Genomic DNA, 119,955 nt, shown 5'->3' on the forward strand with positions numbered 1-119,955 from the left:
ATTATATTTTCTATTTATATTATTTTATTTATTATATTTTTGTTTATCTTATTTTATTTATTATATTTTCTATTTATATTATCTTATTTATTATATTTTCTATTTATATTATTTTATTTATTATATTTTCTATTTATATGAATTTATTTATTCTATTTTTTCAGGACATTTTAAATCTAGTTTAAAAAAATAAAATAATAAAAATGAAAGCATTTCCCTTGCTTGATTTAGATGTGAATTTAAATCCATAGTTTTTAAAATTCTTAGATCTTTCTATGATTTTCAACACCAGCGGATGGCAAAAAAAAAAAAAGCCATTCCCTCGTACTGAAAGTATTAAAAACCCCTTCCAACCAAAAAAAAAAAAGAGGGAGATTTTCAGCAAAAACAACAAGTTTTTGGGGCGGGGGTCTATTTATTTTCTTAACCTCAGATAGGTTGAATCGCGGCTTTCTGATGAAGGACAGCGATGTGCCGCAATTTTTTAAAAAAAATGTAAATTTTTTTTTGTTGAAATGTCTGGGGTTTCGGAAGAGCCGTGGGGCAGGCAGGCAGGCAGGCAGGCGATCTCGCATTAACCAGCGGCTGGGCGGCCGCGAGGGCCAGGCAGGACACATGTCAGATGTCATGTTCTGTCTGATGAGGGGGTCCCTGCCTGGGGCTGTTTATATTTGACCTATGGATTTCCTGCCCCATGATGAAATAATTAAAGGGGCCCCTCGCGGGGCAGAGCTCGTAGGCGAGCTGGAAGGGAATTTCAACCGAATGTGAAAACATTTTCCATATTTACTGAGAGTTACTGAGATTTACTGAGATGACCGATTGGCTGCTGGGTAGCGGGGGGCTCGTTTCGCCTGCGCCTCCAAACGACGGCTTAAAGTGACCGGCGCTCAATTCCTTCTTCCGCTGCTGCTTTAGGGGATTTTTTTACTCCTAAAATGGCAATAAAAGCAACATTTTACTTTTTTCACCCGACTGTAAACTGGCTGCGCGTAAAGATTGGTTTAATGCTTACTTTGCTAAATAAACCTAACAAGGTTTTTTCTTACTGTATTGTGGTGGTCCGGACCATACTAGACCCCCAAGTGTCCCTCTTTACCCCGTTTAATGTATAAAGCTGTTCCCTGCTGTTTCTATACACATTATCGGGGCTTTTAGGGCTGTAGAACCCTGCGATCCCCTCATACCCAGCAAACATTCTGACCTCCTAGAAAAGAGGGGCATCAGGGGAGGAAAGAGGGGCATCAGGGAGGAGAGAGGGGCATCAGTGGTTTGGGGACCAAAGAGGGACTGGAAAAACTAAACAGGTACACTTGGGTAGTACAGTATTTATTTTTTGTATTTTTTGTATTTGTAAAGAGCAAAGAGAAACTATTTAGGATTTATTATTTGTATCCATTTTTGCAACATTCTAACCTAAAGTCTACAGCTGGGCTCTTTTAAAAGAAAATTGTGCCAAATAAAAGTTATTTTCACAAAAAGGGAATTAAAGAACATTAATATCCAATATTTCTGACTGCAGAGAAAGTCCGAGTTTCGTCCGACCCAAAAGCTCAAAAACGCCGGCGTCTTCCCGGTCAATTCTTCGTAACCGAGGAGTCGCCGGGGGTCCGAAGGATCGTGAAATCATATAAATGAAACCTCGTCAACAATTAACGTCTTTTATTCTGAAATGAACCTAAAACGCCCCATTCAGCTTTCAATCTTCAGCACAATTTACCCCGGGGGGGGGCGCAAAATTTATTTTAAAAAAAAAAATACTAATCCTGCTTCTGTAATGAGCTGGTTACCAACTTTTTGGTTCATGAACATGCAAAAATGACATTGACACCGACGTGAGGCTGAAATGATGCCCTTAGGTTCTGAAAAGCTCCGGAAACAGGATTTTCCACGCGTTAAAATTAATATTTTTCACCTCTGACGCATGTAAAGCACCGAAACTGCTAATAACATCAATCTGTGCGCCGTTTTCCCAACGTTTAACCTCTTTTCAGGCAAAATGAATGTTAAAATCTCACTTCCAGTGACAAATTTCCAATGTTTTCAAAAGATATTTGTCGGGATCTGAAGAAACTTAAAGGGGAGGAATAATCATGCTAAGCCAGTTTATTTAATTCATTAATCTTTAACATCCACGTCGATTCCGAGCGTCGCATCCACTTTCATTTTCAGATACTTTAGTAATTCTCTTTATTTCAGGTTTTCCTCCCCGTTGTGTTACCAGCTGAAACCCCTTAAGTGGGAAGTAATGAGTTAAACAAACAGATTTCCTGCCATAATAAAGCACCTTTCCCAATTTCACGCATTAGCGACCCTTTCTTCAACTTTGTCACTTTCCCTAAAATTGAATTTTGGCCGTTCCAGCAACCCGACCCGCGAGTCCCCCCCGGAGACCTCACACCGACTCACGTTTTGCTTTTTTACCCCAGTTGTAGTTTTTGCCCCATAATATAAAGTTTTCAGGCAGCTGCATATCAGCCGTTTGTATGATTCTCGCTCTGTTATCTGACCCCCGATCTACTAAACCCCCCGACTCCTTATCATACTGCCTGTGGGGAGCGATAGAATGGCTCAGTCTTAATCACTCAGATGGACTCTCTGACTAATGAAAGTCTATGGAGGAACGGACTTCATTAGCATCGCCATAAAGCATCAGCTAAATATTACACTGTATTTATGGATATAGCGCCAGCAGATGCCGTAGCGATGTACAATCAGAAGCAGTAGGAGAAACAAACAAAGTGGTGCAAAGGGAGAAGAGGGCCCTGCTGTTGCGAGCTTACAATCTCACTCATGTAAGGCGTTTACGGATATAAATACACAATTTATATATATTAGAACCCCCCCAGGAGCAGCCGTGTTCTCAGGACCTGCAGGATTATTCCTCCCCATTAAGTTATCACTCCTCTTCTGTTTAGTTGCTGATTCAGGCAGCCTTTGTAAGGGGGGGGGGGTTATTTCAGGAGAGGAAATTGATCAGAGAATGCTGGTTCTGCCACAGGCTGCCACCGATCTCAGCTTCCCTGGAGAAAAATGTTCCTTATATATATTTCTGCATAATGTGAGTCTGAGTATCGACAGGAACCAATCCTGACTCCAGAACGGGGTTATATTTAGTGATGCAATGACCTCTGGGGCCGAACTTGGGCAGAACCCCCAACCTTCCCCCCCCCTCTGCGATCGGCATCCCAAATACAATTAAAGGCTCCGTGCAATAAACAGAGCGCCGGGTTATGACTTCATACAAAAGCGCCTTTTAACGAAGCGGAAATAGACCCTGGAAGTGTAACCGGCTGGGGGGGGGTACCGGAGGGACTGCCACCCCCCCTGACCCGTCACCTTTTACATCAGCGGGATTTCTCACCGGTTATTCCTCCATGAGGTTTTTGGTTAGATAAATATTGAATTTGGGGTTTTTTGTTTACTGTCAACTTTTCATTTCCCAGCAAAGCCATTCACGCCGAAGCAAATAATATTTAATCGCCGGATTCCCCGCTTTATTGGTTTTAGCCGTTTGCTGTCCTAATATCAATAAAATTAAACAAATAAGTGCGGTTTCCGGGGTTTGTGTCTCGCAGAGCAAACACGGCCAGCTTTGTCCCATTTCGCTTAATTCTATTTAACGACTTTTTTAGCTGTTTACGCGGGGATCGCAAGTCGTTCCGCTGGATTTCTCCCCATCCTTGACACGTTTGCACAATAATGTAATAAATAATAATTATTATAATAATAATGGATCCATTTCTTTTCTTTTTTTTTTGCCATTGAAGGGAGAATTTTTTTTTTTTCATAATTAAACAAACCGAAAAAATAAATACGGATGGGAAATTCTTCTTTTAAATATATTTGCTTATTGTTTTTCTACATTTTAATGGATATTTAAATATATATATTTTGACAAATTGCCTGATTTTCGGTTATAAAGTTAACTTCTTTGCTGCGTTTATTTTCAGAAAATTTCTTATTTTGGTAGGTAAAGCAAATCTCCATAAATGATTTTTTATAGTTTTTTACGGAATCCCCGTGACCCCCGAAGACTATAATTCTGTTTTGCTTGCTGTGTAAATATTATTGTTGCGTCGCTACTTTGTATCTTACCTACAGCCCCCGCGTTTACAGCATTGTTACGCTAATTACCTGCAGTCCAAACATTTCTTCCAAAAGTCGCTAAACTTCATATAAAAATCAGAATTTTATTTAACAGCAAAATTTAGTAAAAAATAAACATGGAACCTGCCAGCAGTTCGGCCCCCATCCGGCCCCCGTCTAGTCGCCCGTTTCTCCTGCTGTAAAGACTGAAACCTTAATCAGTCGTTGGTCTCGTCTTAGATTCAGGAGCCGTATGTCTATCCCATGCATGTTTAATACCCTCACTGTATTACCCTCTACCACCTCTGCTGGGAGGCTGTTCCACTTATCTACCACCCTCTCAGTAAAACATCCCAACCTCTGGTGTGCTTCACATAAAGTTCGGGGTTCCTGTAGAATTCAGATTCTGCCTAAAATAATCCCAGCTGAAAGCAAAAGTTATCATATTAATTCAAATATATCAATTTGTAACATTTATGTTTTTCATTGAAAGTAAAAAATATCCATTTTTTTATCTTCTCTTTGTTTCTGGAGTTCAAAAAATTACTTTATTTGTTTTTAATTTCTGTTACAACGTCAGATAAATGACTTTTACTTCCAAGAATGATACAGATAACCGTCCTCGTCATGCAAACCCTGACCCGTTTCTTCGCTTTTAGATGACGTTTTTGTGGGGTTTCCTGTGAATATTTGGTTAAATCTGATTTTTTTTCCCCCTGAGTTGTGAGGAAGAACAGCACGTTCTACAGAGATAATTAATATTCATCCCAAAATATCTGCTGATTCAGGAGCCGTATGTCTATCCCATGCATGTTTAATACCCTCACTGTATTACCCTCTACCACTTCTGCTGGGAGGCTGTTCCACTTATCTACCACCCTTTCAGTTTTAGATTATGGCCTCTTTCTCCACCTTTCGGTCAACAATGGTACAGTGCGTCATCAGCGCCCCTGGCCCCAAAAGTGTTAACGGGTCATCGCCAACGTTTGTGATTGGTAAATAAACGCTGCTATCTGGCCCTTTTCTTTTGAAGCTCTGCGTTCTCCTTTGAGGTGCACAATGAGCGTGCGCAGCAGCGTTCTCCCAGGATGTCGGACACGGAGCTTTTAGAATCCTGAGATTTCTTAAAAACACTCGCTGGATAAACAGCTTTTATCGGCTGCAAAAATAAAGAAGAAGAAGAATTTAAAGGGAGAGAAGTGTTTGCTTTCCGTTTGAAGTCACGTGGTGATGTCATACCGTGTCACAATTTCACACGTGGTGTATATTTTGTTCTTTACATTGGCACCGAGCTGAGAAAACTCTTTCAGGCTGTGACCGCAGGTAAACCGCCGGGCCGCCTCACCCCCTCCCTCGTATCCCTGCGGCCCGGATAATACCCCAGATACCCGTCAGCGCCTCGGCCGGCCGTCTCACAAACAAACATTTACACTCAGTTTCACACAGAATGGAAGTCACAGAAACTCCTAAATATAATTAATTATATTATTATATTTAGCGCAAGAACTCGTAAGTTCTGGAGTTTTCTTGCCCCGGTAACTCTGCTGTAATCGCCGTTAAGCGGATCTGCCCCATCGCACAAAGCCTACGTTTTTATGGATAAATTCACTAAAATTATATTGTTCCATTATATTTATAGAGCGCCAGCACATTCCGTAGCGCAGGGGGAGAACAGAAATAGTGACCCCATTGTAAGTCTGAGGCGGAGGTAGGTGGTAGGTGCGTGGGGTGGGTGGGGTGCGTGGGGGGGTGGGGTTTGGGGTAGGTGGTCCTGCCTTTAGGTTTGTATTGGTACCCCAACATTTCTGATGGCAGCCCTGCTGGAAAAGAAGGAGAAGAGCGTCCTAGTTCTTAGGATCTGCTGGATTATTCCTCCCCATTAAGCTATCTTTACTTTAGCTTTGGGAATTCACACCAGAGGAGGAAAAAGCGGCAAATATCCCCAAAAACCAAAAACCCCCAAAACAAAAACAAAGAAAAGTTCATCCTTCAGATCCGGAACACAAATCTGGTGCAAAGTGAGGCAATTGCCATAGCAACCAAGGGAATGCTCCCGGCAAATGCTCCACTTGTACCACTTTGGACCATTATTGCTCTTTAATATATAACTCATTTTACTTTAATTAAATATAAAAGGCCGTACAGCGCTGCGGAATATGGCGGCGTTATAGAAATCAATAATACAATTTAAAGGGCAGTTCCTAACGGAGCGTTCCGCTGGTTCCCATGGCAACTGCTGCACATGGACGACCTCATCCCCTAACACAGCCCGCGTATCCGTCACCGCGCCATATTTTTTTTTACGATTTCGCGACCTTCTCGGCATTATTTGGAGCCGGACACCTCGCTGATCCGCTGCGTGTCAGGGTGATGAACGAGCGGAGCGCGGAGCTAGCACTCCAAGCACCGTGCGGCTTCTCTGGGTTTATTATTTTAGCTCTGCGCTCCCCGCCGCTTCATTGTTCAGAACGTGCCGAGAACAAACAAGGAAGGGCCTTTTGAGGCGCTTTTCTCTATAGAGATAGGGAAATGATGTATTTTTAGGATTACCCAAAGCTGTCAGCATTTCTATCATCCGACCGCGGAGAGATTAGCGCTCTGTGCACCCCGGGGTGTGAAAAGACGGCTACCTGAGCGGTTCTTCTGTTTGTTTGGGACTCAAGCTCTTTTTTTTCTTTCTTGAAAGCTGTGCAAACAGCGTCTGGAGAGCGGAGCGTCGGCTCGATCCTCCCAGCCTGCCTTCTAGTGAGCCGGCCAGACGTAAAGGACATTTAGGATCGGGGGGGGGGGGCAGACTGGAGAAACCCTTCCTGATTCATTGTGTAAAAAAAAAAAGTACGCAGGTATGAATTAAAATGTTTCATTATCAAACTCATGATTCTTTACTGGTGGAGAGGTGGAACAGCCTCCCAGCAGACGTGGTAAAGGGTAATACAGCGAGGGTATTAAACATGCATGGGATAGACATACGGCTCCTGAATCTAAGACAAGACCAACGACTGATTAAGGTTTGAGTCTTTACCCGTTGCCATGGGTAGATTACGGGGCCACTTACCTCCCCCCTCCATATTTGCTTACGAGAGGAGGATGTTCTGATGAAGGGGTTGAAGGCACTTCTGGGACCAATCCTAAGAATATATTGGGGGTTTGGGGCAGATTCTGGCTGTGGTGCCCCTTAACGTTCTTCCTATCTGCTGTGCGCCGTGGAGGGTGAGTGTGCGTGAGTGTGTGTGAGCGTGCGTGAGTGTGCGTGGCCGGTCCGGGTGAATTTGTCCTCAGATCCTACGGGGGTTTGTATCAGTATGTGGCAGCCACGCACCCGAGTCTCCCCGTCACAAACAGGAGGAGGAAATAGTCCGCCAATTTTGAGACGCTTTGTAGTTTGTTACCTTGTAGGACATTTTCATGAACTAACCAGGCTGGTGATCCCAGGGAAGGTGGTATTCCCAGGTCGTGGTGGACGTCATGGCCACATCTCTACGGAGTGTAGATCCATAGGATGGAATATTTATATATCTGTGCGGCCCGGGGGTGGCGGGATTTGCCCCTCAGCCTCCATCACCCTTGGAGATAATGAGTATCGCTCACAGAGTTCGGATACATTCTTACCCTCGATCTCTCTGGTTCTGCACTTTATCTCAGAAGATCGCCGACGCGTTTTCCCAACGTTTAAATCGTCCCATCGTCACTTTGGGAAGAGGACAGCAGTGTTGGGGGTCCCCGACCTGTCTGCCCCTGTATGACATAAGAAGCCCCTCTAAAACACAAAGGTGGGACCTCCATCCGCTCCAAGCCGAAATCCAAGACCCCCGCCTGTGTATATTTTACTTCATTACCCTAAAAATGCACGACATTCGCTTCTCAGATCGCGCAGTAATTGGAAGTGAAGGCAGGAAAAAAATTGATTAATCTTTTGTGCATTTTTTCTGATGTTTTTGCCAAACCCACAATTAGAATTCCGAAAGTGCCACGGGCAGCAGACATCTCTAAAGCACGAGGCCGGGGGCCGGGGGCCGGGGGCCGGGGGCGGGGGGGGGAACCACGGCTTGATGACTTACCTCTTCAAATATGACATTTTTTGGCAAAGGAAAGAAAAGGAATTCTTTATTTATTTATTTTGTTTGTATTTTTTTTTTTTTTTTTTACTGAAATTCCCAGCACACATGCGATTATCTTTTTTTTTTTCCTCTGCGGCGTTTTATTGCATGAATAATTAATCCGCTGATTTCGAAAACTCTCAGATGTGCTGCATTTGCTGAAAATGTACAATATTCATGCCAAGAATTTTTAATTAACACAAATAATGCATTAGTTTTTTTTAAAAAAAATAAAAAGCAAATATGAGACATTTCCAATTTTCTTTTAAAAAAAAAAAATAAAAAAATGGGGTGGGTCATGAAAAAAAATTAAAATATTAATCAGATGTGGATTGGGAAGTTTAATCGAGTTCACTTTTTTACTGGTATTTAAGGTGACCATTAGTTTGTTTTTTTTTCTCAGAAATATGAGTTCCATCTGAAAAAAGAGAAGAATATTTTTTCCTGCACCGCACACGAATAAATTTCATTCCGCTCTGTAATTACCAACCATTTGCAATTTAAATACTTTTAGAAAAATACAAAGACCTCACAGCGAGGAACGCCAAACTTTTTTAGTGCACAGGAGTCTCCCTTTCAATCTGCTGCTATCACCTTGTTGCAATTTCCTTAATTCGGAACTAATAATCACTTTTTGTTTATTTCATATAGATATGTTTTTAGAAATTATGCCGGAATTTCTTGTCCGTGCCAATCATATTGAAGATTTAAATAAAAATCTGGGTAATTATGAGAACAAAGTTAACAAAAACTATTTAAATGCTAAGTGGGATCACGGATTTATTCCCTAAGCACTTGGCCCCCACTTTAAAAAAAAAAAAAAGATTTCCGTTCTGCCAAAATTCAGAAGCCATATGCCTGTCCCAGGTATGTTTAATTTCCCTCACTGTATTAGCCGCTACCACTTCTGCTGGGAGGCTGTTCCACTTATCTACCACCCTCTCAGTAAAGTAAAACTTCCTTCCGTTCCATCTCAGCCTCCGACTCTCTAGTGTTAGATTCCGGTCTCTTTTTCTCCTCCTCTGGAATAAACGTTAAATCCCCTCTCTCTCTTCTCTCTCCCCCACGCCGGTCACATTAAGATATTTCCTCCCCTTCCTAATAATCGCTTTATTCCCCGGCCGCTCTTAGTTTGGCAGCAGAAGCTCCGGCTTAAGCCCAGAACATCGCGGATGACAAATTGTTCCCAGATGAAGGTATGAAGTATAGAGGAGTCCGCAGAGCGCTTCCTCTCGCCTCGCAGGATTTGGGATTCAGGACAAGGAGGGATTTACGGTGCGATCCGTGCTGGGCTGAGGCTTCTCCCTGAAACCAACGAAATATTTCCATGTTCAATACAGAGCTCCGAAGATAAAAACATTTACATGACTTCTGGCAATAAGATATCGGGAAGGAGAGAAGAGAATAATAAATACATCCCAATACCTTACTCTAAAGGATCTTCCATGGATACACAACATATATACAAACACACACATACACACATACATACATACATACACACATACATACACACATACACACATATATACATACACACATACATACATACACACATACACAAATATATACATACACACATACATACATACATACACACATACACATATATACATACATACACACACATACATACATACATGCATACACACATTCATACATACACACATACATACATACACACATACATACACACACACATATACACACACATATCCATACATACATACACACTACCTCTGAAAAGTTTGGGGTCATTCAGCTGGAAAACAAGGATATTTCTGGATGTAACGTAATTTGCAAAAGGGTTTCTAACCATAAATTAGCCTTTTATACTTAAACTTGGGTCAGCGAACACAACGTGCCATTGGAACACAGGAGTGATGGGAATGATAAAGGGCCATTGGCACCCAGGAGTGATGGGAGTGATAAAGGGCCATTGGAACACAGGAGTGATGGGAGTGATAAAGGGCCATTGGAACACAGGAGTGATGGGAGTGATAAAGGGCCATTGGAACACAGGAGTGATGGGAGTGATAAAGGGCCATTGGAACACAGGAGTGATGGGAGTGATAAAGGGTCATTGGAACCCAGGAGTGATGGGAGTGATAAAGGGCCATTGGAACACAGGAGTGATGGGAGTGATAGAGGGCCATTGGGACACAGGAGTGATGGGAGTGATAGAGGGCCATTGGGACACAGGAGTGATGGGAGTGATAAAGGGCCATTGGAACACAGGAGTGATGGGAGTGATAGAGGGCCATTGGAGCACAGGAGTGATGGGAGTGATAAAGGGCCATTGGAACCCAGGAGTGATGGGAGTGATAAAGGGCCGTTGGAACACAGGAGTGATGGGAGTGATAAAGGGCCATTGGAACACAGGAGTGATGGGAGTGATAAAGGGCCATTGGCACACAGGAGTGATGGGAGTGATAAAGGGCCATTGGGACACAGGAGTGATGGGAGTGATAAAGGGCCATTGGCACACAGGAGTGATGGGAGTGATAACGGGCCATTGGGACACAGGAGTGATGGGAGTGATAAAGGGCCATTGGCACACAGGAGTGATGGGAGTGATAAAGGGCCATTGGCACACAGGAGTGATGGGAGTGATAAAGGGCCATTGGCACACAGGAGTGATGGGAGTGATAAAGGGCCATTGGCACACAGGAGTGATGGGAGTGATAAAGGGCCATTGGAACACAGGAGTGATGGGAGTGATAAAGGGCCATTGGAACACAGGAGTGATGGGAGTGATAAAGGGCCATTGGAACACAGGAGTGATGGGAGTGATAAAGGGCCATTGGAACCCAGGAGTGATGGGAGTGATAAAGGGCCATTGGAACACAGGAGTGATGGGAGTGATAAAGGGCCATTGGAACACAGGAGTGATGGGAGTGATAAAGGGCCATTGGAACACAGGAGTGATGGGAGTGATAAAGGGCCATTGGAACACAGGAGTGATGGGAGTGATAAAGGGCCATTGAACCCAGGAGTGATGGGAGTGATAAAGGGCCATTGGAACACAGGAGTGATGGGAGTGATAAAGGGCCATTGGAACACAGGAGTGATGGGAGTGATAAGAGGCCTCTGTGCGTCCATAAAGAGATTCCATTAAAAATCAGCTGTTTCCAGCTACAATAGTCATTTACAACATTAACCCCGTCTGCGCTGGTTTTCTCATCATTTTCATGTTATTTTAATGGAAAAAATGTGCTTTTCTTTCAAAAACAAGGACATTTCTAATTGACCCCGAACTTTTGAACAGTATATATATATATATATATATGTGTAGTAATAATATTACATAATAATACATAGTTAATTATTGATTCTGATATAATATATATATATTAATGATTATATTTACTATATCAGTTTTTTTTCTTTTTAACACTTTTTAACGAATCTATAGGCTTTATAGAACTATATCTCGTATGAGGTTCCGTCACAGCGTTATTGAAACATTTATTAAAGCTTAAAGAAAAGAAACAAATTCCAGGTGATTTTAAAGATGATTTCAAAGAAATTGAGAAACAGATTTTGTTTATTTAAGTTTTTGTCCCACTTCTTCTGAAAATATGATACTTGGATGGGGATTTGCTCCGTATTTGCTCCGTAGTTTGCGTAGCTCCCTTCTGAATCAAACTTCGACCACCCGTGCTTGGAATGGACCCTCATTATAAAGCGCTTGGCTTCCATACTGTAATGACCCCCCCACCCCCCCGACCCCCCCGGGTCCCGAGTCCTACAGAAAATACAATCAGAAAGCGCTCTCCGTGGAACTTTTACCCGCTGGCCTTGAAGAAAGAGGCAGAGGGAACTTCAAAGGGCCGCGTCTAGACAACGCTTTCCTGTGTCAGGGAATAGAGTGCAAGCTCTTTGTCTACAGGCGAGCGGGGAGGAACAAGCGCTGTCAGAGATCCCTGATGATTCGGGGTAATTTCTCCTGATAATGTCATCGGAAAGGAAATCCTACAGACTAAACCAATTAAAGTCCCCAGAGAAATATCACGTGCGCTCGGGGAGTTCTTTCTTCTTTTCTTCCTTCTATTGATAATTAATGATCCATTTTTGGGGGGTGCAAAAAATGCCTAAAATTAGATGAAAATAAAAATGCTTTTATAACTTATATTTAATGCATTGAAATATTCCTAAAATTATTAAAATTGGACATTCCCAGAGAATAAGAAATTGTATTTTAAAGATATCAGTGGATACAAAGTTACTTCTTCATAATAGAGACAAAAACGCCCAAATACTGCGATAGATATTTTTAGGTTTTATGAGCAGGAGGAGGGTGGTTTTTATGAGTCGGAATCTTGATAAATCTTCAAAGAGAAAATAGAAACGAAGAAAGCGATAAAGTTTCTCTATAAATGTCTTAAGTGTGAAAAATAAAATGTCTCAGCTTTTTAACACAGAGACAACGAAACTCAGAAGCCGCAGATCGGCCTCATTTGGCCCAATTAGTCTGCCTGAATTTATTGCTATAAAGACTCCTTAGATACCTTAATCAGTCCTCCCAGTAGAGGTGGTAGAGGGTAATACAGTGAGGGGATTAAACATGCATGGGATAGACATACGGCTCCTCAGTCGTTGGTCTAAGACGAGACCAACGACTGATTAAGGTTTGAGTCTTTACAGCAGGAGAAACGAGCGACTAGACGGGGGACGGATGGGGGCCGATCTGTTGTTGAGAGGAAGCAGGTGAAGTAAAATTCTACAATCTTTGACTGTCTGGATGTCTCTGATGCGCCTGTCGCTGTATAATGAGCCTTTCTCCTTATTATTATTATTATTATTATTATTATTATTTATATAGCACCGACAGATTCCGCAGCGCTGTACAAGATGAAACATTTTACAGATAACGACAAGTACAATACGGCAATTGACATTCAGATACGAGAGGAATGGAGGGCCCTGTCCCGCAGGAACTTACAATCTTCAGATCAGATAATGCCGACTCATCAGCCACCGATCTCCGCTTCCATGACCTTTAAACTAAATATCCCCAAAATAATTTCTCTGATTGACTAATAAAATGCGTCTCTGCGAAGGACCGACGCTCGCTGCCGGTTATGGGACACGTGGGTGACTCTCTTATCATGGAAAGGGGAGAAGCTGCACAAAAAGCTGCCCCGTTATACAACAAAAAGGCATGGAGGATCCTGGCGCTACAGAGAAGGAGCCGCTCATGGATCCAGATCAAGAATAAGCATTTATTTTGCAACATTTACCCCCTGCTCGCTTCTCTTTTAGAATTATATATATATAGGAACGGAGTGGCAACAACGAGGCGGCATGGGCATGATGATGTATATATGGATACCGGGGCTCTCCCGGGTTTGCCCAGAGACTCCAGTTGAATCCCGCATCCCGAACAGGTACACCTCCTGGTAGCTGGAGCCTGGATGTTCTCAGGTATGTATTAATGCGGCCAAATGCTAAACATGCGCGGTCGCATGCCATGCTTTTATGCTGACATAGTGATCGGCCCGGCATGCCCAGCTGGCCACACATTGAAGCCCCCGCTCTGCCGTCGGGCATTAGTCCAGTGTGCCAGATGGTCAGTCCGTTCCTATAGCTATAGATACATATACGGGGGGGGGGGAGTTGTAAATGTGGATGAATGGCACTAATTATTCATTCATTGCATATTGTTGGGATCCTCTGCTGAGGGTGTGAGGAGTTTGCTTCCAAAGTGATGGATTCAAGGAAAAAATGAGTGAGTCAGTGGAAAAAAATACTTAAAAAGTGCAATTATTAGTGAGAGTCACGCACGGCCCGTGTGATGTGCCGGCAGCTGCCGGGGGACGCACAGACATTCACTCGCCCAACAAACTAATTCAGCGTCAGCTCCCTCCAGGTGTCCGAGAGCGAAAGGACCAAAAATTAACATAACCCATTACACACAACACGGCTGTAACCGTGACAAAACACGCAGTCACTTCTCCGCTGGCTTGAAGCGTTTCCAACCAAAACAGAAATCTATCAAACCGATTCGCCGATTGCGGATTTCGGCTTCAAATTGCGAGACGGTCGGCGAAGAGAAATGAATGGTTTAATTCAGAGCGAGCGCCGCGGGATCCATATGGTATCCCTGGCGTGACTGAGACATCACTGCTCTACGTCGGCCCCGACCCGCGCCCAGCGGCCCCCATTTAAAAAACATTTTCAGTAACCAGAAAAGAAAAAAAAAAGTTTTGGGATTTTTTTTTTTTTTTTTAATTCCACAAAAATTGTAATTTCAATTTTTTTTTTTTTTTTTTTTGCGGGAAGAGCCAAAAAGCCACAAAAATACAAATATTGATAATGTGGAATTTGCTTAAAACACAATGAAAGTTTGATTTCTGTATTCTAACGCACTCAATATGTTTGGATGTTTATTCTAAATGTTCTTTTCCTTCATTCTTCGTGGGATTAAAGCGACCTCCGTATCCGCCGCTCATCCGGCCCCTAAACCATTGTGCGGCTCGCAGATTTAACGGTGGAAATGGGTTTTTCTTCCGAAATCAAAGCTTTGGGTCGATTTTTTCAGAGGGGAAAATCTGTGAAGTCGGCCTCTTTGAACATTTAGAAACATCCCGACTCCGTTACCGAGCTGTCACCATCTTCTCATTGTTCTTATTTTCATTGGAATTTTAGGAATAAACTTGAAATAACAAAAGGAACTTATTATTCAGCGCCTCGCGGGTCGGGATCCATTAGCCGGACTAAGAGCACAATAAAAACGCACGTTTTTGTTTTGGTTTTTTTGGGGGGGAAATCTCTAAATAGATGGGAATTGGGGTTTTTTTGTAGATAAAGAAGCTGTTTTGGCCGTCGCTCCCATGGCTCGGCTCGGACTCTTCCTGTTTCCTGGTTGATAAAATCGTTTGGTTTCCAAAAAACCCTCAGAATCTCCCCGCTTCCTGGGGCTCGACAGTGAAGTAATGGCTGACTGGCTGCGTCGGCACGTAGGCCTCACCTCAACATGTTCACGGCCGGCGCGGTGGGTAGGCGCCAGAAAAAAAACACATTTTTTACTAAAATTCCACGGTGAAAAATCTATGTTTTAGACGGATCGTAGAATTAACGCATTTTGCTTCACAACTGAAGTCAAAGTTCCAATGGCCCTTTATCACTCCCATCACTCCTGTGTCCCAATGGCCCTTTATCACTCCCATCACTCCTGTGTCCCAATGGCCCTTTATCACTCCCATCACTCCTGTGTCCCAATGGCCCTTTATCACTCCCATCACTCCTGTGTTCCAATGGCCCTTTATCACTCCCATCACTCCTGGGTTCCAATGGCCCTTTATCACTCCCATCACTCCTGTGTTCCAATGGCCCTTTATCACTCCCATCACTCCTAGGTTCCAATGGCCCTTTATCACTCCCATCACTCCTAGGTTCCAATGGCCCTTTATCACTCCCATCACTCCCTGGTTCCACTGGCCCTTTATCACTCCCATCACTCCTGTGTTCCAATGGCCCTTTATCACTCCCATCACTCCTGTGTTCCAATGGCCCTTTATCACTCCCATCACTCCTGTGTCCCAATGGCACGTTGTGTTCGCTGATCCAAGTTTAAGTTTAAAAGGCTTAGAAATCCCTTTTTGTAATTATGTTACAGCCAGAAATTTCCTTTTTTTCCTTGAAAACAGCCGAGTGACCCCAAACCTTTGACGTTAGTGTATATATATATATACCGGTATGTGTGCAGTGAGGGTGGAATTCACAGCCTGGGCTGATCCTGCGCGGTTTCGGCGGTATTTTCATCGCCCTGACAGATCCGTTATCACTGAGCCCCGCGTTTCATTCTCCGTTTGTTTCTTTATTAATTCACAGACAGTAAAGAGGCCGATTAATTCCTGCGTAAACCGTTTCAAAAAGCTCAGGATGACTCTGAAAATCCTTTAATAAACTAAAAGCCAAACAAAGACGGATATTTAACCCCCGGGGGGCCAATGAAACATCTAAAGCAGGATACTGCTGCCCACCGCCTTTATCCAACACATTACACGTTATTTATCACGCACCGTAATGCGCTGTATGTAGAGAACCTGGGAACCCTGCCCCGAGACCCCCAAATATTAATCCTTCAATAGCCCATCGCACGGACCGGGTTGTCGAGAGTCGTTAAAAGTGGAAGCCAAATGGATCTTCATGAAATCCATGACTGGTCAGGAGATAAAGGTGTTCTGAATGAAGTCACTTGCTGTTTCTATACACATTATCGGGGCTTTTAGGACCGTAGAACCCTGCGATCCCCTCATACCCAGCAAACACTCTGACCTCCTAGAAAAGAGGGGCATCAGGGGAGGAAAAAGGGGCATCAGAGGTTTAAGGACCAAAGAGGGACTGGAAAAACTAACCCAGACCCTTTTTCTGCTTGGAGCTTCCCTCGCTTCTTCATGACTTCTCACCAACCCTCCTCTATACACGTTGGGTAGACTTCCGTTCATACGCTGATTCCTGATCCCGGTTCTAGGATTTTAGGAGCTCGGAGCAAATTTATTTTCACGGCTATTTTTTTTTTTTTTTTTAAGAAGAGAAAGAAATCAATGAAACAAATCCAGCGTTCCTCATCCTTCCCTCGCTCGCTCCCTTTGGACATCCTACCTTCATGGAACGATCCCTCTCACCACAGAGACGTCTCTCGTCTTTGTATATCTGGAGTTAAATGCCCCTGCGGGGGAGATGGGATGGGAAACTGGTCCATATTGGAAAATTCCAACAAAACGGCCGCTGCTCACGTAGGTGGCCAATGTCTTCTCCATGGTAGCCCCCTATAGTTTACTCATTTGGTACGGCCCAGGAATTGCTACATTGTAATCGTGTGCCTATTAAAGATTCCGTAACGTTGGTATCTGATTTCGCTGCTGAAAAGTATATATTTTAGAATATTTTCTTTTCCTTGCAGGTCGGGGCCGCCTTGGACTCGCGTTCCATGACTCGGTGCGTTTACTGCATGAACCGACGCGTTCCACATCCTTCAAGCAGCCGCTCCATTCTCAGGTCACGTGCGGACGGCAACAAAAGAGACAGCCTGTCAGAGCGAGAGGAATGCGACCAAACGCCGCTGACCCTCACAGTGTTATCTTTGGCTGCTATGAGGAGGGTCGGACGCCATTGTCTGAGGACAGCGCCTGAAAGATGTTTCCCTCTACAAAGACCTTCGTGGGTCTGGCGGGAAATCTAATGAGGCCTCTACAAAAATAAAACTAAAAAGAAAGAGAATCCGGATCCAGCGCATCCGACAATAAACCGTCCGACGGTGTAATCCCAACACAGGCCCTGCAATATGCATAGTCAAATAGGTGAGATGATAGTAATTTCTGTCGCCATTGAAAAAAACTCATTTTGGCCCGATAAACTCCCTTTATCCCATTGTACAGCGCTACAGAATATGATGGTGCTATATAAAACAATAAATAATAATCATAATTATAATAATCTGCAGACCTGGAGCCGCCGTTGCTGTCAGTCATGTGATATTTTGGGTGACTTTCCCGACCTAAACACCGCACTGAGCTGATGCTTTATGGCGATGCTAATGAAGTCCGTTCCTCCATAGACTTTCATTAGTCAGAGAGTCCTGCTGGGTGATTAAGACTGAGCCATTCTATTGCTCCCCACAGGCAGTATGATAAGGAGTCGGGGTGTTTAGTAGATCGGGGCTCAGATAACAGAGCGAGAATCATATAAACGGCTGATATGCAGCTGCCTGAAAACTTTATATTATGGGGCAAAAAATACAACTGGGGTAAAAAAAGAAAACAGGGCGATATTGATCTGAAACGAGGAATAAAATATTGGTGGGAAATCCCCTTTAAATCGTAAATTTTATTTCTCTTCAATGAAAATGTTAACAAAATATATATTGATGGGTTTGTTATACTCCACTGATTAAGTATGGATTGATTATTGATTAATAATTAATTTGTATAAATTAAATGTTAAATATGAAAAACCTGCTCGTCTGTTTATGTTGTTTTTTTGTATTTTTGGTAAATTACGATGAAAAAAAAGAAATCTTTAGTTTAGTTTTTGAAGTATTGGTGTTTTTGGGATAATTACGGCCGTTTTCTCGATGGCCATAAATTAGCTCTTTATTACAGTGTTGTGGCTGGCAGAATGGAGCCAAACAAGCCGGCCCAAGTGGAAATGGCTTAACTATCCCGTGTTTGTTGATAAAGTCACGGGGTTAACACCCAAGGCCAAGCGCGGACTCCATTCCAAACACCGGCCTGAGCGCACCTGCAATTACCGGCTAATTACAGTCTGTCCTTAAAGAAAACTTCCGTCAGGGGCCGAGAGGCCGGCAGACATCGGGTAAAGGCAGAGTTTAACCTTTGCCCTTCTGAGGCTTCCTATGGCTCCGTTTAACCCTGAAAAGCCCAAAGGACCCTCTCCTGGAAGGGAAAAAAAGTAACCTTAGCTTTCCGGGATGGGGAACGCGTTTCGAGCACAGAGGGGCCGGAACCAAAGGGAATGAATAGAACAATTACCCCCTGACAATTACCCCCAGACAATTACCCCCGGAATACTCTAAGCACAGGGGCACCTTTATGCCCCAGACACTTAAACAGATCATTTAAACCCATTGGTATTAAAGAGTACCAGTGCCTGAAACAGCCAATCAGCGACAGGAAAGTGTTCTCATTGACATCACCGGGAGCGCTTTCCGTACATGCACGTGCGGGGGGGGCACATTAGACTCCCACGTGACGTTCGCCGAGTTCTAGAGCTGACTGGAGATAAGGACATGGAGATGTATACATATCCCTGGGGGGGCAGAAAAAGGGGGCAAATGCATATGGGGGGGGCATATGCAGAACCCCCTGCTTTGGAATGGGGGCAATATATAGATTTAAAGGGACTTCTCCGCTAACACATGCATTAAAGCGTATTTGATGGCTGGAGTGACGGGTTTTCGGGGCGGGCGCACAGTGGCACTGAAGCATCACGTTGACGCATTGTATCTGCCCGGCACGGAGCGCGGCCTTTTCGTGGGTCACCTAAGCGCGGCTGGCGTGCCCCCTGGGAGCAGCTGCTCTCTGCCTTTGTTGTTGATGATTAATGTCTGACTCTCTTCTCCGCTTCCAGGTGAGCGCGAAGCCGCGGCGCCCCCCGAAGGAGTCAGGAATCTCCGTGACCTTTTCACAAAAAAAATAACACCTGATTCTCCAGCTGTAAACATAACGAGCGCCGAGTATCCTTTCATCAGACATAATCCACAAAAATCACCAAGAAAACACCCACAATATGCAAATTAGAATTTTAAAAATACATTTTCAAAAATATTGAGCCGTTCTCTTATTTAATCCAGTTGTAATTTTGCACAAAACACTCAAAAGATACAAAAGATGCTCAAAGCGAGAAAAAATAATCAGAGGAATCGCCGAGCTGCAAAAATATCCGAAACGCCGGGTATAACGAACTCAGACACCTGCGTATCAGCTCTGCGCCTCAATCTACTAAACACCCCGACTCCTTATCATACTGCCTGTGGGGAACAATAGAATGGCTCAGTCTTAATTACTGTATACAGTGCTGGGGGTTATATTACTGTATACAGCGCTGGGGGGGTAATATTACTGTATACAGCGCTGGGGGTTATATTACTGTATACAGCGCTGGGGGGTTATATTACTGTATACAGCGCTGGGGTTATATTACAGTATACAGCGCTGGGGGTTATATTACTGTATACAGCGCCGGGGGGTTATATTACTGTATACAGCGCTGGGGGGATTTCTACTGGGTTTAATATATTCGGATTCTGCACCCGGCCGTCGGATTCTCCTTTGTTTATTTGTTTATTTCTTGTGATTTTCCTCTGAAACGTTCGGATCGTTGAGTTACTTTGTGTCTTTGTCGTCCGTCGTTAACGAATCACAGTTTAAAATTCAATCTGGAAAATCCACAAAATAAACGAGTGGCTGATGATAGCGCACCTTGAAAAAAAAAAAAAAGGATAAAAACCAGATGTCCTGCACAGAAAAACAAAAACCGAGGAAAAAGTCAGCGTTTATTTTACAAACTTTCCACTGTCGGAGGAGAAAGAAGCGGGCGAGTCCTTCCCGGAGGATGCTCTGCCGCCGCTCTCACAGGGGGCATGCGGAGCGCGACGTGACATCTACTTGACAGAATGTGCGTCCTTTAGCTTCAGAGCTGCAGCTTTCCACTTCCTCCATGCTCCAGCCTCTCTTGCCACGGATTGGCTGCTTGAAGCAACCAATCAGGGGACGGAAAACACTCAGATCTCTCGACATTCACCAAGCGAGCGCAGAAGCTGGCTGGCAGTAAATATATCACAAGTCCGGCACTGCAAAGGGGGCAAAAGGGGCAAAAGCGTCCGGGGAGATTCTGCACGGAGGGCGCGAGGTCATCACATGCAGTAAAGTCATTCATTTACAGGAGTTTTGTCGTTCATTGGGGAAAGAGAACACGGAGAAACACCTGGAAGGAACACAGAAAGGATCCAGGCAATGAGTATAAACTTCCTTACGGGCCCTGCTACTCCAGACGCCCTATTGGCTGTGTGCGGAACTGCAAGAAAAACACAGAAGCTTCAGCCGCCCAACTTTAAGTATTTTAAGTTTTTAACGGAATTAACCATTTCTGCCATATAATTATTTTTTGCTTATTTCTATAATTCCGGCAGACAGGCGTCACGAGTCCTGATCTGTAATCGAAGCGAACTATTTCTGCCAGATTCTGCAACCAGATTTAAAATGTATCACTGTTAATGCTATTAATGCATATCTGCCAACAGTCCCAAACATGGGAGGACAGTCCCAACAAAAAAACCCATATTGAAATAATAAGGAGAATAATAATGGAGGTCGACAAGTTTCTTTCCTACAATAAACATCTTGCTCTACGGCGCTATATGAAGCCCCATCAATAGGGGGCAACCTAGGCAGCTGCCCGGCTGGGGCACCATGCTGCAAGGGCCACTTTCTCAGGCATAGGTATTACCCAAATTTTATTTAAGGGGTGGAGAGTCATGGAGGGTATTAAAGTCACAGAGTCCATTTATCTAACCCCAACCAATAAAATTATTAGAATTTCCGTTTAATTACACATTTTTAGCCTTTTTCCTCCCCAACCCTCCGGTAACTCAGCCTGCGCTGCCGTAAAACGAGCCTTTCAAACAGATTTAAAGTTTTATACGACATGCGGGAAATAAGGGTTCTGCTTTGTCAGTTGCCATGGAAATAAAGTAATATTTATTGCAAACAGAACCCGAAATGAGTGACTGCAAATTCACACCGGAAAAGAGAAGAAATCCGCTTCAGATCTTTTATTTTACGTGCAAAAAGCTGATAATTTATTCTGATAGATTTCCCATAATTCATTCGTTTGTTTTTTATTTTTTCATGGAAAGTAACGATAATCGAGAGATTCGCGAACGAGAAATGACAGCGCGGAGCCTCTGCAAATAAACGAAATATATATTACATGAAATAAAGACCAAACCCCAATACTGCCGGGGTGCCGGAGAGGGGCCGAAACCTTCCACCGAGAGGGTCCGCAGTGACGTTAACCTGTTAAATGCCAGAGGGTACCAACCTATGGCATTTCTGCAAATCCTGCAAGTAACAAGTGTATAATTTTTTTAATAGAAACACAAAATGTTAAAAAAAGTGTGTTTTGCTGCTTTTAATGTGCAGTGACATCATAATTATTACATCACTGGGTAAAGTACATGAAATAAGTAAAATAAGCCATAATATGCATCCTGGACACACGGTGATAACCCCAGCGCTGTATACAGTAATATAACCCCCCAGCGCTGTATACAGTAATATAACCCCTCAGCGCTGTATACAGTAATATAACCCCCAGCGCTGTATACAGTAATATAACCCCCAGCGCTGCATACAGTAATATAACCCCCCAGCACTGTATACAGTAATATAACCCCCAGCGCTGTATACAGTAATATAACCCCCCAGCGCTGTATACAGTAATATAACCCCCCAGCACTGTATACAGTAATATAACCCCAGCACTGTATACAGTAATATAACCCCCAGCGCTGTATACAGTAATATAACCCCCAGCACTGTATACAGTAATAACCCCCAGTGCTGTATACAGTAATATAACCCCCCAGCGCTGTATACAGTAATATAACCCCCAGCGCTGTATACAGTAATATAACCCCCAGCGCTGTATACAGTAATATAACCCCCAGCACTGTATACAGTAATAACCCCCAGTGCTGTATACAGTAAAATAACCCCCAGCACTGTATACAGTAATATAACCCCCCAGCGCTGTATACAGTAATATAACCCCCCAGCGCTGTATACAGTAATATAACCCCTCAGCGCTGTATACAGTAATATAACCCCCAGCGCTGTATACAGTAATATAACCCCCAGCGCTGCATACAGTAATATAACCCCCCAGCACTGTATACAGTAATATAACCCCCAGCGCTGTATACAGTAATATAACCCCCCAGCGCTGTATACAGTAATATAACCCCCCAGCACTGTATACAGTAATATAACCCCAGCACTGTATACAGTAATATAACCCCCAGCGCTGTATACAGTAATATAACCCCCAGCACTGTATACAGTAATAACCCCCAGTGCTGTATACAGTAATATAACCCCCCAGCGCTGTATACAGTAATATAACCCCCAGCGCTGTATACAGTAATATAACCCCCAGCGCTGTATACAGTAATATAACCCCCAGCACTGTATACAGTAATAACCCCCAGTGCTGTATACAGTAAAATAACCCCCAGCACTGTATACAGTAATATAACCCCCCAGCGCTGTATACAGTAATATAACCCCCAGCGCTGTATACAGTAATATAACCCCCAGCGCTGTATACAGTAATATAACCCCCAGCGCTGTATACAGTAATAATAACCCCCAGCGCTGTATACAGTAATATAACCCCCAGCGCTGTATACAGTAATATAACCCCCCAGCGCTGCATACAGTAATATAACCCCCCAGCACTGTATACCGTAATATAACCCCCAGCGCTGTATACAGTAATATAACCCCCAGCGCTGTATACAGTAATATAACCCCCAGCGCTGTATACAGTAATATAACACCCCAGCGCTGCATACAGTAATATAACCCCCCAGCACTGTATACAGTAATAACCCCCAGCGCTGTATACAGTAATATAACCCCCAGCGCTGTATACAGTAATATAACCCCCAGCACTGTATACAGTAATATAACCCCCAGCACTGTATACAGTAATATAATCCCCAGCGCTGTATACAGTAATATAACCCCCCAGCTCTGTATACAGTAATATAACCCCCCAGTGCTGTATACAGTAATATAACCCCCAGCACTGAATGCAGTAATATAACCCCCAGCACTGTATACAGTAATATAACCCCCAGCGCTGTATACAGTAATATAACCCCCAGCGCTGTATACAGTAAGATAACCCCCCAGCACTGTATACAGTAATATAACCCCCAGCGCTGTATACAGTAATATAACCCCCAGCGCTGTATACAGTAATATAACCCCCCAGCGCTGTATACAGTAATATAACCCCCAGCACTGTATACAGTAATATAACCCCCAGCGCTGTATACAGTAATATAACCCCCAGCGCTGTATACAGTAATATAACCCCCAGCGCTGTATACAGTAATATAACCCCCAGCGCTGTATACAGTAATATAACCCCCAGCGCTGTATACAGTAATATAACCCCCAGCGCTGTATACAGTAATATAACCCCCAGTGCTGTATACAGTAATATAACCCCAGCGCTGTATACAGTAATATAACCCCCAGCACTGTATACAGTAATATACCCCCCAGTGCTGTATACAGTAATATAACCCCCAGCGCTGTATACAGTAATATAACCCCCAGCGCTGTATACACTAATATACCCCCCAGTGCTGTATACAGTAATATAACCCCCAGCGCTGTATACAGTAATATCTGGTTTTATCTCATTTTGTCCCAATAAACTCCCTTTATCTGCAGCCCTGGAGCCGCCGTTGCTGTCAGTCATGTGATATTTTGGGTGAGTTTCCCAGCTCAAACTCCACACTGAGCTGATGCTTTATGGCGATGCTAATGAAGTCCGCTCCTCCATAGACTTTCATTAGTCAGAGAGTCCGGCTGGGTGATTACGAGAATCAGATATATCAGAGAATGTAACATCCGATCGCACATTTGATTAATATTTGTATTTTCATTTTTTTCCCAACTGTTGAACAATAAAAATATTATTTGTTGTGATAAGATTAATCTTTTTAGCCAATTCATTGCCCCATCCCCCCACCATCACCTATAGACATTTGTGCTCGAGCACATTAACCTTTTAATTTCCATTGCGTTGCACAATCTCCTGGTGGTGAGAAGGTTAAAAGCAGGTCAGAGGCATCGTTCTTAGCTGAAGCTTTGCTGGTGTATTGATGTCCAATGCATATTGTATTATATGAATGTATAGGTACTCCTCCTGGCACTCAGAGAGTTAAATCATCATATACTATCTGCTCCAGCCTGATGGCAAAATCCAAGGTCTAGCTCTGAGGGCAATTGTGTCTCCTGCGGGGTCGAGAGACTTCCTAAAACACAGAAGGGAACTATTAGAGGACAGGAGACCCTGCAGCTCCAGAAACAAAGGTGGGATTAACCATTTCAGAGACAGAATTGTGCTCAGTGCATTTTGTGTGACAGCTAAAGGGTTGATGCTGGGAATAATGTCCCAGATACATTGGAATGAGACCCCAGGTTTGGGGTCTTTAGAGAAGAGGTGCCCCTGGGGAGCAGGGGAGGCAGAGCCATTTAGCAGGTAGAACCCACGTGTCTGCCCTGCCTAACACAGGGCAACAGAGATCTTACCCCAGACCAACACCCACAGGGGGCAAGGGTTAAACAAGATCAGTGACACCAAGAGGTGACAATTAGGGGACTATAATCTCCAATGCCAAGGAGTGAAAGTAATTTATTAGATCCAGATCAGCTTTTATTACAGGATAAGGTTTTTGTTTTTTTTCTAAATAAATGAAAAATATTTTCTGAGACTTTTTTAGAATATTATTATACACTCTGTGCCTGACACCTACAGACAGTCTGGGTCCCTGGTTAATCTGAGATAATAAAGGGTATAATCCGATTATTATTTTTTTTCCTCTGATTGGGGTTTAAGGAGCACAAAATTCTGTATATTTAAGAATTGAGCACAATGTGAAATTCGTGGCCATTTCCAGGCTCACATAAACCCTCCATGTGAAGAACCCCCATAAATAATGGGATTCATTGAGGGCTTCAGTGCTGAGGACCCCACTAAATAATCAAATAGGGGATGCAGCCCCTGCTAAATAAATGACAGAGAAATGATTCCAGGATACATTGTATACATTGACTTTTCATGACAGCCCCCAGTTAATATCTGTGTTATATACTCACTCTATCCAATATCAGCAAAGATTAAACCGATCTCCATATACTGATCCCCAAATGACATACAATATATTGGGAGATATCATGTTTATTGACATTTAGTTAAATAAATGTAATAATTAGGGGGATGATCATATTATTTATTGCACATTAACCAAAAGGAACATGATTATTAAAAAAATATATACATTTTCACTAATGACTAATGAGAAGGAACCACAGAATTTTTGGGAATACTCTTCATATGGATGAACTATAATAGTGCTGTGATTAATGATAGATAGATAGATAGATAGATAGATAGATGATAGATAGATAGATAGATAGATAGATGATAGATAGATAGATAGATAGATAGATAGATAGATAGATAGATAGATAGAGAGATAGATAATAGATAGATAGATAGATAGATAGATGATAGATAGATAGATAGATAGATAGATAGATAGATAGATAGATAGATAGATAGATAGATAATAGATAGATAGATAGATAGATAGATAGATAGATAGATAGATAGATGATAGATAGATAGATAGATAGATAGAGAGAGAGAGAGAGAGATAGATAGATAGATAGATAGATAGATAGATAGATAGATAGATAGATAGATAGAGAGATAGATAGATAGAGAGATAGATAGATAGATAGATAGATAGATAGATAGATAGATAGATAGATAGATAGATAGATAGATAGATAGATAGATAGATAGATAGATAGATAGATAGATAGATAGATGTCTAAACATTTTGGGATCAGTTTAGGATTGAAAGTCATTTTGCTCCAAAATGACAAATCCATAATGCTTTTTATTTGAACCTTTCACAGGGTCCTTTGAGCAGTTAACTAGTTAATTGGCGCTGTGGGGGTCTTGCTCTGGTAATGGCAGGTGACAGGCAGCGTGTTCTACAATTACCAGCCAAATCCTCAACATTTCACTGAAGAATTCAGCCTCCATGTGGCAAAACTGGGGACCTGCTTCATTTAACAGCATTTATATTATTCTGACCCCCCAAAAAACAAACAATGGATCGAATTTCTGCAAAATAAAGCAAATTCTGTCTGAAATATAAATATTGATTACATGAAATATTTGCTGCCACCTTAAAAAATGACTCGGTTTGGGGTTGGGTTATCGCAGCAGCCGAATGAATTGGGGAAAAAAAAATCAAAGATTAGGAGAAAAGGCAAGCCAAACCCATTAAGGAGGATGATGATTACATTTTATTTGATTTCCAATAAATTATAATATTCTCTTATTCTCTTCAATATAAATTAATTTCACCATATAAAAAACGTAATAATTATAAGAATTAGATCAATTTTTGACGGATCCATTATGGCTAAAATATTATTATATTTCTGCAGATTTTTTAAGTATATTTTTTCTATAATTCTACCCTTCCAATATTTATTGACAGAATTTCTTTTTATTATAGGGTTTTATCGCAGCTGGGCATTGCAATAAAGTGTGTATATATATAAGGTTTTAACTACTATTTTGCAGTTACTATAATTATTAAAAATATATTTTTTTTTAAAAAACATTATGAGATTTGTATTCCAAATTTTAATTCTTCTAAAATTTCTATTTATTTCCCACGCATGAGCAAGGCTCCATTAGATCACTTTCAGCCATGGCACTTGGTAGATCATATTAAGAAAAGGGCTATAATTCTGCCCCAATAATTGCCCGCACCCCAGAATCTGCACAAACATGTGTTTATCCCCATGGAAATTCTGGATGTGATTTAAGTAATAATTTGCTAATTCGGATTTATTGCATTTAAATACCAATTTTCTGCGAGCTGGATTTAGTGATATTATATTGTTCCCAATAATGGGGGGATATCCCTGAGCAGATCCTGCAGGGTGAGGGGTGTGCAAAGAGGGGAAAGGTCTGCTGTTTGCCTGGGTAAATCTGCCAACATGGGGCAAGTTATTTTCAGATTAGGAGTTTTGCAGCTGGGTAAATCATCATTTTGCCTGGTTCATTTTGTTTGGCAAGACCTGGGGAAGAGTCCTCAGAAAACAAGGAGAACATGGGGTTAATTCTGTGGTCGAGCCCTGTGCAATCTGTCCTGGCATAGGGGCAACTCATACCCCCACACTTTTAAATTTGGGGATTAACACCTACCCAATTATTTAGATAGATAGATAGATAGATAGATAGATAGATAGATAATAGATAGATAGATAGATAGATAGATAGATATACATATTTTATATTATTATATCTATATAAATTCGGATTTTATTTATTTCGGTCATTTATTAAAATAAAAACAGCCATCCACAACGCATCTCAATACATCCTAATAAAACGAAATATTAAATAATAATATAGGAAACATCTCACTATAAATATGTAGAAATCTAGAACGAATAATACAAAAAACACAATAAATCCTCATGGAAATATTATATTTATTGTATACGTATCTAATCACTAAAAGTTATATAATAAATAGAGAAAGTTGGTATCATAATTCAAATTAATGTTTTTATTGATTTGTTAAATTAATGTACTCATTGTATTATAAATTCATAAAAAACATAAGCCCAAAATTCCCTGTAAAATACAGAATTATATTTCTGGATGCAGAGCAGCTGTAAAATAATATTTTTCGCGATAAAATTGAAAAAAAATAGAATTTTTGAATATAAATCCGCAATTATTTCGTTTTTAAATTATTTTCTAATTTTTACGTAGATTATAGACACAATACCGACAAATCATTCCTCCCCAAAGTGATAAATGGCAAATTAATTGTTTGTTTTTTTAACTAACTATGAAGAAAACAGAATTACAGAAAAAACTGCATTTGAGCAATGATAATATAGATTTTATTGAATATCACAAATTACCAATGAATATATATAATTATAAATATGAATTATTGCTAAATCAAAAAGTACTTTGTAACGTTCTATAAAGAGATACAAATTAGACAGATAACATTTAATTTTGGCAATTGTTTTTTTATAATCGGTTTTCTTCTGTGCGTTGCGTCTAATAATAATAAATGCAATAATAATAAATAATAATAACAACAATGATAATGTATTGCATAATGATGATGAATAAATACGGGGACATATAGCCTCCCCATGTCAGTTGGCCTCACCTGTTGCAGGAGCTGAGACATGTCTGTATGAGAGGGGCCCCTGTGGCCCAGGCTGGCCACCCCTAGGCACTGATGCCTCCAATTATTTGCCTCTGTCTGTGTGAGGCTGGAGGCTTAATGCTAATTAGTAACATGCTGCTTCTTGGGGAGGCCTGATTTCTGCAGCACTCATCACACAGCTCTGGGGCATCACATGTTGCCTTTTACCCTAATGAGAAAGGCTTATAACCAGGGCTTGGAGGGCAGGCAGAGGGATAGCTCCTGGGCTACAGAATGGGGGGCTCTTGATTTTAGGAATAAGTAATGGCTGCATTTTGGGGTCCCATCTCCTGCAGTGCCTCTGGGCTACAGAGGAGGAACTTGACCTGTGGGGCAAGTGTTGAGGACACCTTGTTGGGTCTGTTTGGAGAAATGCCATTCTCCCCTATGGCCTGGAGGTTTTTTTGTTTTATTTTTTTTTGCCTGTCCTCATTGCCCCCATCCACCCCCTCCTGCCCCTGGGAGGTGTCTGATGCTGGAGGTGCGGCCATAAGGAGCAGTAATGCCATCTCTCCTCTCCTCTTCTCTCTATATCCTTCCCTCCCTCTCTCTCTCTGTCTCTCTCCCCAGATCTGGTTCCTCCCCCTTGAAAATAAAAGTTTTTTTCCTGGTGCTGGCTGCCAGCTTTGGGGTCGGCTGTCAGGGTGAGAGGGTCTGGGTGTCCTCAGGCTCTGGATTTCCCTGGAGCTGTGGCCCTTGTGGACTGGGTATACGAGCTGATCTGGCTGTGCCATGTATTGGAAGAGTGAGCAAATGTTTCTCTGCAAACTGGAAGATCAGGATATCCCTGCTGTATCATCTGACAAGGTAACAACTACCTCTTTAGCTAGGCCTGGGGTCTGATCCGAACCCTGATTTACATCCCTGCAGGATTCCCCCCCGCTGAGGGTTTCTACAGGATACAATGCACTATTTGCCCCCCCCCCCCCTGTTACAGTGTATCCAGGCACTTTGCGTGTCACTGTCTGGCTCTGTGTCTGTTCAGTGATCTGCGGACTTGGGGGTTTTGGTTTTTTTTGAGCATTTTAGAGGGGTCAGATTTTCATAAGAACAAGACCTCAAACGTAACTGGACAAGGAGGGGACTGCTGAGGCTTTGGGAGAAATCCTGCTCAGTTTTGTTTATACCCAGGAGGGCAGATCGCTGCGGAGAGTGGGGGCAACAAGGGCAGATCGCTGCGGAGAGTGGGGTGTCTTCCATTCATTTGAGTTACGTGGAGTTGTAACTCGATTACTGTGTGATAATAATACGTTTCAATACATTGTACTAAAGCAGCCCGATACACCCATAAAGATCTGCCCCCGTTATTACCCCGAGCTGGGGTATCCCATTAATACATTACTCGGCATCTACTATTTTCCGTAATGTATTATAAATGGGAGCTCGGCGGGTGTTCTTGCGGATATGCGTGTGTATATATAATGCGTATATATATATATGTGTGTGTGTGTGTGTATATATATATATTAGTGAATGGGTTCTGTTCGGGGGCATTAATGGTATTTCGGTGGGTGATTAATGACCCGCTTTGTGTAGTGTGTTTGGGGCCGTATATCTATGTGTATATAATATATGTATATATTTTATATATGTGTGTGTCTGTATATGTGTATGTGTGTATATATATGTGTGTATGTGTGTATATATATGTGTGTATATATATGTGTATGTGTATATATATGTGTATGTGTATATATATGTGTGTATATATATATGTGTGTATATATATATGTGTGTATATATATATGTGTGTATATATATATATGTGTATATATATGTGTGTGTGTGTGTGTGTATATATATATATATGTGTGTGTGTGTGTATATATATATGTGTGTGTGTGTGTGTGTATATATATATATATATATATATATATATATATATATATATATATTATATATAGTGTATAATTTGTAATGTGTATTTTGGGTAGAAATCTCCGTATTTCGGTAATTTGGAGATTATTCGGCTATAACGGATTATACGGAGTTCGATGTAGTAATCCGCCGGCTCCGCATCGGATCCGTTAACGGCTGATAGAGAATATAATATATAATAATAATATAAAAACAAAAATATAAATAACAATAATTAATATAAATGAATTGTATGAATTGGATAATAAGAAGCTGTCCCCGGTTTTCTTCGGATTTGGGGTATTTTGTTCGGCGTGTGATGTATTTGGGGCATTTTCTGTTTTCGGGGTATTTTGTGTATTAGATTTTCGGGTGTTTTGAAATCCCTTATTTTTGATTAAGTGTTTTTGCGTATCTTCCGTGTATTTTTTTGGTTAAATTTTTTTTGTGTGTGTTTTGGGGTATTTGGAGAGTATTTAATTATTTTGGGCCGTTTTGTGGATTCCGTCCGGGGATCTCTGTTTTTCTGCCCCTCTAGGGGTTAAACGCCGCCCGTTGTTGCCCATTAAACGGTAATTTGCACCAGGTGGGGTCACCTGCAGGTTAATTGCCCCGCTCGGCACGCGCTGTGTCGCTGCGCGGGGTTTTTGGGCTCCGGGTCTCACTCCGTCTCTCTCTGTCCCCAGTTTGTGGCCCCCATGTCCGAGGAGTGCGGGGCAGGAACCGCGGGCAGGAGCCGGAAGAGCGAAGGCGCCCTGGTAAGGGGGGCTTGGGGGGTAATTGGGGGCTGCCGGGTGAATGGCTGGGATTTGTGGGACTGACTGGGCTTCGGCTGCTGGAGGTCACGGTTTTGGGCGGGAGGATCCCCGGGGCAGATAACTAAAGGGGTATTTACTGCTTGGGAGTCCGTCTATGGGCCCTGCGCCCTGTCACATGAATTCTCTAAACTAAACACTCCAAATGCCTGCTTTACTGGGCATCTCCTGCAGGATGGTATCAGCCGGCCCCTGTATAATGTATAGATAAATCAGTGACCGGCCCCCCTGTATAATGTATAGATAAATCAGTGACCGGCCCCCTGTATAATGTATAGATAAATCAGTGACCGGCCCCCCTGTATAATGTATAGATAAATCAGCCACCGGCCCCCTGTATAATGTATAGATAAATCAGTGACCGGCCCCTGTATAATGTATAGATAAATCAGCGACTGCCCCCCCCCCCCGTGTAATGTATAGATAAGTCGGTGACTGGCCCCTGTATAATGTATAGATAAATCAGTGACCGGCCCCCCTGTATAATGTATAGATAAATCAGCCACCGGCCCCCTGTATAATGTATAGATAAATCAGTGACCGGCCCCTGTATAATGTATAGATAAATCAGCGACCGGCCCCCTGTATAATGTATAGATAAATCAGTGACCGGCCCCCTGTATAATGTATAGATAAATCAGTGACCGGCCCCCTGTATAATGTATAGATAAATCAGTGACCGCCCCCTGTATAATGTATAGATAAATCAGTGACCGGTCCCTGTATAATGTATAGATAAATCAGTGACCGGCCCCTGTATAATGTATAGATAAATCAGTGACTGGCCCCTGTATAATGTATAGATAAATCAGTGACCGGCCCCCTGTATAATGTATAGATAAATCAGTGACCGGCCCCTGTATAATGTATAGATAAATCAGTGACCGGCCCCCTGTATAACGTATAGATAAATCAGTGACCGGCCCCTGTATAACGTATAGATAAATCAGTGACCCGGCCCCCTGTATAATGTATAGATAAATCAGTGACTGGCCCCCTGTATAATGTATAGGTAAATCAGTGACCGGCCCCCTGTATAATGTTTAGATAAATCAGTGACTGGCCCCTGTATAATGTATAGCTAAATCAGTGACCGGCCCCTGTATAATGTATAGATAATCAGTGACCGGCCCCCTGTATAATGTTTAGATAAATCGGTGACCGGCCCCCTGTATAATGTATAGATAAATCAGTGACTGGCCCCTGTATAATGTATAGATAAATCAGTGACCGGCCCCTGTATAATGTATAGATAAATCAGTGACCGGCCCCCTGTATAATGTATAGATAAATCAGTGAGCCGGCCCCCTGTATAATGTATAGATAAATCAGTGACCGGCCCCTGTATAATGTATAGATAAATCTCTGACCGGCCCCTGTATAATGTATAGATAAATCAGTGACCGGCCCCTGTATAATGTATAGATAAATCAGTGACCGGCCCCCTGTATAATGTATCGATAAATCGGTGAGATGAGTTTTCCCCGTTCAATTCAGAGTAAAGGGAGGCACTTGGATTGTTTAAAATCTCCAGCAAACTCCCCGTTTAGGGAATAAGCCCCTGCCTCATCTGTGCTCAAGCAGGGCACGTGTTGCTGGCTGCATGTAAATCTCACGGCCCTCCGCACGCTGGATGTTTCTTCAGTGGAATGACATCCTTTCATTACGTGATAAACCGATTCCACCTGCTGGGGAGAAGATACTACAAAGACTACTCCTTCACCCTGATACCCGCGGCCTTTGGCCCGTTCTGCCTGAGAACAGATTTACAATAAAGTATTTGAGCTTCTGTTCCACTCGCCCTAAAGACTTGTACCCAAAGTGTGCAAACAAGGCATTCTGCCCCAAAATCTTTCTCAAATAGCCTCTCCGATGGTAGTTATACAAAAATCTGACTCCCAGCTGGGAAGTTTACTCCCCCGATACCCCTCCCAGTGATTATTCACTTTTTATATAGCGCCATCATATTCCGTAGCGCCGTACGATGGGATTTGTAAGACCTGCATCGCTTTTTGTAGGTAGAATCGTCTGTCTGTTAATAGCCTGACGTCGGCTGGCTGAGAGTGATGATGCTGTGTGTTGGAGTCCCCCCACCCCCCTCACTCCTTTTCTTTTCTCAGATACACGGCAGTCCCGCTGCCGCTCTGGATGACGACTCCTGCTCTTCGGCTCCTCTGTCCCCGGCGTCTTCGTCTTCGCCCCGCTCCATGCCGTCTGCCGGCGTCACTCAGGGGAAGAGCGTCTGCAGCAGCTGCGGCGTGGAGATCGTGGACAAGTACCTGCTCAAGGTAGGACATCGTCTCCCCCCGCCCCGGCGGTCTTGGATCTGCTGCCTCCGCAACCCCCCCCTGCCCTGGCGGTCTCGGATCTGCTGCCTCCGTCGTCCCCGGCGGTCTCGGATCTGCTGCCTCCGTCCCCGGCGGTCTCTGATCTGCTGCCTCTGTCCCCCCTGCCCCGGCGGTCTCGGTTCTGCTGCCTCTGTCCCCCCCGCCCCGGCGGTCTCGGATCTGCCTTCTCCGTCCCCCTTGCCCCAGCGGTCTCGGATCTGCTGTCTCCGTCCCCCCCCGGCGGTCTCGGATCTGCTGCCTGGGGTCTCGCCGTTCTTTGCACAAAGTCCCCGTTCTATGAGTTTATTGCTGAAGTCCCGTTGTGTTCCGGGGCGGTTGGCGCGATGCTCTGCGGGTCGCTGGGTGTCTAATAAGCTCTTTTTTGTTTGATTTTTGGAGAGAATTTGGGCAGCTGGACGTCTGAGATGTTGCTGAGTTGGCATAAAACGTCTACAAATTATTACCCTCTTTCCGAAACCTCGGAGGGCTTCGGTGGAAAATCCAACCTGTTTATTTTTACGTTTTATTTAGAATGTATTTTTATCTAATTTAATTATTTTGTTTATTTATATTTTTGGGTCCGTCCCGCGTGGCTCGAAAAACTGCCCTCAGCTGTTTATGTAGAAAATAATCGAGTCGTGAAAACCCCGGAGCCGACCCGGCCTGAGATGTTGGGAAAAAAACTCCCTAAATTTTGGAAAATTCACTCTTTATGAAATACCCCGCTGCCCCTCAAATACCCCGCTGCCCCTCAAATACCCCGCTTTGTGTTCGGAGACCCCCTGCCCCGATAAAGGAGAATCTTCCAATGGATTTATTTTTTCTATTAAATGGAACTTTATTCCTAGAACGGAGTATTTTGGAAAGTTAACTCCGCTTCTGCCGGGATGAAGTTTCTTTGATGCGATTGGATTTAATGCCTGTTTTTTTTTCTTTATATTTTACCCTTTCAGCGTGGCAGGGGTTAAGTTCCAGTATTTTAGTAATTTTTTTTTTTTTTTAAACTGCTTAAATTCCTCTATACGGTAAACAAACGCGGGTTTTAGTCGGAGGCTCCTAACAGGGAGAGACTTTTGCCGAAATCGGATTTTTTTTCCCCCCTCTTTTCTATGTAAATATTTATTGGTTTGGTTACGGTTGCCGGTTGTTATGGCGATGGCAGACGTTGGTATTTTAGTATTTCCCGTTATGAAAGTTGCCGGCGCTGGGACGTTCAGTATTCCGGTATTTTTCTCTCTCGGCGGTCGCTGGCGAATTCCCCAAACTGATCAGATAAACGGGATCTTACTTCGTTTTATTTTTATTTATTTATTTTTTTTTTCCATTGAAAGTTTTGATCAAAATATATTTTTCATTTCCTTTAAATGTAATTTGGATTCCTTTTGGTAACTTTTATTATTTTTTTTTTTTTTTTTCTCATTTATTTTTTTTTGTTTTCATTATTTTCAAGGAAATTGTCCAATGTGCATTTTTTTTGTAGACGGAATAATTTCGTTGAATTCCATCTTCCTCTAAACGTTTAAATAATATTTTTGCGTCTGCTCTGTCCCTGTGAGGAGGACGACGTCGCGGCTCCTGCGCTGTGATGTCATAAGGTTTTAGACCATAAATATAAACCAGTCGATCGAGTCGCAGTCTGCATTGGGTGCGTTTCACAGACGATTCGCTTAGAAGTTTAAGGCTAAAATTACACTTTTTTTATTTTAAGCCGGAATTGGAGTTTTTCTTTAATGTTTTTGTTACTTTTTATTTAAAAGCATTTTTGCCCAAATCTTTTTATTTTTTTTTTTTTTTTTTTTTCACGTTCTGCGTATGTTTGGTAAATCCGGGTTATTCCTAGAAAAAAAATAATTTCCACGTCGCATATTTTTTTTCCCTGAAACTTTTTTTTTTTTCTTCCCCGCAACAAAGAGAGGCGGATTCTTCGGCAGACGGAGTCCGGCTTTCCCCCCAAACGCTGTCTTTATACAGAATTCTCAGACGTTTACTAAAACTCACAAAATCTCGAAATGAGAAGTGAAAATGGGTGTTTTTAATACAAAGTGTAGTAGATCCCTGGATCAGACCTCCAGCGGCATTAATAAAATCACCGGAACCGATCGGAAAGGGGGTTTAACGAGGGTCCGAAGGGGCTTTTTCTGCTCTTTTTTGTGATTTGTAACTATTTCTATTGTTTTAATAATGAAGCGTTGCCGCGTAGCTCGCCGCCGGCGTCGATGGCAGCGTTTCCCATGGTAACCGTGTTTCTCCTTGCAGGTAAACGACCTTTGCTGGCACGTGCGGTGCCTGTCGTGTAGCGTGTGCCGGACGTCGCTGGGCAGGCACACCAGCTGCTACATCAAAGATAAAGACATATTCTGCAAGCTCGATTATTTTAGGTACTTTACACGTATGTATTCCTTGTAGCCGTGTCTGTGCGTTTCCACGCGTGTTCCGGGCGCGCGCGGGGTGGGGGGCTCTGCGGAGTGCGATACGGGGGGTCTTATTCCGGTTTGTGTCTCGTCAGACGGTACGGCACGCGCTGCTCCCGGTGCGGCCGGCACATCCACTCCACCGACTGGGTCCGGCGAGCGAAGGGCAACGTCTACCACCTGGCGTGCTTCGCCTGCTACTCCTGCAAGCGGCAGCTGTCCACCGGCGAGGAGTTCGCGTTGGTCGAGGAGAAAGTTGTCTGCCGGGTGCATTACGACTGCATGCTGGACAACCTGAAGAGAGCCGTGGAGAACGGTACGCGGGGGGTCCGGCCGAGGCCGACGGGCGAGAGACGCGCCGCGGGGGTCTGACGTCTCCTCCTGCTTCGTTTCAGGGAACCGCGTCAGCGTGGAAGGGGCTCTGCTCACGGAGCAGGATATCAATCAGCCGAAGCCGGCGAAGAGAGCGCGGACGAGCTTCACGGCCGACCAGCTCCAGGTAACTGCCTGTTCCTCGCGGCTCCCCGGGCAGAGGTCTCTCGGGGCTCCTTCTCATGATTACGGTTTGGTAAACATCGGTGTCTCTGTGCTTCGCAAACGGAGCAACGGAGCCAACAATGACTTCAGTGTTTGAAAGCGGATCGGGGGGATCAGCGGCCTTCGTCTCCGATAGAGGAGTTGGGCAGTTTTTTTTGTTTTTTTTTCTCATAACATTTGGTTTTTGCACTTTTTTTTGCTTTTCTAAGAACAGTGAAGTGAATTTTTTTGCACTGTTTTTATTTTTTTATTTTTCCTTAAAGAACATCTGTGATTTTTTTTTTGTTTTAATTTTATTTTTGTCCTTTTTTGAACAGTTAATCAATTTTTCTTTTTTCTTTTTTTTTTTCTCTTTTTTTCTTTTTTTTTTTAAGTTTTCATTAATCAGAAAGCTGCTGGTAGAATGATTGGACTTTGCTACTTTTTAAACTTTTAGGAAGAGCGCAAAGTAGCCGTCAAAACATCCAATGATAAATTGGTGCATTATTTACTTTATATATAGCGCCATCAGAGTCCGCAGCGCTGTACAAAGGCTGCTTTATCCCTTTATCCATGTAGCTGGATTGTTGGATTCCCAGCATGCACCTGACCTGCCACATCCAGTACCAAATTTTTTATATTATATACAAATTTTTTTGTGTTAAAAAGTTACATTTATCTCCCGCAGTGTTTTAAAATCATGTATTTTTTGTAAAATAATTTTGCAGGTCATGCAAGCTCAGTTTGCCCAAGACAACAACCCGGACGCACAGACGCTGCAGAAACTGTCGGAACGGACCGGACTCAGCCGGCGCGTCATACAGGTGAGTTTACTGCGCTTCTGGTTTCTCTGCGGGGATTTTTTTTTTTTTTTTTTAAATTATTTCTGCAGAAGAAAAAGTTGGTGATGCGCAAATAAGAAGTTTGTGCGAGAGACGCGATGTGACGCTTAATGGTTGCTTGGTAAGGGCTTGCGCCAGTAACGTGTCGCTGTTGCACTAAGTGACCACTAGTGGGCGGAAATTTTATTTCAGCAAATTGGCAATTTTGTTGCCAGATTGTTTGTGCAGCAGCCCAGATTCCTTCAATCGCTGCTACTAATTATTAATATTTCTGTTTTCTGAGCTCCTATGGATATTCCAGCTTTGTACAAAAGTTAACATTACCCCCCCCCCCCCCCGGATGCTTTAGGCTCCTTGTTTGCAATTTGATATGTAATGTTTACGATGGTTGTTTTTAATTGAGTGGGTGGTAGATCAGTGGGGCAGCCTCCCAGCAGAGGTGGTAGAGGATAATACAGTGAGGGGATTAAACATGCATGGGATAGACATCCGGCTCCTGAATCTAAGACGAGGCGAACGACTGATTAAGGTTTGAGTCTTTACAGCAGGAGAAACGGCGACTAGACGGGGGCCGGATGGGGCCGATCTGCCGGCTGGTTCTGGGTTTTATTGAAATGGTGGGGATTACTGGGATCTCCTTTGCTGCTCTGAGGCTTTAACGCGAAACGTTTCTCCTCCAGGTTTGGTTTCAGAATTGCCGGGCGCGCCACAAGAAACACGTGAGTCCCAACCACTCATCCACGGCGCCGGTGACGGCCGTTCCGTCCTCCAGGCTCTCACCGCCGATGCTGGACGAGATGGCCTACTCTGCATACATACCTCAGGACGGGCCGATGCTGTCGGCTCTGCACAGCTATATGGATGGTAGGTGCCAAAACTCTCCAACCTCTGCCGATAAAGCGGGAAGGAGCCTGGAATGCATGGCTAGGGGGGTAATCGAAATACCCCCATTCCTGCCTCTCCATGCGCCGTATATAATCTGACGTCCCCGTGCGCTGAATCGGAAAAACGCGACTTCTGACATCCGCGAGCGAAATAAAACATAGAGGTGACTTTGATCTCCTGACGAGTTCGGGGTCGGTTTATATTTGGCGGCTCGTCGGCTGCCGAGGTTCGCTCTACGCGGGGAATCTGTCTGCCGGGACTCATCTCCAGGTTAACAACCCCGTTCTGTGCCCTTTCCCCCCCCCAAAATCTCATTGATAGAGCCGGTTTGTGTGAGGAGTACTTTAATACCTCACTGTTTTTACTTCTGTGTAATTAATGGTTTTGGTAAAAGCAGTTCGGCTGCCGTCGGCGGTCAAATTTGGGGACAGAATTTTAGGGGGAGAAAACTATTTTTGGTCGCGTATCCGTTAATCACAGAAAACCAATTGCCAAGTACCAAGTGGAGCAGCCTCCCAGCAGAGGTGGTAGAGGGTAATACAGTGAGGGTATTAAACATGCATGGGATAGACATACGGCTCCTGAATCTAAGACGAGACCAAAGACTGATTAAGGTTTGAGTCGTTACAGCAGGAGAAACGAGCGACTAGACGGGGGCCGGATGGGGGCCGATCTGCTGGCGGGTTCTGGGTTTCTGATTACAGAATTAATGTGCAGGAAAGGCAGGTAACTCTCTCCTGGTAATCGTGTAAACACTTATGGGGGTAATCTGATAGACCCCCCCCCAACAATGTAAAACCTTTTAAAAAATATATTTTAAAAAAATTCTGAGGTGGTACGTGCTAATAACCCCGGGAAATTCCCAGGATTCCTGAGGGTCAGATCTGCCCCCAGTGAAAATAAGAGAATGGAGAGGATGAGCGGCGGCGTTCCTATCGGCGTCACAATCTCTTGTAATGTTTGACTTGCATTCGTGTTCAGTCAGCGTGACGTGTTCTATACGTGTTCTCTACCTGTTCTAACAGCGGCTTTCTTTCTTATTTTTTTTCCCTCCCCGTTTCAGCGCATTCTCCCTCGGCGCTCGGCCTCCAGTCCCTCCTGCCACATTCCATGACACAGCTACCGATAAGCCACGCGTGAAGGACTTCCACGGGAATGTAAATGTTTTGATATAACATTGAATGGCTGATCGCGTGTAGGATGCGGTTCCGGACTCGCGGGTTCCGCGTTCCCTCTTGGTGCCGAGACCCCATGGATTCCTGTTTTCGTTTTTTGGGGTTTTTTTTGTTTTTTCGGCGTGCAGTAAAGCAGTTTCCACACCGCCGGGGTCTCCTTGAAGAGCCGCGACCGTCTTCGACTCGCCCGATTTTGTTTTTTTCTCGTATTGTCTGGAAATAGTCCGATCTCCTAGTCGTTTCTGTTAATTTATTTATCATCGTAAGAGCACTTTGCCAAAAAACGGACTGACGAGCGCAGCAAATGTTTACAATTTTTTGTGAAATTGTAGAATTTTTTTTTTTTGTCATTTAGTTTGTATCTGTAAATTATTACAAACGTGCATATTCTGTACATCTGAGTTATTACGCTTCTCAACCTTTATCTGTGAAATGGCAAATTCAGTTCTTTCTTTTTTTTTTTTTTTCCCTCTTCGGGATAAACTGAATAAAATTTGGAGTACAGCTGGCTGGGGTTTTTTTTTTTTTTTTTTTTACCTAAAATTATGGAATTAAACTTATGCCGGGGGGGGTACACTTATGTCATAAACTACAAAAACATCTATTATATAAAAAAAAATAATAATTGGCATATATGGCAGGGTTTTTTTTATGTATTTTAGAACAATGCATTCCGATTGCCATAAATAACCGGTTTCATCTGCAGAAGTAATTTTTTTTTAATGAAGAAAAAAGTTTCTAAAACATGGTTGTAGTTTTGTTATTCACAAAGTTTTACGCTCGTAAAGCACTCAGCGCCGCGAAAGTCATAAAAAACATTAACGGTTAAAGGTTTTTTATATAAAAAAAGTCTCCAATAATTCTGCACGGCAGAAGCGCGCGGTTACATGAGGTGACGTTAATAAAAAAAACAAAAAAACAAACACAAATTCAGATTGAAACCAATAAATGAGGAGGGAACCCCCCCCCCCACGTTATCCGTTATTTCTTCTGCTCGGCCACAAATTTGCCACAAAGCACCTCCCCCCTCCCCCTGCATCAGTTCCTGCATCAGAAAAATGTACACATTTCTAATTCAATTTTATTTATTTTTTTCATTTTCAATTTACAAGGGGGGGGGTTTACTTGAGGATAATTTTTTAAGAAAATTGCAGTTATTGGCCATAAAGCGTCTTCACCAGCTTTTCACTTTTAAAATGAAATAACCCAAATTTCCCCAAAAAAGTGGAAATGTATGGAAGTTTTGATGCGAATTTGTGACATTTTAAACCTGTTGCTGCGGATTTGCGATATTTGCTGAGAATAACCCCTCCTGCATGCAAAGTTTTCTCCCCTTAATTTACAAAATAGCTGAACTGACCCAAAATATACATTTTTTTTTTTAATTTTTTTTTACATCTTTAACAGTAGCGTCGGTGAATGTTTTCTACCTAATAAAAAGCTACCCGGCCCGTAATGTTCACAGAAATGTTTAAATCGGGGGCTTCTCGCTATTCCCCGGATGGCCTCCGAATCCCCCAATAACGCCCTTAATTCCTGCAGAGAAAGTTTCCTCTTATTTTTATTTTAAATAAACTACACCAAAAAAATTAAAAATTCTTAGATTAAAAATGTGTACAAGAATTGTAACTCTTACGTTGCCAACCCAAAAACTTTTTTTTTTAGTTAATTTTTGTAATTTTTAAATACATGCGTCCCGTTTCTGAGCGCAGCCACCAGGGATCCCGCGCTGCCTATAAGCCTTTGGTATAAAGTCTGTACATGTAATAAATACAACGGTCGTTTGGTTTCCGTCGGCGCGGCAACGGGAGATTCCTGCCATTTCTGGGTTAACGCGCTCGCGCTGGAACATTCTGCTTCTTCAAGATCTTCATCAGCGTTTTGTTCATGTAGAAGGGTTTCTCCGCCGAGCCGTCGTTCCTCTCTACATCTTCCACTAGGAGCAGAAACGTCACGCGGTCAATAAACGCGTCAACCGAAAAACCGCCAAGAGCCTTTCCTGCTCCGACTGCGGCGTCGCCTTCCGGAACACGGAAGCAGAACGCGGAAAACACGTTCTATGCAAACAAAGTGAAATCTTACCATCTCTGCTGGGTCTCCGCTCAATAGAGAGACTACCTACAAAAGGCTTAAATTAAAGGGATAGAATGCCACAGAGAAGAACGTTCCGGATAGAAATGCAGCAGAGAAGAACGTTCTGGATAGAAATGCAACAGAGATGAACGTTCCGGATAGAAATGCGGCAGAGAAGAACGTTCTGGATAGAAATGCGACAGAGATGAACGTTCCGGATAGAAATGCGACAGAGATGAACGTTCCGGATAGAAATGCGACAGAGAAGAACGTTCTGGATAAAATGCGACAGAGATGAACGTTCCGGATAGAAATGCGACAGAGAAGAACGTTCCGGATAGAAATGCGACAGAGAAGAACGTTCCGGATAAAATGCGACAGAGAAGAACCTTCCGGATGGAAATGCGAAAGAGATGAACGTTCCGGATAGAAATGCGACAGAGAGGAACCTTCCGGATAGAAATGGGACAGAGATGAACGTTCCGGATAGAAATGCGACAGAGATGAACGTTCCGGATAGAAATGCGACAGAGAGGAACCTTCCGGATAGAAATGGGACAGAGATGAACGTTCCGGATAGAAATGCGACAGAGATGAACGTTCCGGATAGAAATGCGACAGAGATGAACGTTCCGGATAGAAATGAGACAGAGATGAACGTTCCGGATAAAAATGTGACAGAGATGAACGTTCCGGATAGAAACTTTACAAAAATGTCATCTTACTGGACAATAACGGGGGGGGGGGATTTCTAACATTCAGCAGTCCCGCTGCCCGTCAGCACGTCCGCCAAATTCAAACGCGTTATAAATCACCACCTAAATTTTATAGTTTTCTTAAGATTAGGTTTTTTCAGAATTTTTTTAGCCCCCCGCTTTTTTATATATTTTTTTAACAAAATAATCACAAAAAAAAGCAAGTGACAAATGACTAAATACAATGACATCAGAGCTGCTGGCTAACGTCTGACGGTGAAACGCGTTGGTTGAGGCTCTCCCCCTCTGCTCCCCCTCCCCCGTTATATATCAACTCGGAAGGGTTTCCCCCCCCCCCAAAAAAATATCTTAATTAATTTTCACACATTATTATCAGACAAACAGTAAATTTAATCAGTGCAACATTCATGGACTTCCGGTTACGATACCGTAGCTGTGTCAGTTGAAACGTAAAAAAAAAATTAAATTTCATTTTTTTTTTTAGAAATCCTTCTGTTTTTGTTAAATTATTAGAGAAAAATTTAATTATTCCTCACATTACGCTGGCAGCTCCGTATCCGCATGTAAAATAAAAATAAAAAAAAGATTGGAGCAAAAGGCCAGTCGAAGAAATCTATCCGTAAAACAATTTAATTTATATACCAAAAAAATTAGCAAAAACTGCTTGAATATTATACATTTTTCAGGAAAAAATTTGTTAATATTGTGAGAATAAACACCAATTTTTAGTTTTGACGTTGCCGAGACGACACACACTGTGTTAGCAGCCTGTGGGTAACGGCGCTCACATCCTCCATTTTGTATCAGAAACCTTCTTACACCTGCTGTTTCAAAATGGCCGCCAAAAATCGACGTATTCAACGATTCTTTTTTTTTTTCAATAAATAAAAATCACAGTTTTAAAAGGTTTTTCTGTGAAGTGCAAATATTACCGAGCACCAGACGTTCAGATAAAGTCTGTTTCCCAAATGAAAACAATTTATGGCGAATTCTATAAAATGACCGTTTATATCAAGTATTTGTTTTTTTCTCTACGAAAAGAAAGTTGCTATTTTAAAAAAATGACGCTCCCGTGTTCCCGTTGTATGGAAATTGGACTTATAAAAATATGAAAACCCTAAAAAAAGCGGTTTTATAGGAAAATTCTCCTGTTCGTAGGCACTAAAAACGTAACGGCGACCGGACGGCTCCCGGTTTGGGGGACGCCGCGCCCGGGTGGTCCTCGCTCGACCGCTTTCTGGTGCAAAAAAAAGAAAAAGGTCTGTGGAGCCCTCAGGTACCCTCTGACAGGTCAGTTATTGGGTTAAAAAAGGTGCATTTTTGTTAAAGGAAGCGAGTGCAATAAATTAGCGTTTTGCTTTCTTTTTTTTTTGCTCTTTTTTCCCCAGAATCCTGTGCAGGTTGGGCGACATGTAGTAAGGCTTGGAGGTGGATCCGTTATTCCGTTCCAGATCTTCGCCTGATTGGTGGGTTGCGCCGGAGGAAGCGACAGAGCGTTGGAGCCAAGAAGAGAAGAGAGAGAGAAAAGAGAAATCAGCGTTAGATTCAGAGCTGGCCGCTTAATTAACGCGAGCCCGAAAAATATATACGAGACGCCAATAAACGGGGGGGGCTAATTTCAGGGTGCGCTGCATTTGTGGGCATGGCTAGCATGGCGATGGGCGGAGCTCGCTGAGTACAGGAGCTACACATAAATCTGCATGGAGTAGGAGGGGAACAGGGCGGGGAGTGGGCGTGGCTAAATAATGCTCCAGAGACCGAGCACACGTGACCCGGAGACTCAGGGCTCCCGGGTACGGCGGTCAGCATTGCGTTTTATTTTCTTTTTTGTTGTTTATTTTGTTTGGGAATCAGTGAAATGGTTCAGGGGATTTATAGTTAAATTTCACATCACGGAAGCTGAGGTCGGTGGCAGCCGGTGGCAGAGCCGGCATTAACTACTCAACTTCCTGTCCTGAAATTCCCTCCCCTCCCTTACAAAGGCTGCCTCAACCAATCAGCAGCAATCACTAACTTTTCAACCGGGGAGAGATAATCCTGAGAACAGGAAGTTACCCCGGCTGCTCCCATTATATACACATAAAGGGGGGTTCTGCGACTGCTCCGTGACGGGGGGGGGCACTGGCGTCACACCTGGGTGGCCATATTTCTGCTTTAAAAGCTTTTTTTATTTATTTATTTTTTAATAATTAAGGTTACAGGTGGTAACAATAAAGTTAACTGTTTCAGTGCTTGCCCCTCTGGCAGTAAAAGGGTTAACCCCTTGCGCAGGCATCCCCTGTTGGCTTAATTATTACGATCAAATCCCAACAGCGAGACGTTAACGGATCCAGAAGCTACGAGAAGACAGTTTGAAACCAGGAAGAAGCGCAGAGAGACGGAGCGGCCATTACTGCGAAAGCAGAAGAGCGCAGAGCGTCGCCGCGGTTACCGCATTAAAGCTGCCGATCCGCTCAGACGGCGCATTAATTGCGCTCTCAGCAGATCTGTCATTTTATTATTTTCCTTGAACATTTAATCAGATAAAAAAACAACAGAAAAGTCCAATCAGCGCGGTTTTTTTTTTTTTGCGTCATGTGACCCTTGAACATTCCCAGCAAAAATGATGAATGAGGCAATTTTTTTTTACAAGATCAAAAAAAAAAATTCTGCTACGGGTTTGGGACGTTCAGCTGAACAAGCGGAGCAGCAGCTTTAAATTATTTTCTGGGAAATAACGACATCCTGGAGTTTTTAGTTTTGTTTTTCCATTCTGTGTATGGGGAAAAAACTGAAAAATGCATATTTTCCATGAAAAAAATAAATAAATAAATAAATCTTTATTGAAAAAGAAAAAATGTTACGGGTGGGTAATTTAACTCCGAATATCCCGGCCGGTGCAGCAGCCCAAAGAGGGGTGAGCAGGAATCCTCCTGATCATACAGAGGAGGCGTCCGTCCGTCATGTATGTCAGTCTGTCTTACATGTGATTAACCCTTACAAGTCACTGTGGAATGGGCTGTCGAAACAATAAAGAGTTAAAACAGGTTAACCCTGTATATCCCACTAAAGTCCAGTATCTATGGCGGGTCTTAGTTGGTCTTCATCGTGTCCACGTCGGACTTTGCTTAAAAATTGCTTGGATCAATTAAGGGTTAATTCAGACTAAAAATCTATATTTTAGGGACTGTGTGAAGTCCGTAGCACAAACTAAACGTTTTTAACGAGAAAAGTGACTTGGATACCCATTTAAAGCCTCATTTTTCATCCACGCATCATTAAATCCTAATTGCCGGCAATTAAACTTTTTGAAACAAATTTGAAGATACCGGGCGAGGCACAAAAAATGGGGATAAAACACGGAAAACTCTTTTTGCAGAAACGTATAATTTTAGTATCAATATGTTATCGATTCAATCTACTAATTTGAAAACTGAATATATATAATTTCGGGGAACGAAGAGATTTACGTATTTTGGGCATAAACCTTGTTCTCGGATATCTAACCAATACACAGTAATATCCATAAATTAATTATATATTTTTGTACTACGCCCGTCTTCTATATTACTTGATCATTTTTTTAATAATATAAATAAAGCTACGTAATACTTTTTTTTTTAAGTGTTCATTTTTAAAGTTTGATCCTTTTTATTATATAAAATATCGTTTTAATTAGTTGTGTTAATAAAATTAAATGTGATATCAATCCTTTAGTCGTTATAAATTTGTACCGTGCCCGTCTTCTATATTACTTGATAAATACAAAAACAGATATAGTAAACCGGGGGTTATTCATGCAGAAAAATCCATGCTTTTTTTAGGAGATGGTTTTGGTGATATTTGGTTATTTTTGGTGCACTCAAACCCAGCAACATTTGGTGTAAAATGTAAAAAAATAACTGGAAATAAACCCCCAGAGCAACGCGCTAAACCCGCATGCAAAATCCAAAAACATATACTTACAAAAACACAGGAAAAGGGTGTCAACACACATGGCGTAAACGCTGAAGAATCCATGCGCAATAAGGTACGATCCGATGATCACAGTCTATGGAGAACAGAAAAGGTTTACATTAATATATATAGTATATACAGTATAAATATACACATATATAGTTTATACAGTATAAATATACATAGTATATACAGTAATAATATATATATATAGTATATACAGTATAAATATACACATACATAGTATATACAGTATTAATACACATATATAGTATATACAGTATAAATATACATAGTATATACAGTATTAATACACATATATAGTATATACAGTATAAATATACACATATATATAGTATATACAGTATAAATATACACATATATATAGTATATACAGTATTAATATACACATATATAGTATATACAGTATAAATATACACATATATAGTATATACAGTATAAATATACACATATATATTATATACAGTATAAATATACACATATATAGTATATACAGTATTAATATACACATATATAGTATATACAGTATAAATATACATAGTATATACAGGATCAATATATATAGTATATACAGTATAAATATACACATACATAGTATATACAGGATCTATATATATATACACACACACACACACAACGGTGGCATTAACCCTAGAAAATGTATGCTGGCTTTCCTGCAGCTGGAGGGTTAAAATGTATTTCTTGCAGGGTAAATTTTATTCTAATGAGCTAATTTGCATATTAGGTCAGGTGGATATTTGGGATCAGACGGCGTGCGCTGCGCTCCGGCGCCACCTTGTGGGAGACACTGGAACTACCATATAGTGGAATAAACTTTCCCCGGCCCAAAATATATCACAAAAATGGGGGGCTTACAAATAAAAACCTTACCGAGCCTGCTTAGATTTTTTTTTCCAAATACAAAGCGTGGCCTAAGGTTCCCGGATATCCACGTTCCAGTTGGATCAGCCTCTCCGGAATATTCCTGTCCGAGATATTTGCCCTTAAATGCCCCCCCCCACCAATAATACAGAATAATAATAATAATAATGAATCAAGGATCTTACCAGCAGAGGGACCCAGTAATAATTCAGATTCGGGGTCTCCTCTCTGAGCCCGGGGATTTTTCTTGTGAAGAAAAAAAAAGCCAAGACCCCTGCGGAAGCAATATGTGGGGGGTTAGCGTGAACACGCGTGCCAGGCGGGGCGGCATGGAATGTCAGAATGAAAATGAGTAAATGTGGCATTAATTAAATAAGCCGGGCACAGAGATGGTAAAATACGATCCACTCTCCGGCGTGACGCAGACCTGATTTATATCATTTAATTATCGGACAATTACGTTTAGGAAGTAAAGGGTTAAGGATGTAAACTACTTCTCTTCCAATCAGAATTATACAATTTAAAAAAAAAATTCAGTGCAACATTAATTTATTCCCTAAGGAAAAAAGTAAAAGTTCCTCACCGACAGATCCGGCAACCATAACTTTACCCAAAAACAGTAAGAAATCGGTTACTTTGTCCAAAACGGCGACCCTGAAATAATAAAACGAATCAAATCACCGATAAAGCAGCAATTAAACGCGATTTATAAGGAACTGACGAGCACAGGATTTTATCAATTAACGATTTCCTTAAAATCTAGAAAGGACCACTCGGACCATCAGCTGATTAACCCATTCAGTGCCAGTTCCAAAGATTACAGCAAGGAATTCTACATTATGAATCATTTCAGGATATTTAAGAATCGGTTATTACTTTCTCAGCATTTGTATTAACGAAAGCCCCTAAATCACCAAGACTGTCACCGAGGGGAGGGCAGGATGGCGGAGAATTATAATACCCACCATTTATTATTCCTCGTATCAGAAGAAAAATAAGGTTTCAAAAATCATGCTTTGTTTTCATTTTATTCCAGATGTAGTTTTTGCCCCATAATATAACGTTTTCAGGCAGCCGCATATCAGCCGTTTGTATGATTCTCGCTCTGTTATCTGATCCCCGATCTACTAAACCCCCGACCCCTTATCATACTGCCTGTGGGAGCAATAGAATGGCTCAGTCTTAATCACCCAGCCGGACTCTCTGAATAATGAAAGTCTATGGAGGAACGGACTTCATTAGCATCGCCATAAAGCATCAGCTCAGTGTGGGGTTATATTACTGTATACAGCTCTGGGGGTTATATTACTGTATACAGCTCTGGGGGTTATATTACTGTATACAGCGCTGGGGGTTATATTACTGTATACAGCGCTGGGGGGTTATATTACTGTATACAGCGCTGGGGGGTTATATTACTGTATACAGCGCTGGGGGGTTATATTACTGTATACAGTGCTGGGGGGTTATATTACTGTATACAGCGCTGGGGGTTATATTACTGTATACAGCGCTGGGGGTTATATTACTGTATACAGTGCTGGGGGTTATATTACTGTATACAGCGCTGGGGGGTTATATTACTGTATACAGTGCTGGGGGTTATATTACTGTATACAGCGCTGGGAGTTATATTACTGTATACAGCGCTGGGGGTTATATTACTGTATACAGTGCTGGGGGTTATATTACTGTATACAGCGCTGGGGGTTATATTACTGTATACAGTGCTGGGGGTTATATTACTGTATACAGTGCTGGGGGTTATATTACTGTATACAGCGCTGGGGGTTATATTACTGTATACAGCGCTGGGGGGTTATATTACTGTATACAGCGCTGGGGGTTATATTACTGTATACAGTGCTGGGGTTATATTACTGTATACAGCGCTGGGGGTTATATTACTGTATACAGCGCTGGGGGTTATATTACTGTATACAGCGCTGGGGGTTATATTACTGTATACAGCGCTGGGAGGTATATTATTATATACAGCGCTGGGGGGTTATATTACTGTATACAGCGCTGGGGGTTATATTACTGTATACAGCGCTGGGGGGTTATATTACTGTATACAGCGCTGGGGGGTTATATTACTGTATACAGTGCTGGGATTGAAATTGTAAAAATGTCATTTAATTTTCTTAAAATCAGCAGAATTTTGTTGCTTTCACATTTTTTTGCATTATGTTTTCCGAGGTCGGACTCACCGGATCACGTTCCGCATCAGTAAAAAAAACGCATCCCTGGCTGAAGTGCAGAAGTTTTTCCCATAAATTGCAATCTGAAAGATAACGGGGCGAGGGAAGAGTTAACACGGCCCTTATAGAAATACAGCCGCTTATACCAGCGCAGGGCAGCGGCGCCGGGTACCCACCATGATGTAAGCGTTTCTGTTCATAAATTTTATGAATTTCTCCAAACACCAGAAGCAGCATTTCAGACAACAGAGGAGGAATCGGGCGAAGGCGTTCTGAGCGGCTGCCGAGACACCAACGATACAGACGATAAATATACGGGGGGGGGGGGATTACCAAGCGTTTACAGGCTGTCGTGTAGAGATAACGAGTGAAGGGAGACATTAAAGGAGTGAATCTGCACCAGGAGAGTCGCCTCTGGGCAGAGGTATTATCGTTAAATGGGCGACCTGTTTCAGCTGATGATGATTAAAATATGTAGAAATGTGAGGACCAGAATCTAACACTAGCGGGTCAGAGGATGAGATGGAAGTTTTACTTTACTGAGTGGGTGGTGGATAAGTGGAACGGCCTCCCAGTAGAAGTGGTAGAGGGTAATACAGTGAGGGGATTAAACATGCATGGGATAGACATACGGCTCCTGAATCTAAGACGAGACCAACGACTGATTAAGGTTTGAGTCGTCACAGCAGGAGAAACGGGCGAGTAGACGGGGGCCGCTGGGGGCCGATCTGCCGGAGGGTTCTGGGTTATTGGGTTTGAGTTACCTTTGAGTTTATGATCCAGATATTCTAATATTATTCGGATGAACTGGACGATGGCGAGGATGAGGGACCCCAGGGCCAGCGAGCCGGTGTGGAATCTGACGGGAAACAAACGACAGGGAAGTTATTGTTACAAAGTATCGCAGCGAGGGGGCCGGGGGGGGGCAGCCCAATCCCACGTTCCGCGCAGGTGCGGCTCCTCCACGTTCCACACCTTATCGCTCGGCCGAAGGAGGCGAAGACGGGGCAGGCGGGGATGTCTGCCGGCTTCCGGAACGCCCAGTAGTACGAGGCGAAGGCGCCGGCCAGCGTCACCTGACCCAGGGCTATGGAGAAGTTCACCAGCCACAAGAAGACGAAGACGTTGCAGAGCTGGAAGATCAGGATGTAGCGATGGTAGAAGCTCTCGCCGCCGTAGAACGCGAAGGTGCACTGCGAGCCGGGACACAGCCTCGTCACGTTCGTCGCGTTAAAAGTCTGGGAAACGGCAAAGAGTAAAAAATATTAAACATCCAAAAACAGGACGGGCCGAATAAACTTACAAATCCCTTTATCACTCCCATAGTGAGCAGAAACTACGTCACTGAAGGGGTTAACAGTTTCTTACAAATACAACTTCCACTCCGTTTGTGAAGGGTTAAAGGACGTTTTTAAAAAAAATTACTGTATACAGCGCTGGGGGGTTATATTACTGTATACAGCGCTGGGGGCTATATTACTGTATACAGCACTGGGGGGTTATATTATTGTATACAGCGCTGGGGGTTATATTACTGTATACAGTGCTGGGGGGTTATATTATTGTATACAGCGCTGGGGGTTATATTACTGTATACAGCGCTGGGGGTTATATTACTGTATACAGCGCTGGGGGTTATATTACTGTATACAGCGCTGGGGGTTATATTACTGTATACAGCGCTGGGGGTTATATTACTGTATACAGTGCTGGGGGGTTATATTATTGTATACAGCGCTGGGGGTTATATTACTGTATACAGCGCTGGGGGTTATATTACTGTATACAGCGCTGGGGGTTATATTACTGTATACAGCGCTGGGGGTTATATTACTGTATACAGCGCTGGGGGTTATATTACTGTATACAGCGCTGGGGGTTATATTACTGTATACAGCGCTGGGGGGTTATATTACTGTATACAGCGCTGGGGGGTTATATTACTGTATACAGCGCTGGGGGTTATATTACTGTATACAGCGCTGGGGGTTATATTACTGTATACAGTGCTGGGGTTATATTACTGTATACAGCGCTGGGGGTTATATTACTGTATACAGGGCTGGGGGGGTTATATTACTGTATACAGCGCAGGGGGTTATATTACTGTATACAGCGCTGGGGGGTTATATTACTGTATACAGCGCTGGGGGTTATATTACTGTATACAGCGCTGGGGGTTATATTACTGAATACAGCGCTGGGGGTTATATTACTGTATACAGCGATGGGGGTTATATTACTGTATACAGCGCTGGGGGGTTATATTACTGTATACAGCGCTGGGGGGGTTATATTACTGTATACAGCGCTGGGGGTTATATATTACTGTATACAAGAAAAAAGAAAGAGTTAAATAGTCTGATTTTCCCTTAAAATATAATTGCCCTTCCTCCCCCCTCCGCCGATTCCTCTGGGCAGATATTCCCCTGTAATAAACTCACCTCAGGGATGCAGGTGTCGCCAGCGTATTTGCAGAGCGTTCTATTTGACATCACTTTGTAGACGGCTTCCCCGGAGGTCGCCATAAAACTAATAACGTGAGTTATGGAGAAAAATTGTTGTTCCTGGCACAGAGGGGGTTAATGTTTGGGCGCAATGACAGCACATGGAGTTTCAGGAATTGGTTTATTTATAATAAATGATGATATTGCACCTAAAGAAGAGACTTCAGAGGTCTCAAAAGGTAACGCGAATGGCGTCTGTTAAAAGGATACACGGCGGTGACGGCCCAATAGGAGATACAGACGGCGATCAGGAGGAACGTGATGATTGGGTAGAACAGGGAGGACATAACGAATCCGATAGCCCTGGAATAAAGCAGCAGACTCTCCGTTACTTAATAACCGCGTCAACCATAAACTACACCGGCTAACCGAGAGCCCTCGGGGGCCCCTTCATCCACCAAGCGGCAGGGGCGGCCCCGGAGAATTTTCTGAAGGACATCGGAGCAAAAGGATTTTATATTCCGCACAGGAAGGGCAGTAAAGCTGCAGAATCCGCCACCCGACCCAAGAGACAGGAGGAGATTATATATAATATATAATATAGAGAGCAAATCCGGGACTATAACTCCCATCACACGCAGTCATTGCCAGGCTTTAGTTTTTCTGCCCCTTATAGACTGATTGGATCTCAACAATTTTACCGAGAGGAGAATTCCTGGCCGGCGTCGCATTTATTAAAAAGTCAAACTGCGTCCAGCCCCGGCCCCCGGATCGTAAGCGAGCGCCGCGGTACCTGCTCCCCTCCTCCAGCAGAGCGATCGCAATCCGGATCCTGTTCCTCAGGAAAATCAGCATCAGAACGATAACAACTTCCACGATACAGAGAATGATCACTGCGGAGGAAACATGATAACAAACACATAACACGCAGCCACATACGTGTCACGGCACATCGGCCCCAGCCGGCCCCCGTCTAGTCTGCCCGTTTCTCCTGCTGTAACGACTCAAACCTTAATCAGTCGTTGGCCTCGTCTTAGATTCAGGAGCCGTATGTCTATCCCATGCATGTTTAATACCCTCACTATACTACCCTCTACCACCTCTGCTGCGAGGCTGCTCCACTTATCTACCGCCCTATCAGCACAGAGCTGTGTACTGTCAGCGGCTGGTGGCATCTCTGCTACTTTACACAGCGCTAATTTGTACAACAGCTAAAAAAAATAGTATAAATAAATAGTATAGACTCTGTATTAACCCTTAATATACTGTGCAACCCTGTGCACTGAAGGGGTTAATAACACATAAAACATATTAATATTTTGCCCCAAACTGGCCGCTCTTTAACAGGAAACACTTACTGAACGCCAGCCACGTCTGCCGCAGCTGTAGGTAGACCCTGAAGTCCGTCTGCAGCCCGATGTCATAAATGGTTAAATCCGCCCCGGGGACTCCCCTCAGACTGTCGTATTCCCAGAAACAGTGCCAGATCCCTGCGGACGGAAGACGAGACCCCGGATCACAACCTGGAGGTTCCAGAAACCCCCTCCCCCATCCCAGATTTACCCCGCTTTGTAATAATTCCCCTCTAGAAACATTCCGTTTGGTCTTATTATTATTATCATTATTATTATTATTATTATTGCCCCCAATGTTTCCCTGCGCAGGGAGGTTTATTAGAAAGCGAGGGGTTAAAACCAAAACAATCATTATTGTAACTTTTAGGAAGAATGGTAAATATTTCTGTTCTCCGATACATCGCTTCAGACGCCCACCCATCACATGCGCGCTAATGAACGGGACAGCTCTGCGGACCCTGTACGTTTTCATGGTACCCCCCCTTTTAAATGCATGGGGGGGGTAAAATGTCACTTTAATAGCCGAGAACTCTGCAGGTTCCCAGGGTCTTACTTTCAAGGACCACCGACAGGCAGCTAAAGCGGAATAACTCACCGTATCCGACAACTCCGATGACGCCGACGATAAAGATCCAGAAAAACACTCCGGCCGTGAACCTCAGGAGCACGAGGAATAGCAGACTGACGAGCATCGCGATAAACAGCGCTCTGCGGGGGAGGAGCGAGGAGCGCGGCGGGGAAATCCATTAGTTGTCGTTTGTGATTTGGTTAAAGCAGCTTAAAGAGTCTCTTCAGGTCAGAGACTCGCAACGAGCTGCAAACCATGAATATAAGCCGGGCTCTCCCTGCTTTTCACATAAATAGAACCCGCCGGCAGATCGGCCCCATCCGGCCCCCGTCTAGTCCCCCGTTTCTCCTGATTATAATTAATCAGTCGTTGGTCTCGTCTTAGATTCAGGAGCCGTATGTCTATCCCATGCATGTTTAATACCCTCACTGTATTACCCTCTACCACTTCTGCCGGGAGGCTGTTCCACTTATCTACCACCCTCTCAGTAAAGTAAAACTTCCTTCCATAAGCTGGGAAATGGATTCTCTTACATCAGGATCCAGGGCCAGGAACTTGCGTAGTCCTCGAAAATCCTCATCCCCACCGATCTCGCGTCCATCACGCTGTTGATGCCACTTGGGGTGAAAGAAAAAAAAAGAAGCTGTTTTAAAGCGATGAAAAAAAAAACACCCTCACCAGCGGCGACTGGCCGGCTGCGAGCGAGGGTGGTTTTGGAAAGGGTTAATACCGCATTAGTACGACGCCACATGCTGGCGGACAGCGGGGGCCGGACACGCCGAATTCCATAAGAAAAAAAATAAGATTTTATAAGCGAAGGGTTAACGGGGTCAGAGGAACCCAATCAGCGCATTCCAAATATTTTTGGAGCAAAGTTTTTTTAAAAACCTCCTAAATCGTAGAGGATCCGGAAAATTCTATGAAATTAAAAAAATTCTTACCATCATTTAAAACAATTAAGGAAAATAATGAGTTAACGATGCAAAGTTTAATATTTTTTTTTGCACCGGGGCAGGAATCGCGGATCGTGCGCGGAAGCTGCAGCGCAGCGGGGGGTTACGTTCCTTTGCAGAGCGCTGTCTGCCGGTTATTATTCTGTGAAAAGCAAACACTTCATACAAATTGTACGATTATCGCGCCTTTCGCATGCGGTCAGGACATGCGCAGCTCTGGAACACGGCAACATCTCCCCCCAGCGAGGTGGAACGGGAGGGTTACTTATCCCCCCAAAAGGTGGGCACAGACCTGTGACGGGGTGTAGCAGGTAGGTGGGGTCAGGGCCACATGCCAGGACAAAGCCCTGAAAAAAGCCAAAGTTCTACATAGCACCAATCAGATCAGTGCGTTCCATCCAGCTACCCGGAGCCCTCCCCTTTTAAGAGGGGAAGTAGGTGGTATTGGGACGGGAGTGGGGCGGGAGTGGAGTGGGCGTGCCTCAATGCGCTTTACCCCAAGTCTCTAGGCAAAACCTGGAGCGTTGCCAGGGATGTTTCTATGGCGATTGCTCTGTTCCAGCACAAGTAATCGTACAATAATGCAAAACACTTGCTTTTAACCTTTTAGCTCCATGTTGAATGGCAGTTACATGGCTAAAAAACAAAATAAACGTTGTCATGGAAACGAAACCACAAAGTAATAAAAGCCCAGAAGCTGCCGGTCCTTATATAGATTGTAAGCCTGCGAGCCGAGGACTCTCTACTGAATGTATCGGCTCGTCTTAGACGGTCAGCTCTAGTTCTTTCAGACCCTTTCAATGTAGGGACTGTAAGAAGCGCTGCGGGAATTGTTGGCGCTATATAAATAAAATAATAAAGATAATAATCATAATAATAATTATAATAATAAAATGTAAAAAAATTAAAGATAATAAATAATAATAAATGTAAAAAATAATAAAAAATAATAAAATGTAATAATAATAAAATGTAAAAAAATAAAAGATAAATAATAATAAATGTAAAAAATAAGATAATAATAAAATGTAATAAATAATAAAATGTAATAATAATAATAATTAGTATTCTAATAATATAAGCCGAGCACCAAATAACTCCTTACTTGGCCGCCTCTCGCAGGTCCGTCACGTTTCTCATTTGCCCGACGCCATCTTTAAACACGGTCCGGTTCGCGACGGTCAGGATTCCATTTCTAGTGGAAAAATCGGGGAAGCACCTCTGCAGAACTAGCCGGGGAGGAAAAACCATCACTTGACTATATAGCGTATATATTCACCTATATATGCAATTATTTCCAAAAATATATATTTATTATAGTAAGGTACTTTCATCGCTTGACATTATTACCCCACTTGTAGCGGTTTACGGGGGTCGCTGGTTTGTGGTTTGGACGGACTCTGTACGTATAGAAGGGATCGGGGGTGAAGGGGCAGATTCTCGGGGTCACTACCCTGCTGTGATCGTATGTTATAGATGATATCCCTGCTTGAAGGCCGGTATATATTTAAATAAGTCAAGGTTACCATGACGACCGGTATTAGAGAATTAGGCAAGTGGCCGCATAGAATCTTCACCATGAAAGGGTTAATTTTCAGGGGCCGCTCATTTAGGAAGTTCCCGGGTATGTTGGTGGCAACGACAACCAATAACAGCAGAGAGTGCCGGAATTCCGGGGGTCAGAGGCATCCATTAACCCTTTAGCTGAAAATCTCACATCTTCAGGTTAAAGCCAACGTTTTCCCTCCGAACATTTTTTTTTTGTTTTGTTTTATAAAAGTAGTACTTACACGGCCTGCTTGGAATTATGACAGACGGACAATCTTCATCCCTGAGGACTTCTGCAATAGACTGAGATAACAGCCGTCACGTGAAACGTCCGCAACACGCAGCGCGCCACGGTCACGGTACTAATACTGCGTCGCGGAAATATCCGTCCCTATCCACTAAATCAGTCGCTGGTCTCGTCTTAGATTCAGGAGCCGTATGTCTATCCCGCGCATGCTTAATCCCCTCACTGTATTACCATCTACCACCTCTGCTGGGAGGCTGTTCCACTTAACACCAATGTCTGATAATTTGTACTATCTGCGCACGGAGGAAGGAGAGCGACCTAGCGGCTCTCAACGCGCCTCTCCCTCCTCGCCACCAGGGGGCAGTCGCGCTCCTTCAAAGACTAATAAAGGTTAAAGAAGTTTTGGTTTTGTTGTCAGCTCTTCGGCCAAGGACCCCTGTTTGCAAACCTAATGCCCCGATTATGAGGATATCTGTACCTCCAGCACACGCAGAGCGCCGAGTACACCTCCTGCCGTCACGCGTGTGCATGGGTTGTCGGCGTCGCGCTCACCTTCCGCGGGCTGTTAAAGCCGGGTTTGCAGAACTCTCTGTAGTAATTCCAGTAGCTGCCGTTATATCGGTTACTCTGCGCGTCCAGGTAGGAGGCAAATCTATCCGGGCACTTCGACACGCAGAGCTGCAAGACACGCAAACACGCTTACCTACCAACACACTGCCAACACCGATACAACACGCTGCCAACACCGATACAACACGCTGCCAACACCGATACAACATGCTTACCTACCAACACACTGCCAACACACTACCAACACACTGCCAACACGCTGCCAACACGCTACCAACACCGATACAACATGCTTACCTACCAACACACTGCCAACACGCTACCAACACCGTTACAACAAGCTGCCAACACGCTGCCAACACGCAGGCCATCTCACTGATTTATCTATACATTATACAGGGGGCCGGTCATTGAATTATCTATACATTATACAGGTGCCGGTCACTGATTTATCTATACATTATACAGGTGCCGGTCACTGATTTATCTATACATTATACAGGGGCCGGTCACTGATTTATCCATACATTATACAGGGGGCCGGTCACTGATTTATCTATACATTATACAGGGGGCCGGTCATTGAATTATCTATACATTATACAGGTGCCGGTCACTGATTTATCTATACATTATACAGGGGCCGGTCACTGATTTATCTATACATTATACAGGGGCCGGTCACTGATTTATCTATACATTATACAGGGGGCCGGTCACTGATTTATCTATACATTATACAGGGGGCCGGTCATTGAATTATCTATACATTATACAGGGGCCGGTCACTGATTTATCTATACATTATACAGGGGCCGGTCACTGATTTATCTATACATTATACAGGGGCCGGTCACTGATTTATCTATACATTATACAGGGGCCGGTCACTGATTTATCTATACATTATACAGGGCTGGGTCACATCTCTTCTTTGGAAAGGTTCTCACCTGCGTGGTTGGGCAGATCAGGTTGATGAGGACGGCGGGGCTCGCACAGCGCAGGATGTTAAAATACATCAGGAATGTTTTGTTCCTAAACAGAAAAACCAGCGGGTGACGCGGTGAACGAACCCTGATATTTATTTAATTATTATTATATTTATAGATTTCATTGATTTATGATTAATTATTATTTGATTTCCTTACTCGTTGGGCGTCCCTTTTTGGCCACAGAACTGCCCGTAGCTGTCTGTCGGGTAGATGATTTTGCGCGGGTCCCCGTGAATCCATGCTGCAAAGTGCAGAACACGCGTGACACAATACACAGATACACGGGGGAAACGTGGAATGCGTTGGGGGCCGACTGCATGTGTGTTCGGGGTTTTTTTGTTAATTGTCCTGTTAACCCTTTGCTGATACGGGCTGTGAGCCGGGAGGCTGACCGCTAACACAGATGCAACAAACAACGTTTAGTCATTTCTAATCCCCGACGCGTTTTGCAGTCACTGCCGGCCCGACGACTTCCTTTATACAGAAGAACCCGGAATACTCGCCACGGGGAGGGATTAATCAGGGGGAAGCAGGGAGACCACATCGGCCATGTTTTCATATAATATTCACATATTACTGAGCAGCTCGTGTTAATATAACTCAAAAAACATAAAAACCCAGACTCTGCCGGCAGATCGGCCCCCGGCGGCCCCCGTCTAGTCGCCCGTTTCTCCTGCTGTAAAGACTCAAACCTTAATCAGCCGTTGGTTTCGTCTTAGATTCAAGAGCCGTATGTCTATCCCACGCATGTTTAATACCCTCACTGTATTACCCTCTACCACTTCCACCGGGAGGCTGTTCCACTTATCTACCAACCTCTCAGTTTTAGATACATTTGCCTCCAATCCTTTGTTAAATCCCTTTAATATTCTAAACTACTTCCTTTTACTGCCAACAATATACTCACTACTGTACCCTCTGACATACAGGACAGGAGGGAAAATGTCTTATAATTACCTACATTTTATAATCCAATCTGGTGAAATTTTCTTTTTTTCCCTTAAATTCTTGGTTATTAAATTTCATGTAAAGACATAGAAATTGATGGCAGATAAGAGCCGTCCGGCCCGGCCCGTCGGAATAGTTAATGATCAGTAATCAGCCAGCAGAACGACTTAATGCCGAAACATTCCAAATTCTCTAATTAATCACATAAGAAGCCGCAAAAAATCTATAAAAATATGTAAAAATATGCATTTTAAGCAGCGGGGGGAAAAAGGGCAAATTAGCTTTTCCTTCTGGGAAGCTGCATTACGTTTATCGAAGTTTCCGGAACGTTGTTGCCGTTGGTCGATCGTCTCGTTGGATCCGTCAACCAACTCGATTTTAAGTTATTTAGAGGCTCAGAATCGACACGAGGTCAGCAGGAACCCAAATATTAAACGTTTTACAGAAAAAAAAATCCGCTTACCTACAATTCCTAACGCGATGTACCCCAGGACCACCAGCGCAAAAATAATGCAGCAAAGGACGTCTGTACAGCGCCTAGAAAAGGAACACGGGGAGGGATAACAGCGTACACGGGACACAAATATGGCATTAAAAGGGAAATTCAGACAGTTTTTTATTTCTAGCATAAGATAAAAAATTTGTTTTCAGAAATATCGCTCTGTTTTCTTTTTTACCCCAGTTGTAGTTTTTTGCCCCATAATATAAAGTTTTCAGGCAGCTGCATATCAGCCGTTTGTATGATTCTCGCTCTGTTATATGACCCCCGATCTACTAAACCCCCGACTCCTTATCATACTGCCTGTGGGGGGGGATAGAATGGCTCAGTCTTAATCACCGAGCCGGACTCTCTGACTAATGAAAGTCTATGGAGGAACGGACTTCATTAGCATCGCCATAAAGCATCAGCTCAGAGCGGTGTTTGAGCCGGGAAAAATACCCAAAATATCACATGACTGACAGCACCGGCGGCTCCAGATCTGCAGATAAAGGTTTTTTTTTGGGACAAAATGAGATAAAACCAGGTTTTTGTCACCAACCAAAATTACTGTATACAGCGCTGGGGGTTATATTATTGTATACAGCGCTGGGGGGTTATATTACTGTATACAGCGCTGGGGGGTTATATTACTGTATACAGTGCTGGGGTTATTACTGTATACAGCGCTGGGGGTTATATTACTGTATACAGCGCTGGGGGGTTATATTACTGTATACAGTGCTGGGGTTATTACTGTATACAGCGCTGGGGGGTTATATTACTGTATACAGTGCTGGGGGTTATATTACTGTATACAGCGCTGGGGGGTTATATTACTGTATACAGCGCTGGGGGTTATATTACTGTATACAGCGCTGGGGGTTATATTACTGTATACAGCGCTGGGGGTTATATTACTGTATACAGCGCTGGGGGTTATATTACTGTATACAGTGCTGGGGGTTATATTACTGTATACAGCGCTGGGGGTTATTACTGTATACAGTGCTGGGGTTATATTACTGTATACAGCGCTGGGGGGTTATATTACTGTATACAGCGGTGGGGGTTATATTACTGTATACAGCGCTGGGGGTTATATTACTGTATACAGCGCTGGGGGGTTATATTACTGTATACAGCACTGGGGTTATATTACTGTATACAGCGCTGGGGGTTATATTACTGTATACAGCGCTGGGGGTTATATTACTGTATACAGCGCTGGGGGTTATATTACTGTATACAGCGCTGGGGGGTTATATTACTGTATACAGCGCTGGGGGTTATATTACTGTATACAGCGCTGGGGGTTATATTACTGTATACAGCGCTGGGGGTTATATTACTGTATACAGCGCTGGGGGTTATATTACTGTATATAGTGCTGGGGGGTATATTACTGTATACAGCGCTGGGGGTTATTACTGTATACAGTGCTGGGGGGGTTATATTACTGTATACAGCGCTGGGGGGTTATATTACTCTATACAGCGCTGGGAATTATATTACTGTATACAGTGCAGGGGGGTTATATTACTGTATACAGCGCTGGGGGTTATATTACTGTATACAGTGCTGGGGAGTTATATTACTGTATACAGCGCTGGGGGTTATATTACTGTATACAGCGCTGGGGGTTATATTACTGTATACAGCGCTGGGGGGTTATATTACTGTATACAGTGCTGGGGGGTTATATTACTGTATACAGCGCTGGGGGTTATATTACTGTATACAGCGCTGGGGGTTATATTACTGTATACAGCGCTGGGGGGTTATAATACTGTATACAGCGCTGGGGGTTATATTACTGTATACAGCGCCGGGGGGGTTATATTACTGTATACAGCGCTGGGGGTTATATTACTGTATACAGTGCTGGGGGTTATTACTGTATACAGCGCTGGGGGTTATATTACTGTATACAGCGCTGGGGGTTATATTACTGTATACAGCACTGGGGGTTATATTACTGTATACAGCGCCGGGGGGGGTTATATTACTGTATACAGCGCTGGGGGTTATATTACTGTATACAGCGCCGGGGGGGTTATTACTGTATACAGCGCTGGGGGTTATATTACTGTATACAGCGCTGGGGGTTATATTACTGTATACAGCGCTGGGGGTTATATTACTGTATACAGCGCTGGGGGTTATATTACTGTATACAGTGCTGGGGGTTATTACTGTATACAGCGCTGGGGGTTATATTACTGTATACAGCGCTGGGGGTTATATTACTGTAAACAGCGCTGGGGGTTATATTACTGTATACAGTGCTGGGGGTTATTACTGTATACAGCGCTGGGGGTTATATTACTGTATACAGCGCTGGGGGTTATATTACTGTATACAGCGCTGGGGGTTATATTACTGCATATAATCCAGATACATATGTGATCCACTTGTTATGTCCTGTTTATTCTTTGTACAGCGCTACGGAATATGCTGGCGCTATAGAATAAATCAATAATAACCGTACAGGAGAATTTTTTTCGTCAGCGTCTCAGATTTTCAGTTTTATTTCCTTCATTCAGCCTCAGGCGAGAAAAAAAACGAATCGCGTCCCAGAAGCGTAATATCCGGAGATATTAAATATTAATCAGAACCGTCAGAATGAAATTTTACTGAAATCACCCGCAACTCGCCAAAAACCCATAAGATTTATATCACAAGGCGACAGAACGCACTCCGACCGTTCAGCTCCTCGCTCACCGAAATAAAATAAATTCACTAAATAAATTCAAATTTCAGGACCGAAATTTGCTTTAAATTGAAGTTTCACAAAAATGCATAAAATGCAAGATTCATCTTACTGTAAAAACATCCTATTTTTGATTAGTGGAGTTTGACGTCTAATTAAAAAAAAAAAATCAAAGGATCGTCCCAAAACAGCTAATTCCCCGAATGTCTTAATAAATATTTGATTTTCTTTGGTAATATATCAAGCGGCCGTAAAAAGAACCATTAATTAGTTTTATTATAACATAAATACCATAAATATACATTATAAGTAAACATTTATATTTATGAGCATAAACCATGAACAGATGCAAGAGAGTCATAAGATTCTAATATTAGAAATAAAAAAAGAAAATTGCCCAAAACACACAATATAAAGAAATTAAATTACAAAATTAAACCAATGAATGCCAGCGCTGTATACAGTAATATAACCCCCCCAGCGCTGTATACAGTAATATAACCCCCCAGCGCTGTATACAGTAATATAACCCCCCAGCACTGTATACAGTAATATAACCCCCCAGCGCTGTATACAGTAATATAACCCCAGCGCTGTATACAGTAATATAACCCCCCAGCAGGGGCGTACCTAGAGTATTTGGCACCCGGGGCGGATCCTGTAAGTGGCACCCCCCCCAAATGTAAAGACATCTACAAAATTATGTTGGCAAGAATATTTATTGCACCAATTTGTAAACTGTATGTCAACTGTAAACAACAAGAAATCTGAAAAAATAAATTAATAACTTATAAGTAAAATAAATATGTTTAAATAACATTTACTGAACATATAATAGTGCTTTCTTTAATAACCCCCCCCCCAAAAAACAACAAACACAACAAGTTTCTAAGAAGACCTAACAAATGAGTGACAAACATTACAAATTAAGTACTGGCTAAGCAGCTAAAGACACTATAAACTAAAAAAAAATCTGATATTATAATCAGGAGTCACCATAACATTGTTCTCTTTTCATTTAAGCATTTGCATATATAGTGGTGTTGCCATGTCGACTCATGATTATATATACACCATATGAACCAGACACTGACTGTGGTATAGCATGACACCTATCACTATATACTGAGCCAGGCAGTGACGGTGGTGCAGCTTAAGTAATTTCATTATATATTGAGGCAAACATTACAGTGAAACAGCATAACTCCTATCACTATACACTGAGCCAGATACTACAGTGGAACAGCATAACACCTATCACTATAACTGAGCCAGATATTGATGGTGGTACAGCATAACCGCTATCTTTATATACTGAGCTAGACACTTATAGTAGTACAACATAACTATCATTATACACTGAGGCAGACATTGACAGTTGTGCAGCACAACTGCTATCATTATATACTGAGACACGCGCTGACAGTAGTACAACATAGCTGTTTCCATTATATACTGAGGCACGCGCTGACGGTGGTACAACATAACTGTTATTATATACTGAGGCCCACATTGCCGGCGATACAGGATAACACCTATCACTTTATACTGAGCACACATTGACGGTGGGGCAGCGTAATCCATATCACTATACATTGAGCCTGACATTTACAATAATGCAGCATAACCCATATCACTATATACAAAGCCATTGATGTGGTGTAGGCCTACCACTTCAGTGTCTGGCTTAGTATATAGTGGTAGGGGTTATGCTGCATTATTGTAAATGTCTAGATCGATGTATAGTGATAGGGATTATGTTGTACTGCCCTCAACTGCAGATCAGGGGAAGACTGTGAGAGTCAGTACAGCCTTCCCTTCTTCTGACTGCACCGTGACATTGGGAGGTCCTCTCCCCGTAATCATCCCCAAAGTCCATTTGTCCCCTACGTCACTAAACCACAACTCTCTTTTAATTACTCCCTGTAGTTCAGGTATAGATCAAATAAACAACACGTGCAACTGAATAAGACATAAATATCCTGTATTTACAGGTATACATAAATAATGTATGGAAACATAGCATTGCAGGTATAAATCAACAGAACACACAAACCCAGCATTGCAGGTATAGATCAACTGGAAATCACTCAGCACTGAAGGTATAGATCAAATAAACAACACATGGAAACAGCACCCCAGGTATTGATCAACTGAATAAGACATACAAATCCTGTATTTGCTGGTAAACATAAATAATGTATAGAAACATAGCATAGCAGATACAGACCAACACATTAACACACAAACCCAGCTTTGCAGGTATTGATCAATTGGAATTCACATAAAAACTCAGCATTAAAGTTATAGATAAAACACCCTAAATTACAGGCATAGATCACAGATTGCACACCCCAAAGCCAGCGTCCACATTGCCCACATAGAACCTGACCAGCACCCTGCGGTGGGGGTGCAAGGCCTCTGCCTCCCAGCTCTGCCACTGTATGGAACAGCATAGAGTGATGGGAGTTATGATGTACTTTAGAGCATAATTATAATGAAAAAGACATTGGAAATGGTACAGCATAACACCCATCACTCTCACACATTTACCAATCAACACTTACCAATCCACAGATTCCACACATACCAATCCACAGATTCCACACATACCAATCCACAGATTCCACACATATACCAATCCACACATATACCAATCCACACATATATACCAATCCACAGATTCCACACATATACCAATCCACACATTCCACACATATACCAATCCACACATATACCAATCCACACATATATACCAATCCACAGATTCCACACATACCAATCCACACATTCCACACATATACCAATCCACACATTCCACACATATACCAATCCACACATATATACCAATCCACAGATTCCACACATACCAATCCACAGATTCCACACATACCAATCCACACATTCCACACATATACCAATCCACACATTCCACACATATACCAATCCACACATATATACCAATCCACAGATTCCACACATACCAATCCACAGATTCCACACATACCAATCCACACATTCCACACATATACCAATCCACTCACTGTCACTGTCACTCAGTCTTAATGAATGATTTCCTACCTTCTTTTCTACCTCTTTTCTTCTTACAGCAGTCTTTTCTTTTTACAGCAGTCTTCCTCTTCGCTCCTCTTCTTCTGTCTTCTTCCGGGTCAGAGGGCACTGTGGGCGCGGCTTCAGTGCCGCCGGGGTTTGTTGTCAGATCCCGGCGGCACTGAAGCCGCGCCCACAGTGCCCTCTGCACAGCAGCAGTTGCCGCGCGGATCGCAAGGGAGCAGAATCGGAGGTCTTTAACAGACCTCCGGCTCCCTTGAGTGATTTTAAGCCGGTTCAAGGGAACCGGCTTAAAATCACTCAAGGGAGCCGGAGGTCTGTTAAAGACCTCCGATACCGCTCTCTTGCGAGCCTGCTCCTCCAGCGGCGGACATTACTGTCCGTCTCTGGAGGGGTGCCGGGTGCCGGCAAGTTGGCACCCCCCTGATGAGCGGCACACGGTGCGGACCGCCCCCCCCGCCCCCCGCTAGGTACGCTACTGCCCCCCAGCGCTGTATACAGTAATATAACCCCCAGCGCTGTATACAGTAATATAACCCCCAGCGCTGTATACAGTAATATAACCCCCCAGCGCTGTATACAGTAATATAACCCCCAGCGCTGTATACAGTAATATAACCCCCCAGCGCTGTATACAGTAATATAACCCCCCAGCGCTGTATACAGTAATAACCACCAGCGCTGTATACAGTAATATAACCCCCAGCGCTGTATACAGTAATATAACCCCCAGCGCTGTATACAGTAATATAACCCCCAGCACTGTATACAGTAATATAACCCCCCAGCGCTGTATACAGTAATATAACCCCAGCGCTGTATACAGTAATATAACCCCCCCAGCGCTGTATACAGTAATATAACCCCCAGCACTGTATACAGTAATATAACCCCCAGCGCTGTATACAGTAATATAACCCCCCAGCGCTGTATACAGTAATATAACCCCCAGCGCTGTATACAGTAATATAACCCCCCAGCGCTGTATACAGTAATATAACCCCCCAGCGCTGTATACAGTAATAACCCCCAGCGCTGTATACAGTAATATAACCCCCAGCGCTGTATACAGTAATATAACCCCCCAGTGCTGTATACAGTAATATAACCCCCAGCACTGTATACAGTAATATAACCCCCCAGCGCTGTATACAGTAATATAACCCCCAGCGCTGTATACAGTAATATAACCCCCCAGCGCTGTATACAGTAATATAACCCCCCCCAGCGCTGTATACAGTAATATAACCCCCAGCGCTGTATACAGTAATATAACCCCCCCAGCGCTGTATACAGTAATATAACCTAATTACTAATGCTAATGAAGTCCATTCCTCCATAGACTTTCATTAGTCAGAGAGTCCGACTGTGTACATAAGACTGAGCCATTCTATTGTTCCCCACAGGCAGTATGATAAGGAGTTGGGGGTTTGTCTAGTAGATTGGGGATCAGATATAACGTCATTATGGACAGCGTGTACATTTTATGGAATGCTGCGTTGGTATAACGTCCATCGATCTACTGGATCTTGTGGATCGCTTTTCACAGGGAATTTTAAAATGAGGGGGTTACAGACCAAAAAAATAAAAACGTGGAAATCAATGCATTTTTTGAATTCTTCTTTGTTTATCGGAGGCATCTGTCAGATCCGCTCCTTCCCACGACTTTGGCAAAAGAAGCGGGCGAGACAGATCGGGAGTTGTTTACGAAAACAGCCATTAAGTATGGCGGTCAGATGGGGGGGGTAAAATGCCTCTACCCCGGAGGGGGGGGGCGGGATGTCTCTACCTTAAAGTAAATTGCACTCCTGAATGTTCAGCGGTCTGCGATTTCAGATTTTTCTCTATATTATGAAGCCATTTTTTTTTGTTATACCATAAACATGAAATTATAGATGAAATGCCCCGGCAGCCCGGAGGGGGTCTCTGCTGCTGTTTGCCCCAGAGGAGGGTCCTGCCCGAGCAGACAGACCCCAGAGCAGCCGTTCTGCCCCAACGCATTTTACAGCCAGGTCCGTTCATGCTGCACAGAGATGAGCTGCGACACCGAGGGTCTCTGAACCAACCCCGGCCCCCCATACACCAGTTCTAAACACCAGTACCGGAGGCGTCATCTTACTGGAAATATACTGGTCGGGTACTTAATGTGCAGGTTTCCCCCCCCCCCCATTTTTCCTCCAAAGCCCTGGGTGGTCTCAGCCTTAACTACAGGTGTACCTGCTTTACAAGCACCTCAAGACCCCGGCTGCTTGTGAGCTTTCAGACGTCTCTAATGATACCCCCGGCTAGGGGTGGGGGGGGGGGGTATCATTACAAGGAAAAAAGATGTGTAGATGAAACGCGGCTCGTAATATCCGGAATTTTTACCTCTTTCCCACGGGTCCTTTAAATTTTGGATCAAACTTTCTGGGTTCGCCTAAAAAACAGAAAAATAATAAAAAATTTAAAAAAAAAAGAGTCAAATAAACTTCACGCAAAGCGGCAACTTTATTTAAGATTTTAAAAGTAGGTAATTCCATAAAAGAAAACAATAAGTTACTTTATTTTGGGACAATTCATTAAAAATACAGAATAAAATTTAACCTGCCGGCAGATCGGCCCCCATTCGGCCCCCGTCTAGTCGCCCGATTCTCCTGCTGTAACGACTCAAACCTTAATCAGTCGTTGGTTTCGTCTTAGATTCAGGAGCCGTATGTCTATCCCATGCATGTTTAATACCCTCACTGTATTACCCTCTACCACTTCTGCCGGGAGGCTGTTCCACTCATCTACCACCCTCTCAGTAAAGTAAAATTCAGTTTAGAGATTTAGGATTGCTGGGTTGGAGAAAATTCATACAGTTTGGGAAAATATATAATCTCTGGGGGGGGGGTCTGTGATCCTTAGGTCATGCAAAAGCAGGGCAGTGGAGCATCTCAGCAGGAATCAGGACTGCCCCAATTCAAACAAGACACTTGGAAGGTATGCTGCCACTACTTAGGTTTAGTTAGTGTACAGAACTGTAAAATCTGGGAAATGTGTGAATTTAATGTCATCGGCTCTCCCTGCTCAGCATTTTGGGATACCAGACGCCAGAGCAACGCAGTAACATAAAGCCCTGAGAGTTTTATCCCGCGGTATTCATTATACAGAGTACAGGGCCGTCCGCCATTAATGTGCAGTTTCGGTTTCCTGACTCATTAACCCGGGGACTTTGTCCTTTCGTTGATGCAGAAGAAAATCCTTATCTGATCCCACGCCCTCTGCAGATTTATCTATACATTATACAGGGGGCCGGTCACTGATTTATCTATACATTATACAGGGGCCGGTCACTGATTTATCTATACATTATACAGGGGGCTGCTCACTGATTTATCTATACATTATACAGGGGGCCGGTCACTGATTTATCTATACATTATACAGGGCCGGTCACTGATTTATCTATACATTATACAGGGGCCGGTCGCTGATTTATCTATACATTATACAGGGGCCGGTCACTGATTTATCTATACATTATACAGGGCCGGTCACTGATTTATCTATACATTATACAGGGCCGGCTCACTGAGTTATCTATACATTATACAAGGGGCAGGCTCGCTGATTTATCTATACATTATACAGGGGCCGGTCATTGATTTATCTATACATTATACAGGGGACGGTCACTGATTTATCTATACATTATACAGGGGCCGGCTCACTGATTTATCTATACATTATACAAGGGGCAAGCTCGCTGATTTATCTATACATTATACAGGGGCCAGTCACTGATTTAACTATACATTATACAGGGGCCGGTCACTGATTTATCTATACATTATACAGGGGCCGGTCACTGATTTATCTATACATTATACAGGGCCGGCTCACTGATTTATCTATACATTATACAGGGGCCGGTCACTGATTTATCTATACATTATACAGGGGCCGGTCACTGATTTATCTATACATTATACAGGGGGCCGGTCACTGATTTATCTATACATTATACAGGGCCAGCTCACTGATTTATCTATACATTATACAGGGCTGTATAGTACAGAATCTGGACTATTGATATTTTCAGTGGCCACGGCTAGAGATTTGGAGCTCTGTCACTGGTTGTGGGATTTCAAACTTTGTTTTACTTTTTGAATTACAAATTTTAAAACTTTGTCACAAATCTGATCCTCTGTAAAAATGAATCAACTCAACAAAATACAAAAACAAAAGATTTACTGAATTAGAAGTAAAGGAGGTCACAGCGTTCAGCATTTTTAACTTTCTTTAAATTCAATAAATATTAAAACATCTCCTCCTCCACAACACAATTTCTATACATTAATTCTATGTAATGAAACAATATTACACATATAATATAATATTAAAATACAGCACTATGGAATATGATGGCGCTATATAACACAATAAATAACAATAATATCTACACAGAGAGACCAGACAAGAACGTAATCGCCACCTCCTCCTTCACACCCCATTCACTCAGTATTTCACTCACCACTCAAACAACTAAAGAGTTAAACCAAAGCCTGATATACGGTGCATATATTCATTTACCCCAAAATATAAACCCAGAACCCGCCAGCAGATCGGCCCCATCCGGCCCCCGTCTAGTCGCCCGTTTCTGCTGCTGCAAAGACTGTTTAATACCCTCACTGTATTACCCTCTACCACCTCTGCTGGGAGTCTGCTCCACTCATCTACCACAGTTCTAGTAACGTAAAACTTCCTTCCATCTCAGTCTCTTATCCTCTAGTGTAAGATTCCGGTCTCTCTCCCCTCATAAATATAACAGCAAACTTTGGAAATTTTTAGAACAGATCGGCCAAATAAAAGGTCTCTGCAGTCGTCGCCGTGGTGACTGAACGGAGACGGCGCTCGTTAGACTGCGACCCGCGTTAGGGACGGATTAGGTTAATAAGTTACCGTGTTTCCCGTAGTAGTTTTCCTGGCCTCCGTCTCCCATGTCTCCGCCGCCGCCGCCGCCGCCTCTACCTCCTGACTATTTTTAGCCGGAGTATTAGCTGCCGTTTCCAGCCCAAACGTACAAAGCAGCCTTTAACCGAGTTAAAAATAATCTGTGAGAGAGGCGTCCGCCGCGGGCCGGGGGACTCCGGAGGCCGAATCCACACCTCCGACTCGCGTACCTGGAAGCTTTCGGTCCCTATTCTGAAATAATCTCCGCCGCTCAACAAAGTCCCGATAAGATTTAAACTAATATTAGCTCTATGGAGGCATTTAGAAAACCCAGCCCCTTTAGTAATTTTTCCGTACCTGCCAAGTGTCCCTGCTTAGTTTCTCCAGTCCCTCTCCAAGCAGAATATATGTAACTATACTACAAAAAATTCATAAAGCATAAAAAAAAAAAAAAAAAAAAAATTATTTTTTGCTCTTCGGTAGTAGATCCTGCTTTTTTTTTAACATAGATATCCCTCTTACCCACAAAGCTAGCAATCGAAGAGTTAAGCCTGATATACCGACGTCGAGCCGTCTACCCAACACACAGAATGTGCCGAGACGGCAACGGGGGCGACAGGCAAGGAAAAAAATAAAAAGTAAGAAAATTTTGGATAATACAGAAAATGACTAATTTGTGACGTTTCCACCCAAAATAAAGTGAATGATCCTGAATTAGCAGCCAAATCCTGATTAATGCGCGAAAACTGATTGCTGGCGGAATCTTCCAGGTGCCGGCGCGTTATTAATTCTCTTCGTTCTAATATCGGATCGTTAAAATGGAATAAAAAAATCTGAAGAAATACATAGTCATTTTGTGTGGTTTGATGCTGCATGTTAATTACATCTGGGGGGGGGGTTACCCCACTAAACAATCTATATCTACCCCTAATGGCTGAACCTAAATTATATATCATTAAATATAATGGAATCCTATTTATTACGGTTATTATGCCAGAAATGTCTTTACGTTAGAGGATGGACGAAAAACTCCTATCACCCTCAGCCAGGAAGTAAAGCATTTAATAATTCCTAGAAAACTAGTTTTGTTACATTTTGGGTGCCAGCGGCATATCTCTGAAAATAAAATATCAGTTCGTGGGGTTCAATTATTTAGCCCTTAAGTTGTAATTAGAAAGTAACCCTTTGCTTCAATAACCCATTTATGTCCTGTAGATCGTAAGATCCCGATTGGCCCCCGAGGGCTGCTCTGATATAAAGATTTGGCCGCTTTTAATCTTTTTTTTTTTCATGTTCTACTTGCTATTCCACAAGGATCCACCAGGGGGTGACGGATAACAAGAATATAAGGCAGCATTGAAACCCTAACTGGATCCTTTTTGGGCTCCTCATATTCTAAGATTATTCCGCAGGGAACGTTTAATTGTCATGTGACACTAATTAAGGCTCTCATAGGCTGTTGCCAGAAAAAAGGTTCCAAAATAAAGGCTCCATCATAAAAGATTTGTTTGGTCCAACAAGTCTCCCAGTGTCAAAGGGCCGACTTACACAAAAAGCGTTGGGGGCATCTTATGGCCTGGGGGCCCCTAGTACTGCAGGAGCTGCAAGGGCCCTTGGCTACACCCCTGAGTTGAGGTTATATAGATAATAAATTGTACACTACTCGGGCATGCTACGGGTTAATTAACTATTTGAAAACATTAAAAGCTCAATAAACCATCATTTTTTCCGGGTCACAGATTTAATGATCTCTGAGGGTCCCGATTGGTGCTTTTATCCCTGCTGGAATCCCTGCTTGAACTAAGGTGACTCCATTCACAATATCTTTACCTGCTGACAAGTCACGGTTTCCATAACGACCAATATTAGAACCATTCAGATTGAGATGGTCGTCGTAGAACCTCGAGGCAGTTAAAGAGTCAGGTGGATGAGATCATCGAAGAATCCACTTTAACAGATTAAAATGTTAACACTTTAACCCGCTTCGGCCCCCTCGGCAGGCAGAGAGTAGCCGGGATTTAATCTGCCTCAGCAGCCGTTTATACTGACACGTCTGGGAATTGTTTGAATGACAGCGCGTGCCGGACAGAGAAATGCATCACTGCGAGCGGTGACATCATCACCCCAAGAATAGAGCGTGACTTCATCCGATGACTCCCTGAATACAGATACACGGCGTGAAAAAAAAAAAAGGAGCCAATCCAACGGAATGATTGGCTGGAGATAAAATATATTATATGTACAGCACTACTGAATATGAAGGCGATATATAACACAGGAAATAACAATAATATCTGTGCAGAGAGAACAGAACGCAACGTAATCGCCACCTCCTCCTTCACACCCCATTCACTCAGTATTTCACTCACCACTCAAGCAACTAAAGTGTTAAACCAAAGCCTGATATACGGTACATATGTTCATTTACCCCAAAATATAAACCCAGAATCCGCCAGCAGATCGGAACCATCCGGCCCCCGTCTAGTCGCCTGTTTCTCCTGCTGTCTTTTCTGAATAGTGAAGAGGATTTGATCTTTGCATCGTTAAGACATTATATTAGGAGATGTAAAGCTCAAGCTACATTCTGATGGCAACTATGCAGATGCTCCCAGAATCCACCATTCTTGCAACGATAGAAGATTCCGACAATATTGATAACGCAGATAAATAATCTAACATCTAGCAAATGTATAGATCAAAACGTTAGTTTTCATGTCATTCTGAAAGTCCATAAATCCATAAAGTGGATATAAAATGTTTTTGGATATTCGTTCCTTCGGTGTTAGTGAACAGTGAGAGATTAGTAAGTGTGCGAGGCTCGCTCCATCGTGTATAGCTCAAGGGGATCACTGATCATTCAGGCGATTGTGGGAGGAGTTTAGCGTCGCTGATACTATGTATCTCTTAACGTTATCGTCGGTTATGAATCTGCGGATCTCATAGAAAGAATATTTCCACAGACTTTATTACCCAACATAAAATCTTCCAATCCGTCATAAAAAGCATTTAATTAATTGCCAGCTTTTTTATTTTATAGTCCAGAGTTTATCCTCTTTCTGTTAGCGGGGCTTCGATGGAATTCACGGGGTTAAAGAGATAATAAAAGTAAAAATAACGTTTCATTATCTCCAGAAATACTGAGAAAAAGTGCAAAGGAAACATTTTTCCGTGTGATAAAAATCCACGTTCCTCTCCGACCCAAAACATATAACGACCCCTGTTATTATATTTATTTAGCTTGTTACATTATGATGTCATTCACCTCGTCAGAGCACACAGAGCTTCTCACAGCAACAAAAAATGATAGAGCTTTATTTTATGCAGCAGGCGGTAAAAATACATAAAGTCTACAGTTTGGGAAGTTACGATGAATATAAATAATTGGTATTTCTAAAAACCCTGATCTTCCTCCGATGTGTAACCATCAAACACGTCGTCTACCGGATCTTTATTCTACAATCAAAAATATTCTTTTTACCCAAGTTGTAGTTTTTTGCCCCATAATATAATGTTTTCAGGCAGCTGCATATCAGCCATTTGTATGATTCTCGCTCTGTTATCTGACCCCCGATCTACTAACCCCCCGACTCCTTTTCATACTGCCTGTGGGGAGGAAAGATGGACATCAGGGAGGAGAAAGGGGCATGGGAATTTTGGGCACAAAGTGGGACTGGCAAAACTAAGCAGTGACACTTGGGAGGTATGTTACAGTAGCTTTCAAGCCCTTCGTCACCAACCTCACTTTGCTCCAGATCTAAGAAACATATACGTCTTAGATTATTGTATTATTGTATTTATTGACCACTAAAACCATCACTAAAACTTGGCTCATGTGGACTTTTGTTTCAGTATAGATGTATACATTAAATTATATAATTATATAATACATTATTTATCACATTATATGTTACATTATATATCGCATTATAAGTTACATTATATATTATATATCGCATTATATGTTACATTATATAATACATCATATATTACATTATGTTACATTATATATCACATTATATATCGCATTATATGTTACATTATATATCATATTATATATTACATTATATATTATATATCGCATTATATGTTACATTATATATTATATTTCGCATTATATGTTACCTTATATAGTATATTATATATTACATTATATGTTACATTATTACATTATATATCAAATCATATCTTACATTATTTATCACATTATATATTATATATCACATGTTACATTATATATATCATATTATATATTACATTATATACTATATATCGCATTATATTTTACATTATTTATCACATTATATATTATATATCACATTATATGTTACATTATATATTATATTTCGCATTATATGTTACCTTATATATTATATATTACATTATATGTTACATTATTACATTATATATCACATTATATGTTACATTATATATCATATTATATATTATATATCACATTATATACAATATAATATAAATATTATGCTACATCGTATTTCGCTCAAAATAATAGTAGATCGTAAAACTGACAGTTTTCTGCCTCTAAAAACACTTCAAAAGTTAACTGATTTGTTACCTTAACTGATCCCAAATACTCAGAAAGGCCGCGTTCTGCTGACGTTAGGACTTCACCGCTGGAAACGTACAATTGTTTAAAATAAAAATGTCAAGTGCCGGGAAAAGCATGAAATAAGACAATATTTCTGGAAACTGACGTTTGCCTCCTCGCGCCCCGCGGCTCGGCGGCTGTTTGATCGCACGGATTTAAGCTCAGTACGAAGAACATTTCTTTTCCTCCTGAGTTCCTGACTTTCCAAGAAAAATAAGGCATTTTGGTAAAATAATTTAAAAGAATGTTTTGTTTTCACAGCGCGGTTTAACGGCTTATTATTCCGGCTACGGGGACCGGTAAACTCCGCAGAGATTTTCAGCGGGTTGGCGGAGCTCAATTTTAGGGACAGACTGGCAGGGGAGTCTCAGGTGCAACAGAAGCAGGTTATTTAGAATACTTCCCAAGTGTCCTGGCTTTTGCAGAACAGTCCTGATTTTCAGGCACTGTCCCCCTGTCCTGTGTAGATTCCCCCGCTCTCACACTTTTGTGGGCAGCTGGGATCATGGGCCCGTTGGTGAGACCGCGACTGACTTCATCTCCTCACAACGCTCTGGAGCATCCACTTCTGGGGACAACTTTCCCCTCCCCACCTCCTGCCCCCCGACATAATTAATAGGGATACTGCTTCATTATATATTATAATGGGGTATATAATGACGGGGTATATTATAATGGGGTATATAATGATGGGGCATATTATAATGGGGTATATTACAATGGGGTATATTATAATGGGGTATATAATGACGGGGTATATTATAATGGGGTATATAATGACGGGGTATATTACAATGGGGTATATTATAATGGGGTATATAATGACGGGGTATATTATAATGGGGTATATTATGATGGGGTATATTATAACGGGGTATATTATAACGGGGTATATTATGATGGGGTATATTATAACGGGGTATATTATAATGGGGTATATTATAATGGAGTATATAATGACGGGGTATATTATAATGGGGTATATTACAATGGGGTATATTATGATGGGGTATATAATGACGGGGTATATTACAATGGGGTATATTATGACGGGGTATATTATAATGGGGTATATAATGACAGGGTATATTATAATGGGGTATATTACAATGGGGTATATTATAATGGGGTATATTATAATGGGGTATATTACAATGGGGTATATTACAATGGGGTATATAATGACGGGGGATATTATAATGGGGTATATAATGACGGGGTATATTACAATGGGGTATATTATAATGGGGTATATTATAATGGGGTATATAATGACGGGGTATATTATAATGGGGTATATAATGATGGGGTATATTATAATGGGGTATATTATAATGGGGTATATTACAATGGGGTATATTATAATGGGGTATATTATAATGGGGTATATTATAATGGGGTATATTATAATGGGGTATATTACGATGGGGTATATTATGATGGGGTATATTATGACGGGGTATATTATAATGGGGTATAAAATGACGGGGTATATTACAATGGGGTATATTATAATGGGGTATATTATGACGGGGTATATTATAATGGGGTATATAATGACGGGGTATATTATGACGTGGTATATTATAATGGGGTATATTATGATGGGGTGACTCCTTTATAGCGGGATTATAACATTGCGTTCCGTGCTGTCCCCTCTAGGACTTGTATATTTAAAGGGTGACTTTGTCACGGAATCGCTCTATTGTCACTTATTCTGCAGTTTTTTGTGTTAAACAAAGAGTGATTGTGTGTCCGGCTGCGAATGTCACCCAGAGACCACAACGCCCCGAACAGAGAACAGAGGGCGACTCGTAATAAATGTCACAATCATAATAGCTGCCGTTATATGCGGTTATTTCCCCCGTATCTGCGCGAGGACCCGGACACTGCATATAATAACCGGGGGGGGGGCATTTTAAAGAGAAAGTTAAATGACTAAACTCAAGAACACTGCGGTGCAGATCGGCCCCATCCGGCCCCCATCTAGGTTTCTCCTGCTGTAAAGACTCAAACCTTAATCAGTCGTTGCAGGGGCGTAACTAGACGCCTCAGGGCCCGGGTGCGAGAATCTGTTAAGGGCCCCCCACCCCCCCACCCCCCCAAAAAAAACATGATTTTTACCCAACAATTTTTTTTCAAAATATTCAACAAATTAAATTTACATATTGAATCATATCTGTAAAAAATCAAAGAAAAAGGGGCGCATGTACAAAGGGCATAATCAAAGAAAAAGGGGCGCATGTACATAGGGCCCCTTTTGTACATGCGCCTCTTTTTCTTTGAATACATAAATAATGTATGGAAGCATAGCATAGCAGATATAGATCAACAGAATAACACACAAACCCAGCATTGCAGATATAGATCAAATAGAATTCACATAAAAACTCTGCATTAAAGGTATATTTAAAACCCCCTAAATTATAGGCATAGATCACAGGTTGCACACCCCAAAACCAGCCCTGGCCTCCACACTGCCCACATAGAACCTGACCAGCACCCAGATAACACACGTAGGGTTTGCCATCTTTGTCCCCAAACAGCCCATCCTGTGCCTGGCTGGATGGGGACAAAGGTGACACTCGGGAGCTGAACTTGTGTGTCTAATCTATATATAAGTGTTTATATATGTATATCTATATAAAAATAAATCTAGAAATCTCCATTTTTTAAAGAAAAAAAACTTTATGCGTTTTGTCCCCCTCCACAGACACACACATATATTTATTTTTATGTTTATAATTGAAATAATAATGAAATAATAATTTAATGCCATATACAATATTTTTTTTTTAAAATACATTATTGTACCGACCTCCCTATTCCTTCCACTTTGGGGCCCTGATGAAGTGCTGATGGAGTGATAGATGAAGACTGCCGTTTTATTTTCAAACTGGATGTACGTGACTGACACGACATCCGGTGCTCCAGCAGTCTGTGTGATGGGGCAGAGCTTTCAGCCCTCATGCAGCTCTTGTGGCACGATCCAGTGCTCCTGCAGTCTGTATGAGGGGGCGGAGCTTTCACCCCTCATACTCTATGTAATCCTTTGATCCTACACTCTGAGCGTGAGGGGGCGGAGCTTTCGCCCCTCACGCTGCATCAATGATTAGGCGGCCGTCGCCAGCTCCGTGGCGCGGCTTGCCTTATTTAAAAAAATAAAAAAATAAAAAAAAAAACATAAAAAGGTATCGGGCGGCCCCTTGGCTTGGGCCCCCCTTCCACCGGGTCCCGATTTCGTGCGGCCCCTTGGCTTGGGCCCCCCTGCCGCCAGGGCCCGATTTCGTGCGGCCCTTTGGCTTGGGCCCCCCTGCCGCCGGGGCCCAATTTCGTGCGGCCCCTTGGCTTGGGCCCCCCTGCCGCCGGGGCCCGATTTCGTGCGGCCCCTTTGCTTGGGCCCCTCTGCCGCCGGGGCCCGATTTCGTGCGGCCCCTTGGCTTGGGCCCCTCTGCCGCCGGGGCCCGATTTCGTGCGGCCCCTTGGGTTGGGCCCCCCTGCCGCCGGGGCCCGGTCGCAGTCGCGACCCCTGCGACCCCGGTAGGTACGCCACTGAGTCGTTGGTCTCGTCTTAGATTCAGGAGCCGTATGTCTATCCCATGCATGTTTAATACCCTCACTGTATTACCCTCTACCACTTCTGCTGGGAGGCTGTTCCGCTTATCCAGCACCCTCTCAGTAAAGTAAAATCTAGTGCTGTCCGTTGCGCCATAGACTTTAATTAGTCAGAGAGTCTCGCTGGCTGATTAAGACCGAGCCATTCTATTGTTCCCCACAAGCAGTATGATAAGGAGTTAAAAAGTAAAATGTTTTTTAATCTGATATTAGTGATAAAGGATTTCTGGGGGTTTCTCTTTAGAGGGTAAAATGCTTTTTTGCCATTTAATTGGTTTTCAATTAATTCCACCAAATGACGAGGAGCGAGCGGCCGCAGTTAATGGTTTGAATAAAATTAAACATTTTCTCCGACTAATTCCCCAAATCGCTGTCGCCGCCTCCTCATCATCCCGTTCTAGATCTCTCTTTTCTCATTAACTCCGGATTATTTCTTTCCTGTCACTTCCTCGGCAATTAATTAGTTTGTGTTTCTCTTTATTGTCTTATCGTTAAGCATTTAATCTCCTCTCCTGTCTGAATTACCGGTCTAATTCCTCCCCGGCTGCCCTTGCGCCTCTCCGCATCCAATTAGCTGGGATCAGTGGGGAGAACCGAGAACCCCCCCCACCTCTAGAACCCTAGAAATGCCGGCGGTGTGAAGGGACGCTCCGCTCTGATTGGCTGATCCACCCGCTGCGCTAGTCGGACTGCCCCTGTTATCTGATAAGAAGATATTTGGGGTACGGCGCACTCGCAGACCAGCCCTGTCTATAACGGGGGGCTGCATAGAATAGGGGTGGCTGGGTTAGGAAGCTGAAAAGGATCCAGACATGGTCCAACTGCTGCATTTAATGTTTGTAGACACTGTTGTTTTAAATTTACCACCTGCCCCCTTGCCAGCCCTCCTCTGTTGCCTTGGTGATTGCACCATTTTGCCTGAGTATCTGTGATGATACCCCTCTGGTCATCTCAGGACATCCTGAAAGCTCCCGCTGTTGGGGGGAACCCGGGGATGGGCATTTGAAGGGTTAAGATTTGTTATTACGCTTAAACCCCCCCCCGTCACCCCTCCCTTATTGATATTAAAGTTATTGATAAGTTAACCCCGTGTGACCCTCTAAGCGGGGGATTGGCAGACGCAGGTCACGTCAGGACAGCATCGGGCAGAAATTCAGTCATTTACAGCAATTCACACGCCGGGCCGGCAGGTTGGGTCACGCGTGTTCTCCCCGTGAACGTGTCCACCCAGAAATAGCCGGCTAATTCACACTTACCCCCCGAGTGTCATGGAGGTTACCCGGGTAACAGGCGTGACGCCAACGTGCTTCACCATCAGTGCAACAACGGGGGTTAAAGCTTCTGTCCCACTAACACAAAACATTCATGTGTGGCTCTAGCCTGTTAAAGGGCCCCTCGGCCCCCGACACATCACCTGCAACAGCTGGGGGAGGGGAGAAGGGGCAAATCCATGGGGGGGGGTTACTGCAAATACCCCCATGCATTCTGAGGGGGAAATCTCAGCGATAACGTGCATTGAGGTGCAAATAAACCTGACCAGATCTGTCGTTTTATTGTTTCCTGTAAAAGTTGAATCGCATAAAAACTACACAGAAACTTTTAACACTTCTTCTAGTTTCTATGGCAACAACCCCAGAATATCAGGGTGAGAAGCAGGCGTTCTGTGATAGTCGGGAACAATATTTATATCTCAACATTTACAGCGTCTGCAATCAGCACTGAAAAGGACCGTTAGGCTTTGTGTAAAGAGGCATTCTGGTGCTGAATGAGGCAGTAACCATGGCAACCAACTTTGCATCTGAATTGAGCAATAATAATAATATAATAATGATAATAATATAATAATGATAATAATATAATAATGATAATAATATAATAATGATAATATAATAATAACAATGATGTTATTGCTGCTCAAATGCATATTAAATATAAATGAGCGGCCTCTGAGGACTGCAACTCACATCATCCCCATCATCCACGCCAAACATAATGAGAATTGCAGTCCTCTATAGCCCATTATATACACAGAATGAGCTGTACCCTGCCCACAGTATACACTGGATGAGCTGTACCCCTGCCCACAGTATACACTGAATGAGCTGTACCCCTGCCCACAGTATACACTGAATGAGCTGTACCCCTGCCCACGGTATACACTGAACCCCAAATCTTGCTGCCTACCCAACATTATTGAATCCACCCGGTTCCACCTCCGTTTATCTCAGGAGCCGTCCAAATACCCCTGAACCCCACAATGTGCCCCGAAATGCCTCCTCCCCATAAATGACATGACAGCCCCGCTGTACCCCGCATCCTTCTCCCCAGCCCCGCACCCAGATCCCCCGGGCAGCCCCCGACTCACCGTAGGCCGGGCTGGGGGGCTCCCTGGGGCTCATACTGCCGCTCAGGGCTCCGGCTCTTCCCGCATGGGGGTCCCGGGCTGTGTGTGCACCGAACGGGGGCGGGAGGGGGAGGGACTGACCGGAGAGGGGGCGGGGACTCGGTGACATCGAGCGTGTGTGATACAGAATGTGTGATACAGTGTGTGTGACACAGTGTGTGTGATACAGTGTGTGATACAGTGTGTGTGATACAGTGTGTGTAATACAGTGTGTGTGATACAGTGTGTGTGATACAGTGTGTGTGTGTGATACAGTGTGTGTGATACAGTGTGTGTGATACAGTGTGTGTAATACAGTGTGTGTGATACAGTGTGTGTGATACAGTGTGTGTGATACAGTGTGTGTGTGTGATACAGTGTGTGTGTGATACAGTGTGTGTGATACAGAATGTGTGATACAGTGTGTGTGATACAGAATGTGTGATACAGTGTGTGTGATACAGAATGTGTGATACAGTGTGTGTGATAGAGTGTGTGTTACAATGTGTGATACAGTGTGTGTGATACAGAATGTGTGATACAGTGTGTGTGATACAGTGTGTGATACAGTGTGTGTGATACAGTGTGTGATACAGTGTGTGATACAATGTGTGTGATACAGTGTGTGATACAATGTGTGTGATACAGTGTGTGATACAATGTGTGTGATACAGTGTGTGTGTGTGATACAGTGTGTGTGATACAGTGTGTGATACAGTGTGTGATACAGTGTGTGTTATACAGTGTGTAATATAGAGTGTGATACAGTGTGTATCAGTGCATTTTATATAAACCTCTCCCTAATACTTTCGAATAAAAAAATTCAACTCCCAATATCTATCTTAGAGAAAGCAAAGTGTGAGCCAAGGGGTTAATGTATCGCCGGTCTGTATTTAATACCCAAAATGATGAAAAAAGGTAAAGATTGTTATGATTAAAGAATTAGGTAAATTCCGGTACAGCCGCCCGTTACACATATATATATATATGATATTCATGAAAATTTGTTTTTACACCTTTAACGCATCTCATTATTAACAGACGCACCGCAGATTGCGACAAAATGACCACTTCTGTTATTTATTGAGAAAAAAGAGGAAGTTTATGTTGGCAGAATGGGTCTGAAACACACAGATTGTGTCACACAAAGTGTACCAACGGGTCGTTGAGCAACGAGCAGCGAGGATCCGGATCAGCACCGGACAGAAGAATTGCTTCAGGTGTCACTGGCTCGCTGTGGAACCGATGATTGCGTAACGCAGCATCTGATGTGAAACGCGCGGCCACCGACAGCTTCACCTACGGAAAAATACCGGACAACGGGGCCGGTCCTGGCGACAGGCAGCTGTCTGGGGAGCCCTAAATCACGGGGACGCTGCACAGCGACAGATCCTTCCCAAGGATACAGGTCAAAAGTGGTGGCAGACCCAGCTCTTTCTTCGGCCAAGTTCGCTGTGTCCCTCTTTCCTCCCCTGATACCCCTCTCTCCCCCCCCTGATGCCCCTCTCTCCCCCCCTGATGCGTTTCTCTCCCCCCCCCCGATGCCCCTCTCTCCTCCCCTGATGCCCCTCTTTTCTCGGAGGTCAGAATGTTTGCTGGGTATGAGGGTATCGCAGGGTTCTACAGCCCAAAATAGTTCTGCGGGGCACTACCTGTTATGCCCTCTCTACCTGTTGTACAGCGCTACGGTATATGATGGTGCTATATAAATAAATAATACTACCGTGCTTTGCGTTGGGATACGATTCTTCATGCTGACGCTAGGGGGCGCTGTCCGCGGCTCCATCACCCGACATGAATTATGATTTCAATTAAAAATGTATAAAATGAGCATCTGTTCGTTCCCAGTCCTGCGCGATGGATATTCCGATGTCTCGGAACTCATTGTCATTTCCAAGCTGCTAACATTTAGTCGTCATAAAGAAACTAAAACAATTATAATTGGAGTTACGTTTTTTTTCCCGCTCGGTGCTGTGGATGCCGAGGGCGAGAAGGAAATTAGGAAGCCAAAATATATACGAATTTGGCTGTTTCATAAATGACGTGATTACAATACGTTAGGCGGTGTCATTTATTGTAAATATATGTATGTATTTTGCTTTTGTTATTTAGCATTCATTTATTTCTAAAGGTTTGTTTCGTATGATTATTTGCCTTAAAACAACTCAAAAGTCTCCTTTTCTGCAGTGAAACAGTTTAAGAGTTCACTAGAAAAGTAAATAAGTAATCACAGATACCATTTAAATGCACATCATATACGATATACCATCAAGTTCAACCCTTCTACTTAAACTTCCTATTCTAGATCCAAAAGAAGGCCAAAAAAAACCCTAATTAAGCTAAAAACCCCTAATTAAGCGACTTCGAATTCTGCCATCAGGGGAAAAATTCCTTCTTAACTCCGAGAGGCAGTTGGATTTCTCCTTGGATCCAGAAGCTCTGAAATATTCATTCTATTGATGTCTCTGTATATCCTGCCTTTCTAAAAAAAATATCCAGACCTCTTTTGAAGGCATCTGATGTACTTGATAACCGCCCCCCTCGTACCTTTACTGCCCTCACTGTAAAGAATCCCTTTCTCTTCCAGTCTCAGAGGACGAGCTCTTATTCTTTTTATATTTCTGTTAATGAACAGGTCACTGAAGAGCTCGGCCCGCATATATTTATATAATGTATATCGGCCCCGCGTATATTTATATAATGTATATCGGCCCGCATATATTTATATAATGTATATCGGCCCCGCATATATTTATATAATGTCTATCGGCCCCGCATTTATCTATATAATGTATATCGGCCCCCATATATTTATATAATGTATATCCTCCCCGCATATATTTATATAATGTATTTCGGCCCTGCATATATTTATATAATGTATATCAGCCCCGCATTTATTTATATAATGTATATCGGCCCCACATATAATTATATAATGTATATCGGCCCCGCATATAATTATATAATGTATATCGGCCTGCATTTATTTATATAATGTATATCGGCCCCACATATAATTATATAATGTATATCGGCCCCGCATATAATTATATAATGTATATCGGCCCCGCATATAATTATATAATGTTCATTGGCCCCGCATATAATTATATAATGTATATCGGCCCTGCATATAATTATATAATGTTATCATATCCCCTCTAAGACGCCATTTTTCCAGTGTATATAATTTTAACTTAAAATTGGCCCTTGCAGCTGCTTGCTGGCATTGTGCACACTGTTGTCTACCATTATTCCTAAATCCTTCTCATTGGTAGTTTTCCCCAGGAATATTCCATTCATAGTATAGGATGCATTTTACCATAATGCATAACTTTGCATTTATCTGTGTTCCCTGTTATGCTGAATGCGGGAGCCGCCATCTTGTTGCCCGGTCGCGGGGTATAAATCCCCCCGTCGCCCTGAGATATCTGTGATAATAGCGTTACGGAGGGACCTGCGCGGCCGGAAACAATCTCTAGCGCTAGAGGCTCATGCGCCGTCTGCTAAAACAACGCGGGGAGAGAACAGGAAGCGGCTTCCAACTTCCTGCTCGGGCTGACGGGAGGGAGAGAACAGGAAGCGGCTTCCAACTTCCTGCTCGGGCTGACGGGAGGATTCTGTGCGTTTCGTGAGTCTCAGAGCTGGAAATATAAATCTGAATAACATTAAAATAGGGGATAAAGTGATAGATTTTGCTTTTCTCTCAGATTCTCCTTTCTATCATTATATTTTTTTCTACCAGAAACCTTTTGACTTGGAATGATCTTACTGGGGGCCTAATGGAATTTGAGACCCCTCATACAGGACATGGCATGCGCTAAACACAAAACCAGAATTAGTGAAATGGATTAAAAAAAAAGCCCCACAAAATTAGTGAATTGAGGGATTATTTACATTGTTTCATCTGCTAATACATACAGCCCCTTGTCATTTATCGCTGGGCTCGGGGTAACCTGGAACTTGGTCTGGAGCTTTGTTTAATCTCTTCTTAATGTGACATAAGCGGGTGACATCATTGATCTGTATCCCGAAGCTGACACTTCATACGGATCAAAATTGTGGCTCAGAGGGGACCGTAGCGCTGAATAAATAAGAATCTTTACACGGAGTAATCCGCTCTCCAAACAGTGAAGCCGGAGAATCGCCCGTCGGGAGCAGAATCTGGAAACGAACGACGACCTGAACTAAACCGGCGGATTAATGAGTGCTCCGCGCATGAGTGACTCGCACCTCCGCTGCTCACGGAACAATCTCCGCTCCTGGAAACACAGCGGCTTCTCTCTTTAAGATGAAATCCACGTTTCCCGCGCTGTGAGGGATCTACGGATTGGGAAGATAAACTGCAGATCCACTAAAACATCCAAAGATCGCTCTAATCAGCCGCGCAAGCCTTTCCCTAGAGAGAGATAAACAGGCAGATAGATAGATAGACCGACAGACAGATAGACAGACAGACAGACAGATAGATAGATAGATAGATAGATAGATAGATAGATAGATAGATAGATAGATAGATAGATAGATAGATAGACAGACCGACAGACAGATAGACAGACAGACAGACAGACAGATAGATAGATAGATAGATAGATAGATAGATAGATAGATAGATAGATAGATAGATAAATAGACAGACAGACAGACAGACAGACAGACAGATAGATATATGGATGGATAGATAGATAGATAGATAGATAGATAGATAGATAGATAGATAGATAGATAGATAGATAGATAGATAGACAGACAGACATAGATAGATAGATAGATAGATAGATAGATAGACAGACAGACAGACAGACAGACAGACAGACAGACAGACAGATAGATAGATAGATAGATAGATAGATAGATAGATAGATAGATAGATAGATAGATAGATAAATAGACAGACAGACAGACAGACAGACAGACAGATAGATAGATAGATAGATAGATAGATAGATAGATAGATAGATAGATAGACAGACAGACAGACAGATAGATAGATAGATAGATAGATATATGGATGGATAGATAGATAGATAGATAGATAGATAGATAGATAGATAGATAGATAGATAGATAGATAGACAGACAGACAGACAGACAGATAGATAGATAGATAGATAGATAGATAGATAGATAGACAGACAGACAGACAGACAGATAGATAGATAGACAGACAGACAGACAGACAGACAGATAGATAGATAGATAGATAGATAGATAGATAGATAAATATTTTTGTATCTTCCAAATAAGCTAGTTGCCTTAGCAACTGTAATATAAAATAAAGCAGCGGAATGCATTTCTTTTATATGGATTTAATGGGATTTCTGATACAGAAGCTAATATTTCGAATAGTTTGCGAAGGGCTCGGCAGATCCGGCACAACGCGCCGAACAAGAAACTTATCCCCAAATAATTGCCGCACAATTTAACCAATTCGGCTTTGGATCCAATAAAATAGATAAATAATCTATAGATAGATATATAAATAGATATTATATTAAATATATATAAATATATATTTTTATCAACATCAAAATATTGGTGTATTAGAAATGGGTTCTCAGCCTCCTGATCCATTCGGCAAGCGCAAATTTTTGCGCTATTATCATGATTAACCCCGTCCTGCAGAGGCTTGGACAGCATATTTTTACAAAGTGTTAATAGAATTTCTTCTAGTGCATCTTGCATTATATGCCATGTTTAAACATGAGCTGCCCCCATTAAGGGGTCATTAGACCAAAAAGGGGGCACAATCGTTTTTGGCTAGGTGTTTTGGGGCAGAATGTATTACAGGGCTGGGGCAGAATGTGTTTTGGGGCAGAATGTATTTCGGGGCCGGGGCAGAATGTGTTTTGGGGCAGAATGTATTTCGGGGCCGGGGCAGAATGTGTTTTGGGGCAGAATGTATTTCGGGGCCGGGGCAGTATGTGTTTTGGGGCTGGGGGTATAATATCTCTCTCATTCATTTTATCACTTTGTTTGCTGTATGTCCCATATTGACCCACAGCCTGGTCCCAGACTGTCAGCTCCTTTTCCCAGACTGCTTACTCCCTTCCCCCCAGCAGGCGGCAGCACTGAGCCGGCAGCCTGTGCCAAAAGCCCAGACGGCGGCGCGCAGCAGCAGACTGTCGCGGCGCTGTGACGTCAGAGCCTTAGTAAGCGGAGTTTGAAGCCAGTGCAGAGGGCGTCATGTCGGCTCTGAGGGCGCACAGGGTAAGCGGGGCTCCGAGGGGTCCTTTGGGGTGTAAACCGGCGAGAAGTAGCTGAAGATACCTCAGGGTTTTGGAGGGGATACTGTGAGCCTCCAGCTACTCGGGCCTTAACCCCTGTGATGCTGTGACCACAGCTGAGTGCCATGGTGTGAGAGTTTGACAGCTAGCTGCTGGCTGGGAGTGGTGAGCGTTTCATACCATCGGTCGGCAACCTGCGGTTCGAGTTATACTGTTACCGACAGGTTGTGGAGGGTAAATCTTCATGTCATGACCCCTGGGCCCCTAATGCCCGGGGCCAGCATCTGATCAGAGCCCCAGCCCCTGGTCCTTAATCCCGGATAGGTAAAAGCTTTTGACACCGGTTATAATTTTTTATACCGTATGTTTGTGTTTTTGGGTTAACTACCGCCCCCTCGAAATAATTTCACTGACCCCCCTAAAACTTAGCAGCACCCCCACCCAGAGAATGACCACAGCTGCTGCAGACCCTCTAATTTGCATGTAACCCCCCCCCCCAGACTCACAACAGTGATATGAAACCTGACCCTGCCTCGTAGCAAAGGGAGCCGCACCACAAACTAGGGCAAAGGTGAGCGGCAGAGCGTCTGCGTGACTTCGGGAATAATATAGCCCTTTACATAACTATTAACCCTTTAAGCTCCAATGCATCTGCTACTGTGTTATTTAATTGCACCAATGGGTACGCTCCTTTCCTATTATCGTGCTCTTGGTTTCCATGGTGACTTTTCCCCGTTCACTAGTTTGCAATCATGATTTCTTTTGAAACTTATTTCCTGATGCATTCCAGGGGTTTCTGGGGTTGATTATTTTAACTTCCATTACAAAGTAGTATTTTGGAACCGGACCCGTGGGGTGAGGGGGGCCAAACGTGAAATGTGTACCCATCAGACCCCCGGCTCGGGGCTTTTTTGAAATTCCGTTTTAAAAATGTGTTATTTGAGTTGGCGGTCTGGGGTTAACGGTCACTGGGTTTGTGATGGAAGGCCCCAGGAGTAAAAAAAAAAAAATAGTGACAGTGCTTCTGGGCATTGCAGGAAAAATACATATATTAACCCCCTAAAACCACTGTCTATTTGGGTCTTAGAAGCCCCCCGAGCCGGGAGATTCTATGGAGAGAACGGCTTTTATATAGAGATCCAGAACCCGCTGGCAGATCGGCCCCATCCGGCCCCGTCTAGTCGCCCGTTTCTCCTGCTGTAAAGACTCAAACCTTAATCAGTCGTTGGTCTCGTCTTAGATTCAGGAGCCGGATGTCTATCCCATGCATGTTTAATCCCCTCACAGTATTACCCGCTACCACTTCTGCTGGGAGGCTGCTCTGCTTCTCTACCACCCTCTCAGTAAAGTAAAACTTCCTTCTGTTCCATCGAATGCTCTGACCATCTGGTTTTGTTGGGCTCTCTGGTTTTTGTAACATTGGGCAGTAAATCTCAGCGTCTGATATATTGATTATTTTGCAGGTGCTGCAGCACATCGCACGGCGCGGCTGGAGGGCGCAGTCCACCTCCCCCCATGCAGCGGCTTCCTCCTTGCCGGCCGCGCAGGGGTTTAGCTTTGGTAAGTGAGAGATCGCACTTTCTGTTATGAGCAGATTGTTGGCAGAAGGGAAGGATGTATAATTAGCCGCGCGGTGACACGGGGGGGGGGGTGATCTGGACGGAATTTGGCAGATCTTCGCATACCTCCCAACCCCCCCCACCCAGGAAATGTGCAGTACGCATTCACTAAAGAATGACATTAAGACCAGAGGATTGCGGTCCTGAATCCTGCTGGGCTCTACCTCTGTCCAGAGAAGTAGGATAGAGTGCAAAATCAGGACTGTCCCATAGAAATCGGGACATTTGGGAGACCTAAATACCTTTCCCTCAGGCTGTATTAAACACGCCAACGTTCGATAACGTGTGATGTACACATGAAGAAATCCATGACACCTGACTGTAACTAAGAGCCGTACAGTATCTTAAATGTCTGTCTGGTGACCTTTTTTTATTATAGTCACATGGAGAAGCAAATATTTGTCTTATTTAATACTGAGAATTATTATTTATTATTTATGCGAGGCACCATTTTATCATATGGGTCGTGTGATCTTCCCGGCTCAGACACCGCACTGATCTGATTCTTTATGGCAGGGTTAATGAAGTCCTTTTTTACTGCAGACTTTCATACATTTAACAAAGGACAGGAGGGAAGCTTATTTGAAAACTAAGAGAAAAGTTACAACAAGAGACCGGAATCTAACACTAGAGAGGTCAGAGACTGAGATGGAAGGAAGGAAGTTTTATTTTACTGAGAGGGTGGTAGATAAGTGGAACAGCCTCCTAGCAGAGGTGGTAGAGGGTAATACAGTGAGGGGATTAAACATGCGTGGGATAGACATACGGCTCCTGAATCTAAGACGAGACCAACGACTGATTAAGGTTTGAATCTTTACAGCAGGAGAAACGGGCGAGACGGGGGGCCGATTTCTGCTAATCGGAGGCTCCTGCTGGATAATTGAGCGGACGCGTTCTGTTTGTCACAGGGTAGTATGATAATAGTATGATGAGGACATGGTGTGTTTACCTGGTATGTTGGGTAAAACTGTAGGCGCCCATCACATGCATCTTGAAAACATTTATTTTTCTCAGAATGCAATACAATGTTTTATTATATTTGATATCTAAAACAATTTTTTCTATATAATATATGTATTTTTTTATTATCAGAACTCAGCGAGCAGCAGAAGGAGTTTCAGGCCACGGCTCGGAAATTCGCCCGAGAAGAGATTATCCCGGTTGCTTCTCATTATGACAAAACAGGGGAGGTGAGCGGTTTATACGGCGTCTCCGGCGTTAAGTCGTTCAAACGCGTGATTGTAGCTGAAACGTTAACGTCCTTCTCCCTTCTAGTATCCGGTGCCGATCATTAAGCGCGCCTGGGAGCTCGGCTTGATGAACGGACATATCCCGGAGCACTGCGGTAAGTGTGCTCGGCGCTGTGCGGCGCGGTCCTGGTAAGAGGTCCTTTTGAGCGGTTTAGTGATTGTTGGTTTCCCGCGGCTGCAGGTGGGCTTAACCTGGGGATTTTCGACACGTGTCTCATCACCGAAGAGATCGCGTATGGATGCACCGGGATCCAGACGGCCATCGAAGCCAACTCTCTAGGGGTCAGTACTTTGACACGTCGCCCTCCCCGCATACTTAATGTCATTTTTTTTTAGCTGACACGCCGGTTCTGATCTAAAAATCAGTTTTATTTGTATGAACAAATAATAAGTTTGCGCTTTTAAATATTGCTGTTTGCTTTTCTAGCAAATGCCGGTTATATTGGCAGGAAACGAAGCTCAGCAAAAGAAATACCTGGGGAGGATGACGGAAGAACCGTTAATGTGTGTAAGTGATTCCAGCAGCATCTGCTTTGTGATCAGTGATGACGCGGGGGTCTTCATTAATTCATTGGAAGGGTGGAAAGAATTGTGTAGATTATTAAGTGTTGGAGGAACGCTTATTTGGGTGCTGCTGCCTAATTAGGGAAAGTATAACTTATTTATTTACACTAGTGGCGGTAAGACCACCTTTCAGACTTTGCATCGCCCAAGAAATTAATTAAGTCTGCAAAGTAAAGAACCAAAAGGGGATAGTCAGATATTAAAAAAAAAAAAAAAACCTCCACATTTGGGGGGGGGGGCAAAGTCTTCTGGGGCAAAAAAATCCATACTTGAATGTTGTCAACAGAAGAAAGTTTATTGTAACATCTTAACACAAGCAAAGCATTAAAGAAACAAACCGGATACGAGGCTCAAGATATTATAAAATATCAGGAAAGGTTTGAAATATACATATATATAATATATATTTTAACCAAAGACGCCTCTCGGGATTAACTGATTTGCCTTCAGACACCCCAGGTTTATGAGATGGTTCCTTTAGAGTATTTTTAGTCCCAACTCTTTATAAACTACTTAAAGGTTCCCCTAGAAAACCAGCCTTCAAAAATGGGGCGTTGTAGTGAAGTTTGTCTCTCGCTTTATGCCCAGGACTCTGTATGATTGAGTAGCCGGCCTCAGGGTGCGCCGGGTTCGCTGTATAAGCTTTTATCTGTGTCCTCCAGGCTTATTGTGTAACAGAACCAGGGGCCGGCTCGGACGTGGCAGGTTTAAAGACCAAGGCGGAGAAGAAGGGCGACGAATATGTAATAAACGGCCAGAAGATGTGGATCACGAATGGCGGCAAAGCCAACTGGTAAGATCGTTATTCGCCGTTACCGTTTATATGAATGTAGACCCTTCACAGTCAGGTGTTTTTTTTTTTTGCAATTCTCACAAATTTAGCCCCAATAAAATCTTGTCATTGACGGGTAACATTATGGGGCAGACTTGTGTACGATTCTGTATCAAGTGATAAACGTATTAATACATCCCTCCCAGTCCCCACCAGTGTCCTGTACTGGAGACTTCCCCATTTACCAATGCGTGTTTGGATTCAGATAAAGAGCGATGGAACGCGTGTTTATCCTGCGTCTCCGCTCACTGTCGCCTTCCGCAGGTATTTTCTTCTGGCGCGCACCAACCCCGACCCCAAGGCGCCCGCGGGAAAGGCTTTCACCGGATTTATTGTAGAGGCAAATAGCCCCGGCATACAGATCGGGCGGAAGGTAGGTGGTCCGGATAATGTAATCGATGGGTTTATACAGGCCAGCGACCCCTGTATTCCGGGGCATTATGGGAACCGTCAGCAATCAGAACTGCCCTAGTACGTTGTGTTTTGTTCTTTGTTCTGTGAATATTGTATGGATTTGCACCCAAAGCTGGCCCAAAGAGACCAAATGATATGATCCCTGTAGGTAATTTTTTGCGATGCCCGATCCCGGCCCCATAGACCACGTATGAAGCTGTCTCGGCGGGTTTTATATTTGAGAACAGAGAGACACAATTGTGACTGTTTTATTCCCATAATGCATTGTTTTTGCGCTCACTACTGGTGGTAATGACATAAAAATAACACTTAAGCCGTTCTTCTACGCACACAGAATAAAGTTCAGGATTTGGGAACTACCAAAAAATGATCGTTGTAATCTGCTGTAATTAAGTAAAAACGAGCCACTTCTATGTTTTTGCTGAAGTTTCGGGCGGTTATCCGTTGCATGCGCCGGCGCCGCGTCTCAGAGAGAGCTTTACGCATCTCCGCAAAGCGTCCGTCTGATAGGAGGCTGTAGATTTATTCACCTTTCAAAGTGCAGCCGCCTTCCTACGGTTTAGGATTCTGGAGGAACGTTTCTCCGGTTACATCTTCAGCTGGGATTCCCGACCCGAACGCCGATTGCCCAGCGGGATACGTTTGTAGCCGTTTCAGTAACGGCGTCTGGATAGGATGTAGAGCGACTAATAGAGCCGGGATGTATTTCTAAATATTTTCCTTTTGGGGCAAAATGTCATGTTTTCTCTGCAGATTTATAGGGATTCACTGGTTTTCTTCTGTCTCTGAATCCAGGAGCAGAACATGGGCCAGCGCTGCTCGGACACCAGAGGAATTGTTTTCGAGGATGTGAGGGTCCCTGTGGAAAATGTCTTGATCGGAGAAGGAGCCGGATTTAAGATCGCCATGGGTGCCTTTGATAAGACGAGGCCCCCGGTAAGAAGTGTTTGGTTGTAAAATAATGTAAAAAAAACCAACCTTTTCCGCTTACGAGAGAGAATGTGCCCGGTGACTTTTTATTTCCTCCCCTGTACCGCAGGTTGCCGCTGGTGCCGTAGGCTTAGCTCAGAGGGCTCTGGATGAAGCCACCAAATACTCCCTGGAAAGAAAGACCTTCGGAAAACTGATTGCCGAGGTAATTGCCACTTGTGCTGCTGAATTTTCAAAATGATGCTAGTCCCCCGTTTGTCTCTCAAACCTCAAACCTTAATCAGTTGTTGGTCTCGTCTTAGATTCAGGAGCCGTATGTCTATCCCATGCATGTTTAATACCCTCACTGTATTACCCTCTACCACCTCTGCTGGGAGGCTGTTCCACTTATCTACCACCCTCTCAGTAAAGTAAATCTTCCTTCCATTACATCGTTGTGTGTGCGCTCGCTAATCTGCTGTCCGCAGGAGATGTATTTTATTATTTTTAGTGGTTTTTTTTAAAATCTTTTAAATGTAATATTTCCGTTTCCTGCGTATTTCAGCACCAAGCGGTGTCCTTCCTGCTGGCAGAGATGGCCATGAAAGTGGAGCTCGCCAGGTTAGCGTATCAGAGAGCCGCCTGGGAAGTGGATTGTGGCAAAAGGAACACATATTACGCGTCCATCGCCAAGGCCTTCGCCGGGGACATCGCCAACCAAGTGGCTTCCGACGCCGTCCAGGTGTTTGGGGGAAACGGCTTTAACAGCGAATATCCCGTGGAAAAGCTCATGAGAGACGCAAAGATCTACCAGGTACGTGCGGCCGGGTCCAAATATTTAACTCGGACCTCAAGCGTTTCAAGGGTCTTCTATGGACAGCTGGGTCTGGAAGTAGGAGGAGGTTAGAGGGAGAGATCGCTGCAGGAGGAGCTTAAATCCCAGTGCAGAAACTTACATTTCTTGTATTTTTTTAGTTTTAACATAACTAATTCTACTATAATTCCAAGAGCTAATGCTGGCTGGAGTTTTTTATACAGATATTTGCATGAGAGCTTTGGTAAATATAGGGTTTTGCATGATGTCATCAGGACCTGCTGTGCTGTAATATTAGTCTAATGATGTCATATACGAGGCAGGCAGAACTGAAATTTGTTTCTTTTTTCCAGATCTACGAAGGCACGGCACAGATCCAAAGACTTATCATCGCACGAGAACACCTGGGCAGGTTCAAAAAATGAATAAACCCCTCTGTAGCATTAATTACCCCATCACCAAAAAAAACCCACCTGTGACCGCTTTTTGGGTGTTCTAGGTAATAAGCACCTTTCTCGGCAGAATTCTTTCTCTGATCTCTGGATGACTGTGAATTCTTCGATAAGTAGCAGCGATAGGTAATCACTTCTGGCGTCTGAGGGGTTAACGCCGCTTTGTAGAGACGTATGTTGCGGTCGGAGAGAAGTGCCTGTAATTTACCGATTATCTATGCAACGTACACAAAGGAATGTTTCTGTGGACTCCGCTTAACCTGTGATTTCCAAAAATAATAAATTCCATCCAAGAAATTCCGCCTGAATATAAATAAACATTTTTTAAGATCTCGTGTAAATCGCTGTTTGTGTTCTTTTCTTTTCTGAGTGTTTTTTCATTTTACCTGTCAATTTAGCTTTAAGTCCCCTGGGGGGAGTGTTGGATGTGCAGATTCTTCTCTTCATGATTTTAAAATTGCACAAAAATGTATAAAACAAAAATCAGCAACTTGACAATAAGGGCGAGATAATTTAACGGGGAGGAATAATCCTAGAGATCCTGAGAACAGGAGGTTAAGGTGGATGCTCCCTTAGTAAATACAAAGAGGTTATCTAAAAACATTGTTTGTTTTTACAGTAGACACATGTTTTGGGCTTGTAACAGGCAATGATTGGGAACAGTGACAGATTACAAGAATATGGTAAAAATACCCCCCAGCAGATGCCTTTTTAGTGAATTTGTATGCAAACTTACTTTGTTGATAGATATGTGATAGAAAATATATATATATACCGGTATATTTTATACAAAAAATAAAACCATTAAAAAAATTTTTTTTAAAAGTATACTTTATGTACAGAGCTGTGAATAAATGAACTTGTCGGTGGGAGAGATGAAGGTTCCCGGTATCTTAGGTTCCTGCCTCTTGATGTAACTTTTCTCCTCCTTTGGAATAAACTTCTATCCTCTAAGTGACTGAGGAGAGAATATTGAATGTGAAAGAAGTAACAAGGCATTAATTACTAAAACCACTGGTTTCACAGATTTTTTGTCCCGAAACAGTTATTAATCTCAGTGAGATTTGTGGGTTTTCAGGGATTGCGAGTACTCCTGCGCCTGGGGCACGTAGCTGCACCCTGTAACCGACAGGTGGCAGCATGTGCTTTGTATAAGGCGAGAGGTGGATTATGGGAATTGTAGTTCTTCATTCTACGCAGTTCTTCATTCTATGCGGGACATTTATTGTGTTTATAGCCGCTAATCCCCAGAAAGACTATTGGGCGGCAGGATGATGACCCCTATCCCGGCAGACAGGCAGCGAAAGGGCAGCTGGATGACGGACGCCCTCGCCAGGCAGTCAGGGAGTGAGTAAAGCAGCTGGGTGAGGACCCCTTGCCTGACAGACAGGCAGTGAGTTGGGCAGTCGGGTAAGGACCTCTTGCCTGACAGACAGGCAGTGAGTTGGGCAGTCGGGAAAGGACCCCTTGCCCGGCAGACAGGCAGCAAGTGGGCGAGGATCCATTGGATTGAGGACCCCGCCCGGTTCCACCATGGTAAGTCTTCACCTGTCACTGTAAAATGTGCCGTTAGTGGCAAACGGTGAGTTTTCATTATTAGATGAAGCTGCTTCTTAAATTTGCCCTGAGGGCACAGCCCCTGGCATCTGCCTCAGACCCCCAATCTGACCTCCCCCCACCCCGGTCATGTTTGGGGTGAGATGAAGCTTCTCTGTCATGTAATCAATAATTTCTTTTTTTTATTTTAAGGGAACCCCCCAGAAGGACGTCATCGTCAAACCCGATGCCCCCAAAACCCTGATGCTCGACAAGCATGCGCAGTACATCGAATCCTACGGAGCCAAGAAAGATGATTACGTGCGTGCGGCTCGGCAAATCCTTGTTTCTTCTGCGCTGTCCTGTGTCGCCCCCACTTTCGTCCCCCCGTAGCGTGTTTACAGCATTGACACGTATTTCACACGCCTGAACTCTGCGGCTCCTTTACACGAGACCAGAGATAAGATCCTTTTAAACGCAGCGCCAGATTCTTATTTTACACAAGGGGTTAAAAAATGCTCTTTAATAACTTTATATGTAAAGGCTTTATGAGTAAGATATCATTTAAAGATTAAAAATGCTGTATAAATTGCACAGCGCTGCTGAATATGATGGCGCTATAGAGATCTAATACGACGTCTGTGTGCTTTTAGGAATACTGCATGTCGGAGTATCTGCGCATGAGCGGCGTCTACTGGGGGCTGACCGTCATGGACCTTATGGGGGAGCTGCATCGAATGAACAAAGACGAAATCTTAGCTTTTATCGCGTCCTGCCAGCACGACTGCGGCGGATTCAGCGCCAGCATCGGCCACGATCCCCACCTGCTGTACACGCTGAGCGCCGTGCAGGTATTGCGCCATAATGCGCCGGAGTATTCTGCGTTATCGGTATCCCGGAGACGTCAGAACAGTCGGAGACGATTGTTATTTAGAATTCCAGCAGCGGCTTATTGCTGATTGGCTGGAGTGGGAAGCTGCGGCACGATGTTCACTGGAGAAATTCTCATTTCCGTGTAGATCGCAGTTTAAAGTTGGCTGTTTACGAGGAGGCGGCGCTGATCGCTTTTGTAATGTACAGCGCTGCGGAATCTGATGGCGCTATAAAAAAAAATAAATAGAAAAAAAGTTGCCCTACGCTTTGTGGTGTTTTAGATTAAGCTGAACTAAAAACTTAAAGAAATAAGTTCTGCTTCCTTATCCCGGTTCAGAAGCTGAATATATATATATATATATATACTGCACAGTATTTTCACAAGAATTATTAGGATTTCGGCTGATGAGCTGCTAGTGATTTTTTTTATTCGTCACATTCTGTACCTGCCTCGCCACCATTATTATTACTTTACCTACTAGAATCAGGCTTGTCATCAGTTGCAGTCAAGTGTATAAAGGGTTTTTTTTAAATTTATTTTTGTTAATTTCCTTTTAATTCTGTGATTTATGTTTTTTTGCAGATTCTTACTCTTTTCGATAGCCTTTCTGTAGTTGACACCGACAAAATAGTGGAATACGTCCAGAGCTTGCAGAAAGAGGATGGATCTTTTTCTGGAGACAAGTGGGGTAATGTCTTCTTTCCTTTTTTAATGTAAATATTTGAGTATTTGGGAAAATAACTGTAGTTAAGGGAGTGAAACGGCTGATAGAGTCCAAAAGAGGGGAAAGCGCAGAGGATTCCTGGGTTATATGAAGTTTCAGGCTTCCCGCAGGGTCATGTGGTGTCTGAAGGGTTAAAGGGCTGTGTTGCCTGAGCAGAGTTATAGACAGTAATCCGGTATCGAGGAAGAACTGTGCTGTGGCTGGGAAGTCTGTTGCGGTCTCGTGTTTATTGTGTTGTTTGTTTTGCTTACATTGTATAATTTTTTTGTATTTCAGGGGAAATTGACACCCGGTTTTCTTTTTGCGCTGTTGCAACGCTTGCACTTTTGGTAAGATAACCGGTCACCGTATTCGTGTTCATAGACCTAAAGAGGGTCGTCGTATTAAAGTGTTACGGCATTTGTGATTAAAGGTTTTATTGCTTTTTGATTGGCTGTGAGGATTGTGTGGCTCGGCAACGCTCTGCACATAGAACTTAATGCTCCAGAAACAAATATACACTTTTTGATCAAATTCAACATTTTGCCGCTTGATGTACGTGCTTTATTATGACGGCAGCAATCCAAAATCTGGAAACTGAATTTTACTTTACTGAAAGGGAGGCAGATAAATGGAACAGCCTCTCAGCAGGGGTGGTAGAGGGTAATACAGTGAGGGTATTAAACATGCATGGGATAGACATACGGCTCCTGAATCTAAGACGAGACCAACAACTGATTTAAGGTTGGAGTCTTTACAGCAGGAGAAACGGGCGACTAGACGGGGCCGGATGGGTTATTTGCAGATACCTTGTCTTGTCTGTGAGTCGTTCCCTTTTTTTCCGTACTAAACAGACTTTTCTGCCCCTGCAGGGCCGGCTGGACTCCGTTAACATACAGAAGGCTATAGAGTTTGTGTTGTCCTGCATGAACTTTGATGGAGGCTTTGGCTGCAGACCGGGCTCCGAGTCTCACGCCGGGCAGGTAGGAAAAGATTTCCTGCAATCAGGAAGCAAAATTACCGATTAGTAAAAATGAACCCTGAAATCAGCCGTTTCTGTGTTTTTGTAACCTTGTTTTTTGGACTGCATCCAATCCAAAGCAGAGCCCCCCTAACCCCGCCCCCCCAATATATATATATACATATATACATATATTCAGATCTGTCCTTTATTGCTGAAGATTTATTAAGTAGAAAAAGATTCGGTGCTGTTAATTACCGCCAGCGGTTCATGTTGCAGGGAGTAGTTTTCCATTTGATCTCCTCCCCTCTACACTCCTCGTGGGGGGCGATGCCGCACGTCCGCCGGTTCCCGTATGCAAGCTGTGCGCGTATTTCTCCAATGCAGCGCCGTTAAGGCCTTATGTTTGTAATTCTAGATCTATTGTTGCACAGGATTCTTGGCCATCACTGACCAGCTTCACCAAATCAACGCTGACCTGCTGGGCTGGTGGCTCTGTGAACGGCAGTTACCCTCCGGAGGACTCAACGGGCGACCCGAGAAGGTATGTGCCCCCCGACTCGCTGTAACGGGTGGACTTTTCTTCAAAGACGAAGGTGTCACCTTGTGCCTATATTTTCTTACCTTGTTGGGCTTATTCATGTCCCTTTTATATATATATTTATACTGTTCAAATGTTTTGGGTCACTGAGATGTTTTCATGGAAAACAAGATGAGAGTTGGTACCGTGTTAGCCGTAGAAAACGAGGACATTTCAGGCTGTAACATAATTGCAAAAGGGTTTCTAACTATCAATTACCCTTTTAAACTTGGATCAGCGAACACAACGTGTCATTGGAACACAGGAGTGATGGGAGTGATAAAGGGCCATTGGAACACAGGAGTGATGGGAGTGATAAAGGGCCATTGGAACACAGAAGTGATGGGCGTGATAAAGGGCCATTAGAGCACAGGAGTGATGGGAGTGATAAAGGGCCATTGGAACACAGGAGTGATGGGAGTGATAAAGGGCCATTGGAACACAGGAGTGATGGGAGTGATAAAGGGCCATTGGAACACAGGAGTGATGGGAGTGATAAAGGGCCATTGGAACACAGGAGTGATGGGAGTGATAAAGGGCCATTGGAACACAGAAGTGATGGGCGTGATAAAGGGCCATTAGAGCACAGGAGTGATGGGAGTGATAAAGGGCCATTGGAACCCAGGAGTGATGGGAGTGATAAAGGGCCATTGGAACACAGGAGTGATGGGAGTGATAAAGGGCCATTGGGACACAGGAGTGATGGGAGTGATAAAGGGCCATTGGAACACAGGAGTGATGGGAGTGATAGAGGCCATTGGAACACAGGAGTGATGGGAGTGATAAAGGGCCATTGGAACACAGGAGTGATGGGAGTGATAAAGGGCCATTGGAACACAGGAGTGATGGGAGTGATAAAGGGCCATTGGAACACAGGAGTGATGGGAGTGATAAAGGGCCGTTGGAACACAGGAGTGATGGGAGTGATAAAGGGTCTCTGTACGACTATGAAGAGATTCCATAAAAAATCAGCCGTTTCCTGCTACAACAGTCATTTATAGCATTAACCCCACCTGTGCTGGATTTCTGATCCATTTCATGTTATTTTAATGGGGAAAATCTGCTTTTCTTTCAAAATCAGGGACAAGTGACCCCAAACGTATGAACGTTAATATACTATATGCAAATAATATACATACGAATTATATTTTTTTTCATTAGCTGCCGGACGTTTGTTATTCGTGGTGGGTTTTGGCTTCCTTGAAAATAATCGGGAAACTCCACTGGATAGACAGAGACAAACTGCGCTTGTTTATTTTGGCGTGCCAAGATGAAGAGACGGGCGGTTTTGCCGACAGACCGGGCGATATGGTAGGTGATCGGCAACCGGGACATGAACAATTCATACAAATCAAACAAATGGGGGGAAAAAAAACATACAAAAAGGCAGATTATGTAATTTTGAAATATTTTTTATTCTGTGTATTTCCTCGAAGGTCGATCCGTTTCACACGCTGTTCGGAATCGCCGGGTTATCTCTGCTGGGAGAAGAAGGAATTAAGCCGGTGAATCCGGTGTACTGCATGCCGGAAGAAATCATTCGGCGAATAAACATTCAACCTGAAACCCTGGGCTAGAGTCTCCCCGCGGCCCCCGAGCTTCATCACACACGAGGGCCACCAGTGAAACAAACACTATAACCTTTACATCTTTATTTTATTAATAAACACGTTTATAGCCACGTTTTGCCGTTGGTATCGCACGCGTTTTACCTTTCCCCTCGTTGGCCGGAGCAGGAAAGAAGTTTAACCCCTTAATGACAAAGCCCGTATATGTACGGGCTCAAAATGCATGATTTTCAATGGGTTTAGGAACTGCCCATTGTCTTTAAGGGGTTAAATATAAGAAGAAACGTTTTCGCCGGTTCGCTAAACTTGGACGGGCTTCAGGGTTAAAATGTGTCTGTTTTCAAGTTTTTTTGTTTTTTTTTTGTTGAATATTATTTTTTTGAAGCTTGTATTTTAGCGCGTGGCGGGTCGCGAGCTGCTATTTTACTTATGAAGTAACAATAATGGTTCCCGAGATTTATTACATCAGAGTTAACGTATCGGTTGATTTAAGTGGCTTTTTCGCATTGTTGATAAAATTGAACGATGTGTTAAAATGCATTAATTAACAATTAAGTTCTTGGTTCTGTATAAAGGGTTCTAGAACCAATCGGGTTGGATTACAGAGGTCTAGCATTCCAACGATAGATTTCCTTTAAAGAGAATATATGAACGGAGCGTTTGCTGAGCGGTTCCGTGAGATAACGTTTATTTATTGATGGGAAGAACGTATATACGATATAGATAAAAATGTTTGCATATGATGAAAATGTATCGGTTTTTAATAACTGTAAATTATGTGAAATTATCTGAAAACAGCTGGATTTATTCAGACCTGATCCTCGTCGCAGGCTCCGGCAGAGACACGTGGAGCCGCAGATGAACCAAAGGGTTAAATAAAATAAAATATTTTTTTCCCTCCTTTGAAACTGGTCTTAATGCCCCTCTGAAGGGTAATTGTTGTATAAACGAGTAAATAAAGGCGAGATGTGCGCGGAATCTCCGCTGTGGCGTCCGTTCTGTGGGTTTCTTCTGTTTTTAGGGATGTTTTACTGGTTGATTTTTAGACACAGTACGCGTTTATTTCCGCTACAAAAAAAAAAAAATTCGGAGGAGATCGGGCAACATGCATGGTGGATTGTAATAAAGAAGTATGAAGAGCCGTGTGTCTGAGGGGCCTCGGGGCCACTGATGGCCGCAGGAACGAGCAGGAGCTTTGATGCTCTGCGCCCCACCTAGTACCGTTCTGTCCCCGGTCCCTGCTCCGGTTTGTACTGGGTGTAGGGTATTATAAATGGCCCCAGTGCCTGCCCAGTTTGTACCGGGGTAACGTGTTTCTGTACGGGCCCCGGTCTGTTCTGGGGTAATGTGGGTTTCTGTACGGGGGGTTCTGTACTGGGGCACCCAGTCTGTAAAGGGTGTAATGTGGGTTTCTGTACTGGGGTAATGTGAGTGGAAAGTGGGGGTATTTCCTATCATTACTGCCCTGGGCCCTGTCACTTTGAGTATTAGTGTTTGCTGAGATCGGGGGAGTGGGGCAGGTAGCAGGGACAGCCCATGGTTGCCATGGTGACTGCTCCTGCTCGCCAGAATTACCTCTCATACAGTCTGTTGCCCCACAGGCTCGTTGTCCTGTCCCAGGCAGGGGTAACCGGGGTATTTGAGCAGGCCCCCGGGGGGTGTCTGAGCCCTGACTGAATGGCAGGCCTCCCAGATCATCCACACATGGCGGGAATCCCGGTGTCCGGCTCCGCGGGGCTCCGTCTCAGCCTCATCCACACTCCTATCCGCCGGGGGGCGACACCGGGGCCCCGGACATCAAACAGCAGCGACCCGACCCCCCCAACCGGGGAGGGAATAGGTGGGGACAGCGGAGGCCTCGAAGGTCTGGGTGTGAGGGGCAGAGGGGTATATGAGAGGTCGGGGGTTATTTGAGGGGCTGAGGGATATATGATTGGGGGAGGTATGAGAGGCTGGGGGGGTATATGAGGGGCTGGGCGGTGTATAATTGGGGGGTATATGAGGGGATATGATAGATTGGGGTATATGAGGGGCTGGGGGGATATGATAGATTGGGGGTATATAAGGGGGTGAGGGGATATGATATAGATTGGGGGTATATGAGGGGCTGGGGGGATATGATAGATTGGGGGTATATAAGGGGGTGAGGGGATATGAGAGGTTTGGGGGGTATATGAGAGGTTTGAGGGTATGGATGAAATTGGGGGATAACATGTCTGCTCCGTGGAGCAATCACTGCACCCTCGTGTCGCACTCCTGTGTGCAGAACCCACAAGCACATCCATGCGCGGGACACGTGTGACAGATGTGTGCTCACATGTGACAGACGTGTGCTCACATGTGACATGCGTGTGCCAGACGTGGCCACTCACTAACGCTGTGTATCCGCGGCCCCCGCTGCGCTCCGGGTGACGTAACAATGGATTCTCTTCACAGACTCCTGTTTCGCAGACAAGAGCTCCTTTGCTGAAAATATTAGCGCCTTTAACTTCACCTCCGTGACCAGCAGCTCCTCGGCGAGGGGCCCCGACAGCGGCCGTGCGGACAAAGCGGCCCCAGGCTTCCTCGCCAAGCCCAAAATACCTACCCCTGTGACTGGGTACTCAGGTACTGGCCTAAGGGCTTCTACCCCAATATGTGTTTGTGCGATAAGGCGGTGATAGCATTGCGAGTCCTGCACCGGTTATGAGACCCGGTCCTCTTGTGTCTGGTTAGTCCTGGGGCTGCCAAGGAGCTGCCCCTGAAATATTAACCCTTTAATAGCCCACAGTGAAGATTCTATGTAGTGAATCACCAGAGGTCTCTGAGACCGGTCGTCATGGAAACCTTGACTTGTCATGATTTAAAGATACACTTAACTGAATCCCCTGCATTCACCCCGGCTACCGAACCTGTCCGCATGTGCGGATCCTTCACGTTTCTTGTATGGAAGACTAACTAACGTGCCGCTGGCAGAAATGAGTCACAGCCGGATGCAATGCCGAGCGCAGCCACAGGGGGGCAGAATGTGTCGGTGCGGAGCGCCTGCGCGGAGACCCTGATATCAGATAATAGCCGGCAGCCCACGGTTATTCGAAATAATGAATGAAACAGAAATCGATTGGAATTAAAACAAGGATCAGTTTAATCCTTAAAGAAAAAATGTGCTTCCACTGCCCGATAAATAGGCCATTCTGGGGGTTTTCAAAGTGTTTTTTTTTAATGTATCGTGTATACATATATATATTTTTTTTTTTTTAATCCCCATTACACATATATATATAAAATACATATACATAAAACATATACTTATATAAAATATACATATATAAAATACATACTTAAAAAATATATATATAGATCTATAGAATATATAAATATAAACATAAAACATATATAAATTAAAGTTGTAGTAAATGTTTCTGTTTCAGTGACTTCATCGTCCGCGGTATCGGCCCAGTCTGCCTCTTCGATTATTGTAGCTGTAGTGGAAGGACGCGGTCTGGCCCGGGGGGAGATAGGAATGGCCAGCCTCGACCTAAAGAACCCTGAAGTTGTGTTATCCCAGTTTGCAGACAACACAATTTACGTGAAGGTAAAAGCTCCGGAGATTTCTGCATAAAAACGGCTGATTTTTAATGGAATCTCTTCGCACTAGTGCTTGATGTCAGAAATTGTCATTAATGGCCTTTGCAACAATATTTCCCGAAACGGTTTCAGGTGATAACCAGACTGCAGATTCTGTCTCCGCTGGAAATTCTGATGTCAAATACAGCGTGTGAGAGCGGCAGCTCAACGAAGCTATTCCGCCTGATAACGGAGAGCTTTAAGGTGATTCCACATCCATTAAGCCAATACTGCGCCTTTAATGCATAGAAACACAGACCCTGCCGGCAGATCGGCCCCATCCGGCCCCCGTCTAGTCGTCCGTTTCTCCTGCTGTAAAGACTCAAACCTTAATCAGTCGCTGGTCTCGTCTTAGATTCAGGAGCCGTATGTCTATCCCATGCATGTTTAATCCCCTCACTGTATTACCCTCTACCACTTCTACTGGGAGGCTGTTCCATTTATCCACCACCCTCTCAGTAAAGTAAAACTTCCTTCCATTCCATCTCAGTCTCTGACTCTCTAGTGTTGGATTCTGGTCTCTTGTTGTAACTTTTCTCCTCCTTTGGAATAAACTTCTCTCCTGTGCTTTATCAAATCCATTTATATACTTAAATGTCTCTCCCCCCGGTTAAAAACGTTTCATTCCCTGATCTTCGTCCCTCTTGATATTTCTCTCGATTATTTGATCTGATTTCTGGGATTTGAATTTCTGAGCTGAAATGAATGTAAAATGAGGTGTTTATTAATGTATTATTTGCAGGACGTTTCCTTCACTTCGGTGCAGAGGAAATATTTCAATGAAACCAAAGGCTTGGAATATATTGAGCAGTTATGCGCCCCAGAATTCGGCACGGTCCTGATGGAAGTGCAGTCTAAGTATGTTTATTAAATATTAGTGTAGAATTTCCTGTTATAAAGCATGTTGTAAATATTTTATTTTTTAATTAGTTTTTTTATTTTATTTATTTTTCTTTTTTTGTATGGATTTGGCCGGGTGAGGCTGCCAGATGCTTGTTACAGAAAATGTATTTGCTATTAAAATGTTCGTTAAAGTATCGGAGTTACAAATAAAAGGAATGTCTGTTTTTTATCGCAGGTACTATTGCCTCGCCGCCGTCGCTGCGTTGTTCAAATACGTGGAATTTATTCAGAACGCCGTCTACGCTCCGAAATCTCTCAAGATCCGCTTTCAGGGAAGCGAACAAACGGCTCTGATTGATTCGACGTCTGCACAAAACCTCGAGCTTTTAGTCAACACCAGAGACTCCAGGTATCCTCTGCGAGAGTTACTGCTTCGCTCGGAATATCTTCGCTCTGGTATCCTGGAGATCTGGCCACGTTTATTCTGTTAATTGTGAAACACTCACCCGTTACCGAACCAACCGGAACGTGTGGAGAAGCGCACGGCCCTTCCATGTTTGTGTAAAGGGATAGTCTGTTTCATTTCAGATGGTGCTCTGCTGGAGCCGTTAAGCTCTCTATGAGTAAAATAAAGCAGCTGAGATCGTTCTCCTACGCATTATTATTATTATAATTTATTGTTTTATATAGCGCCATCATATTCCATAGCGCTGTATCATGCGTAGACAGGACATGTCTGTGAGGAGGGCCCGGCTCAAAGAGCTTACAATCTAGAAATAAATACAGCGTACAGGAATAGACAGCGAGGATACAATGAGATTTATATTTATATATATGAAAAGCAACAGTTCTGCTTCTCTGAGATATAAATATGTAACCGGGGCTGGGGGGGGCATGCCAATTAACACAATGCACACAGAAGCCCCCTATTTCCTAAAAAAACTACCATGTTAATAACGGCAGCGGTGGGAAACGGGGGGATTTTAAGCTTCCCCTGATTTTAGTTACCGTTGTTGTCCCTAGAATGTGGTTCTCCAGGAAGATATCTGTTCTGTGAAACCCGGCCCGTCTATAGCTCATGTATTCTCCTTCCGATAAAACCCGTTTAGGATCCATATAATATGTTTTAATATCTCCAAAGGAATGGCCACACGCTCTTTGCTGTCCTAAATCACACAAGAACCCCAGGCGGGAGCCGCAGACTGCGCTCCAATATCCTCGAGCCCCTCACAGATCTGGAGACCCTCAGCACGCGGCTGGACTGTGTGCAGGAGCTCCTGGAGGACGAGGAGATGTATTTCGGGCTCCAGTCAGGTGAGGAGAGTTTGGGAGACGCGGATCCGATAGGAGCGGGAAATGAATGTATGGCTGGTTCCTCCGTGAGACAAACGTACAGGATCTCCGTGCCTGCGCCAGCCGACACACACGTCACACAAATCCAGAGGCTCCATTCCGTTGGGTATTCACGTTTTTTACATTTAATCATAAATATCCCACTAAGCCTGATGTGTTTTTAGTTCTTTCCAGGTTTTTGGACACGGAACATCTCCTTTCCAATATAGTTCAGATTCCGAAGCAGGACACGGTACGTGAAGAAACGGCAGAAACTTTGTGCAAACGTTCATTAACCCGATTATCCGTCTATAGAGGCCGCCAGATATCACGCCGACCGATATATAGCCTGCCGGGATGTAGCCTGAGGTTTTTTTTTGTTAGCTCTGTTTGCTTCTGGAAAAGTAAAACCGAATCTGATTGGCCGCTCTGTTGTGTAAATAATGGCGTAACGGTGATGATGAATGAAATACCGCTATCTGAATTGGATAATTTGTTTATTTAATAGGATAAAGCTGCAGACGCCAAAATAAGCTATTTGATTTCACTGAAGCATACGCTGGAGCTTATCGACCCTCTGAAGGTATGCCTAGCGCAGGGCTGCACAGCTCCGGTCCGGAGGGCCGCGGACAGGGCACAGGTTTCAGATATATTCTCTTAAGCACTGACATCTCAGTAAAAGATCCGTTAAGTTACTTTCCGTTAGGCCGGGGTATGCAGAATCCCTGCCCTGGTCTAGCGCGTTAAGTGGCATCGTATATATTAATTAACCCCAACCCCCCTGGGGTACACGGAGTCGGAGGCACCGGGCAGACACTTCACACGCAGCTCGATGTTGTTGCAAGAGAAAGGCACAGCCGGGACCCGATGAAGCATCTCTCAGGGAAATAATAGAAGCCTGGGTGTTATTATTTGAATTATTTTCCATTATTTTGAATGTTTTTGGTCTTATTCTTATGGGTTTAATGTTTCCACAAATGTCGTCATAGCCGCGGAGTGATCCTAATCACAGATTTAAGTCCTCTCTCTAAGCTGCTGGTCATTATATTAAGCACCGTTCTTGTCCGGTCCCTGGGGGGGGGTATCTTGGGAGTCTTTGAAAGTCATTTCCATTTCTGTTGCCAAAAGTGTGACATTTTCTCCCGTTCCCATTTATTAGGCTGCACTAAAGAACTGTAAAACGCATCTTCTTAAAGCGTACTCGGCATCATTGGAAGATAAGAGGTAAGAGATTCCAAAACACTCCGATCCGGTCGACGCTTCAGAGCAGGGAATACAACAGATTGCTCCCCTAATCTATTGGAACTACAACACCCACAATGCTCAGCGTGTGCCCTAAAAGAAAATAAGTGTGTATATTTTGTGGGATTTGATTTCTAAACAGCTAGGCAGTTATGTGTCAAATGCCCTTCGCTGTATGCAGAGGACACCGTGTACCGGGGGGGGCTTCCCAATGAACAAGAGGACATGGTTAATGTGACAGGTGGGGAAAGGCATTAGGATCAGGGGTAACATCGCTTGGCTGTCCATGCATGTCCCATGAAGCTCAGCCAGGCATTGTTTTAGTTCAGTGACGCTCGGAATCAGCAATTTGCCCGCCACTTAATAGCCGCTGAACAAAGGGAATTCATTAAGGAGTCGAGCAGACTTAAATATCATATACTGGACAATCTCATCATTATCAAATTACATTTATTTATAGAACTCCAGCAGATCCTAAAAAACTGACTTTAAAAACTTTAATATGAACTGACATAAAACATACAATTACAGAAGGAAAAGAGGGCCTGTTCTTATGAGCTTACAATCTATGTGATGAGGTTGAGGGGGGACTGGACAAGAGACAGAGATGTATTTTTGCACCATGTCATGGGACTAGGCTGTAACTGTATATATATACATAAATCTCTCTCTCTCTCTCTCTCTCTCTCTCTCTCTCTATATATATATATATATATATATATATATATAACCGCGTCTCTGTGTATAACTACCTGACTCTGTAGAAAAACGAGTTGCAACCTTTTTTTTTTTTTAGGTTTGATATCATTCTTGAAAAAATTAGGAGTGTCGTTAACGATGACACGAGATACACTAAAGGCTGCCTGAACATGAGGACCCAGAAATGCTACGCCGTCCGGCCAAATATCAATGAATTCCTGGACATTGCACGGCGGACGTACGCAGAAATCGTAGATGATATTGCTGGTAATAACCCTCAGCCATCCATCGGGTATAACGGTCTGTCGGTTATCTTCGTGATGTTTCATCTGCATTGTGCCACGTATGTGCCATGTATGTTCCACGTACGTGCCATGTATGTTCCACGTGTTCCCTTCTCCCGCCGGGATGAGCTGCAGCTGTCTTTAACCCTTAAACCAACCGCTGTAGTGGGTCTGCATCATTAATATGGGTTTACTGTTATTATTATTTATTGATTCTTGTAGTGCCGGCGTATTCCATAGCGCTGTACAATGGAGTAAACAGGACATGACCAGTACAGAAACAAACGGCGAGGGTCCTGTTCAAATAAGCTTACAATCTAATCTACATGTCACCCCGTCAGTGACATAGCGGCATCGTATCCAGCATTACAGGCGCACTTCGGTGGTCCCTGCAGGACAGATAGATTATTTGCTGAAAGAACTTGATTTTTCCCTAAAATTCAAGGTTTAATGTTTGTATCCGTCCCCCAGGAATGATCTCGCAGCTCTCCGACAAACACAATCTACCCCTGAAGACCAGCTTCAGCACCGCCAGGGGCTTTTTCATCCAGATGACCACCGATGGAAGCGTGAAATCCACGGCTACGCTTCCTCCTGAATTTGTCAAGGTGAACATGCGGGGGCTTTCATGAGGGTCGTCCCAAAACGCCAGACGGGAAGTCAATAAAGAATTTGTCAGTAGGTTAAAGCCATCAGCCCATTACTCCACCTGCTGTAAGACCTCACTCGGCCCTCGCTCCGTCCTCCAGGCATTAATTATTCTAGTGATGTCATTGCTCTCGCCGAGTGATGTCATTGTTCAGTTCATGTTTGACTCCTTTTTCTTCCAGGTGACTCGCGCTAAAAATACCTACAGTTTCACATCTGTGGATTTAATTAAAATGAACGAGAGATGCCAGGAATCCCTCCGAGAAATCTATCACATGTCATATCTGTAAGATGAAGGCTATTTCCCAAAACATTGAGCCACAATAAAGCCGCTTTGTAAATTATTTATTATTATTATTATTATTTTTTATTGGTTATTAAACTTGTTATGGAAAAAATGATAGCTGCTGATTAATTTATAATCTGATTTATTTTATATTAAATAATAGAAATCAAAAGCAGGATCGGTTAAGCAGTGTTGCTTGGCTGAAGCCGGTGGAGGGACAGCGGTGCTCGTATTACAAGGTTTCCAATCGCGTTTTCATTCCCCACGATTTGTTTCTTTTTTTCCAGAATAATCTGTAAACTCCTCAGTGAGATTTACGAACACATCCACTGCCTCTATAAACTATCCGACACGGTCTCCATGCTGGACATGCTGCTGTCCTTTGCTCACGCCTGCACGCTCTCAGACTACGGTAACTCGCAGTCCCTACGTTTCATGTTCCCACGTCTGATGCGTTCGTACGCAGAGACCGCCAGCCGCGTGGATTCGGATTTGCACAGACTTATTCTTTAACAATTTTTGCTTAATTTGTGCATTCGTTCAAATCCCCAAAAATCGTTAAGGACCCCCAAAGAAACGAACGAGAAATCTCAGAATATTCATTCGTTCATTCAAAATGTGAAGGAGAGGAAGGGTGAGGAAAATAACTCAAGTAATCTGTTCTAAACTGAACATTATTATGAAGGGTAATAAACGGTATATATTTCATCTGAACCAAAAGGTTGGGGAATTCAATTAAAATTCACCCGAAACGACTTTGCTCTCCGTACACAAACGTTGAAGCCATTACTGCATTTCAGCCGCCCGTTGGTCTTCTCACCGCCTGCCACGTTCCGCTAGTAACTTTACCTTTTTTTTCCCAGTTCGCCCGGAATTCACAGATACTTTAGCGATAAAACAGGGATGGCATCCGATCCTGGAGAAGATTTCCCTGGGAAAACCCATCTGTAATAACACGTACATGACAGAGGGAAGCAACTTCGCAATCATCACCGGACCCAACATGAGCGGGAAGTCGACTTATCTGAAGCAGATCGCCCTGTGTCAGATCATGGCCCAAATCGGTAAGAAACGAGGATACGCTTTTAATAGAAGGTGCTCTGTGTGTTCTATAGAAAAAATATATTTTTATCATGAGTGTAAACCCCTAGATCTATATACATTAATAACCCCCCAGTGCTGTATACAGTAATATAACCCCCAGCGCTGTATACAGTAATATAACCCCCAGCGCTGTATACAGTAATATAACCCCCAGCGCTGTATATAGTAATAACCCCCCAGCGCTGTATACAGTAATATAACCCCCAGCGCTGTATACAGTAATATAACCCCCAGCGCTGTATACAGTAATAACCCCCCAGCGCTGTATACAGTAATATAACCCCCAGCGCTGTATACAGTAATAACCCCCCAGCGCTGTATACAGTAATAACCCCCCCAGCGCTGTATACAGTAATAACCCCCCAGCACTGTATACAGTAATAACCCCCCAGCGCTGTATACAGTAATATAACCCCCAGCGCTGTATACAGTAATATAACCCCCCAGCGCTGTATACAGTAATAACCCCCCCAGCGCTGTATACAGTAATAACCCCCCCAGCGCCGTATACAGTAATAACCCCCCCAGCACTGTATACAGTAATAACCCCCCAGCGCTGTATACAGTAACATAACCCCCAGCGCTGTATACAGTAATATAACCCCCAGCACTGTATACAGTAATATAACCCCAGCGCTGTATACAGTAATATAACCCCCCAGTGCTGTATACAGTAATATAACCCCAGCTCTGTATACAGTAATATAACCCCAGCGCTGTATACATTAATAACCCCCCAGCGCTGTATACAGTAATATAACCCCCCAGTGCTGTATACAGTAATATAACCCCCAGCGCTGTATACAGTAATATAACCCCCAGCACTGTATACAGTAATATAACCCCCAGCGCTGTATACAGTAATATAACCCCCAGCGCTGTATACAGTAATATAACCCCCAGCGCTGTATACAGTAATATAACCCCCAGCGCTGTATACAGTAATATAACCCCCCAGCGCTGTATACAGTAATATAATCCCCAGCGCTGTATACAGTAATATAACCCCCCAGCGCTGTATACAGTAATATAACCCCCAGCGCTGTATACAGTAATATAACCCCCAGCGCTGTATACAGTAATATAACCCCCAGCGCTGTATACAGTAATATAATCCCCAGCGCTGTATACAGTAATATAACCCCCAGCGCTGTATACAGTAATATAACACCCCCAGCGCTGTATACAGTAATATAACCCCCAGTGCTGTATACAGTAATATAACCCCCAGCGCTGTATACAGTAATATAACCCCCCAGCGCTGTATACAGTAATATAACCCCCAGCGCTGTATACAGTAATATAACCCCCAGTGCTGTATACAGTAATATAACCCCCAGCGCTGTATACAGTAATATAACCCCCCAGCGCTGTATACAGTAATATAACCCCCAGCGCTGTATACAGTAATTTAACCCCCAGCGCTGTATACAGTAATATAACCCCCAGCGCTGTATACAGTAATATAACCCCCCAGCGCTGTATACAGTAATATAACCCCCAGCGCTGTATACAGTAATATAACCCCCCAGCGCTGTATACAGTAATATAACCCCCAGCGCTGTATACAGTAATATAACCCCCCAGCGCTGTATACAGTAATATAACCCCCAGCGCTGTATACAGTAATATAACCCCCAGCGCTGTATACAGTAATATAACCCCCCAGCGCTGTATACAGTAATATAACCCCCAGCACTGTATACAGTAATATAACCCCCCAGCGCTGTATACAGTAATATAACCCCCAGCGCTGTATACAGTAATATAACCCCCAGCGCTGTATACAGTAATATAACCCCCAGCGCTGTATACAGTAATATAACCCCCAGCGCTGTATACATTAATATAACCCCCCAGCGCTGTATACAGTAATATAACCCCCAGCGCTGTATACAGTAATATAACCCCCAGCGCTGTATACAGTAATATAACCCCCAGCACTGTATACAGTAATATAACCCCCCAGCGCTGTATACAGTAATATAACCCCCAGCGCTGTATACAGTAATATAACCCCTCAGCGCTGTATACAGTAATATAACCCCCAGCGCTGTATACAGTAATATAACCCCCAGCACTGTATACAGTAATATAACCCCCAGCACTGTATACAGTAATATAACCCCCAGCGCTGTATACAGTAATATAACCCCCAGCGCTGTATACAGTAATCACTGAAATCCTCCAGTAATCGGACAATGAGATTCAATCCAAACGAATATAAAAGTCCAGATCCCCTCGATACGAAGAGAAAGTCCTTTGCATTTATATTTTACTTTCCATCATCGACCTGATTATCTGAGAGCAGCAAACACTTATCTGTAAATGTTACTAAAAATTACTAAATATTCCAATTTATAATAAATAATAATAAATACAATTTGACTTAAAAGTATTGTTTTAACATTTGCTCCTTTTTACGGACCCTGTGGCTTTAATTACGTTAATTGCTGTCAATCACCTGTAAGGTTTAGATGAAGAGGCATAGTTGTTGGCCGTGTGAATTTTAATGAAACACCAAGTCGTTGACCTAAAACTAGTCTTGTAGCTGTCTCGTTGCCATCTTGTTGCTATCAGGTAGCCGTCTCGTTGCTGTCTCGTAGCCGTCTTGTAGCTGTCTCGTTGCCATCTCATTGCCATCTCGTTGCTGTCTCGTTGCCGTCTTGTAGCTGTCTCGTTGCCATCTCATTGTCATCTGGTAGCCGTCTCGTAGCCGTCTTGTAGCTGTCTCATTGCCATCTGGTAGCCGTCTCGTTGCTGTCTTGTAGCCGTCTCGTTGCTGTCTCATTGCCATCTCATTGCCATCTGGTAGCTGTCTCGTAGCTGTCTCGTAAGTGTTAGTTTGAGGTCTAATAAAGGAGACATATCTGTCAGAATATAACAGCCCTCAGAGGAATGTGGGGAATGCTACAGAACGGAGCGTTAATAAACTGGTGATTATCCCCCCCCCCCGCCGCCGCATGGCAACAGAGACCTAATCTCCAGGTAAATTACCAGCTTGGCGCGGAGGCGGATGTAACAATGTGTCACTATAGCTCTATCGCGTGTTCAGGGTCACGGCTGATTTAATGTTTGCGGTTCTGGGAAGGAAAGGAGTCGGCCGGTTGCGTTTCTGCTTATAATTAACGACTTGCTAATAAACGAGGAGCCGGGCCTGGACCCCTAAACAGCGCATGGGCTTTAGGAATAGCTCCGGGGCCAGCGCTGTGACCGGTGTCAGTGCAGCCTCGGGGTGTCTAACGCTCACATGACAGGCAAGGGTCAATCAGGCGTTTTTATCATTAATATCCTTTATTTATTAAGCACCAACATATTCCGCGGTGCTGTACAATTTAGCATTTACACCCAAAGATACAACATGCGCGGAACGACTCTGCCCGTGAGCTTCCAATCCCCGGCTCCCATGCGCAGCCTGCTCTTTGATCCCCCCCCCCGGGGGCGACAGAATCATAGAGCCGCTGATTTATTCTTCTCTCTGGCCTTTAGCGGTAAACGCAGGATAGAGAAAATATGTGAGAAAGTTTTACTTTACTGAGGTAGATACGTGGAACAGCCTCCCAGCAGATGTGGCAGAGGCTGACCCGTGAGGGAATGTGATCTGGGATGAGTTTCTGTTTGGATCGCAGGGTCGTTCGTCCCGGCTGAATACGCCTCCTTCAGGATCGCTGAGCAGATATTCACCAGAATCGGGATGGATGACGACATTGAAACAAATTCATCAACATTTATGAAAGAGATGAAAGAGGTGCAAATATTCCTTCAAACTGTCAGTAATAGGGACTCAAGTTTATTCGATACTGAGAGGGTGGTAGATAAGTGGAACAGCCTCCCAGCAGAGGTGGTAGAGGGTAATACAGCGAGGGTATTAAACATGCATGGGATAGACATACGGCTCCTGAATCTAAGACGAGACCAGCGACTGATTAAGATTTGAGTCTTTACAGCAGGAGAAACGGGCGACTAGACGGGGGCCGGTGGGGGCCGATCTGCCAGCGGGTTCTGGGTTTCTATCATTTATAAGGCAGACTGGTCAGGGAGAAATGAGGTTGGTGAGAAATGTCACACGGGGTCAGTGCTGTGTGGGGGGGTGATTACTAGTGGCCCCCGGGGGTTGTTAGTGTTGTCATGTAGCTGGTTACGTGACAGTCCGGCACACAGACACGTGTTATGTGTAATATGTTTCCTGGTAGTTGTCGCTAAGCGGACTCCCCGGGGGGGGGGTTGTTTGCCGCGGGGCAGCCGAGGCTCAGACATGCCCCATTACCACAAACGATGGGCTACAGCTGGGGTAGGTTTCAGTGTTGGAAATACGATAATAAATACCCCGAAAATTGTGAATGTAATGAAATGTGTTTTTAGGTGGCGTACATCATACAGAACGCCAACGCCAGGTCTCTCATTATAATCGACGAGCTGGGCCGAGGCACCAGCGCAGAGGAAGGGATCGGCCTTTGTTACGCCGTCTGTGAACACCTCCTGGGCACGAAGGTACTGTCAGGGTACCCGAATCTAACGAGAATGACGCACATTAGTCACGGGGAAGATGTCCGGGGCAGCTCGTCCGCTCCTCGTGGGAGGGAGGGGTGGGGCTAGTGGTACATAGACACAGGGTGGGAGGGGCCTAAGATAAGATGCTGCCGTTCCCAGGCATTGCGATCTGCTGCGTATGTGAAATTGCCCATCCCCGGTCCCGCGATTTAACCCCCGCCGGCCATGTTTCCTCCCCAGGCGTTCACGCTGCTCGCCACGCACTTTCTGGAGCTCTGTCACCTCGGCACGATGTATCCAAACGTGGAAAATTATCACTTCGAGGTGCAGCACGTGAAATCCAAATCCGGCAGCGAGGAGTCCATCTCGTACACCTACGTGCTGTCCAGGGGCCACACGACGGAGAAGAACTACGGTAACGCAGCCTCCGTCGCATGAACGCCGCGGTATCCGTCTATCTGACGCTCGCCAATAATCACGTCTCGCCCCGCAGGTCTGAAAGCGGCCGAACTCTCCTCGTTACCAGCGGCGCTCCTGCAGGATGCCAATCGCATCGCCAACCAAGTCGCGGATCGGATCTTAGTAAGTACCCCGGGTGGTGACGGGGCGGCCGCCGGTAACAGGAAGTATAAACAGTCCACAATGGGAGGAATAATCACGCAGACCCTAGGAACAGGAAGTTAGGAAGGGGGTTCCCGTGAGCTTTATTTAGTGTGAGATTCGATAAAATGTAACAGATATATTTGTAACATTTATTTAAAGTGTAAATCAATCCTAGTCCTTCATCAGTCCTTGGTCTTCCCTTACCTCTACCTCTTGACCACTTCTGCTGGGAGGCTGTTCCACTTCTCCACCCTCTCAGTAAAGTAAAACTCCCTTCCATTCCATCTCAGTCTCTAGTGTTAGATTCCGGTCTCTTGTTGCCCATTATTAACCCCTTAACTATGTATTTAAATGCCCCCCCATCTCCCATTTATCTTTTTCTCGTTATTTACTAAACAGCAGAAACAGACGAGCTCCGCGCGCAGCGCCAAGCAGACGGCGGCTTATCATTTGGCCGCGAGGCTCGTGCAGACGGCTCGTAACTCGCGCCTCGACCCGGCCAGCCTGCGGACTTTCCTGAGACATCTGAGGAGGAATTACGAGTCCGAGTGCCTCGCAGCCGACCAGCTACCAGCCGAGTAGCAGCCGTGTTTACCGAGCCCTGCAGCCAGGTATTGGTGGTAGGGAACCCGACGCTCTATCTGAATAAGCCGATATCGAACCTGCTATACATTACGTTACGTTATATATCGCCAGCCGCTTCCGTAGCGATGTATCTATTATTATACGCGATGTAACGCCGTTAAATGTTGCTTCTGGTTCTTGTTTCTTGAAGTGGCAGAAAGTTACATTTCTTCTCCCCCCCCGGGGGTTCAACGCAGCCCCCCCTGCATTTAATTAATGATGTCATTTTGCTTGTTTTCAAATAAATTAACAGTTTTATTGTTTTATTAAATATCAGTGTTTTCATAATTTGGGGTTAAACGGCCCCTTTTGCCTCCTGCCTCTGTTATAATGTTATAACCCCACGTGTGATGTTTCTCATCCTGCAGGACATAACAGTCTCCCATTCCAAACATACCTTTGCTTGAAATTAATATTTTGTCTTTTTTGTAATAAAAACATAATTTTATATTCTGCCCAAATCAGCCGTCATCAGAGCCGCGGGTCGGGGTTACTCCGGGGTTTAATTACTGAACGCGCGGAAAGCACTTTGCTGGGGGATTCTTGGGACATCTGAATGTTAGATCACATCAGGGGGGGCGATATCGTCTGCTGCGCTCATCATAGATCCCGGGAGTTCTGTGCCCGACCCTAAACTAAAATTTTGCAGTATTTTTCTTTACTGAGTGGGTGGTAGATAAGTGGAACAGCCTCCCGGCAGAAGTGGTAGAGGGTAATACAGTGAGGGGATTAAACATGCATGGGATAGACATACGGCTCCTGAATCTAAGATGAGGTCACGGTTTCTGGTCTCCTGCGTGCGATCGTTGCCTGGAGACTCTCCGCAGGCAGTTTTGTTGGCTGAATTTCTATATTTTTTGGCTCAATGCGCCAAAAGCCCCCCCCCAGCTGCTGCCAACAAAAATGATTATTCTTATTATCGATGCTTTCAATTAACTCGCTTTAAACGTGCATTTCTTTTCCTGATTTAAGAAATCTTCAGCCCAGCGATTTATTTTATTTTTATAATTTGCATTCAAAGAAAGGGTTAAATGCTGAATTGTTTCAACGAGGGAAATTAAACGGGTCCATAAACCAATAAACCCCGATTACTGCTCCTTAGGGGAGCAAAAATCCGAAGGCCGGAGCCCCTCCATCCAACCGGCTGCTTCTGACCAATTTATCAGAACGCTTCGGGAGCAAAAACACAAATATAACACCTCGTTCATTTTACTCAAAAACCCTTAAATAGAACGCTTTAAATGGACCGACATCCTTCAACTTCTATGACGAGTTATACATACCGCTCAAAAGTATGGGGTCACGGAGCTGTAACGTAATTTGCAAAAGGGTTTCTAACGATCAATTTGCCTTTTAAACTTGGATCAGCGAACACAACGTGCCATTGGAACACAGGAGTGATGGGAGTGATAAAGGGCCATTGGAACACAGGAGTGATGGGAGTGATAAAGGGCCATTGGAACACAGGAGTGATGGGAGTGATAAAGGGCCATTGGAACACAGGAGTGATGGGAGTGATAAAGGGCCATTGGAACACAGGAGTGATGGGAGTGATAAAGGGCCATTGGAACACAGGAGTGATGGGAGTGATAAAGGGCCATTGGAACACAGGAGTGATGGGAGTGATAAAGGGCCATTGGAACACAGGAGTGATGGGAGTGATAAAGGGCCATTGGAACACAGGAGTGATGGGAGTGATAAAGGGCCATTGGAACACAGGAGTGATGGGAGTGATAAAGGGCCATTGGAACACAGGAGTGATGGGAGTGATAAAGGGTCTCTGTGCGCCTATGAAGAGATTCCGTTAAAAAATCAGCCGTTTCCAACTATAATAGTCATTTACAGCATTAACCCCGTGTGCGCTGGATTTCTGACCCATTTCATGTTATTTTAATGGGGAAAATGTGCTTTTCTCTCCTGCGTCTGCGGTTTGCGGAGAGATTCCCGTCTCAGATATCATCGCCATGAAACGCGTCGCCCCGTTTATTATCGCTCGGATCCATTAGGGACGCGACGAACGCCGAGATCCTCTCCCGCAGCAGCCGCTGGCGCTCTCTCTCCAGGACGCTTCTGTCTAGCGGAACGTTGCAGCCGGAGATCAGCTCCTGTAAAATCCGCCGGCGCTCGCGCTTGGAGAGGCTGGCGTGGATTCTCACTTTTTTATTGTCATTTCCCGAAAAATCGGCCCCTCGGACTTGTGATTTATGAACAACAAAAGGAGCCGATCCGACGCGGGGCTTCAGAGACGCAGCAAACGGGGGCCTCTGAGTCCTCGCGTTAAAGTTTGATTCACCGTATGGCGCGGCGCGAACCGGACCTTTGCCGGGGTTCTCTAGATGGGTCCGGACGGTGCCTTTCCCTTCTTGCCAGGCGGAGGTGGTAATTTGGGGCTTCCCGTCCAATTTGGTGGGCTTCTTTTCATGAAGAGTTAATTTACGGGTCGATACACGGGGTAACCGGCTCTCATCACCTTCCGTGACCTTCCGACCACCGGACGTCACTTTGTCACCGATCTCCCCGATTAGTGAAGCTGAAGTCGTGGGTTTTGCTCTGGATTGGATCCGGACCCTCGGGTTCTCTTCCGGGTCTGGCTTTGGCGCATGCACAGGAATCGGGGGAGAATATGGTTTATTCCCCATGAATCTGCTTTTTCCTCTTTGTTGCTTTATGACATCACCTTCGCATAGCTGGCCGTCTGCGCCTCCTTTGCTTCTCCCCCCGTTAGTTTCTGAGCCGTTAGGAGTTTTTCCTCCCCTCGGTGCGCATCGAGTGTTTTTGCAGAGGGGATTCATTTCCAGACCCCAGGAACGTTCTGTCCGCCCCGCGATGTTCCGCTTACCCGCTGCGTCAGACACAGGAGTCTGCCGGCCGGTCGCAGATCTTTCGCTTCCTGTAACCGACCAAACGCCCCGATCCTTAAAGCTTCCGAGATCCCGGATTTTATGGTTAAATTCCTTCTTCGACTCTTTCTGGCCCCCTGTATCCAAACGGTCCCCGTGGTCCGAAGGTGGACAGACCCCACCAGCGCCGGCACCGGCCCGCGCCTCCCTGCAATACCCGGAACTGGCTCTAATCTCCTTCAAAGTCTCTCGCTCCTCTCGGATGCTTTTATCGATGGCGCTCAGCGAGCGTGCGCGGCTCCTCGCGATGTCTCCTTTCCGCCGCTCGCATTTCAGCTTCTCGTGGCTGTTCTGCAGCTGGGCGTTTGCGCGGCTCCTTCCCAGCGAGTTCATGGCGAGAGGAGCTGCGGATTTAAGCCGCTTTGGTCAGTCGGCCGTCGGTTTCTGCCCTTCGTCCGGCCATCACCGCGGAATCGGGGGTCACACAGCACCGGAGGGCCCCACCGGATACACGCCGGGGCCCCGGGTTGCCGAGGCTTGGGACGGGACTGCTGCTTCGGCGTCAGGAAAGACAATGTGGGCTCTTCTGTTGTCGCTCGCAGCCCATAGATACGCCGGCTCTCCATTCACAAACTATTTCTATTATTAAGTCCCAAAAACGGCCTGCAGGCAGAGGGGTCGACTCCTTCCTCCAGCCAATCACGAGGAAGACGGCTGAGTGACAGCTGGGTTAACCCTTTCACTGAGTGAGAGCGAGACGGCGAGTGAAAGACAACAAATCTCCTTCCAAATCAACGAAACTCCCCAAATTTTATTTGAACCAAAACCTTCTCTACCTAAAAAAACCTAACGCAAACTTTCAGAAATCTCGCCAGCGAAATAACCGTCTCATTCTAACACCTCAGCCGCAAGCGAGCGGCCGAACGCCTGACGAGGACGTCCTTCTGAGACTCGCCGTTCAGAGGGAGCACTCAATGCGCACGGGCGGGGAAGAAACTCTGTTTCTATACACATTATCGGGGCTTTTAGGGCTGTAGAACCCTGCGATCCCCTCATACCCAGCAAACATTCCGACCTCCTAGAAAAGAGGGGCATCAGGTGGGTAGAGAGGGGCGTGAGGTGAGGGGCATCAGGGATTAGGGCCAATGGAGTGATTGGCCAAACTAAACAGGGACACTTGGCAGGTATGGTGCTGTATA

The 119,955-nt window shown here is 43.8% G+C and overlaps 5 protein-coding genes across 9 annotated transcripts; 4 read left to right on the top strand and 1 right to left on the bottom strand.

The window, feature by feature from the left end:
* The first annotated feature begins 29,413 nt into the window (after positions 1 to 29,413).
* Positions 29,414 to 39,782, top strand: LHX8 (LIM homeobox 8). The gene is made up of 9 exons (XM_053469713.1): positions 29,414 to 29,586; positions 31,323 to 31,394; positions 33,572 to 33,739; positions 36,035 to 36,156; positions 36,285 to 36,505; positions 36,585 to 36,688; positions 37,434 to 37,529; positions 38,228 to 38,411; positions 39,496 to 39,782. Exons 1-9 carry the CDS (start codon positions 29,512 to 29,514, stop codon positions 39,570 to 39,572), a joined length of 1,119 nt encoding a protein of 372 aa, XP_053325688.1. The 5' UTR covers positions 29,414 to 29,511; the 3' UTR covers positions 39,573 to 39,782.
* A 1,193-nt stretch (positions 39,783 to 40,975) lies between these two features.
* On the bottom strand, positions 40,976 to 80,923 carry SLC44A5 (solute carrier family 44 member 5). Of its 5 annotated transcripts, none has more exons than XM_053469704.1 (23): positions 70,254 to 70,394; positions 67,698 to 67,746; positions 59,531 to 59,604; positions 58,276 to 58,360; positions 58,078 to 58,162; positions 57,110 to 57,235; positions 56,553 to 56,613; positions 55,868 to 55,991; positions 55,366 to 55,398; positions 54,343 to 54,426; positions 53,837 to 53,949; positions 53,245 to 53,376; positions 52,680 to 52,779; positions 52,157 to 52,249; positions 51,884 to 51,971; positions 50,415 to 50,677; positions 50,204 to 50,298; positions 49,616 to 49,719; positions 49,449 to 49,522; positions 47,819 to 47,889; positions 47,421 to 47,509; positions 46,342 to 46,426; positions 40,976 to 41,543 (listed from the first exon to the last, which is right to left on the bottom strand). In XM_053469704.1, exons 1-23 carry the CDS (start codon positions 70,291 to 70,293, stop codon positions 41,437 to 41,439), a joined length of 2,175 nt encoding a protein of 724 aa, XP_053325679.1. In that variant the 5' UTR covers positions 70,294 to 70,394; the 3' UTR covers positions 40,976 to 41,436. The 5 variants fall into 5 exon arrangements, with proteins under 5 accessions (XP_053325679.1, XP_053325682.1, XP_053325680.1 ...); XM_053469705.1 differs by lacking the exons at positions 40,976 to 41,543; positions 70,254 to 70,394 and adding exons at positions 43,382 to 43,855; positions 80,831 to 80,923; XM_053469703.1 differs by lacking the exon at positions 40,976 to 41,543 and adding an exon at positions 43,382 to 43,855.
* Positions 80,924 to 86,979: 6,056 nt separating this feature from the next.
* ACADM (acyl-CoA dehydrogenase medium chain) lies at positions 86,980 to 94,273 on the top strand. The gene is made up of 12 exons (XM_053469711.1): positions 86,980 to 87,061; positions 88,542 to 88,638; positions 89,790 to 89,887; positions 89,973 to 90,042; positions 90,129 to 90,229; positions 90,375 to 90,455; positions 91,174 to 91,304; positions 91,608 to 91,716; positions 92,553 to 92,693; positions 92,797 to 92,892; positions 93,232 to 93,480; positions 93,834 to 94,273. Exons 1-12 carry the CDS (start codon positions 87,038 to 87,040, stop codon positions 93,903 to 93,905), a joined length of 1,269 nt encoding a protein of 422 aa, XP_053325686.1. The 5' UTR covers positions 86,980 to 87,037; the 3' UTR covers positions 93,906 to 94,273.
* Positions 94,274 to 95,387: 1,114 nt separating this feature from the next.
* On the top strand, positions 95,388 to 100,267 carry RABGGTB (Rab geranylgeranyltransferase subunit beta). The gene is made up of 9 exons (XM_053469714.1): positions 95,388 to 95,468; positions 95,682 to 95,789; positions 96,122 to 96,319; positions 96,925 to 97,030; positions 97,343 to 97,395; positions 97,918 to 98,028; positions 98,425 to 98,550; positions 99,748 to 99,897; positions 100,023 to 100,267. Exons 1-9 carry the CDS (start codon positions 95,466 to 95,468, stop codon positions 100,161 to 100,163), a joined length of 996 nt encoding a protein of 331 aa, XP_053325689.1. The 5' UTR covers positions 95,388 to 95,465; the 3' UTR covers positions 100,164 to 100,267.
* Positions 100,268 to 101,858: 1,591 nt separating this feature from the next.
* MSH4 (mutS homolog 4) lies at positions 101,859 to 115,996 on the top strand. Its single transcript, XM_053470351.1, has 20 exons — positions 101,859 to 102,018; positions 102,591 to 102,761; positions 103,565 to 103,728; positions 103,854 to 103,964; positions 104,503 to 104,618; positions 104,839 to 105,012; positions 105,745 to 105,917; positions 106,121 to 106,188; positions 106,444 to 106,518; positions 107,095 to 107,159; positions 107,974 to 108,143; positions 108,632 to 108,768; positions 108,991 to 109,094; positions 109,382 to 109,506; positions 109,958 to 110,158; positions 113,828 to 113,946; positions 114,561 to 114,689; positions 114,930 to 115,104; positions 115,183 to 115,271; positions 115,692 to 115,996. Exons 1-20 carry the CDS (start codon positions 101,859 to 101,861, stop codon positions 115,872 to 115,874), a joined length of 2,709 nt encoding a protein of 902 aa, XP_053326326.1. The 3' UTR covers positions 115,875 to 115,996.
* Positions 115,997 to 119,955: the final 3,959 nt, after the last annotated feature.

Source organism: Spea bombifrons, chromosome 6 (assembly GCF_027358695.1).
Source record: "Spea bombifrons isolate aSpeBom1 chromosome 6, aSpeBom1.2.pri, whole genome shotgun sequence".
Classification (NCBI taxonomy): domain Eukaryota; kingdom Metazoa; phylum Chordata; class Amphibia; order Anura; family Pelobatidae; genus Spea; species Spea bombifrons.

What these genes read in the sequence shown, in the direction of transcription:
- ACADM (XM_053469711.1), top strand. Translation starts at nt 87,038, where the DNA reads ATGTCGGCTCTGAGGGCGCACAGG. An exon ending in ACATATCCCGGAGCACTGCG is followed by an intron (nt 90,043 to 90,128) that starts GTAAGTGTGCTC and finishes CCGCGGCTGCAG; the next exon opens with GTGGGCTTAACCTGGGGATT. An exon ending in AATGGCGGCAAAGCCAACTG is followed by an intron (nt 91,305 to 91,607) that starts GTAAGATCGTTA and finishes CGCCTTCCGCAG; the next exon opens with GTATTTTCTTCTGGCGCGCA.
- SLC44A5 (XM_053469703.1), bottom strand. Translation starts at nt 70,293, where the DNA reads ATGGGAGACGGAGGCCAGGAAAACTACTACGGGAAACACG. An exon ending in CATCGCGTTAGGAATTGTAG is followed by an intron (nt 58,361 to 59,530) that starts GTAAGCGGATTT and finishes TGCACTTTGCAG; the next exon opens with CATGGATTCACGGGGACCCG. An exon ending in ACAGAAACGCTTACATCATG is followed by an intron (nt 49,523 to 49,615) that starts GTGGGTACCCGG and finishes GTTATCTTTCAG; the next exon opens with ATTGCAATTTATGGGAAAAA.
- LHX8 (XM_053469713.1), top strand. Translation starts at nt 29,512, where the DNA reads ATGTATTGGAAGAGTGAGCAAATGTTTCTCTGCAAACTGGAAGATCAG. An exon ending in TGGACAAGTACCTGCTCAAG is followed by an intron (nt 33,740 to 36,034) that starts GTAGGACATCGT and finishes TTCTCCTTGCAG; the next exon opens with GTAAACGACCTTTGCTGGCA. An exon ending in TGCAAGCTCGATTATTTTAG is followed by an intron (nt 36,157 to 36,284) that starts GTACTTTACACG and finishes GTGTCTCGTCAG; the next exon opens with ACGGTACGGCACGCGCTGCT.
- MSH4 (XM_053470351.1), top strand. Translation starts at nt 101,859, where the DNA reads ATGGCGGGAATCCCGGTGTCCGGCTCCGCGGGGCTCCGTCTCAGCCTC. An exon ending in TGATAACGGAGAGCTTTAAG is followed by an intron (nt 103,965 to 104,502) that starts GTGATTCCACAT and finishes TATTATTTGCAG; the next exon opens with GACGTTTCCTTCACTTCGGT. An exon ending in GTATTTCGGGCTCCAGTCAG is followed by an intron (nt 105,918 to 106,120) that starts GTGAGGAGAGTT and finishes ATGTGTTTTTAG; the next exon opens with TTCTTTCCAGGTTTTTGGAC.
- RABGGTB (XM_053469714.1), top strand. An exon ending in TTGCAACGCTTGCACTTTTG is followed by an intron (nt 97,396 to 97,917) that starts GTAAGATAACCG and finishes CTGCCCCTGCAG; the next exon opens with GGCCGGCTGGACTCCGTTAA. An exon ending in CCGAGTCTCACGCCGGGCAG is followed by an intron (nt 98,029 to 98,424) that starts GTAGGAAAAGAT and finishes TTGTAATTCTAG; the next exon opens with ATCTATTGTTGCACAGGATT.